Source organism: Pimephales promelas, chromosome 6, assembly GCF_988280905.1.
Source record: "Pimephales promelas chromosome 6, fPimPro1.hap1.1, whole genome shotgun sequence".
Taxonomy (NCBI): Eukaryota; Metazoa; Chordata; class Actinopteri; order Cypriniformes; family Leuciscidae; genus Pimephales; species Pimephales promelas.
The window spans coordinates 16,052,289-16,196,467 of NC_142774.1; the positions used below are offsets into that span (position 1 = coordinate 16,052,289).

Below are 144,179 nucleotides of genomic sequence, written 5' to 3' on the forward strand. Positions count from 1 at the left end.
CTGTCACGTAATGATCAGGATGCAAGTGCAAGTAACAAACGTAGCTTTATTAAACACATAAACAGATACCCAGAATGACAAGAAACCAAGACATGCCAAAGAACCGGGTGACAATGACAATGATCCGACAGTTAACAACCCAACAGGAAATGCTTAAATAGACAGAACTAACGACTAACAGATGTAACAATGATCATGAGGTAATTATCAGGTAATCAGTCCAAGTGATGACAATCAGTGCAGACACACACACACGAATGGATCATGGTTAACCAACCATGACAGAATCACTCTGATTTCGTTTTCGGCTTATGTTCAAAACAATCACGTGTAGCCACTGAATTAATTTAATCCGGTTATACATACAACCGAGAACAGCACATGTTGTCCCTGAGCTCCGTAACGTCATCTCTCATTAAGATTTGCGTCTTTAAATAGTAAAATAATTCTCAGAAAAACAGCTAGCCTCTTCGCTAACTAACACACAAAATACCATTGGAATGCTACTTCCGCCGCGTCACCGGAAGTTTCACCCACTTTATTTTTTACAGGAGCGCTCCTCGGAAACTTGTGGATACTAACGAGGGAACAAGGGGTGTGGTAAGGACACATGATCAATCACAGGTGACACTAATACAACATTGAATGTGCTATATGTATTTTTTAGTGGCCTCTATCGGTGATGTTTCAGATTGCAAACAATTTTTTGCTAGCGCTCATGCTCTTGTGTGTGCTCGAACACAAGAGTTAGCACTCATGGTACCGGCCACACTGAGACTTTCAACACACTGGAGAAAGCATCACACAACATGCTGAAAACTCCTGTAAACTCCCACTGCAATGTTACAATTATAGGCTACTTTTATCAGCTTGAGGTTGAACTAATGCTCCATGCTCGTACCACAATAACGTTACATTTGTGATGCTATCTAGCATAAGGTATTTCGGAAACTATTCATGTATCTTTCACAATCAGCAATGTCAACATAGGTCAATGTATAATATGATAACGAAAACAGCCAGTAAACTAGACTGAACAATTTCAGTGTAACAGTAAGATCGTGGTAAGTAACATTACTGTGTTGAATGTGTCTGGAAATGTGTATTATAAACAATATGATAGTAGTGGGATGAGTGATGTTAGACAGTAGATCTAGTATATAAAATAAAAGTTACATCCTAAAGCACCTACTTTTTGTTATCCTTTAATTTCATGTTGAAGTTTACCTTGCTATTTCATTACAGTTTACCAGTCTTTCAGCATATCTGAAAACTTGTAATTTATCACAATAAAAATAGCTTATCTGTGTTTTCGTCCTAAGCATAAATGTCAACACTCCCGTTTTTCCCAGGTTTCTCAGTCTCCCGGACCCCTCCCGGTTTATTACGTATTTCTCCCGGGAATGGCCCAAACTCCTTTATGAATAATCGGACCAATATGTGTGTCTAATGTTGACCAGTTGCCAGATGTTGTATTAAATGCATTATATTCACACAGTCCACACACACCATATACCATTTCAACCCGTTCGTCATCACAACCTGGCAACCTATAGCTAGGCTACCCCAGTTGCGCTTTCGCGGAAAGCTCAACCCGAAAGCGGACAAATTGCTTAACTTATTTTGTTATGAGGTAAAGCAAAAAAAAAATCATACAATATCATTATTTATTGATCATATATTTTTTACAGTGTACTTCTGTGAAACACAAAGGAAAATTATTTAAGATTATGTAAGTTATTTAAAATTTGGCTTAAACTATAGAATTGCTTCTTTAGTATGAAGTCATTGTTCCACTGATGCCTCATACGTACTGACCATTCAACAAATGACAGCAGAAAACTGTCACTGACTCATGGGTGCTCTGACATGCAGCCCATGCTTTATAGCTGTACAACCACATGGCTGCATGTTTTCTCTCTGCAGAACTGCCTTCATAATGCTACTGCCGACTGCCTTCCGCTGCTTCACCACAAACTGCAATGCTTCTGCCTGACCAGCCTCAGCCTAACACCTGCCTCAATACTCTTCTCTTCTGCCTCACTACTCTTCTAGTCCCATCAGAGTGCCTCACTGGATACATATTGACTCAAGAGTGAGATTACAAATGATATCAAAATTGTCTCTCTTATTACAGATATCAGAAGTTAATCAGTTGGTGTGTTAAGTGAACTCTCCTCCATCTGACACATCAGTTTGTTCTCACTCCTCTGACACCACAAGGCATCACCATAGCAACTTCTCACTCTATCACCCTCTTTTGGTCCTGTTGAGAACACATTATATGGTAGCACACACACACACAAGATGACCTCACTATATTGTTCAACGGAGATTTGAATTTATTGCACTGAAAATTGCTTGGCCAGGACATTTTAATTATTTGTGCTTGCTAATACAAGAATCGTTATAGCTGTGTTCCAAAATCTAGTGGGCTGACTCACTCCTTTGAAGACAGTACCCCCTAACCATTATGGTGGAACCTCATATAGCACTCTACACATGTCATAAAATGGGACCAAGAAATGCAGGAGAAGGTGAGGATCTTTTTTGCCCCTTTTTTTTCATAGCCACTCCAGCTTATATGGCTATGTTCATGGCTAGGGCCAGGTTTAATTGTTAAAAAATAAATAGGATGTTTAAGATTATTATTATTATTATTTTTGTTTTGAGGACAACAACCTACAAAGAAAAACGATTATCTGATTCCTTACGCCAATCAATGATGTCACTACGCAATTCTTTTCTACAACTCAAAGTAAAGTTAAATATCAGGAGAGTCATGTTGTTATGTTCCACATGTCTTGTCAGGACTTGTTATTGGGTACTTTTTAATCACCTCAGACATTTTTAATCACTTTGCAGTATTACATAGGGCATACATTTGCTTACAATCTCTGGTCCTATCCCAGAAAGCACAAAATGCTCCTCTTATCATAAGGTTCCCAATTGATTGTATTTGGGAACTAATTCAATTGTTAGCTGCGATCATTAAGACTTTAGGATAGGCTCCTTTGAACAAAGCCAATAAGCAACCTGTCACAGGGTGGAGCAGGCAGAAGAAGACAAATAGGCAAGAGCTACAATGCAATTTCTTTTACTTACAAAGAAACTTCCAGGCGGGTACAGGCAGGATAACACACGCTAAACATGACTAACTACAGACAAAGGACTGACTGAACTGAAGGACTGCTGCGTTCCAGGCAGGTTTTTGAGCACGTAAATCAAGACTTCAAACCACGACTTCGTAGCATTCCAGGCCAGTCATGCCAAACTACCTGAGCGCAAGGAATTGTGGTATAGCTAGATGTAAACAAACCAGCATGGTGGACCATGTGCATTTGTAATCATTTCTGTCGCCAAAAGTGGTTACTCCTTGTTTATTTGTGGGAAACTGAGGAGGAAAAACAGCGCATAAGCCAAGATAATCTGTTATAGGCTACCTTTTATTTGACTTTATTTGTATATTTGGAAATGTATTTTATCCTTGCACTCAATGGATTGAAAACTAGTTAACGTAGATTATCCAAAAGTGTATTCTCACTGTGTACCACCTACAGAAACACTATATCCGTAGGGGCTGCTGTGGTATTTTATGTGCATTGTTTGGTTAGTCTACAAATAATCAGACCGAACGTTGCATACAGTGCGTTTATTGCTGGGCTACGTACAGGGGTTGGACAAAAAAACTGAAACACCTGGTTTTACTACACAATAATTTGTTAGAATGGTGAGGGCCTCATTTTGCATCCAAATACAGCACCAATTGACAGATAGAAGTCCTTCACAGTGACCAGAGGGATTATGAGCCGTTCCTCTTCCAAAACAGTGTCCAGGTCACTATGTGATGCTGGTGGACTCGCTCCTCCAAAACACCTCAATAATATTCAGATCTGGTGACTGTCAGACCATGGGAGATGTTCAACGTCACTTTCATCTTCATCAAACCCTTCTGTCACAAGTCTTGCTGTGTGTGTTGGTGCATGATCATGCTGATACACGGTTTGAGCATCAGGTGCTCATGATCCTCCAGAAGGGTTTGGTAGTCCTCGGCAGTGTCGTGTCTATCAAATACAATCAGGATTGTCATGATATTGGAGCTCAAACCATCACTGATCCACCCGTGCTTCACTCTGAAGATTGGCCGCCATATAGATGTGAAACCTCCAACATTGGCCAGTGTTTCAGTTTCATTGTCCAACCCCTGTATATCCATACTAACGTAATGACGTCAAAAGTACAGGCATGTTTACTGATATACTCTGAATGTGACATCACTTCTTTTTTTTTAACTAATGAACTCAGTTATTGTTTCCACTTTTAGTTACTTGAGTAATCAAGACCTAAACATTCACTTGGTCTGTGGTCAAAACAAAACTCTACAGATTGCTTCAGTGTAATAACTCAGTTAAATGCCTACTCAGAACCATTTTCAGAAATGCGATATACATTGCCCAGCAATAAATGCACTGTAACGTTCGGTCTGTTTATTTGTAGACTAACCAAACAACGCACATAAAATACCACTATTGCTGGGCTATACGTATATCCATACCTACGTAATGACGTCAACAGTACATGCACGTTTACTGATATACTCTGAATGTTACAGCTGCCATTGTTGTTTTCTATGGTTTCGACACACAGGACAATGACAATGGACAGGTGGGTAATGAGGGAGTGAGTTCAGATGTGGAGACACGAGGAATTCTGGGAAGTGAAGTGAGGACGAAGACAGTATGGTGCAGACGAAGACTGTGACACAACCAACTAGCAATCAACCTTTTTTTAATTCTAAGATTCCCCATTGTTCATAACAATATTCAAAGGCCCCATAACTTTTACAGTTTTTGTGTTATATAGGTATGTTGAAGTGGGAGAGTAAAATAAGAAATGTTTAGTTTTTAGTAATTTTGACTTAGTTTAATACTAGCCTTTATCTTATTTTAAATAAACTCATCTTGAAGTCATCTTGACACCCTCTTGGAAGTTTGTTGATGCTTCCTAGTGGGCTTCGGTCCCTGGTTCAGATCCACTGACATAGACCATGAACTGAACATCTAACACAGTCTCATCCCAAGTTGTCATATACTGACTTCTTGGGACGTCTTTTGACCATACATCAACATCCGCCTTTTTAGGGTACCCTTAAACGTCGGTAAGTTGACGATCCCGGGCCGTCATACAACTGACGCTTTACCTTTAACGTCAGTTAGGTGACGGGGTAGGTTTAGGGGTAGGTTTAGGTCTGGGGTAGGGTTAGGGTTAGGATCCGATAGGAGCACAAACGTACCCCTTATTTTGTTACATTTAAAAATCTACACTCTAAACAATGCTGGGTTGTTTTAACCCAAATGTGGGTTAAATATGGACACACCCGAAAAAAAAAATTGGGTTAAAAATTCTAACCCAACTTCAACTCTCACTTTCAACTGTACATTTTTAATTACTTTTTTTTTTTTTTTTTTTAACCCAATTGTGTTTGTCCATATTTGGGTGTATTCAAGAAATTGTTGTGCAAAAAAGGATGATGTAACCATTTTTGTTAGTTCTGATTCAAACAGTTTGAATTTGTCATCAAATATTTGCTGAACCTTGTAATGGGTGTGGGTATGGATGGTTGTGGTTTAAGATGTGAACATGAGTTAAATGTGCCCTTGGCTGGACCAACACATCTGGGCGCCCACTATCCCTCTTCTCGTGTGTCTTCTGGGCAATGGCAGACCAGGACAAAGCTACAGTGTTCAGGGAACTGTACTACTGTTCCAGCTGTTCAGCTTCAGGTGAAATAGACCACCAGTCAGTGGGCAGGGACAAAAGAAGCACACACACACTATATATATATACTACAGCAAGTCTAAATGAGGCATTGCTGAGGGGGGACTACAGAAAAAAAAAGAATCATTGTTCAAAAAACAATATTTCTACAAGAGGATGATATTTCAGACTTTCAGAAAGGTTTCAATCCATTATAGCTGAAAACAATAAAAACGATCCCTTAAAGATAAGAAAAAGATAAGATGAGAAGAGAAAAACTTCTCCTCTCAGCAACCTTTGTGAATTGTTTCGCTGGCTCTGGTTAGATGTTTGTTTAAGAACCAAACTTCATTGTTGACTGAAAGAAAATGCCTTTCTTGCAAATGTTCCTTGCCAAACCAACATTCATTTATCTATTCATTTCTGGTACACTTTGTCATAATGTGTATCCAACATATATCCAGTAAGTAAGAGTTTGAACAAGAGAAATAACATATCACCTCTAATATATGTGGTCAATCTCATGGTCACTCCAAACTGTAAACAAATTTACTTTGTATGTTTTTAGTTTAGTTCATTCCATCCAGTGGCTTTAGAAACCAAGAATTAAAATCAAAAACACACATTTCAAGATCAGAATGGAATAGAATTCTGGGCCGATGGATGTGCGAAAGATTATTAGATCTACTTTTACTTGCTAACATTTCTTCTAACATGTTTACTTAAACTCTGCTTTGTTGGTTGTGCTTAAACTAACTTTAAAAACCAGATAGGTGTACCCACTGTGAAAATCCTCAGATTTTATACTAGGCTACTTTTATTCAACTTTTATTCTGAATGTGCATGTTCCATTCATGTCTTTACATAGTGCTTTCACTGTTAGAAGTAATGGGAAGACATTCTCAAAATATTATCTCTGATCTTTCATCATGTGGCTGTTGAAATGAGACAAAAAAAAAAGAAAAAATGAGATGTTCAGTTTGCAATTCAGTTCACTTTGCAAGTCAGAAAGTCTAGCTATATATAGCCTTTCACACAGAAGAAACTTGCAAGAGCATGAGTTGTGGAACATGTCAACGGAAATAATTAACAATAGGTCAAGTTACAGTAGATCATTTTTGACAATTAGAGACCCATATCTTCCTTTATTATAGAACATTTAATATATAGCCTACAGTACAGCACACACAAAAGTGCATTTAAGATTTCATTAGCCCACTTATTTTTTTCTCATTTCAATAAATACCTCATAGATCAACAGAGCTGTCAGCATGCTTTAAAACCTATACTGCTGTCTTTGGGTTCATCAGATGACAACAATAGTGTGATAAAGTGTTGTGTGTCTGACAGCAGACTAGTCACACAGGAAACCAGTGGGCAGACAGGCGTGTACATTGCTCCAGCTTTGGTTAACACTTCCTGTCGCTGGATGAAGCACTTCCTGTTTTAGTTCCAGCTGTTGAAAGCACCTCTCACTCTTGCATCTCACCCTACTTCTGGTTTATCATGTCTTGAATAATCCTTAGACACTGTTTTCGAATAATAATAATTATATTGCAATATAATATAGATGCAATAGATATAATTCATCTATTGCAATATGATATTCATACCTCATCTGTGAGTTAACCCTCTGGTGCTTTTCAATAAATGTTGACTGAAAATTCTTTATTTTAAACATTTTTCTTATAATGGTATGGAACCTGGTATAGGTTTTGGCACTTGCTATGCGAACACACACTCAAACACTCACACAAGTCGTCAAGTCATGTCACCTTTATTTTTAATTTTTTTAATTTACACAGCACTTTTTACAGTACAAATTGTATCAAAGCAGCTTCACAGTGATAACATGAAAATAATACAACAAAGTTTGTTTCTATAGAAGAAAATTGCGTCATCGTCCACCTCACAGTAAATGTCCACACACACACACACACTCCAAAAATAACTGCATTGAATTGGTTTAAACACCACATGTTATGCCTTTGATTTTTTAATTTTAATTTTTTTTTTTAAGAGTAAAACGTGCTTTGGAAAATATACATTTCAAATAAATATTCAAAGTAGTATTTTATAGTTTTAAAAACAATAAATGTTAAATTCTACAACTTTTTTGAAAGTTTATTTTTTAAAACTTTTTTCACTTTAGCAATAATCTGCCTGGTATTGTCTTTAAAAAGAGACCAAACTTAAGTCTGTGCTCTAAAGCATTCAAAGCAAAAAGATTTATGACAGTATAAGTTGGAAATGTCATTTTCAGGTCAATGCTCAAAAAGTGAATACCTACATGTTTTTTTTTTTTTTTTTTTTTTTTTACCTCTTAACTATCACCCCCCTTTTTTGAATAGACATGGAAATGCTCATTTCAAACTTAAATGGTTGTAATTCAAGAATGCTTTGGAATATAGACGTAGGATTGGTCTCGTTTTAAAGAAGAGATTTTTCCCGAAGTGAAATAAATTAAGAAAGTGAAACAGAAAAAAGTTATTGAAGTTTGAGTTTTTAGAAATGTACAATGTAAAAAAAAATTTTTTTTTGTTATTCATATTTTAGCCTATATACAATATATATTTTCAAAACCTGGGCTACTCTAAAACTGCAGAAAAATCAAAGACAAAAATCTGAACAAGTTGTGTTTCAAATTTTAGGTGGATATCTCAAAAAATTAGCTTTCAGTGAGATTTTGTTTGGGCGCAGTACCAAACCAGACTCCATTAGGCCTACAGCCCATATAAGGGCGCCTCCATTTCCATATGTGTTTTGAGTGATCTGAACCATTATTTTCACAAATTTCACACAATTTATGAAGTAGAAATCCTATTCAGAAGTAGTAGCCTATGGGAAGTTTAGCAGATTTGATAAGAATTCAACCTCTAGGAATCGCATACAAAGAACACGCATGCGCCTTATAGCCTAGCTTATTGCCATAACAAAAATTTATTATTTTTTTCGTAATATTTAAAACATTTTAAGACTTTTTTTTCTGAAATAATTGAATGGATGCTATATTTTGAATTATTGTCATGAAATCAAACTGAAGTTTCTAACTTTTTTTCATGATTTTTCATGTTCATTGCTATTTCGAAATAAAGGTCTGAACACGCTTTATGAAGAAAATATTCTTGTTGCAAAATGATAAATTACGGCTCCTGTGTAAATTATTTTGAAAATCAGTCTCCAAATATGGAAACAAGAGATTGTAAGCTGTGGGGCGCTGACAGTTAAGTGTAACTACTGCATAAAAATTTAATTTAGTTCCACAAATCCGCTAAAAATACAAAATTAAATCAAAATATAAAATATATATATGTCCATATAAATATGTCAATATCCAGACCTAACATGCTGTTAAAGTCACCATGAAATCAAAATGGACACATGTTTTAAATTGAATTTTGCAGTACTTATTATTAATGATTTGTTAGACATACGTTTACATTTAAAATATATTTTTTTATTTTACTGTAATGTAATGTGAGGGACAAACTGTCAACCCAAAGTAACTGTTTTTTAATTATCAAGCCAAGCCTTTGACATGGGCCTACATCATATTAGCTAGACTAATGGTCCCCAAACATAATCAGCCCCAGTGTTCATATCCAAATAATCTATAATGGTAAAAAGCTATGATTTCCATTGTAAAGTCTATCAAAACATATTTATTAGCGTGTTCTTCAGTCAATTTTATTTAAAAAATAATTTAAGGCCTTAAAATAATTTAATTGAATACCCTTGACTGTGTTAGCATAAAACACAGCATATTAAGCGCTCTTTTTAATATAAAAATGTTACCATTCAAGCGCAAATGGCCCTCATAGCGTTCAACGTTGTTGGAGTGATTATTCGTCGCCATCTGCTGGTTGTTGTTGACACAGCTCGCGAAACATCTTATCAAGAGACAGAAGGGGGCGTGGCATATATTTAAACAACTCATCATAATCATTTGCCTCTGCAAACACGCAGCTGTCCTGTGCACTTATCGCCCCTGTATTCACTGAACGGCGACATTTCTGTTCCTGCTTGCAACAAGCACGTTCGGTGGTAGGAGAGCTGCTGGGCGTTCAAGGTGTCAATTTGTAGCGGAATGTTTGCAACAGATTAAAAGAGTTGTGTTGGAGGCACGCGCGCGGGTAGCGGGGAAAACACCTTGCGCTTTCGAGTCGACATCTGGGAAGTGAAATTTTAAGAGTAGTTTCAGGAAATTACAAAACAAAATTAAAACAGGGGCTTGCTGGTAAGTTTGGGATGGGGATTCTTGCAGGGTGCCACAGGTGCACAGTGGCATTATGAGTCATACCATATTTTGGGGTTGCTAACCTGGAAGTTGGTGATGGAAATTAATTTTAACCCGTTCAGAGTCACTTTTCTCTGGTGTGTTTGAAGATTACCTCTTGAAGATTACACACTACATCAATATTTAGTTAGACTGTTAAAGTTAAATTGTAGTGGTAATGTTAAAGTTATAATATCGGGTTTTTATAGATTTTTCTGATGATTTGTATTATATTGCAAACCTGCTAATGTGATTTCCGTTATAATTGTCCTACACCATTTGTATCAAAATTGATGTATAACCCTTTTACATGTTTACAGTTAATATTAATAATGTTTTATAGCTTTATATGCTTCATATATATATATATAGGAAGTATATATATATATATATATATATATATATATAGCATTTCAAATCACTTTTTTAAGTCAACCTGAACTATCTTTAATGTCTTTTCAGAAACAATGTGTGTTGTAGTAAAATAGAAATAACTTGACACTTGTTTATCTTTTTTAATGTATTATTTATATACACTTATATAAAGATTACATATTATAAATGTAAATATTGGTATTTCTATGGATGAATATTTTTGTGTCCTTGCATATAATCTGGGTGTGAATGTGTTGAAATGAGTTTTGATTGTGAAACACACACAGGTGGAATTGGGAGCGGGGATGGAGTGGCGTCAGCAGTCTGCAGTCAGCTGTGAGCTTGCGTTCGAGGAGGCACAAAGATGGCTTGAGGTAATGACATCATCTAATGTACTGCTGGCTGTAGGTCTTTTCATGCTCATGTTCTGTTGAGAAGATTGACTATGTAACCCCAGTGCTATTAATGTGTAAACAATTAGTCAATTTTACCTGACAGATATTATTGCAGCTTTACCCCTTGGTTTTTATTACACAGCCATTTTTTCAGAATGCAAAGAATGTACATTTCCTGAATGTTATTTATTAGGAATTAAATAGAAACTAGACAAGATAACATTCATCATGTTTTTAAAGTAGCTTTATACAGCCTTTTCCATTTGTGGTTTTCTTAATTTATCAGTTGTGAACCATTTGCAAAGTAGCTAGTGCCATCAGCTCCATAAAATCCTAGATACAATGTGTTTTTTATTCAACTATTGATTGTTTTGAATAATGATGTAATCCTTTGTTTGTTTTTCATCATGGTGGTTTTATTAGTTCACAGCAAGACTTTAAGCAATAAAATGCTTAAAGTTATTTTGAGCAATAAAATGTGTACCATGGTGCCCTTATAATAAAGTTTTTATTTAATTCCATAATATACATTTAAGTACTTTGGTATTTATATGAAACTTTAAAGAAATAGTTTTTTTCCCATTTGTGTAAGTACACTATTATTCAAAAGTTTGGGATGGGAATTGTTTTATTTATTTATATATATATATATATTTAAGTTCAGTAATTTCACTTAAATGGCAATGAAGATTACCTATTAATTGTCATTTAAGTGAAATTACTGAACATAAATATACAAGCTTGATAAAAATGGTCATTTTAGAAGAAAATTTCAAATGGCATTTAGAGGCTTTTGCATCTGAACTCTTCATATATATATATATATATATATATATATATATATATACATTATATGAAGACTTCAGATGCAAAAGCCTCTAAGTGCCATTTGTTATTTAGGTGAAATTACTGAACTTAAATATAGAAGTTTGATAAAAAGCATAATTAAAGAAGAAAATTTCAAATGGCATTTAGAGGCTTTTGCATCTGAACTCTTCATATATATATATATATATATATATATATAAACAGAATGACGTAAACAGAACGTAAACAGAATGAGAACATGAATCCATCATGCCTTGTTACCACTGTGCAGGCTGGTGGTGGTGGTGTAATGGTGTGGGGGATGTTTTCTTAGCACACTTTAGGCCACTTAGTGCCAATTCGGCATTGTTTAAATGCCACAGCCTACATGAGCATTGTTTCTGACCATATGGCCACCATGTACCCATCCTCTGATGGCTACTTCCAGCAGGATAATGCACCATGTCACAAAGCTTGAATCATTTCAGATTGGTTTCTTGAACATGACAATGAGTTCACTGTACTAAAATGGCCCCCACAAACACCACATCTCAACCCATTAGAGCATCTTTGGGATGTGGTGGATTGGGAGCTTCGTGCCCTGGATGTGCATCCCACAAATCTCCATCAACTGCAAGATGCTATCCTATCAATATGGGCCAACATTTCTAAAGAATGCTTTTAGAACCTTGTCGAATCAATGCCATGTGGAATTAAGGCAGTTCTGAAGGCGAAAGGGGGTCAAACACAGTATTATTATGATGTTCCTAATAATCCTTTAGGTTAGTGTGTGTGTATACGAATGTGTATAAAATCTAATACTACTATAAAATATTCCTGTGATGGCACAGCTAAATTTTGAGCATCATTCCTCCAGTGTCACATTTAGAAATCTGATTTGATGCTCAAGAAACGTTTCTTGTTAAAAATATTAAAGTTTTGCTACTTATTTTTTATGGAAACAGTGATGCATTTTTTTCAGGATAGCTTTATGAATAGAGCATTCAAAGAGCTTTATTTAAAATATATATATATATATATATATATATATATATATATATATATATATATATATTTGTTGCAATGTCAGAAGTCTTCACTGTCACTAGTAATCAATTGAATGCATTCTCTTACTAAATAAAAGTTGTAAATACAAAAAAAAAAAAAAATCTTACACAAACAGTGACCGAAGCTTTTGAATGGGACAGTGTACATCCAGAAAACATGGTAGTGTATAGGTAATTTGTTGTTGGTGCTTAGCTTTGCATGGGGAATGTGTTCATGTTTTCAATAGCCTGCATTGAAGTCTCACCTCTGAGATCTAACCACCATTTCCTGAAGACCTGCAGCTCCGCTCCTCTGCCATCTAGAATGCTGGTGCTTTTTTATGCTTGCATTTTGTTGCATGCGTTTCAAACGTAAATTTAGGAAACTAATGCTTCTCTACATTATTAAATATATTTGCATATGTATAAACTGGGATGGAATATTGTTGAGTAGTTGTTAGATATTACAGGTTCTGCTTTGGCTCTCTCAGTTCTCATTTGATGTAGACCTTACACAAGCAGCTATTGATGGAGTACATTCCATGTGTCCAAACACGCTGATGATCAGGATGCAGAATTGGGCTGGCACCAGGGCAAGCATGGATGCTTCAGTGCATCTCAATCTGATTCTGAACACAAAGGACCCCTGAGCTGTTTGCAACATTCTGTGTGCCAAACGCCCACTCCTCCACATTACTTGTACAGTCTGGAGCCTGCTTGCTTGGGCACCTCGTCTCCAAAATTGATGCACTGTGTGGGAGGGTCTGAGGCCCTGTTGGAGTGCACATTTACTAGATGTGTGGCTGGTAAGACCGATTTGAATGGAACAAATACAACACGAAATGAAAGTGGTTTTGGTTACAAAGCTGCCAACTTTAAGGCAGTGATGGCATGGATTGATTTGTGACCGTGATGTTGCAGTCATGGTGCACAGAAAGGTTAGCTGTCGTGGTGCACAGAAGTGGTGGTCTTTTTCTTCTTGTAAATCATAGGTCTTGTTGAATTTGCTTACAGTTTGTTTTTCTAGCTTAATGGCAGCACTATTGTATTGCATGTGATGAGTGAAGACCATACTCTGGTTGGAATATATTTGGTTGGAGTGAAAATAGCATTGTGTTTTTGAGAGGGCCTGTAGTTAGCTGTCAGCGGACATGCACCATATATATATATATATATATATATATATATATATATATATATGGTGATTAACTATGTTGGTTGTGGTGTGAATTGACCTTTATGCCCATCAAGTATGCATCTATTTGACAATAATTTTACATTTTTGTTGTGTTTCACAATATTAATGTTTTATGTATTTGTTGCCCTTAAATTGACAGATTTAGGAAGTGTGTGTGTTATGGCTGTGAATTTTTGGGTAGACGGCAAATTCGATTCACTTAAAGTAGTTGTTCACGTAAAAAAAAAAAACAAAAAAAAAAAAACTTTTGCTGATAATTTACTCACCCCCATGTCATCCAAGATATCCATGTCATTCTTTCTTCAGTTGAAAAGAAATTAAGATTTTTGATAAACATTCCAGGATTTTCTCCATATATTAGACTTCAACGGAAACCAAACGGTTCAAGGTCCAAAAGACAGTTTCAGGGCATGAATAAGGGCCTTATCAAGCGAAATGATCACTCATTTAAAAAACAAAAAACAAAGTTTAAGTTTTATAAGCTCAAATGGTCGCCTTGCTCTGTTCTGTGATGCGTGTTCGTGACTCTCCTGTTCAAACTCGTTCATCAAAATGAGCAAATCTTTTTTTCGTGTCATTTGGTTCATTTAACGAACTAAATGAACGAGTTGACTCGGGAAAAGATTTGTTCATTTTGATGAACGAGTTTGAACAGGAGAGTCACGAACGCGCATCACAGAACATAGCAAGGTGACCATTTGAGCTTATAAACAATAAACTTTTTTTTTTTTTTTAAATGAGTGATCGTTTCGCTTGATAAGACCCTTATTCATCGTCTAAAATCATTCAAAGCCCTTTGAACAGTTTGCAGTTTGCACTGAAACTGTCTTTTGGACCTTTAACCGTTCTCATTGAAGTCCGTTATATGTAGAAAAATCCTGGAATGTTTTCATCAAAAACCTTAATTTCTTTTCGACTGAAGAAAGAATGACATGGACATCTTGGATGACATGGGGGTGAGTAAATTATCAGCAAAAGTTTTTTTTTTAAAAGTGAACTACTTACTCCTTTAATAGGTTTTTGCAAATTTAGAACGATTCGATTCAAGGCGATTCACAATCAAATTGAATTTGATTGGATTAACGATTCGATACTACATTTAAGTGCGTTTATAAGATTGCTTAAATGCTTCTCCCATTGTGTCACTGGGGACAAACTTAATGACCAGCTGAAACATTCTGAGACTGAACTGTTTCCAATGACTGGAGCAGATTTTAAACAACTGTCTCTGACTCGGTGCGTTTGGGCATGATCAGTCGTAAGTATCAAATTACATTTGTCATCGTCCTTACAGTCGTTAAGTGGGTGCCTGTCTTTAGTCAGGGTGTGAATTACACAGCGACCTCCTTGAGTGGGGCAAAAAGCGCAATTTTTTTTCATTGTTAGATGTAAGTTTCTGCATGATGTGAGGTTCTTGTATGTTGTCGTCGGTGTATGAATGGGTGAATGTGAGGCAAATGTAAAGCGCTTTGGTGGCCATTAGGTCTATGAAGGCGCTATATAAATGGAGTCCATTTACCGTTTACCATTCTTTCTTACTTTCATGGATTTCATTTTTCATTTCCAATCACGATTAATTTGATTCTTAGCATTTTAAAATGATTATTGGCCGAAACAAATGATTTGTGTTTCAACATCTATGCATCGTACTGTATATAGTCCTGAATTGTGCCTGGGATCTGTTTGGTTTTTTTTCTTTAACAGGAAGTTACCAACAAGCGTTTTGGAAGCAAAACCTTTCGAGTGGCCTTAGAGGATGGAGTCCTTCTGTGCGAGTAAGTGCTTTTTCTATGATTTTTATTTCTTTGAACAAAGGAATGATTTATTTAGCAAATTTTCAAGGTTTACCTAAACTAAGCACATTTATACAGTTTGTTTATTTTATTTATTTATTTTTATTCAATCTATTTTCAGTCTGATCAACAAACTGAAGCCAGGCATCATCAAACGACTTAACAGGCTGTCCACCCCAATTGCAGGCTTGGTGAGCATATTTTAAATGACATCAAAGATATATTTATTTAGTTATAGAATTAAGATTTAGTCTCCAATGAAACAATTTCGTCTAACAATTCAGATATACTTGTCTAACATTGTGCATATACCAAGACATTTTTTCCATGAGTCTTGAGGTTTCCATTTATAAATGCTGTGAGTGTGTTGGACAGCACCTGGCAACGGTCTCCTTTAGTTCCCACCCCTTTTCTGTTCAACTTGTCCATCTCTTGTACTAGTCACTTCTCAGCAGTCAATTCTCCCTACCTTGTAGCATCTCAACTTTTCTTTTTTTTTTTCTTCTTTTTTTATACAACGTTTAACTTTTCGTTTACCCTATCTGCAATAGTCAATGCTGGTTTCTCTTCAGGATAACGTGAATGTGTTTCTCAAGGCTTGTGAGAAACTAGGGCTCAATGAAGCACAGCTCTTCCATCCTGGAGACCTGCAAGATGTGTCCACACGTGTGACTGTCAGGTGAGCAGAGAGAAGTTAAACTGCAAATTCTTATTCCTGGTTTGTTGCGTTTCATTGCAATGTAAGACCTGTAACTGTTATGAACTGAGATGGCTGGATTTGCTGCCTGTGCCTTTTAATGTCTCTTCCATTTTATTTGCATAATTAAATTATCCTTAAATATCTGATGGAAACCTATCTGTATTTAAACTTTATTACTGCCTTTGCAGCTTGTGTGAGTATAAAGACAGAAGTAAGTCTTCCATGTGATTGCAGGAAGAGGATTCATTTGAATAGTGTTTGCAGTCTGATTACATTTCCATACCAAATGAAAGGCTGGATGAGTCCTGTCACACATTATCTGTCCAATATCAAACTCAAACTTTCATACCTGACCAACCAAGCCCCATGTTTTAGTCAACATGCTGTATGGAAATGTATTTTGAATGATGACATTTAAAGGGATACTCCACTTTTTTTTGGAAATAGGCTTATTTCACAACACCCCCAGAGTTTTACCGTTTTCGAATCCATTCAGCCGATTATCTGATATTTAGAAGAATATCAGTAACCAGACAGTTTCTGGTCTCATTGACTTCCATAGTATATTTTTTCCTACTATAGAAGTCAATGAAACCAGAAACTCTCTGGTTACTGATATTATTCTAAATATCAGAAAATCGGCTGAATGGATTAAAAAAAAAAACGGTGAAACTCAAATGTTTAACTCTGGGGGAGTTTTAAAATGAGCCTATTTCCAAAAAAAGTGGAGTATCCCTTTAAATGGTGGAAAAGTCAGACATGATGTTTTGACTGATCTGTCACTAATAAATGGTTAGTTCACCCAAAATGGCATTCTGTCACTTATTCAATTAGGGTCTTTTCAAAAACTAGACACTTCAATCACAAATTAAATTATTTTTAATGAATCCTGAGAGATTTCAGTTCTTCCATTTAAAAGTTAAAAGATCCAAAAAGGTCATAAAGGTGTCATAAATGAGATGTAAAGACAAGACTAAATTAAATCTTTACAATCATATCCATATAAACAATGAGTGGCACACCGAACACGTTACATTTCGTGAACACGGAAGATGTGCGAGTTTACCAAATGTCATGCGCTTTATGTGAATACAAAATTTCGAAGATTATCTAAAGTCTTTCGGTTTTGGAATGACACGAGGCTGAGTAAATGCCATATTTTCATTTTTTGGTAAATTTTACAACCAACATGAGATGTTCATAGCTTATTTCACTTTTGATTAAATTGCGATCGAGCTTATTGAAATGTGAAACAGGTCTTTGTATGACAGGTGGTTGAAGAGAAGGGGTTCAAAACTCTTCCTTCTCTTTCTTGTCCTCTCTCTGCCACAGTGCTTCTCATCCATTCTCATTTTGATTCTAATGCCTTCTGTATGGGAGAAATAAGGTTTTAGTTCACATCTTGATGGTATTTGCATCCCACTGCTCTAAATGGCACCCAACTGCTCTAAATACCTTTTTCTATTGATAGGGATAGTAAAGGTATTTCCAATAACTAATTTAATTCCTAACCCTTGAGCTGTGCATTTCATCACACATCCTAATTCTTTTAAGGTCCTGACCCTAGCCCTGAACAATAAATCTTGTCGTCCACCCTGCTGAGAGCTTCATGTCCCCACTATTGGTCTTGTGGAGGGACGAGGGGCAAGACAGGGTGGAGATGAGGCATGGCGACCTCTAAATTTAGCCCCAAATGACTGTCCCTTCAAACCAAATGCTATGGTGAAGCTATAGTGGATTTGACTGCTATTTTTAACTTGCATGCTTTCTCGCGGTCATGTTGTTTTAGGGCTTAAATGAAATAACAAACACTTTCACTTACTAACCTCAGATCAAGTGCTGTTTCTTATAGCTCGTCTGACTTATTTTTAAGATAACGCCACATGAGCGTCGGGTGCTTGCGTGCATTCCTCTGCAAATGCATGTTTGCTAGTCCATAGTGACAAACAGATGGCTCACATGTCCAGTGTCAGCACGCTGTAGGAACAAGTATGTTCCAATGTCAGATAGGTTACAGGATCGTTTGAACACTTGCTGATTGTCTTCATTGTACATAATGGTTATTGTAAATAAAAATCAGTGTACATGATTAGTGACTAACAGTATAGCTTATGCGGTATGTAGTTGAGGTCCATTTATAGCAATGACTTAATTTTATTGGAGGGTATGGGGGGGATTTAGTTGCCGGTACTGTTAGTGTAAGCTGGAACTGATCTATGTGTCTGACAGTGAACACTCATTGCATTAACCTCCTTCTCTCCTTCTGCTTAGACGTGAAGAGACGTGCAGGAGACTGAAAAACGTAAGTTTTTTTTTTTTCTCCTGCTATTCAAAGCTTGGTATTAACCAAGTGTCTATGCATGGCTTGTGTTTGACATGGACTGAACGCGGCCTTTGCATACCAAACAATTTGACTTGTAATTTTATCTCATTACAGTCTCCTGCGGTATTCTCAATGCAGTATCATTTAAAAGTGGACATTTCAAGCCACATACTGCTTTGCATGCACTATTTGGATTAGGGATTGCTGACTAACAAGTGTCTTCATTTGTTTAAGTTGGTAATGATGGCAATAATGCATGTAAGATATTGGAACTGGGGGTACCTATCTGCTGTGCATCTTTATTAAATTGTTAATATTATGCATTAGACAGACATTTGAAATGTTGAAAATGCTCTTTTATTAGATTCCTTATTAGAATAGTTCTAATGATCTTAGAGGTCCAACAGGCACTACAGAGCCCACTGTTGTCTTCATTGTCTTGTACGTGTGCCACATTCCTACCCTTTTGCCACCCCGTGTTTGTGTGTGCACAAACGGTTATAGTTTTCTAGATGGGAACAGAAATGAAACTGGGACACAGAAGCCATTCATTCATGTCACACGCAAGCATGCACAACACTAAATTCTCAGAGGCTTTGCTTTAGACTCGTATCATGTTAAAACGTGTTGTTAAAACTGATATAAGCTGTATAAAGTAATTCAGTGTATAAAGGTTAATTTTCATCTTTGAGCACACAAATGAGGACAACATATTTTAAAACACTCACACTCTCTCTCTCCCTATAAACAGGTTTTGATCACTATATACTGGTTGGGGAGGAAGGCCCAGTCTGATCCGTTTTACACTGGACCACAGTTGAACCTAAAAGCTTTTGAAGGTTTGCTGGGCATAGCATTATCTAAGGTATTTCCATTTTTTTTCTTTTCTTTTTTTTTCATTTTCTTTTAAAGAAAGTGCATTGTTGGTTTGAGAGTTGTTGCATTGCATTTTATTAATGAAAAAATGTACAGAGCCTCTAAAGGGATGTGGTGGTGGAAATAATGGGAGGGAAAATTATATTGCGCACAAAAAATTCAAATGTTTTGGAAGCGAATAACTTTTTTTTTTTTTTTTTGGGCGAGGGAACAAAGGATTTGCGAGTGAATGCAAAAGCATTTGACTCCACCTCCATGTCAACTGAGGCGCTCTATAGACATTGTCAATTTTATGTTATTGCTTTTTATTTATTTTTGTTTTCATTTAATTTTATAAAATTATATAAAATATTTATAAACTATTTTAATTTTATATAATTTTTATTATTATTATTATGGCTGTAAATGGTAACTTTTTTTTTTTTTAAATCTAATTAATTACATGATGTGCCTATTAATTAATCACATCAAATTTGGCTGAGTAATTACCCCCAAGAGATCATTTAAACAATTTGGTCCAACATAGAATTTATTAGACACACTTTTTGGCATTTTTTAGAAGCTATTATCTGGATTGGTATTTTATATATATATATATATATATATAGATATATAGATATATAGATAGATAGTCGTGCTCAGAATTAATGGGACCCCTGGTAAATATGATGAAAACTGGCTGTAAAAAATAATTCTGCATTGCTTATCCTTTTGATCTTCCATTCAAAAAATTGGCAAAATTCTAACCTTTCATTGAAGCAAAAGAATTGAAAGTGGGGGTAAATCACACTATGAAATAAATGTTTTTCTCCAAAACACTCTGGCCATAATTGTTGGCACCCTGTTATTAAAAACTTTTTGCAACCTCAGATCTGTAAACTTTTGCCAAGATAACAGATGGAAGAAGCTTAATTTTGTGCTCCGTAACAAATTTTTGTGTTGATTTTTTGATTTTTGTTTTGGATCGTTGTCCTGATGGAAGATCCAACTACGGCCCATTATAAGATTTCTAGCAGAAGGCGTCAGGTTTTTATTTTTTATCTTTTTGTATTTGATAGAATCCATAATACCATGTATCTGAACAAGATGTCCAGGACCTCCAGCAAATAAATAGGCCCACAACATATAAGATCCAGCAGTATATTTAACCGTAGGCATGGGGTACTCTTCATCCCTTTTTGCACCAAACACATCTGCTGGGTTTGCTGCCAAAAAGCCCCTTTTTTAGTTTCATCTGACCACAGAACCCTGTGCTGTTTGAAGATCCAGTCGTGTCTGACACCTGAATATGCTGGAGTTTGTTTTTGGATGAGCGAGGAGCATTTTTCTTGAAACCCTCTCAAACAACATGTGGGGATGTAGGGGTTGTATTTTTTTTTTTTTTTTTTTAGGTTTTCTGACCCCAAGACTCAACTAATCTCTGCAATTCTCCATCTGTGATCCTTGAAGAGTCTTTGGACACTCAAACTTTCATCATCACCGTCCATTAAGGCAAAATAGACACACGTCCTCTTCCTGGCAGAATCATAACATCTTTAGTTGATTATAACTTCTTAATTATTGTCCTGATGGTCAAAATGGGAACCAGGGGAAGTTTAGCTATTTTCTTACTTCCACTTTCTATTTTGTGAAGCTCAACAATCTTTTGATGCACATCAGAACCATGTTCTTTGGTTTTATTCATTGTGATGGATGATTCAGGGAATTTGACCTTTGTGCTTCCTCATATTTAAACTCCTTGAAACAAGAAGTCATAGCTGGTCATATCTATCTATCTATCTATCTATCTATCTATCTATCTATCTATCTATCTATCTATCTATCTATCTATCTATCTATCTATCTATCTATCTATCTATCTATCTATCTATCTATCTATCTATCTATCTATCTATCTATCTATCTATCTATCTATCTATCTATCTATCTATCTATCTATCTATCTATCTATCTATCTATCTATCTATCTATCTATCTATCTATCTATCTATCTATCTATCTATCTATCTATCTATCTATCTATCTATCTATCTATCTATCTATCTATCTATCTATCTATCTATCTATCTATCTATCTATCTATCTATCTATCTATCTATCTATCTATCTATCTATCTATCTATCTATCTATCTATCTATCTATCTATCTATCTATCTATCTATCTATCTATCTATCTATCTATCTATCTATCTATCTATCTATCTATCTATCTTGCTTTAAGTAAAACACATCTAATGGCCCTTTTAATGAATGGACCATTGAATCATTGGTTCACCCAATTGATTCGCTCAAAACACAACACTTCTGCTCTGGCTTTATAGGTAATATTTTCAAGCTAAATCGACATATTATACAACATATTTATAAAGTAAACAAGTCTGAGAGTGGTTTTGCAAACGATAAATTGTCAATAGAGCTTAAAATGCCTCGTTTAATTAAAACATTTCACATAGTTTTTACAATTTGTTAGCATTAATTCTCATCCTATCAGTGTTTATGCATTGTAACAATTCCAATAAGTCAGATAAGCCCCTCTGTAGTCAGATTCATTAAATTACTCATGCATTGTGTGTTCACTAAGGATGTCATGCAGGTCCAGAACTCCCCATGCATTTTGGCCACTGATAAAATGGTTCATTCAGGCGTAAGTCTGTGTTGTCGGTCCTCGTATAATAATTATCAGCGCACTGACTGACATATTGCTCAGGGTGGAGGTCATTTCTTCAGTCAGCGAAATGGAAAAACTGCTGTAAAAGTCCACTGGAGCTCAAGTCTATTCACTAAAACTCACTTATTTGCCTTTTCCCATCCCACTCTGAAGTTTTCTGTTCTTTGTTCACCTTCTACCAGGCTCTGGTGGAGTCTGTGCAGTCCAAGTCGAGTGTGAGGGACAGTGGGTACGTGGAGGGCTGGTTTTCTGACCGGGAGGATCTGTTAAGTTTGAAGCAATCAGGCTACAGGAGGGAGGACTCAGTCGAGAGCCTGGACTCAGTGGAGTTTCGCCCACTCCGTGTGGCTTCAGACGGCACCATCAGAGCCGGCAGTGAAGGTAAGATGTGTCTGTCTGTTAAATGAGAGAAATTTTTATGGATATTTAATTATTATTCCTTTTTATTGTACTAGTGTGCTCTTTTTAATCTGGTCATCACAGTTAGAACTTGTATGTTTAACGTCATTACTGATTAACATCATTCTGAATGAATCCAATTCCATTCAAGTCCATGCACTAGATTTAAAAAGCTAAATAAAAAGACACTAGATTCAGAAACTAATTAAAAAAACACTAGATTAATTGTGTTCAGCAAGGATGAATTCAGTTGATTAAATGTAACAGTAAATACTTTTACATTGTGAAAAAAACTTTTAAACATGATTTTTTTTAAACTTTCTATTCAAAGAATTCTGAAATAAAACTTAACAGTTTACACAAAAATTAAGTACAACTGCTTTCACCATTGATGCTCAAGAAATATTTCTTATCAAGTCAGCAGATTCAAATGATTTCTGAAGGATCATGTGACACTGAAGACTAATATATTAAAATAGAAATCCATTATTTTAGATATTTAACTGAACTTTTTTACAGTTATTTTAGAATGTATTTTGATCAAATAAATGCAGACTAATAAGTGTAAAATACTACTTTTAAAAACATTATATCAACCCACAACTTTTCAATGGTAGTGTGCACACCCTAAACTTTGCAATCTAATTTAAAATGGTTGTTTGTGGCCATTACATCCATTTCAAACTAAATTTCTGTGCATATGTAGTCCCATCAGTCAAAAACAAGGAACACGTGAGAATTTCACTGCAACTAACTGTGACATCAAAATAAATAAATAAATCAGACATGCCTTTTAGCAATGTTTTGCACAAATCTCTTTCACTGACCATTTTAAAAGATCTAGGTAAATACATAAACGTGAACATTCACATGACATTAACGTACGCCATGACACTTAATTTGAGAGAGTGGGTGGAGTCAGAGGTTTACATATTTTCATATTTAACAAATTTAAGATCCACACAACCAGTTTTAATCTGATGGGAATCCATTCAAATCAAGCTCAGTTGGATTGATTGAAACGTTTACATGAAGGCTTTTCAGTCCGACTAAGCAATCGATCTGATTTCAAATGAGCAAAATCAAACATTTTCTTCAGATCATGATGGTCCATACAGATGCTTAAATATTTCCAAATTTTATCACCAAAGTCACAGTGTCTTGTTTACTTTGTGACTTCGATATTGCATCTCTCAAACACTTGGTAATGAAAGTTCAGTGCCTAGACCTTGTCCCTTCGCTCCATCCATTCACGTAAGTGTGACATTCCCAAACGTTCCACACCCATTTGGTAATGCACAGAGCTGCTGCTAAATGAAGGCAGGCTTGTGCCTGAAAGACTGCATTACTGCATGGAAGGCTGTTTGGTGCTCTAGTGTGTTGTCATGATGTTAATGTCAGTTGAATGCAATAGCCGTGAAATTTCACAATGCATAATTTCACAATTGAAAGTAATAACGGTAGGCTACCACAGCAAAACTAATATGCACACTTAAAAAAAAAAAAGATGTGTATTATTCACTTAAAAAAAAAAAGATGTGTATTATTAAAGGGGTTATTTATCAGTGGAGACAGTTTTCAAAAATTTTCATCCAGTCATTCCAGTTAGTCAATAGGCTAGCATGAGTCAACGGTATCTGCTAGCCTGCCATTAAAACAGTTTTACCCACTCTACAGTACACCAAAAGCAAATAAATTGTACCGTCAGTCTATCGATGTAAATGTCTATATGGAATCCTTTTTCTTTTTTGCTCTGGTCTTCTCCCAGGTTGCTTCAGTGACGCAGAAGCTGAACATTGCTTCAGGATGGCGGAAGGCAGTAAAAGTGATGCCCCCATCAGAGGAAGGGTGCATGTCCCATCTGCCCTGAGGAAAAAAAGACAGGAACACCAGCAGGGAGACAGGAGTTATGCCGGCCACCTCATCAGGTATGATACTCTATTCTGGCACACTTTCGCTTCAGAAACTGACTCCGCATAAAAATGTTGGATGACACATTTTGCTAAGCTTATAACCGATATTCAGCAGGGTGTCAGTGGGTTCTAAAGTTTAAAAATGTTCTATATGCACTCATCTAAATATCTGAAAAGGCTGTAAAGATTCTTAAATATCCGGCATAATTTAACAACTTTTGTGTTGCTAATATATAAAAACTGCAATACATTCCTATTAATTTTAATTTAATCATCAGGACATTGAATACCATTTAAAATACTTTTAGTATTTTTTATTTTAAAATGGCCTCAATTTCAAATTTCTTTCCATTTAAACATGTATATACTTTTGGTATAACAATTTAAAAAATGTGCATATAAAATAATTTTCTTCGGTTAATTGTTAAAGATTTTGACTAGGACACCTTTTCTCCGTGTAATTCGAGGTGGTTTTCTTAGTCTCTCCACCTCATGTTTTGGCTGTAGTGAAAGTGGGCGGGGCTTATGCCACAACCTCCCACCTGCTTCTGCCTTCCTCCAATGGGCAAGCAGTTACCAGAGTGACAGTGACTCTGACACGGACCACCCTGAACCAGACCTTGTGCAGGATGACCTAGCGAGTCGCAGATTTCGCTCTGTAACTTCTATGGCCCCCGTGAACTTTGCGATCCCTTCAAAGCCCTCGGGCCCCAGGGTGGCCACTATGGTGACCCCAAATGCTAGGAAGTCATGGCTCACCTTTTCAGATGCCTCACGGCTAGCTGCAGTGCCACCACAGAGATCGAACCAGAGGTCAGAGTTTTAGAGTGTGCAGTGGTGCCCTAATATTTGTGCTTATGAACATCCAACTGGTCCTAACCACTTTGTTTTGCTCATGAAATGCAATTGTCTTGATTGCGAAAAAATAGGCTTATTAATTTAGAAGATGTGCTTAGTTTTTCCTATACTCGCGTTCAACTCTGGAGTTTGTTTGGAAGCATTATTGCTTTGCCTGATCCTTCGATTTCAAGAATCATGTTGGCTTTGTGTGGGTCTTCACTAAATCAGCTGATCATTCTTCTCATTACCAGAACTAATTGTGGTTTGATGTCGCTGTGCATTCCACTAACTAGCACTAAAAATAAAAGAGCGGTTAACAGTTCTTAGGCCTGTTGCACGAAGCTGGTTTCAGTTCCTAGTAGGTAAGTTTTTTTGGGATCAAGAAGGTGGATTGGTTTTTAGCTGTGTTCACTGCCATGATAATTTGCACTCCATGGCTAACCTGCTCCTGAGGGTTTAGAGATCACAAACCAAACATTGACCAATCAGCCGCAGCAAAGCGACATATAGTATCTGATGCATTAAAGCCACTCCCACTGTATCTCTAGCTCCAAATTAAAGCAGTTCATGGTGAGAAAAAATTTATATTTTATATGAATTATAATTATTTATAATTCAGTGAAATTATGATATGTGTGTGTGTGTGTGTGTGTATATATACACACACACACACACACACACACACACACACACACACACATATATATATATATATATATATATATATATATACATGCATACAAGTACATATAAATGTATAAAGCTTTTAAGCTCTTTGTGAATCATTTAAAGCAACACTTAAGTAGGATTTTTTTTTTTTTTTTTTTTTTTTTTACTTTCAAATAATGTTTCCAAAATCGTTTCAGTGGTTCATCAAGTCGTGACATGGTGAAATGCACTTATGCCCCTGCTTTGCGGTCCTTTTATCTGGTATATCCACGCTGTGTAAGATTGCCGGATCGGTCACGTTTCTGTAGTTCTAATGATGACAATTCCGCTTCTAACCTGTAGGGCAATCGCAGAGGAAAAGTTCCTTGGTGTTGAACCGCCAGGGGTCGATACCTAAAACCGTGCCAGCGGGTAAAAATTGGCTTTATGCACAGCTGCACTACTTCCTGAACTTCAGCCAGCTCCTTGTTTCCTGTCTGCCATTATTGGACAAACTTGATTAATTCAGGTGTGCCTGACCTCAGTAGTCACGGCAACAATCATCAGACACACCTGATTTAATCAGGTTTATCCAATAATGGCAGACAGGAAACAAGGAGCTGGCTGAAGTTCAGGAAGTTTATCTCCTAATTGTCAGCAGAGAAGTGAATTGCGTCAAGTGAATTCTCTCTTGCTTTCTATGTTCCATGTGATTGGCTGTTCGGATCACATGACACACTTTCAGGTGCGCACGCTCTTGAGTTAATCACAAACTCTAGATCAAACCTGAGTTGACAGAACGTTTATACCGAGTGCTGTGAGCCAACTCAACCTGATCTAAACCAGGTTTGATGTGCATGGCTTTGTCAAATCCAATCCTTTAGAAACTCGGGTTTAGCTAGCTTCATGCAACAGGCCACTGCATGTGTCCATGCATGTGCTTCTTGGAGACATTTTGCTCATCTCATATGGATGGCTCTTTCTTGGGAAGCAGTGCGTCCTCCATTCCTTCTGAAAATGGATCCCCAGAATGTGAATCTGCTACTTTGGAGGAAGAGTTTCTTCAGCGATCCCTGAACAATGGCACGAGTGACTCCGATGAGGACCGAGGTTATGCCGATCCAGTGCTGGACGATCTTTACGCACGTCGGGTGCTCATCGCCGAGCACCAGACCTCCATCAATGCTGATTCAGACAGGTTCCTGCCCAAGTATTGGACCCCTGAGGAGGCTCTACATGTGCAAAAGATCAAGCTAGGGTCCCAGCGCAGACCATGGTATAAGAAGATGCAGGGCTTCAGGTTTGTCTTATCATACAGAGAAAGAGGGTCTCTCTTTTTTTTTTTTTTTTTATAGGACTGTTGGAATTCTGGAAAATACATTTCTCAACCCCTGAGTCACTGTGTCAAGTTAAGCCTAGTTCACACTACATGATTTTAAGCCCGATTTAAGCCCGATTTGCAAATCGTTGAGTCACCGACAAGTCAGGGTGTTATCGCGTGCAAATTGCGGGCGATTAGCGGACGATTAACGCTCGCCAATCTGTTAGTATGAAAGAGCCAACAACGCATCAAAGACAGCTCGCAGACACCTCGCAGACAGGTCACCGAGCTCAGAAAAATATCTAGCATGCTAGATATCCAGAGCTGTCGCGCGACTCAATCTCAGTGATGTCATGAGCTAGAGCCAATCAGAGCAAGGTATGGGTTGAGGTCACCGGGTAAATACGCGAAATGCGCGATTTTCGAACAAACACGTCCAATAGGAGTTTGCAGAAAGATCAGCAACATGTCAAGAAAGCAATGGACTCAAGATTTAGATCAAAATTGAATCGAACTGTGGCAGGAGCATGAATGCCTTTATGATGTTGGACATGAGATGTACCACAACCGCATCCAGAAAGAGAAAAGGTGGACAGAAATCACAAACGCCCTCAAACAGTGAGCAAAATGTTATTGGAAATGTACATTAAATCTTACTGTAATTCTGTTTGTTGTGATATATTATATTGTGAAGTAAGAGGATATTCAGTTCAAGGATTTAATTGTCATATTTAGTTTGAAACAGAGAATTAAAACAAAAGAATTAGTGGGGGAGCATGAGAATTAATGAATAATGCATTTTCTTTATTAATTCTAGACTTTACTGTTGAGGACATTAAGATCAGGGCCGTATCCCTGCGAACGCTTGTAGATGAGATTGAATCGTTGGGTGACAGGGTTGTTGTCAAATCCTGTAGTGCGTCAGCTCCAGTTGCGGATCGATCATGATGTGTCGTTTGGTGTGAACGGTTTAACAACTTGAACACTCCTGATTTCACAGAGAGCAAGTCATGTAGTGTGAACTGCACAGTTCAGCCCGATGTTTTGAAATCATGTAGTGTGAACTAGGCTTTAGCAGCCCTTGTTTACATTTCATAAATGCAGCTTACATTTATGAAAATTATTGCTGACTCATGGATTAGACTATATATTTTTAGAGAATTGACCATAGATTTTTGTCTTAATTTGAAACGCTTATTATAGAAAAATTACGATAAATTCTACTCATAATGAAAAACACTAAATGTCCCTGTCTTTTCCCCTTTTCCTTTTCCCCTGCTTTTGCTTTCTCCTTTTTTTTCTTACTCTCTGTCTCTCCTTTCTGTAGCCGAAAGATGTCTGGTTCTTCTGAGGACGACACTGATTTTGACATCACCCCTTGGCTAGCTGCACCTGCTCCAAACTTTTTTCATGATCCCAAATCCCCCCACAACTTTTGAGCCATTCTTGCGCTTTTATTTTCTTCTGCAGGAGTGCATTGGATAGTTAACACAAGCATATATATTTGAAGAGTTCAGATGCAAAAGCCTCTAAGTGCCATTTGAAATTTTCTCCTAGAATGATCATTTTTATCAAGCTTGTATATTTAAGTTCAGTGATTTCACTTAAATGGCGATGATGATTACCTATTAATTGTTATTTAAGTGAAATTACTGAACTTAAATATACAAGTTTGATAATCATCATTAAAGAAGAAAATTTCAAATGGCATTTAGAGGCTTTTGCATCTGAACTCTTCATTTGGAGAAGGATATTGTAATACTAATTAAATGCAGATAATGTCTGTATTAAAATGTTCTTCATAAAAAATCTGTGTAATAATGAAAGCTTTGCTTAATTTTGATAAAACATTTGTTTGCAATATTGATGTAGCAGAGTTTTAGCAAGTGCAAGCAGTTTATACAGCAGATACTATGCATGTTTGCATCAAAACTTTGCTTGCTTTTTAATGAAGCTTGATTTTTAAAGAGTTAGTTCACCCAAAAATGAGAATTCTGTCAGTATTTACTCACCCTCATGTTGTTCCAAACCTCTATGTGTTTATTTGTTCTGTTGAACACGAAGGAAGATATTTGGAAGAATGCTTTAATTAAACAGATCTCAATCCCCATTGACTACCATAGTATGTATTTTTTCCTACTATGGTAGTCAATGGGGAATGAGATCTGTGTGATTAAAACATTCCTCCAAATAACTTCCTTTGTCTTCAACAGAACAAATAAACACATACAGGTTTGGAACAACATGAGGGTGAGTAAATATGACAGAATTTTCATTTTTGGGTGAACTAACGCTTTAAGTCTAATGTAGCAGTTGTGGCCATCTGTAGCACATTGCAGCTAAATTGGTAACATCCATTAAATATTGGGTTGTAATTTCAGTGGTAGACCCATTTATTTATAGGTGTCGTGTGAGATGACTTAACCCAAGCATGGATAAAGAGTAGTCCATCTAGCACATTTATATAGGATAAAAATGCTAAAGAATGCTAGCACATGTCCTGTGTGAACAGTCCTTAAGATTGCATTTGTGCAGTAGCTCCTATAAGACACAATTAAAAGAAACCTAGAGCACTTTAAAACAGTTAATGGTTGTTTTGCTGTAGTTTACATTTTAAAGGTAGGGTAGGCAATTTTCAGAACGGTGAGTAATGGCAAGTTAGCTTTAAGAGCATGAGATCCCACCCTCCCTTTAGAGCATCTCCAATGCCCCTTCTCATTCAAAACACATAACACGATACATGAGTTTGCAGAGCATCTTGACACCAGAGATGGTGTTAAACTACTTCATGTATCAAAGCAATAACTATACAATAATAATGAACATAAACAACAGAAAGCACTGACCTGTACCACCTGACTGCTGCAGATTAATTTTGGCATTGATAGTTGCCATTGAAATGCATAAATTCGAGTAATTAACCACTGCGAGTATCACATCACAGGTTTCCATCTCTTCCAAATTTCAGTCGTTATGGCGTGAACACAGCATAAACTCATTGTTTTGGTTCAGGAGGACCTGTAAAAGGTGGCTGCAGTGTCAGTTGCGGTGCTCGGTGACTGAGATCTGTCTAATTCTGCATAGCGTGAAACCCGGCCCGCTGATGATGTGTGATTTCTACACAAAAAGGGTGTGAGGAGGTATGGAAATACATACTTTGACAGGCAGGTAGGATATCCTATCAATGCATTCGGACCTAATGCAGTGATTGGGCGAACATTTTGTGGTCTTATGCTTTCCACAGATGATGTATGTATACATATAAATATATTTAGACCGCTTAACTTAGTGATTTCTTTCAGGATGTGATGACGCCTTCAACCAACCTAACAAAATGGGTTTTTGGAACAAATCCCCTACCCTGCCTTTAAATCAAGGGCTTTATGAAAAATCGCTTTATGAAATCAAGGGCTTTATGAAGAAAAAAAAAACACGTCTGTGGCCATTCCGTGGACGTTACTTGCTGGATTAGTCTTACAGATTTCAGTTAAAAATGTTAACTGTTGCTGGTGTAATGTTACAAATTCTGTTAATGCAGTCATGACGACTGGAAATAGCTTTTTCATACACCTTTTCATACACACATTTTTTGAGACTTTCTGATATGCTAGAGTGTGAAGTCAAGCAACTTGAAATTTCAAATCAACTTGTTAAATTTTATGGGCCAACAACCCCCCCCCCCCCCAGCTCAGTAATGTGCCATTTGTGTGAATTTTTGCAGCTTTCTTCACTGAGACTCTTATTTGCATTCACTATTGTACAGTATGTACTTTACATTTAATAAAATAGTTCACTCTAAAAGCCTGTCTTTATTCATTTGTAATTGTATGGAAAACAGCAACTGGTACTATTGGTCTTTTGAGTAAGACCAAAGAAAAAATGTTGGCAAAGTTTCATTTAGTCCCACGTGGGTGGGTAAATGCATTTGTGGGTGAACTATTATTTAAGTGATCTTCCATGGGGAGAAAAAAAAAATCTTTGTTCATCTGTACTATAAAGAGGAATTTACAATCAAATATTTCCATGGTTTCCCAGATTTCCCATCAGACGCTCTCGGTACCCTGGGTGAGTTGAGCATTTGTTGTGTACTGTAAGTGCTGGTGTCCTCTTGTGCTAGCGAACGCTGGATATCTTTTGTATTTGTGTTTTCATTTTCCAGCCTGCTTTTTCTGTTTAATTGTGCTTTTTTGTAACAAATGACTAATTGATCAATACAATTTTTTTTAGAAAGGGCTGCATGCTATAGTAGTGCTATGTGTGTGTCTCTGCAGTACTGTGCCGAAGCTTATCTTTGTTTTATGGTGTAAGCTTTAATGCATACACTTGTTATATATTGCATCGTAGTATTATATTGCTTATTTTTCCTTCAGTGATGGGTCTTTGAGCTTTAAGCAAATGGGGACTATATGTAATGTATACGATATGTGTGAGTTTATGCTTGACTCTTTATTTGCTTTATGCGTCTTTGATGAGGCTTGAATGGACACACGGTACTGTAGCAGGTCTTATTTAACCTCTAGATGTCAGTATAACCCAATTGTACTTCTGCAAAATCCAACATTGCAATCTTTTGGTATTTTGTATGGAGATTAGCTTTTAAATAACCATGTACATCTCCTTTCAACAGAAGCAAATCCATGGGTGACATCCCATTGGAGCCCATACCCCAGGAATCTGACAACTGCTCCAGCTTTGACCGACTGGGGTCACGCCACGTTCACCAGAGGTCTGTTGGAGAGCTGACCCTTGAACCTTCAGCCATACAGAGAGTTCAACATGAGCAGTTACAGAACATAAGGGCCAGAATGAAGGAAAGTGAGGCCAAGTGGCACGAAGTGAGTGATGCTTAGTTATTTGAGAAACACATTTTATGTCACGCTGGTGGAACTACTGAACACACCGATTATAATAGATAAAGTCCCCTGTGGTGAAAATCAAGCTTTTATTGTTGTTTATGTCTGTGCTGTTTTGACAAACCATGTGCAAATTCATAGTCAACACCATTGCTGAGTATTTTTCTTTAAAACTGCAGTAAAATGAAATGCGGTTTGATATTGTGTGTGTTTCTGATATCACAATCTACCGTGTGATCGTCAATGAGTGGATTTCTGAGCTGGTGTGACTGGAGGCGGGGCTAATTTGCATATTCATATTACATAGTAATCATTTAGTAGACTCTTTTATCCAAAGTGACTGTTATGGCAAAAAAAATCTGTTAAACATCATCACTGCGTAAGAGACAACTCTGAATCTAATTATTAAAAGAGAATTATTTATTCTTGCAAGAATTGGCCCAGTCGCCAACACGGCAGTAACTGTGGAGTGAGTGAGACACAGACAGGAAGAAATGGGCAATCTTTATATTGCTCTTCAATGTTCTTTTCCCTGCAGAGCTTCTCAGTAGATTTCCACAGACAAAAGGCCCTTTACTGCTAGCTTTGATTTATCACTAGCTAACCTTTTAAGGCGACACCGATGGTGAGCTGGAGTTAAATATCTTTTTGGTCACTTTTAGACCGAAAATCTAAAGAAAATTAGAGCCTATATGCTACAGAAAGATAATAGCCTACAAATATAATTTCACTCACCAAGCCTATCACTTGAAGCCAATCCACAAGTTTCCTACGCCCCATGAGGCCTTGCGTCAAAAGTGGGCGCGACTTCCGGTTGGAAGTAAACAAAGCGCGATTTGACATGCTTGACACTCGTTCATTCAACAGTTGACAGTCATTCAAGTAATAGCGATCCAAACTAGCTAACGATGTGGGAAAACAACCTCAACGAAATTAAAAAGGGTGAAATAACAGTACCTTTACCCTCCGCAGTCGTTGATTGGGAGTATTATAATAACATTATTAATTATCAATACTCATCAAGGCATGGTGACAGACAGTTGTGTGAGCTGACAAACAATTAAAATAAAAAATACACACTTAGTCATTGTGCTTTGGAGTTTATTCAAAATTATAAATGAATGTGCTACTTGAATACATTAACTGGCACATTTGGTATTCTGTCAACACAGGCTTTGATCCTGAGTTTAGGTGTAACATCAGTAGAGAACAGCCAATCACATGCTGATAGAGTTTATAGAATATTAAGAATTTCAACAAATGTACACAGGAAGATTCGTAGTCTTTTGGGAGGTGATGGAAACTACAGTCGTTGGCAGGATCAGAGACGGGCTCTGGCAGGATCACTCTGATATCGTTTTCAGCTTGTTCAAAACAATCACGTTTAAGCCACTGAACTAGTTTAGTCCGGTTATGTATACAACCGCGAACAGCACATGTTGTCCCTGAGCTCCGTAACAACATCTCTCATAAAGATTTGCGTCTTTAAATAGTAAAATAATTCTCCGAAAAACAGCTAGCCTCTTCGCTAACTAACACACAAAATACCATTGGAATGCTACTTCCGCCGCGTCACCGGAAGTTTCACCCACTTTATTTTTTACAGGAGCGCCCCTCGGAAACTTGTGGATATCCATCCCTCATTAAACGTCCATGCCAGCAAGCGTGTTGGGCCGTTTAGTGACATATTACGCACATATAGCCTATGATCTTACGGAGGAATCTTCATTTGTCTTCATAATAAATACATTGCATGTTCTCAATAAGTTTAAATAAATGAAAGAATGATTTAACCTATGTTTTACTTCTGACAAAGTGTTTAACTCCATTAATGGGAATTGTATATTTATTCTAAATGTTTAACTACATGAAATCATTACTGAGAAGTAAAAAAAAAATAAATAAATAAATATATATATATATATTCAATAAATAAATATTTGTTGTGGATGCAATACTTTTGAACACTTTTCCTCTGGCGTGCTGTTTTTAATTTTTCATATAGAGATATTGCTAATAATCGAATTGCTAATCATGATAATAGCAGATTGTCGGAGAAAATAGTTCCGTGCAAATAATGCACAACCATGTCTATCTGTTTCCATTAAAATATAAATTAATTAAAAATACTATTTGGCCAATGGAAAAGATTGAGAAAATCGATTTATTCATTCAAAAACAAGGCAAGGATATAGGCTACTAAAAAAAAAATTGTGACAGAGCACATCTGTACTTCATATTTCCATAACGTCTTGTACCTTAACATGGTATCACGTGGATGAATACTCATATGCAGATGAGGACGTCATATAACTGACGTCTTGGGACGTCTTTTGACCATACGTCAACATCCGCCTTTTTAGGGTACCCTTAAACGTCGGTTAGATGACGTTATTGGATCCTAACCCTAACCCTACCCCTGACCTAAATCTACCCCTAAACCTACCCCGTCACCTAACTGGCAGTAAAGGTAAACCGTCAGTTATATGACTGCCCGGGATCGTCAACTAACCAATGTTTAAGGGTACCCTAAAAAGGTGGATGTTGACGTATGGTCAAAAGACGTCCCAAGACATCAGTTGTATGATGACTTGGGATGAGACTGTGTTAGCACAATCTTCGGCTGACCGGGAAAGTGAATTATGCGCAGGTTTTGGCGTACGCCATTTTTGGCTTTCGGGTGCACGTCCACTTTTAGTAAGGAAGAAATGTCAGGCAGACTGAGATTGAGGCAAGGGTGTAGTAGAGTAACATTCACAACATCTTAAGGTGTGGATAATTTTTCTTTCAAGGAAAAAACATTTAAATATGTAATTTTGGTGATCAAAGATTAGTTTTAAGGAATGAAATTGACTACAGGGAGACTTTAAAAGTATAGTTTGATTCAATTACATTTATTGTCATTTATTCGCACTGATTGTTCTAAACTTCTGACTGACTGACACAAAGGGTAAATTTAAAGAATCTTGTTAACCAAACAATTTTTGTTTCTATGGATTTTCGAGACATTTTCTCTAAATATATTTTATTTCAATTCTTCACCTTTAAACTACTGCTAATGCCTCTTCATTTAAGCATTACAACCTTATATAATTGCAAAAATAATGACTGTTTCGAACAACCGTCTGCTATTTTTTTTAAACAAATAGTCCCTCTACAAACTTATGTTAGCCATTAACTTAAACATTTCTGATGTCATTTTCTGTGTTATTCCATAAAGTATTGCATGCGCATCAAGTTTTCTCCATGATGTTGCTACTTCTGGATTGGCACCGTGGGGGGACTTAGCGAGCCAAATAATAGCAGAAATGTTTTCAACTGTCCTTGGAGAGTACTTTTACCTGTCTAGAATCATTCACACATCACACTACTGAAATTATTGTCTGACAGGTGTTTTTTTTTTTTTTTTTTCCAAACATATTTTCTCATTTATCACTTTATTTTCACCTCTGACATTGCAGGATCTGAACAAGTGGAAGAGCCGGCGGCGGAGCACAAACTCTGACCTCCACAGAAAGCGTGAGGAGAGGGAGCAGATTGAACTTATGAGTGCGGGAGGGACCAGTGCCATCAGGACTGCACAGCTCACCGGGGGGCGGGAGGAGAGGTGTTTATACTATAATGTATTTTACTCACCACAATGCACTTTGAATCTGTTCAAAAGTAGATTTTTTTAAAGGAATAGTTCTACTTAAACCACAAATATATATTAAAGGGTAATATTGGCATGGTTTTACTTCAGTTAGCCTAATAGCTGGTTTGATTTGCATTGAAAAATGATCTTATGGAAAGTACCCCATGCCAATCTCTAGGTGTGATGATGTGGGTCTATTTTAATTCCAAAGGCCAAGGAAACTTTATCAGGATGCATATTATCCTGGATCCATGAAATAACCGGCTTTTAAAAATAAAAATCTGCCTGACTCTATGGGAATTTAACATGGGGGGCAATGACTTATGCACCCTGTATTTTAAGGAAAAACATTTATTTATTTATGATGCATTATTCCGTTCACAAAGAAAATTTGTGTCCTTAAAGGTTGGAGTTTTCCTCATTTTTCTAATTAAGGCATTAAGATCAATATCCAAAAGATTATTTTTTTTATTCCTCTTTTTAGGCAACTTTAGCATGGGGGCAAACACTTATTCACACCACTGTATCCTCAGTCTATAGAACTGACTCTTAGGCAATTCTTTTTTTACTGAAAGTCAGATGAAATTGAAAACTAGTTGTAATTAAGTTACCTTAGTTTTTTTATACCCACATATCAAGGGAATGTACTTTTGAAGAATTAAAGTATTAAAGACATCAACCAAGGTGTTCAAAAAAGACATTCTCAAGCCTCATCTTGATCTCCTGAAACACAAAATATACCTATACTATTTGATGATGCGTGAATAGAAAGGATTACTTTTTTGCATTCAGTACATGACTCTCCGAAAAACTAATATTTATTTTCTAAATCAGATTCAGATGCTATTGGGACACCGTTTAGACCAAGAAGTACTGTCATTTCTGCCTGAATGTTTCTAATCATACTATTCATACGTTTTGTTGCTTGGTTGTACATGCTTTACAAACTTGCTCCTTTAGTAAAAATTTATCACAATCATATTTCATCTAATAAGAAAAAAGCTTTGACAGATTTTATGAATGACTCAAACATTGTTATAAAATCTGTGGAAAAAGGAGGTGCGATTGTAGTTCAGGATGCGAGTAAATAGAAGTTCTTTTACAATTACAGAATAAAAAGTTTTACAAAAAAAAAAAAAACTTCTAAAAGATCCCACAGATATTTATCAATCTGAAATATTGGCTTTTTTAGCAAATACTAAAACATGAGGTTGGATATCTCAATCGGAGTTTACATTTTTATATGGTCAACACCCGATTAGACCTGTTTTTTATTCTCTTCCCAAAATTTATAAGAAGCATTGATCATTGATCCTCAGGTCGCCCTATTGTGGCACAGACTAACTCTCTCTTATCTCAGTATGTTGATTTCTTTATAAAATCTTATATTTCGGACTGAACTGATTTCATCAATAAGATTTCAGAGTTACGTGATTTACCGGATGGTTCTCTATTACGAACTTTGGACAAGTCTATATCCTAATATTTCACATGGAAAAAGGACTTACTGCCCTCAAACATTATCTTTCATTGCGTGATAGTTAGTGGGGAAAAAAAACAAAAAAACACAGTAACCGAAAATTCTCGGGCCAGCAGTATGTGTCAATTTTATTTTTAACCGTATTTAATCAGAAACTATCTTAAAACAGTGCTGTTTAGAGCAAATTACCGAACTTGTCCTTTAATCCCTTTGTGTTCATGATAGAAAGTCATGTGGGTTTTGAAAATCATGATGGTGGATGATAACAGAATTATGATTTTTTGTGAATTTATATGCTAGATTTACCTAGGAGGCATGTTTGTGCATTAAAAAAATGCAAGTAATTTGCACTGACGTACCACAAAAGTTCAACTGTTTAGTAAATTCCCTTAGTCTGTAATATTTAGATTAGTTTAGTTAGTTAGTAATTAGTTATTATTATGTAAGTATATAGTTGTATTAGTTACTACCAGGGTTTCTGCGGGTCTTAAATTCTTAATTTCCTTCATAAAAACTGCAAACCCTGAACTCCATTTACAGCATTTATTAATCTGAATGATGTCCATATACATTTCGAAGTTCCAATTACAATTTACAATAGTGTATTAATAAATTAACAGATTAAAGGGCAATTCAGTAGTTCTTTAGCTAGCATTGGCATCGCTGCTAATGTTCTTTTGAAGCAGCACTATGCAGTTTTTTTTTTTTACCTTAACTGAATAGCTCAGAGTTATTGCAATGGTTACATGACTATTTTCGGGTTGAATGTTGAGGCCGTGAGTGCAGAGACATCTCAGCATGAGTGCTATTTAGGATAGTACAAGTACTACAAAGCGACTCTACAGGTGTCACGGTTTGACAAAAACGGAAATCCTGCAAAGTTCTGCTTTAAGTAACGTTCACACAATGCTGTTTGCAATGCACACAATGCTGGGACCCGTTAAAAGTTAGTTAAGAATTTTTTTGATTTTTTATTTAAGACTGCGTAACTTTTTGGAGTCAGTTACATAAAATAAAGATTGGTTTAATTAGATCCCAAAAAGTAACTGCTAGTGGGTCATGGATCTTAAGACACTGGCTTAACATAATGGCTCCTTTATCTGGCTTAACATAATTGCTCCTTTATCTGGCTAACAAAAAGAAGCTACCTCCTTGCCGTTATTACTCAGAATGTTCTGTCATTAGCTTGTTTTTTTTTTGTTTGTCTTTGTCCTCTGCCTTCAGATCTGCACCACATATATTTTTTTAAAAGACAACTACGAGAGAACAGCCTTCATCTTAGTTTGAGTGTACGCCATTCAGATGCCTCTTCATAAAAGCAATTCATTTTTTAATGTAAAACTTTTTCAAATTAGCATCAAACTACTGAATGCACCTTTAACAATAAAGACTAATATATTTGTATATTAGCATCCACCTAGTTTTAAAAAAATACTATTAAAGTGATATCAAATTCTAAAGTGCTCTACCATTTGGTGTTCACGTGTGGCTAATAGAGACATTTGATAGTTACACCTGTCCTCCAAGCCCTCTCCACCCCCTCTCCCCTTCCATTATCAGCCATGTGCTTTCTAGTAGAGTCCTGCCACATCCTTAAACCCCTAGGATCAGATCAGACATTCATTCCTGTTGGTTCACTCTCTTCCAGCTCCAACATGCCTGGACCCATGAGTGATGCAGGGTCCAGTGTCAGAAGCGCTAGTCTAACTGGATGGTCAACCACCTCGGCTTCACCCCTCACGAACGGGACATCATCTTCTCTGACCAGAGGCACTGACATAGAGACGCCCGACTCAGCCCAAACGTGCACCGGTGAATTCTTTAACTCTCCAGCAGCTGTTGTCTGTGAACCCTACGAGCAGCGGGGTCCAGACTTCAGCCGCCGCGATAGTTTCCTAGAGAGTTTTTATGCAGGGGGAGCACGCATATCTGCCACTCTACCAAGGGGTTTCAGAAGGTCAGAAGGTTGCTCGCGCCTTTCCACAGGCATCACACCACGTCTATTTGGAGCCAAACCCTCCAAAGTGTCCACACTACCCAAAGTGTATTCCGTAAGTGGCCATTCTCAGCCTTACATGTTGCTTTATAGATTGTGTGCTTTATTCATAAAAAAAAAAGTCAGATCTGAATGTCAAGTCTTGATTATTGTTCTGGATTCTCAAGGAGGAGGCTTTTGATTCTGATTAGTGTGTGTGTGTGTTCATTTCACTGGGTATTTAGTATCCGTTTGACTGATTTATTATGCAACAACTACTACAATTTCTCTTTGGTGTCCTTGCTTATTTCCTTTTATATAATGCAGTTTTATTTTTCTCTTCCTTAAATATTCCACTCCGCCATAACCGTGATCTTGTACAAAAAAAGCTTATTTCATGCTTAAAAGGTTTGACTTTTTGAACATGTATAGAGGTTTTCTGTAAATAGGGATGTGCCTCAGTACCCTATTAATCAAAATTGACAGCAATGATCTTAAAAACATACATATTTTTTCTTTCAGTACCTTAAAGTCCCCGTGAAATCAAAATTGAACCTATTTACTTTGTTAGCGCATATTACTAGTCTTGTGGTGAACAATTAATCCGTGCAAGTGAGTATATATTAAAAAAATGTTTTACCTTAGTAATCTTTAATCAAAATCTGAAAAGTTACTTCCGGTCTGGAACGGTTTCTTTTTCTGATGACGTAGGTTTCACAACTTGGGTGGGGAAACGCTTAACCACTCCCCTCAAACCGTTAGTTTGCTATGAGCGAGAGATGGAGAGGAGGAGCACTAGAGTAAAACCCTGCCCTCTGTTCAATATTCCGTTTCACTTGGAAATACGTCACAGCACTGGAGAAAAATCGTTTGCAACTTCCGGTTCACGGGGACTTTAAGATCTGATTTGTTTTGGGACCACATGCCATCCAGTGGCCAGTTGTATCAATGTTAAAGGGATACTCCACTTTTTTTTTGGAAATAGGCTCATTTTACCACTCCCCCAGAGTTAAACAGTTGGGTTTTACCGTTTTTGAATCCATTCAGTCTTTTTTTTTTTTTTTTTTTTTTTTATATTTAGAAGAATATCAGTAAACAGACAGTTTCTGGTCTCATTGACTTCCATAGTATATTTTTTTCCTATTATGGAAGTTAATGAAAAACTGTCTGGTTACTGATATTCTTCTAAATATCAGAAAATCAGCTGAATGGATTTGAAAATGGTAAAACTCAAATGTTTAACTCTGGGGGAGTGGTAAAATGAGCCTATTTCCAAAAAAAGAAAGAAAGTGGAGTATCACTTTAAGAGACTATGTTAAGACTGTGCCTAGTCTGACTAATTAGCAGTTAGCCAAGTGGTAATCAGTCTTACTTTTCAGATTCAAATTAAATCAATTTGCGGTTTTATGTAAAGGACTTTAAAAAGTTTTGGCTAGTATGGCTAGAAGAAAAAAAGAAATAAATTACTAATTTGTAAGACTAGTCTAAGCAGTTTATGCCACAGATCGCAAAACTAAAGTGAAACTCTCCCAAAGCTCACGGTGATGAGCATAAAGTGGTCATTGGTAGAGCTGGGTGATGTAGCTTAAAAAAAATATTGATGATGATTATAATTGCAGAACTAGTGTAATGTTATGGTCTTTAGGAAACAAAACAGCCAATTTAAAAGATCCCCTGAAATTGTTATATTCACGATTAAAAAAAAAAAAAAATATATATATATATATATATATATATATACAGTATACGTATATATATATATATATATATATATATATATATATATATATATACAGTATACGTGTATATATATATATATATATATATATATATATATATATATATATATATATATATATATATATATATATATATATATATATATAAATTTATACATCAGCACTAACTAAATGTATAATGAGAATATTAAATCCTAGATTGGCCAGCATTATTCTTCAATGACATTTTGTTGCACCTGAACTTGTCCTACAGTAATTGTTGGTCAAGTTCTAAACTCTTTCTCTCAGTCTCTCTGTGATAAAGGAGTGAGGGATGCGGAAGAGTGGTAGTATATGCAGTGTTCCGTGTGTGAAGTTTAGTATTTCTCTTCATCACTTGATCATCTAGCGGCTGGCTTATGAATAATGAATCAAGCCACTACGACTGCTCTGCACTCTGGGTGCTTCGTGAAACCCAAGCTAAGACTTCGGTGTGCCTTGTGTGTGCTTTTCCATGACAGACTTCTCAACCATGTGTGTACACACGCACTGTCTCAAACAAAAGCAATTATATTGTATATTGTACTGTGTCTGTTTAATAATAATGTGGCCTTAAACATTGAATTTAAAATTAAAGTCAACAAGAATTGGCGCATAAAAGTTTTTCAGAGATTGACCAAGTTGTTTGTTTGTAGTTTTTCATTCATGGGCTTGTTAAAATCAAAATTTTCAGGCAAATTAAAATTCAGTTTTCTAAAACACAGCTCTAAATTGAACAGAATTCATGGTTGTAGAAGTGGTTGTTTAAGACAATGGCCACTTTATTTATTTGGTTTCATCTTGTGATTCTACAGATTGACGACTCTCATAAAAGCCTAATCAGTGGACGCAGAGACTATTCAGTCATCCCCTCATTTCTCAGTGGTCAAGGAAAGATCACATCCTCTGCTGAGACAGGTCACTCTCATTCAAGCACTCATCCAATCAACCCTAAGAAAACAGATGAAGACTGGAGAGATGGAAGGTCATCAGCGCCTCCCATGAGCTCTTTTGTCACTGAAGTGAACATGGCCGCTTCCATGATGCAAACATCTCCTCCTGTAGATTTAAAAGTTAGAGAAATTAAGGTAGGCTCATTGACGATCTGAACCAATCCCATCATGATGTCTACCTGGAACACTTTTCACTGGAATACTATATTATATTAATAATGCACTATAAAAATGTGTATATAATGTTATATATAATGCCTTTGAAGAATTATTTTTTATCTTTCATTTATGCAGGTATGTGTGATAGTGGACACAGTTTGTGTTGTATTACTGTAACTGAAGCAGATTTCTTGAGGAAGAAGGTGTTATGGGATCCTCAGGTGTCACATTCTCTCTCTGTATCTCTCCCTCTCTCTCTCTCTCAGGTGGGTCAAAGTGAAATGCGAGTCTGTTTGAATCAGAAGCCTAACAGCGGGAGAGACTTTGGATTCAAAGCTCACTGGGACTCAACTGGTGCTTGTGTGAAATCAGTTCAAGCAGGTAAGACTTATAATTCAAAACGGCAAAGTGTTTAACTAGAATAACTGCTCCTTTTAAATGCATTTGGGCTTTGAAATTTCACTGTATGCAAGTGAAATGTGAAGCAGCTGTAATTCAGTCAGGTTAGATGCCCAATTCTACCATACAGAATCTGTTTAGAGTTATAGGGTGAAACTTTGGTGGTGTGTTTTTATGGATGAATGGGGATAATTGAGATGATAACTGAGTATTACAGTTCAGAAAATTAAATAAATCCTAAATACAAAGTTTGAGAATTCATGATTAAAGTTTGAAGAATCTTTGCATACTTTTCACAGATTAAGAGTTTGTGGATCTTCTGTGTATCACACCTTGTGCTTGACAGTTATTTTTGTAGTTTCTTTTTTTGTGTGAATGCAAGGAGTGTTTGTATGGTCATGTACATTTACGTACAGTCAGTGTGTGTGTGTCATTCTCGGGATTTTGGAGTAAGACTTGAGATGAATGATTTATAGGGAACAGTGAAGGTGTGTTTTACTGTGCATTAGTCTGATTGGTTAAACAGAAAATGCCTTGAAACCCATCCTGATGGGAGTCTAGTCCTGAGCTTAGGATATATCATCATGAATGAGAGGAGAGGCAGCATTCATCTGTGATGTGCATTTACAAAAGCAGGTTAGGGTAGCCATGTTAACATAAATATAGTCTAAAGCACATGTCCATTATATCAGCTCTCATTTGTATTGTTGTATAGAAGATATGGAGAGTGGTTGGTTCTGACTCCGGGAATCCCTTTAATCAGATGTATTGTGTTAACAGAGTAAGGGTTGGGAAGAGAAGGCTCAGGTTGATCTCCTTCCCCAGAATTCCATTAAACACACTAACCTACATGTACTGCCTCATCAATGATGTATGAACCTATTCCATTCATGTTTCTGTTTAGGGCTATCAGTCAGTTAATATGTCGCGATTAATTAAATATGTAGTAATGAATTACATTTTTTTTTTGTACCTGCATGTTTAATACATTTTTATACAGTACTTGTGTGTGGAAAAAGTGCACAAATGTTGGTTTCAGAGTAAATTATACTTGCTTTGTAAATGAATATTCTTTGTAATAAATTGAGGAAAATAAGTATTTGAACACCTTTCTATTTTGCAAGTTCTCCCACTTAGAAATCATGGAGGGGTCTGAAATTGTCATCGTAGGTGCATGTCCACTGTGAGAGACAATCTAAAAAAAAAATTACAATATGTTTTTTTTTTTTATCTATTTATTTGTATGATACAGCTGCAAATAAGTATTTGAACACCTGTCTATCAGCTAGAATTCTGACCCTCAAAGACCTGTTAGTATGCCTTTAAAATGTCCACCTCCACTCCATTTATTATCCTAAATTAGATGCACATGTTTGAGGTTGTTGGCTGCATAAAGACACCTGTCCACCCCATACAATCAGTAAGACTCCAACTACTAACATGGCCAAGACCAAAGAGCGGTCCAAAGACACTAGAGACAAAATTGTACACCTACACGATGCTGGAGAGGGCTACGGGGAAATTGCCAAGCAGCTTGGTGAAAAAAAGGTCCACTGTTGGAGCAATCATTAGAAAATTAAAGAAGCTAAACATGACTGTCAATCTCACTCGGACTGGGGCTCCATGCAAGATCTCACCTTGTGGGGTCTCAAATTAGCCCAGAACTACATGGGAGAATCTGGTCAATGACCTGAAAAGTCAAGTCAAGTCACATTTATTTATATAGCACTTTTCACAATACAGATTGTATCAAAGCAGCTTCACAGTGATAACATGAAAGTAGTACAACATGGTCTGTACAAAAGAGCTGGGACCCCCCTATCCAAGGTTACTGTTGGTAACACACTAAGACGTCATGGTTTGAAATTATGCATGGCATGGAAGGTTAAACCAGCACATGTCAAGGCCTGTCTTAAGTTTTCCAATGACCATTTGGATGATCCAGAGGAGTCATGGGAGAAAATCATGTGGTCCGATGAGACCAAAATTGAACTTTTTGGTCATAATTCCACCAAATGTGTTTGGAGGAAGAAGAATGATGAGTACCATCCCAAGAACACCATCCCTACTGTGAAGCATGGGGGTGGTAGCGTCATGCTTTGGGGGTGTTTTTCTGCACATGGGACAGGGCGACTGCATTGTATTGAGAAGAGGATGACCGGAGCCATCTATTGCGAGATTTTGGGGAACAACCTCCTTCCCTAAATTAGAGCATTGAAGATGGGTCGAGGCTGGGTCTTCCAACATGACAATGACCCGAAGCACACAGCCAGGATAACCAAAGAGTGGCTCTGTAAGAAGCATATCAAGGTTCTGGCGTGGCCTAGCCAGTTTCCAAACCTAAACCCAATAGAGAATATTTGGAGGGAGCTCAAACTCTGTGTTTCTCAGCGACAGCCCAGAAACCTGACTGATTTAGAGAACATGTGTGTGGAGGAGTGGGCCAAAATCCCTCCTGCAGTGTGTGCAAACCTGGTGAAAAACTACAGGAAACATTTGACCTCTGTAATTGCTAACAAAGGCTACTGTACCAAATATAAACATTGATTTTCTCTACTTATTTGCAGTTGTATCATACAAATAAATAGTTAAAAAAAAATCATACATTCTGATTTCTGGATTTTTTATTTTATTTATTTATTTATTTATTTTTAAATTATGTCTCTGTGGACATACACCTACAATGACAATTTCAGACCCCTCCATGATTTCTAAGTCGGCCAACTTGCAAAATAGCAGGGTGTTCATATACTTTATTTTACTCATTGTACATAGGCTATGTACAATGAAATATGTTCTGAAATTATACAATGCTAAATGTACAAAAAAGTGCAATAACTACCAGGAACAGAATCAATATACAGTGAAATATACAGCATAATGCACTATGAAATTGTACAATACAATGCCATGTTCTATACAGTAATTCAAGTTGAATAAGACTGAAGAGATGACGTCCTGTTTGCACTTTATCAGATTAAGATCTCAGTAAATGAAAACCTTCTAGAACTTGAGAAGTTTTCAATAAATATCCTATTGGTCTATATCAGGAAGTTAAGTTGATTCTGTACTCACAAACTTCCTCAGTTAAGCTTTAAGGCACGGCCTTGACCTGTTTCATCTCTGTCCCTGTATCACACAGGCAGCCCAGCGGAGTTGTGTGGTCTGCTCATGGGGGATGAGATTGTGGCGTTGGGTGGATGCAAGGTCGCCGAAATGAATTATGAGCAGTTTAAGGGGAGCATGGACTCGGCACAGCAAAAAGGCACTTTACTGATGGACATCCGGCGACATGGCCACAATGGTGAGGCTGTTGGAACTGTAAGAATCAGCCCTCACTGTGTAAAATGACCATTTCATCAACATAATTTTCTACTACAAACAAGTGAATTTGTGAACATAAATCAAGTAGTAATATATTTTAAACTGTTAAATTACACTTTGCCTCTTTAATGACACTGTTTATATTCAGATTACACTTTTGCATGTATACACTATGGATTGGCATATAAATTATGTCTAGTAACAGTTTTTGCAATTTGATATTGGGTATTTCATCGTAATATTTTCTGGCACAGTTCCTTCTGCTTTTGAGCTGAGAAAATGAAGGCGCCATTCCAGAATCGGATGCTTTCTTTTGCTTTCTGTCACTGTGGGAAGGTGGTCTATCTGTCTGTCTGTCAGTCATTCTCACTGTCCGGTCTGGGTTTTTTTTTTCTATTGCATCAGTAATCTTGGCTTTAATATTATCATAGGAAATAATTATCAGCACCCTTTAATTTAATTTAATGCGCACTTTTATGTTAAACTATAATTTTACGCACTTAAAATTCCTCTTTCACAAATTACATCTAATTATGATGTAAATAATTGGTCTAAATCACTAACAAGCTCACTAACATGTGACCTGGAATTTCTGAATTGCTGATGTATGTTTTGAATACTGGACAGACTGGGGCAGTGGCCACCCTTCCCTACCGTACAAGAGCCATAAGACCATCAATTTGACCAGTGCCAATTCAACACTTATAGGGCGGCCCGAGAACTATGTCTCGATCAGCACAACCTCAAACTCACCAGTGGAGACTGTGGTGAAGACACAGGTCAACGGACAGCCTGCTAATGTGAGTCAGGACAGGAATATAATGAATGAGGTGGACTTTGAGAAATCAGTGAGTTTAACTGTTGTTGTTGTTGTTGTGTTTTATTTTTTTTATTTTTTATTTTTTTTTAAATTTGTCCATTTTTATTACTTGACCAAGTTGGTTGTTTGTACAGTGAGTGTTAAAAGGACACTATTTGTCAAAAGATAAAAAAAAAAAAGAAAAGATATTAATTTTATATTCAGCGAGGATGCATTGAAATTATCAAGTGTCAATGAAATGACAAACATTGTATTCTGCTGCCAGGCCATTAGATGGCGATGAAATACTACACGTTAAACACATGACATTATCTTTTTCAGAGATTTGTGAATTTGTTTTCAAAAGTTTGCGTTTTCAGGCACCCAAAACTCGCATACATTTTATGTTTTTTTTTTTTTTTTAAACAGTTGTGTAAACTGCCCCTAAATTTCTGTCATGAATACTGAAGGATAATATGACACTGAAGACTGGAGTAATGGCTGCTGAAAATTAAGCATTGAAATCTAAGGGGTTGTTTTCACGACACCACTTTCAACTAAAAAAACTTAAACTTTGTAAGAATTTTGGCCATTCATTTCCATATTTCAAACGGCAAGTTTTTGAAAACTGTCTCGTGTTAACAACAAAATCATCACCATCTAATGGCCCAGCAGCAGAATTTTCAGTAGTTCTCTTATGAGAGGTTCTCTCGTATTGCTTAAGTTTAGCCTACACTATGGGTAATGTCATCTTTTCTTGAGAAATTGAAGCCAAAAATTATCTTTAATTTTGTATTATAAACTAAACTTGTGTTTTAACTTGTATTCTAAGCTAAACTTGCGCAATAGGCCTACTCGTTCCCCCTTTTAGAGAGAACCGAGGTTATGTTAGGTAACCGATTCGTTTTCGCGGATCCGTGCGAATGGTGATCATTTTGACAATGGTGTCGTCTGAATGCGGAAAACTCAAACTTGTCAATTTTAAGCATATTGTTGCTGTGTAAACATACCCTAAATGATTTACATTACATAAAGAAATGACATTTTAAATCATATTAAAATAGAAATATTTTTTTTTATAAAATAAATCAATAAGTTATAAATTATTTTAGTATTTAACATTTTACTGTTTTTATTATTTTTAATAAATGCAACTTTGGTGTGCATAAGAGACCTGAAACATGTTAAAAATCTTACTGACCCCAAACTGTTTAATGGTAGTGTATTTTCTAATTTAATTTTTAATTTATTTGTTTAATTTTACTTTACATTTTTCAGAAAGCACTAACTAAAATGGTGAATGGACGTATCCAGGACAATCCAGTTACTCTAAGAAACAAAGGTGGGTACTTTAACACCAGTTTAGCAATCTAATCTTTGTTCTTGTTCAGAGTTAAACCTAACAATTTCCACGTTATTTATAAAACCTTTGTTTGCATTGTTCTCTCCCCACCTGTGTTGTAGACTATGAGCGCATAGCTTTGAAAAATCATACAAGAAAGTTAGAATTTTTCATGAACAAAGGTAACCGCATTCGCTCAGGCTGTAGAAATGTAATGCTACATGGCTAATTGATCATTGCAGCTTATTCATTTAATTATGCTGTGACTGATTTGCATCAAGCACACTCTTAATGGAGTGTATTGGTGAGTTCTGTTCAATATTAATGAATTCACTCAAAAACAGATGGGGTTACTTATTCTGCATTCTAAGGGCCTGACAAACTAAAGCATTTAGTATGTACGGTATAGTCACAAATTTATGTTAAGATTACTTTAGTAGTTTAATAGTTAAGTCTCTAGGTCTGGGTATACAGATCTGAAATCACTCCATGGGTTTCTTTTGTTTTCCATTCTTCTAAAAGCTAATGCTCTGTCCATCAGGTGCCACTGTCAGCTCCTGGGTCTATCTCTGTGGTAAATAAAGATGGTGTGCTTTCAATGTGCATGTGATACACTGTAAAAATATGAAGACTGTTGTTTCTTTATGTTTCTGTCTGTCTGTAATTGGCTGTGTGTGATTCCGGTCTTATTGCAGAACAGTTTGTAAAGACAACCTTGAGTTAGTTAGTCTTTAATAGTTTAGTTTTTGTTTAGTGTTTTTTTTTTTGTGTTATTGAACAAAATACAATTCTAAAAGGAATTGCTCTGAGATGTTTTTTGCACGTTCGTTGTTTACTTGTGTCTTGCGTGTTGTTTAAAGCCTGCATACCAGCATGTGAGTGTGAATTTGTTGTCCGCTCGCTTGACCGTGTTGGCTTTGGTTACAGTTTTGTCATATGAGCAGGGTGTGTGTGTCAGAATCACTGAGCAGCGTGAATCAACAGGTTAAAGGGTTGGGAAACTCATCGCTATGTGTGGGCTTTGCGATGCTACTGTGTTTAAACAGATACTCTTTGTTTCCACCCCTTTTACTAGGTGGCTCGGAGTCTGCCATCTCTGATGTGAGTCACTACTGTCAGTCACATTTAGTCTTTCAAGCCTGATTCTGGTTTATTAGTATGCTGATACTGTCTAAATTTGACATTTTGGTTCATTATTCATATTGTTTCTCTCTGGTATCAGCTGCAGGTTCCCTCCATCAGTTCTACCTCCTCTCGCTGGTCCTGGGATCATGAGGAAGAGAGGCGGCGGCAGGAGAAATGGCAGATGGAACAAGAGCGCCTCCTGCAGGTACCACCAAATCACACATTCTTTTTTACCATAACCAGTGATGCGTTCCTGTCTAAAATTGTCATGTCCTTCACTTCGCTAACTTCCCTGCATCTCGTTCACTCGGATTTACGTCATTGCTTATGTTGCAAGAGTGCCCACTATTGGTGGAAACTGAACACCCTTGATCACTGGGAATCAGCTATGGAGTTGATTTATTATTTAAAAAATTTTTCCCGTTAAGAATTTGTTTAATGCCGCATATAAATGTATATAGATATGATTTTATTTTATTTATAAAAGCCCAAATGCAATATATCAGAGTTGTTTGTGGTGGTGGTGATTTGACGAGATCTGCGGTGAAGTCACAATCGTGTTGCATTGTGGTATATGGAGCTGCCTGAAGTGTACATACTGTATGAAGAAGACTCGCCCCCTTCGATTTTGACCGAGGGAGCGAGGGTTTCTCCATATAAACTTTCCTTGTCCACTTCACGAAGTGGAGCATACTTCAAAATGGCAGCAGGGATTAAAAGTGTGTAAAAGTATACTGGAAAGCATCACTAATCTTGAATGCGAGACGTTTCAGAATAGATTTTGTGGTAACACTTTACAATAAGGTCCGTTAGTTAACATTAGTTAACTACAGTTAATATGAACTGCACATATACAGCATTTATTGGTCTTTGTTAATGGTAATCTCAACATTTACTAATATTTTATTTCAATCTTGTTAACATTAGCTAATGCACCGTGAGCTAACATGAACAAACAATGAACAGCTGTATTTTTATCAACTAATGTTAACAAAGATGAATAAATACAGTAACAAATGTATTGCTCATGGTTAGTTCATGTTAGTTAATACATTAACTAATGTTAACTAATGGACCTTATTGTAAAGTGTTACCAATTTTTTGTTTCAGGGGGAATTTCTTATTTTTAGTTTAAGTTTTACTTAGTATAGTTAAAATATAAATTTCTTTATTATAATTAATTACAATCATAATAATTAGGGCTGTGCAAAAATTAATTGCGATTAATCGCATCCAAAATAAAAGTCTGTGTTTACATAACATATTTGTGTGTGCTGTATATAATTATTTTGTATATATAAATACACACACATGCATGTATATATTTAAGAAAATGTGTTATTCATATATAAAATATTTATATTTATATAATATAGATTATGTATTTATAAATATATACAGAATTTAAGCGCAAATAATTCTTAAATATATACATGCATGCATAGGTATTTATATATACAAAATAATTATATACAGCACACACAAATATATTATGTAAACACAGACTTTTATTTTGGATGCGATTAATCGCAATTAACTTTTGCACAGCCCTAATAATAATGTGTGTGTATGTCTGTCCACACACACATTAACATTGAATTACCGATTCCAATCTGGTGTAATATCTTTGATAGTGTAATTCAGCCCATTGCACTGTATGGAAGTGAGGTTTGGGGTCCAATCAGTGATCAGAGCTACACTAGATGGGACAGACATCCAATAGAGAGCCCTACGCACAATATTCTGCAAACTTGTTCTAAAACTGCAAAGGAAAACACCCAATGATGCATGTAGGGCAGAATTAGGCCGATTCCCATTGATTGTTAATGTACAAAAAAGATCCCTCAAATTTTGGATGCATCTAAAATCAAGTCCCACAGAATCGCTACATTTTAAAGCACTACAAACACATAAACTGAACCCCGAAAAAGGGTCTCCTCAGTCAGCTGGTCCTGAGACTTACTAACCTGACTAACAGTACTACTAACATCTACTAAAACTATTCTACTATTAAACATCTACTATTAAACAAAGCAAATTACAATACTACCGAACTTTAAATCAAATTTTGAATTGGGATAATATCTCCAGAGTGTGAGAGACAAAGCAAGTACAGGCTAAGTGAACATAGTCTAGCCAACGAGACCATCAGACACAGAAAGAGCTGGTTACCCCGAGAGCAAAGGGGGTGTGTTCAGTGTAGCACAGGAGAGATTGAGACAGAGATGCACCTCCTCCTTCACTGTCACAAATACAGCTAAATCAGAGACCTCCACTTCAACAAACTCAACAACTTAAAACAGAACTTTACAGCCATGACTGAAGTAGAACAGATAAAGATTATACTAGGAGAGGAAGACCACAGCACTGGCTGCCAGATACATGTGTGTGTGTGTGTGTGCCACAGCCTGAGAGACAGCAGGTGAGTGAGTTTGTGTGTCTGATCTCAGTGTGTTTGCCTAATGTCCACCACAGTGACAGTGAGTAATGTGTGTGTGTGTGTGTACATGTTAACTCTCTGATGGTCTTCGTTTAGGAGTCACGTCCTGAGCCTTCCTGGTCAGAAGTAACCAGACTCCTAAAAATTAAACTTCCTCCATCCCAGTAAAAACCAATGCAATTTATTTTTGTTCTACAATATTCTTTTTAATTTAGTATTTTGAGGTAATTTGATTGAATTTATTAATATTTATGCAATATTTATGGTCTATTTTTGCCATGGAAAAATATATATTTTTATATATATATATATTTTGTATTATTATTATTAATGCAGTATTTTAGTTTAATAACACTGATGGAGGGAGTTTATTTTGCTGATAAAATGTTTTGTAATAAACCGTTACATTAAAACATGTTTGCCTGTGCTGGTTTTAGGAAAAGTATCGACGCGATCAAGAGAAGTTAGAGGAGGAGTGGAGAAGAGCTCAGGAGGAGTTTTATGGAGAGGAGCACAGTGGTCCTGAGGTCAGAGGATTGTCATAACTTGAATGTAAATTGTAATGTTGTATAAAGTGTTTCCATTACGTTGCTCTGCAATACTCTGCAGTCATTATAAAATAGTGAATGGTAAACACTGTTATTATTTACTTTCTGATGGTATTAGGAGCAGAAATGCCTTGCTGTGCTGTCCAATGGAAATACAACTGCTCAGATTCCACCTCCCATTGCCACCACTTCAGTGGCATCCAATCAGATTGCAGAGAAGGTGGGAGCAGAAAAGAATAGACAGACCGCTTTGCAAATAGCACCAGGACACCAGTCACTTAAGACAGAAGTGGAGTGTGATTCAACCACAAAGAGTCAGTGGTAAGACAAGTTGTAGCTGTTTTTTTGTTCATGCTGAGAAAAATATTAGGATTTAGCATTTCCCTAAATATTAGGAAAGTTTGGGAAAGCATTAATGCATATAATTTCAAAAGACAAGCCCGCAAAATGAATTTGATTAAAAAATTTCATTAAAGACATTGAATAAAAATATATTAAAGCAGAGAAGTCTTAAGCAGGGATACTCTACCGTATTTTTTTTTTTTTTCATATTAAACTGTTATTCTAGTCTGACTTCATTATACTCGTATTCTAGACAGAATGTAAGTCTAAAACTGCTCCATAGGGCTTTGATTATGAGGCATGTCTTAAAGGGTTAGTACACCCAAAAATGAAAATGAAGTCATTAATTACTCACCCCCATGCTGTACCAACCCCGTAAGACCTTCGTTCATCTTCGGAACACAAATGAAGATATTTTTGATTAAATTTGAGAGCTGGATCACTCCTCCATACGCCTTATTCATGGCAGCGCCATCTTTGATTTTTAATGAGAATGACAGCGAGGCTGTGTGAGGGATAGCCATGCATCTCTTCAATGGGTTGTACTATTATTTAATGTGTTTTTATTTTGTTCTGCTCACGAAACACTAGAAAAATATCTTTCCAAGAAAGTTTAGTTGAAAAAAAACTCCCGACAATATAAGCTGTGGAAAATTGTAAGTAATCTTACCGCTTTATTCAGCTTTTTACAGCGGATGCCATTGGAAACATGGTAAGTCTATCCCTCACAGCCTTACTTTCATACCTGTCATGGCGCTGCTCTGAATAAGGTCTATAGACTTCCTAAGGGACTGCCTCTTGACGGCCCATAAAGTCTTTAAAGAAAATGTTTAAATATTCCATGTGTGTTCCAAATATTCCACGACGAGAATACTTTTTTTGCGAAAAAAACATAAATAACGACTTTATTCGACTATTCCATTACTTCCTTATGGGCGCATGCGCGAGAACTGAGATGACGACGTTCTTCTTCGACTACTTCTTGTTACCGGCTGCTCACCGCTTAGGAGTATTACCGCCACCTACCGTATAGTTTCTCAAAATTGAAAATACTGTGGAAACAAAGACACCTACATCTCGGATGCCCTTGAGGTAAGCTAAAACATATCAAAAATTAATTTCAAAGTGAACTATCCCTTTAAGTGTGATCAAAGTGTCTCGCGATTGACGAGAGAGGTATGTACCGACTCCTCTTAGTTAAGGGAATAACATAGTTTAATATGAAAAAAAATGGTGGAGCATCCCTTTAATATATACTGTAGTATTCAACAGAAATCATTTTGTTTTATTTCCATATCATTGAACATATCACTGGCGCCATCACAGTCCACAGGAATCCATTTGCGTTTGCCAACCAGTCTGAGGAAGTAGGCCGTTCACAAAGACATATTTTTAGGACAGTTTTTAGCTGTTGAATCCAGCTGTGTTTTCAGCATCTTGCTCTGAGAATGTTAAAAATTAATAGAATTTGTTAGTTTATTATTATTTTAGCATTAGTTTTTTTTTTATAAATCACTAAGTTACCATGTTAAATTGACAGCCCTAATTAATAGGCTATGTATTGCCAATTTCTGAAGTAGTAGTGACATTGTATTGAGTGCAGTGTGGAGTTGCATGTACATGTTTCGGTTGCTTTGGTGATTGCTTGCATGTCTATCTATGAGCTGCTTCTGCTCTGTCCTGCTTCAGCTCAGAGGAGTCCTATGGGTTTGCCAAGCTTACAGTTTCCGACAGGTCAGTTTGCTTTTGTGGCTATATTTGCATCTTTTAATGGCTGTTGTGGCATAAGGAATGATGTGATGTACAGTAGTAAATCTGGCAGCACTTATTTCTGTACTGAAAGATTTTCCACTGCCTTAAAGGTTACGTGTGCATTTTTTCCATTATTAAAATACTTTTTCACTTTAATGGGAAGAGAAAGTAGTCAGTAATTCAGAGTTTTATTTTCCATAAGAAATGTAAGCAAGAGAATGTTAACAATTCTGTTAACAAATGTGAGTTATGATTCCATTTAGTAATATTTCACATTGTCCTATTATCTTTCTCCTCACATTCAGCTCTGTCCTCATTGCCAGATATTTTCCAGGAATTTATTGTTGGTGATGCAAAAATAGCACACTTCACATTTAAAGATAGGCTTGCAGTTGTGATGTTTTTTTTTTTTCACTCTTTTTCTTTAACTTCCTCTTTTCCTAGGACAAAGTCAAAATCTACCCCTGCACTTGAAAGCCTTCACAAACAAGATGCTAAAGGTCTGATTACATTTCATTTTGAGTGTTCTTATTTGAGTTCCTGAGAGTTGACTGAGGTACAATGCTCCTCTTCTCTGGCTTGTCCCTTCATTAGCTGCCGGGAGCGGTAAAAAGAAGGGACAGCTGTCACAGGCAGAAAAGGAACGTCTGCAGATCCTGGAGGAGATGAGGAAGAAAACGCAGCTCCTCACAGACGGCAGTTGGATCCGTCAGCGAAATGCCATCAACAAAGAGTCCATCACTGCGGGAACGTCAATCAAGAGGTCCCAATGAATAAACTGAATAAACATTTTTCCCTTATGCTGTTTTGCACAGATTCTCTTTATCAGCTTACAGTGCGCTACTGTTTAAATGTTTGGGATTAGTAAGTGGGATTTAATATTTTATTTTTTAAATGAAATATATAGTTGAAGAAATGTTTAGTTGAAATGTATTAAAATGGAAAACGGTTTGTTTATTAATATTTAATACATTTGAAAAATGTTTTAAAATCTTTAAAATATGCTTATACTTTAGATCGCAACATTTTGATTCTTCAATCCTATTATAGTATTTTTCACAAAAAAAGTAATTGTTTAAAAATATATGAATAAAAAGGAAGTAAACTGTAATGGGACTCTGGTAAATCTGGTAATCTGGTAAATTTGTGTGCACTGGGAATCATATTTTGTCAAATAAAGACAAAGTAACTCTAATTTTAAATACAGAACACACTCAAAATTGCATGAAACTGGATATAGCGCTGCATATTTTTAAAATCAAAGGTTTAGAGTTAGTCGATCGTGCGTCTCTTGTCGGAATTTAATTCACACGGACCAAACGTTACGTATAGAGTAACACGTTTATGCAGGCTACAAATGCGCACTTCAGAAAAAATGTTTATTAGATATTCAGAGATTTGTTTAAATTATATAAATGCATATTGTTTTGAATGCTGACAGTAAATGAAGTATAATAGTGTTTGCCTTTGCTACTAATAATATAAAAGCAAACACTATACTTTTTTTAATAGCTTTATCTAATAGCATATGTGAAACAAAAATTGTAAACTCTTCTAAGACATCAGCCAATAAGAAAAAACTTGTATATTGGTCAACCACTAGTTTTTACTGTATTTTGATTAAATACTGGAAATGCTGTCTTGTTGAGCAACTGGGCATAAGAGACAGATTTTCAAAACATAAAAAAAATAATCTTACTGACCCCAAACTTTTGAATAATGGTGTACTTTTTGTCATTTCCAGTCTGTCTTTAACATTTCAATCTCTTCACAGTTATGAATCGCTGGAGAACCTCCACACGACCGGCTCCTGGTCCAGGCAGTCCTACACTTCGGGTCTCACAAACCGACCCCATTCTGCTCTGGGAAGCACTGGCTCTTACAGGAGTGGACGCAGCAGCCTGGGACCTGGCTCAGCCATCTTCTCTACTGGTCTTAAACAGGCCTTATCAGCCTCCAACGTTCACTCTCCACCAATCACAACTACTCATGAGACATCCGTCCCTGAGTCCCGTTCAAACTCTCAGCAGTGTGGCAGGTATGGACTACTCAAAGGAAACAAAGCATTGCTTTTTGTAAAATGCATATTCACTTTAAATGCCTTTAAGCCAATTTTAAGTGCAGCTCTTTTATTTTTATTTTTTTTTTCTCTTAAGGATCTCACTCTACCTGACTTTTAACCCCAGGTATTTTAGCAATCGGTGACTGATCGGAATGGTATACTCATGTACTGCATAAAGCAGCATATAACGTGGTGTACACTACCGTTCAAAAGATTGGGATCTGTACAATTGTAAAAACAAAACCAAAAAAACATGCATGCATACATTCAGATAAATTGATAAAAAATGAGAGAAATATATTTCAAATAAATTATCTTCTTTTGAACTTTCTATTCATCGAATCCTTTTTTCACTGATAATTTATACACCACAATGTCATCCAAGATGTCCATGCCTTTCTTTCTATAGTCTATAAGAATTTCAGTTTTTTGAGAAACATTGCAGGATTTTTTCTACGTAATGGACTTCAATGGTTTGATGGTCCAAATGTCAGTCTCAATGCAGTTTCAAAGGCTCGACACAATCCCAGTCAAGAAATAATGGTCTTATCTACCATCTCTGAGATGCACCACACATTACGCCATCACGCTAGAAAGGTCACGCGTGACATTGTTAAACATCCAGGATATGCACACGTAATGACTATTTTAAACTATAAATGGACACAAATACATATAAATATGTCATTCAACACACATTAACTTTGAACTGTCCTCCTCCAAACTTGTAAACATTGGTTTGGTACTTGCAACTAGGTCACGCGTAACCTGTCCAGTGATGACGTAATGCGTAACGCATCTCAGAGATGGTACAAGATGGGCATTTGTGGTTAAATAGCATATCAATTTTATTTATTTTTTTTAGAAAATGACCGATCGTTTCGCTAGATAAGACCCTTATTTCTCCTTTTAAGCTGCATTGAGACTGACATTTCAAACCGTTGGTTGCCATTGAAGTCCATTATATGGAGAACAATCCTGGAATGTTTTCCTCAAACCTTAATTTCTTTTTGACTGAAGATAGGGAAAACATGGATGACATGGGGGTGAGTAGATTATCAGGAAATTTTTATTTGAAAGTGAACTACTCCTTTAAGCAGCTCAACTGTTCAACATTTATAATGAGAAATGTTTCTTCAGTATATTAGAATAATTGACCTGAAGGATCATTTGAAACTGAAAACTGGATTATTGATGCTGAAAATTCAGCTTTGTCAAAGGATTTTCTATTAAAATAGAAAAGTAATTTTAAACTGCAAAAAAATTAAAATATTACTGTTTGTACAGTATTTTATCAGTCTTGGTGAGCATAAGAGACTTTCAGACCCAAACATTTAAACGTTAGTGTACAAAGTATGCTGCAGAACAGTATGTGAAAGAGTATGCAATATTCAACAATATTTCTTGTAAATAGTTGTATGCTATGTAACCTCACTACGTTCCAGGCTAAATCAACCATTTGCATTCTAGTTAATCTGAAATACTGTTCATTTGTAATGTAATGTAATTCTGTGTGAAAAAAATTTAAACTTTTTGCTGTGAAATGTGAAAATTATTATTGCCTCCACTCCATTTGTCACACTGAAAGCTCAAGTGGAGAGTATTGCATTGTTGGGAGCAGTATCCCACACAACATGCATTTTGACAACTTGGGTATTCCATGGAACGCCGTGCATGCTGTTAATGTGTACAGTATACATGCAGCATAGTATGGTAGTGTGCTATTCCGAACCTTTCCGTATTCTGCCGCCAACCTCTTCTGTTAAATGCAGTCGAATCAGGGAAAGGGCAGAGCAAATGCTGTCTTGTTTCTGACATTGACACTGACTCTGACACTGGCATGTGATGCCTGTAGGGTGCTCAGTGGCAGGCGGATGTGCTCGAGGTGCGAGCAGCCTCTGGGGAAGGGAGCCGCCATGGTCATCGATTCCCTGGAGCTCTGCTTTCACATTGGTTGCTTCAAGGTGAGACTAGAGGTCACCTGAAACTAAGAGCGAACGGGCCCTTCCGTGGATCTGTTGCACCTAGCCTGGGTTTTTAACCTTCAGCATTTGGGGCAACAGGAGATCATTAGCCACCTAACATCAATAAATTCTTCTTTTTTGCTGTAGGCAATCAGATTACAAGCATGCAAAACAAATTAGAAATGTTGTAGATTTTCTATCCTAATTCATACTTTTATACTACATTCATACTACATTCCAGAACTCTTATCTTAATGCGTTTTAATTCCAAGTTAAACATTGATTACACTTTATTTCCACTAGACATTCTACTAACTATACAAGTAACTTTTCAATTACATGTCAACTAACTCTCATTAAAATATTAGTAGGCTGTAAGTAATAGACTGTCAGACTGTTAGTTTATGGTTAGGTGTTAGGGTTCGGGCTAGGAGAACAAGTTCAAGACTTGTAGTTGCCAAGTTACTTATAGTCAGTAATGTCTGTTGGGGGAGCATAAAAGTGTTAGCAGATATTAAGCAGACAGTCTACTAATACTCTAATGATAGTTAGTTAACATGTTGCTGCAAAGTTACTTCTAGTTAGTAGAATGTCTAAAGTGGATTATCTAAATAAAGTGTTACCTAAACATTTTTTTCTGTTGAATTGAAAGACATTGTAAGTCCAGCCTGTTTTCTGATTGCCTTATTTCCAATTAACTTGAAAAAAATAAACACTTCTTCTGGCTAACCTCTGCACAACCAATTAAAGGCTAACCTGACCAGAACCCTGCCAGTCACTGAACACACAGGCTTTTCTAAACGCACAACTAATACCGCATTTTCCGGAATACATTTTTTTTTTTTTTTTTAATCTTTAACATGCTGAGATTTATATTCCAAAATGACTCATGGGTTTTTTGTTAAGTGAGAGGGAACCAAAATATGCATTTATAGTGTTAATAATGGTTTTAAAAGCATTGTTTTATTTAGTTGTAAATTACGTTATTTCTGAATGTAATAATAAAATGTGACATACACCCATTAAAAAAAAAAAAAAAAATCTCAACAAATTATAGTGCGACCTTTTATAGTCCGGTGCGATTTGTTTTCCGGAAAATAAGGTATTTGCTTTGGTCTCTTTTGTTCCTTCTAATGATGTTTGTCCCTTTTAGATTCCTGTATCTGATTGCAGGGGTTATTTTGTTTACTGCTTGTTTCTTCACTGCAGCACAGGACCGTTACATCACTGCTTCAACAACTTGCACTAAAACAAAAATCACCTTTTCATATGTAGCTATGGTGGAGGATCTGCTCACACTGACCCAATAATTAGCATTTCTGATTTGGGAGGCTTTGACTTTCTGCATGGAGTCATGGGAAGCAAAGGGTAATATCCTCTCATCTTGATGTGTATCCGGACTCACTGTTTCTTGTTGATCTTGCAGTGTGTCAGCTGCAGGACTGACCTTGGGAGAGGGATTGAGTCCGGAGCTCAGGTCAGAGTCAGACACAGACAGCTCTTCTGTAACAACTGCTATAGAGGTAAGCTGCAACCAACATGCCATGTATATAAACGTGTACAATTCAGCGGTTGCTTTGAGTATCCATACTAGGATCGGTGTCAAGAATGGTAGTCTGGAGATCCGCCTTTATTCCTTGATTAAATGACACTGCTAACACTGCAAATAGTTACAAACTACTGCTAAATTATATCCCAATGATTCTACATCACTTGCCCTCACATATATTATGTATTATATTCCACACTTTACAATAAGGCTTCATTAGTTAACATATGTTTAGGTAACACAAACTAAGAATGAACAATACTTTAACCTTTATTAATCTTAGTCAATGTTAATTTCAATATTTACTAATACATTGACATCAAAAGGTGAGCATATTGGAGCTACAATTAAAGGGAATAAAGCTGAATTTGACAATTTATGGTATCCTTTAAATGCGTCACGTATGAACTGGAAATATTAATACAGATTTTACCTTACAGCAGTTTATAGAGGTGCATATGTTATCTATAGACCTCGCTTAGAGTTATATGAGGGATTATGAGTCCATCCGTCCATTATAACAAAGAGAAAACACATGAATGACTTTTTATTAACTAACATTAACAAAAATTAACAAATGCTGTATAAACAATGCATTAAGTAACATGAACTACAATAAGGTCTCATGTGTTAACATTAGTTAAATGTATTGCTAATTATATTATATTATATAATATTATATTATATTATATTGTTATGGGGACAGTATGTTATTTTTTTAACGCCCAACACTTACCAACACTGCATTTATAAAAACAGTAATATTGTGAAGTCATAAATCTTAAAAAATTTAAGTCAACATTTTCTATTTTTATACATTTTAAAATGTAATTTTTTCCTGTGACGGCAAAGCTTAATTCAGTATTGAGTATCACATGATCCTTCAGAAATCATTGTAATATGCTGCTTTAGTTCTCAAAAAACATTTCTTATTATCTCAACTGTCAAAAGGAATACATACATTGTATTTTTTTCTGTATAATGTGGAACACAAAGACATTTTTTTTTCAAGAATCTTCACATAGATCTTTTTAATATGATTGTTTATAGTGACCATGTGCCTAAAAAAAATCACTATTGAAGCACTGTGACTTTTGTGATGAACTCACTTAAATATAAGTCATTATTCACAGATAATCTCAGCTGAATCTTTCGAAATGGTTTGGCATCCTGACATTTGGTTTCAGAAATGTTTGTAAATAAGTTATGTCAATTTTTTGTTTGAGCTAAGAATCAAAACGATAAAGGAATTTTCAGTTACATTCATAAATGGAGGGCTCTCTGTGAAACCTGCTTTAGTTTAAGAACCGCTCTTTGCTAACTGAAAGACTATGCATTTTCTCTTAGTCTGTCCCTCCTCCTCCAAGTGACCAGAATGCTTTGCAACAGATGGAAGAGGAGTGTACCACAGAAACAGCCTCGGGAATCTGAACTATCAGTAAAATCTAAACACTGCAGCAGGCTTTATCCACTGCTTACTTTTACGTCTTTGACAATCAATACAAATGAGACTGATATTTCTGTGATTGTTCTCATAGCATGACCACTATAGTGAAGAGTTAGAACATGTTACTGTGATCACTGCTGAAATCCCTGAGGATGTTTCTGTACTGGCAGACATCCGTGGTGAGATGCAAGATGTTATGCATTCCACGTGGTAACAAGTAATAACATGTCTAATGACTCCCTAAGAATGGTTTTATATTTAATTTTTTTGATGCAAGTCCTTGAGAACTAATGTTTAGCATATATGTTATTCTCATGTCTTTAATATAAGCTTTCCTCTCATAATTATTTAATAATTGTTCGAGCACACTTTATTTGGTAATTAATCACTTTTTCCCCCTCTCATTTGTATAAATCACGTAGTAGTGATGGTGGAGGGAACGGGATGTAAATGTTAAGTCATTGTTTAGTGTCAAGTAATTAAGAGGAATCTTATGCTAAAGTTTTAAACAAACTGCTTAAAAATAGATTGTAATATTGTGACATTAATTTAGGCTTACAGATTTCGAAATGTTCTCCAGTAGATGGCACTCTGGGTGTAACTGGCATAAATCTGTTTTTTTTTTTCCATAGAGGCAAGTTCTGCCAATCAGATGGCTTGCTAATGGAGGTTCTATTGCATATAATTTTAAGATCAAATTACCAGGGATGGTTCTTTCCAAGCCCCTTTGCTGGACATTTCTGTTGGAAATTTATGTGGGATTTTAGTCTCTCTCCCTGTTTGTCATAGCCTAGTTAAAACTGGCTAAACTATTAAGTGTTGCCATGGAAATAAAGCTTATTTTTAAATACAAAATTGTGGACTGAAACTTTTTTCCACTGAAACTCCCTTATTTCTTTTGAAGACATCATACTGCAGCCCATTTTTATCGGTGTCATTATCTCTTCATATCCTGAAACAGATACATACTTCAGTCCTAATTTGGGTAATTTAAGAGTGGCTGTAGAGCATCACCAGACTTTTCTGCTTCCCGTCATTAACTTTCTCCCACAGTCGTCTCCATTCCCACCAGTGTAAACTCATCCTCAATGGCTCTACAGTGCAGTGCTTAATTGCCCTCTGGAGTGCTGGCATAATGACAGCTTCCTGCATTGCTTTTTGCGGAATTTACAGTTAAAAAAAATAAACAAATAAATTGAAGGAGCTGTATGCAAGAAATATATTTCAAATAATCATCAAATGGCCCTAGACATCAATATGTCACTAGACATTAAGAAATCATGTTAATTTCAAATATTTATATCACTGATAACTGTAGTCCAGCTACGATATTGTCATTAAAAAAGTGAAGTTACAGCCCTCAACTGATGTTGATGATGTCATGTTGTTTTTTTGTCTGATGCTCCACCCTCCCCTGATCTACCAATCACGAAGTCATTAGTGTTGTGGCATCCGGGTTGCCAGCTCTGCTCTAGTTACCACAGCTGCAGAAACAAACGTGTCGGATAAAAAATGTTGCCTATCTGGCAGCCTCAAGACAGGATGGAGGGGGAGGGGTTACACCGCTCTACAATAATTTGAAAGTGATTGTAGTACCTGTTTTGGCCACAATCTTGCATGTGGTTCCTTTAATAACTCGCACGATTAAGTGTTTCAATTGGTTTTGGTGGAAAAACAAAACGAGGAACATCATCTGCAATGGTGGGAATATGGCTTTGTTCTTCTGGTGTTTTTACCCTGGCATATCCAGTTGATTAGCATACTAATGTATATATTTTTCACATCTGCCACATACTTGCCTGGAAAGGGGAGCACTGGATTTTTGGGTGAAAAGTTCCTTTAAAGGTCCTATATGTAACTTATATATATATATACACTCACCGGCCACTTTATTAGGTACACCTGTCCAACTGCTCGTTAACACTTAATTTCTAAGCAGCCAATCACATGGCGGCAACTCAGTGCATTTAGGCATGTAGACATGGTCAAGACAATCTCCTGCAGTTCAAACCGAGCATCAGTATGGGGAAGAAAGGTGATTTGAGTGACTTTGAACGTGGCATGATTGTTGGTGCCAGAAGGGCTGGTCTGAGTATTTCAGAAACTGCTAATCTACTGGGATTTTCACGCACAACCATCTCTAGGGTTTACAGAGAATGGTCCGAAAAAGAAAAAACATCCAGTGAGCGGCAGTTCTGTGGGCGGAAATGCCTTGTTGATGCCAGAGGTCAGAGGAGAATGGCCAGACTGGTTCGAGCTGATAGAAGGGCAACAGTGACTCAAATAACCACCCGTTACAACCAAGGTGGGCAGAAGAGCATCTCTGAACGCACAGTACGTCGAACTTTGAGGCAGATGGGCTACAGCAGCAGAAGACCACACCGGGTGCCACTCCTTTCAGCTAAGAACAGGAAACTGAGGCTACAATTTGCACAAGCTCATCAAAATTGGACAATAGAAGATTGAAAAAACGTTGCCTGGTCTGATGAGTCTCGATTTCTGCTGCGACATTCGGATGGTAGGTTCAGAATTTGGCATCTACAACATGAAAGCATGGATCCATCCTGCCTTGTATCAACGGTTCAGGCTGGTGGTGGTGGTGTCATGGTGTGGGGAATATTTTCTTGGCACTCTTTGGGCCCCTTGGTACCAATTGAGCATCGTTGCAACGCCACAGCCTACCTGAGTATTGTTGCTGACCATGTCCATCCCTTTATGACCACAATGTACCCAACGTCTGATGGCTACTTTCAGCAGGATAATGCGCCATGTCATAAAGCTGGAATCATCTCAGACTGGTTTCTTGAACATGACAATGAGTTTGCTGTACTCAAATGGCCTCCACAGTCACCAGATCTCAATCCAATAGAGCATCTTTGGGATGTGGTGGAACGGGAGATTCGCATCATGGATGTGCAGCCGACAAATCTGCGGCAACTGTGTGATGCCATCATGTCAATATGGACCAAACTCCCTGAGGAATGCTTCCAGCACCTTGTTGAATCTATGCCACAAAGAATTGAGGCAGTTCTGAAGGCAAAAGGGGGTCCAACCCGTTACTAGCATGGGGTACCTAATAAAGTGGCCGGTGAGTGTATAAAACCAAAAAAAGTTTTATCTGCTGAAGCTCTTCAGGCAAAAGATGAATCTGACGAAAATGCGGATCAACATCGGCAACATAGCCTATTAGTACAACATATTAGTAAGTGAAATAGCAAGGTAAACTACATGAAACATGAAATGAATACAAAAGAATAACAAATTGTAGGTGCTTTAGGATGTAACTTATTTTATTTACTAGATCTACTGACTAACGTCACTCATCCCACTACTACCATAGTTTATACACATTTCCAGACACGTTTAGTACAGTAATGTCACTTCATACGATCTTACTGTTACACTGAAATTGTTCAGTCTAGTTCACTAACCGTTTTCGTTATATTATACGTTCACCTATGTCAACATTGCTGATTGTGAAAGATACACGAATAGTTAGTGAAATGGCTTATACTATATAACATCACATTTCGACTAAATGCTTATTGTAACATTATCATGGTAAGAGCACAGAGCATTGGTTCAACGTCAAACTGATAAAAGTAGCCTATTATTGTAACTGCAGTGGGAGATTACATTAGTTTCCAGCATGTTGTGTGATTCTCTCGCCGTTGCGTTGAAAGTCTCAGTGTGGCCTGTAGTGAATGCTCGCTCTTGAGATCTAGCACGCACACGGGCACGACTCCACCGCCAGAGGCCGCTAAAAAAATGCATAGAGCACCTTTAAAAGTGGTTTATTGATTTATTTGACACTGAAATCAAAATTGTATCTTTTATTTACTCAACCTCATATTTTTACAAACTAGTAGGACTTTCTTTTAATCATTCCACACAAAATATGTAGTTGTGATGAATATCCTGGGATCTAATTATTATTTTTCTTTGTATAATTCACTATTTGAATAATTACATGATGACTGGTGCACTGTGGGGAAACAAACTAAATCTGGCAAGGATGCCACTCTTCGGCATGCTTTCATTTAGTTTCATTATGGATGGTATCCGACGAAAACATAACATATACAATCAATTAATAAAGTCAAATCGCAAAAACTCAAAGACTAGCCTTTTTCATGTCAGTATCAGGTAAGAGAAAAATACTTGTCTAGATTTGTCTGCTCACGTATGCATGTTTGTTATAAACAGCCACTGCAATACACTTTTGAAGTTTGCTTAAATCTGCTGTAGGTAAACTTTGTAAAATTATTTGTTAAAACTGTAAATCATTTTGGTGTGCAACAATGAGAACATTTTGTATTTGCACAACTGTGATAAGAAAATGCTGTTTTGATGAACATGTGGTGCAATTCCTTTCCTCTGAATAGAAACAGCTAAATCTTCCCTCAGTAGCCTGTTTTCCAGAATTCCTGTTTTCCACAACAATTCTGGGAAGTTATGACCTTAGTGCACTAGCCACAAGGGTTCACATCACCCATAAAGCATTCCGCTCATGCATGCAACCAAGTCTCGGGTGTGTCCTCTTGCTTGGTTAGCCAGTGACGCTTGCTTCGTGCAATCTGCTAGCTGAGGTCAATAGATTCCCTCTTGAGAGACCAAGAGACAATTGGTATCATTCTTCAACGGATTTAAATATATCCAAATAACCCTGGAATTGAATTTTGTATATGGGGGGATATAAAAGCCAGCCTGGGTCAGATGATGCTAAAAAAAAGAAGGCCACTCAAATCGAATAAAGTCTATCTCATGGTCCCTGCCATGGATTGTTTTTATTTGTCCACTGTCTGCGAAAGTCTCCCTATTTAATTAGCATAAGCTATTTTAGTCCTTTTTTTTATTTATTCACGTTGACATTTAATCTCTATCTGTTGTGCTCAAGACCCGTATATTTTTACCATTCCCTTTAGCCATTTCATAAACACATGGCCTTTTTTTAAGGGCACGGTAGCACTTCTGTGACTTTATATGGGAGTGCAGAGAGGTTTCATTTATTTATTTTCTTTACCGTCATGGCAGATCTAGGCTTTCCCACTAAACCCCTAAAGCAGCGTAAGGGTTCTCGGCCAAATGTAGGATGTTTCGCTTTACCTTGCAAAGCATATCCACAAACAAGAAGCAGCTTGGGAACAGCGCTTGAGAAAATATAGGATCCCACCAGTCTGTGCATATTGTGGTCTTTCTGCTTCGATATGGTCTCTCTCAGGCTCTCTATTACAGGGAAATCTGCACCCACATGACATTGCTCTGTGGAACAGTGATCTACAGTGACCTGTTGAACTGAAGGAGTGAATTGGTCTCGGCGATTACTTTCCTGTTACTGTTTTGGTCTAAAATGTGCATTACTGAATTTTCTCATACAAATAAACAGAAATTCAGGACACTCCTTAATCTAAACATGTGCAGTTACAAATGATGACTTTTAATTTCTTTCTTTCTTTCTTTCTTTCTTTCTTTCTTTCGACGGGGCCTACGCGGAGGGGGTTGGTGGGTGGCAAAACGAGAGTGTGGTTTCTGGTCCCAGGCTTGACAGCACTGTGAAGTGGTGGCGGGAGGCGGTGGCTGGGAGCTTCGAATAGACGAAGGGTGATCTGCTGCAAAGCTAGAGGGCTTTGGTAAGAAGTGCTTCATAGCCTGTGATGTCTTCTGAACCTCGGCAAATCTATCCGCAATATAATTGACGGATTCCGGTCCTTCCTCATCCAGTTCGTCCATCGAGTGTAATGCCGATACAGCCTGTCCAGCAGTGTTAGAAGCACGGCTTGCATAGCGGAAGTAGTGCAGCAAGCTTTAGAATGTAGGTCCGTCTTAGCACGCCTGTCCAGCAGAGGGTGGGCAAAGATGGACCACTACAGCTTCTACTGGAGGAACCAGCTTCTACTTCTACTTCTTCTATCCTCTGTCTTTGGCACTTTCCACCACGCAGAATGCTGCCAAGACAGAGGTACGCGGTCCCTTTGCAGGACACATCCATCCAGTCAGTTGTGGCGGGTGCCGCCCACTCAAGGCCGAGGCTGGCCACGGCCTGTGAGAGTAGACGCATCAGCTCGGGTTCGATGCTGGCCCGTTCCCTGACAACTTGTGGGCAGAGGTCCACAGAGCTCGCCCAATCCTCACTGTTGGATGCCAGGATAGAGCAGCTGGCCTACTCTACAGATGCAGCTACTGTATCTCGGACTTACTCCAGGCTTGTGGACTTCCCCAGATAGCAAACTGACATTGAATCAACGTGGAAATATGACATCGAAACAACGTTGATCTGACATTGTTTTGCTCATCGAATTAACGTTGAACCAACGTCAGACGCGTCATTCTTTCAAAACTAACGGAAAATCAACTTGAAATCAACGTGTTGTTTCAACGTTATGAAAGCAAACCAATTTTCGATTTTCATTTAGCTTTGAAGAATGCCGCGTCTGACGTTGGTTCAACGTTAATTCGATGAGCAAAATCAACGTTGTTTCAATGTCATGAGAGATGTCGTTTCCACGTTGATTCAATGTCAGTTTGCTATCTGGGTCCTCACTTCGGAGACGTCACGTAGTGCAGACCTATAGGGCTCTTAGCGCGAGTCCACAAGAGCGCATTGAGAGGTATTTTTGGGACAGACAAGCTTTACTCTTAGAATGTTTAAACATTAAAATATTGCTTTCCTTCACTTTACTTCAAGAGACTCAGTGATAAAAATAATGAAGTAGAACGGGGCCTATGGGAAGGATTTTCTTAGTCATGGCTTTAATGTTAGTTCGCGTGTAGCTATATGCTTTAGTCCAAGCTGTAAGATTAACATTTTACCTGAACATAGTGGGGTAGTGCCAGGTCGTTTACTGGTTGTAACAGCTAAATTAAATATTTACAATCTAAATTTTGTGAATATTTATGCAAATAATAAAGGATCTGAGGGAAGTGTTCTTTTTAAGAAAACTGAGGAGTTTTTAAATACATTAAAATCAAAAGATATTGTGATTATGGTATGGGATTTTAATTGTACTTTAGATTTTAATAAGGGGAGAAATAATGAAGAGAAACACCATCAGTCTTTATCTTTTTTGGCAAGTATTATTAAGAATTTCGAATTTAATGGCATATGGAGAACTGAAAACCCTTCTTTAAAACAGTATTTTTGGATGAAGCATTCAGAAGGAATGGTTCATGCTGCAAGATTGGTTTTATATTTCAGATAACTCAATGAATAGATTCTGCAAGGGTGGGCTGCATCCGCTGATAATCTCCCTCGATATTGGGCTCCACGCAAGATCTCATCCTGTGAGGTCAAAATGATCATGAGAATGGTGAGCAAAAATCCCAGAACTACGCGGAGGGACCTGATGAATGATCTGCAGAGAGCTGGGACCAAAGTAACAAAGGCTACCATAAGTAACACACTACACCAAGAGAGGGACTCAAATCCTGCAGTGCCAGGCGTGTCCCCCTGCTTAAGCCAGTACATGTCCAGGCCCGTCTGAAGTTTGCCAGAGAGCATGTGGATGATCCAGCATAGGATTGGGAGAATATCATGTGGTCAGATGAAACCAAAATAGAACTTTTTGGTAAAAACTCAACTCGTCGTGTTTGGAGGAAGAAGAATGCAAAGTTGCATCCCAAGGAGGAAACATCATGCTTTGGGGCTGTTTTTATGCAAAGGGGCAGGAAAACTGATCCATGTTGAGGGAATAATGAACGGGGCCATGTATTGTGAGATTTTAAGCCAAAACCTCCTTCCATCAGTGAGAGCCTTGAAGATGAAACGTGGCTGGATCTTCCAGCATAACAATGATCCCAAACACACCGCCCGGGCAACAAAGGAGGGGCTCTGTAAAAGCATTTTAAGGTCCTGGAGTGGCCTAGCCAGTCTCCAGACCTCAACCCCATAGAAAATTTATGGTGGGAGTTGAAAGTCCTTGTTGCCCAGCGACAGCCCCGAAACATCACTGCTCTAGAGGAGATCAGCATGGAGGAATGGGCCAAAATACCAACTACAGTGTGTGCAAACCTGATGAAGACTTACTGTACAAGAAACCATTGACCTCTGTCATTGCCAACAAAGGTTATGTTACAAAGTATTGAGTTGAACTTTTGTTTATTGACCAAATACTTATTTTCCACTATAAGTTACAAATAAATTCTTTAAAAATCCTACAATGTGATTTCCTGGATTTTTTTTTAAATTTTATTTTGTCTCTCACAGTTCAAGTGTACCAATGATGAAAATTACAGACCTCTCTCATCATTCTAAGTAGGAAAACTTGCACAATCAGTGGCTGACTAAATACCTTTTGGCCCAACCATTAGGTCTTTTGTCCTAATAAATGCTCTCTATTGAGCGGTTTCAATGGTTATTTCTGTCTTTCTCAGTTTTGGGATATATTCCTATCTATATATTAGGTTTTGCAGAAATGAATGCTCTGTTAGATGTTTTAGCTTGTTGTTTGAAATTGAGTCTGTTTATCAGTTGAAGAGGGCTTTTGGGACAAGCTCTCATTTTAGAGTTAAATCTCTTGGTGAAAGAAGGAAAGCAGAAACAAAATTAGAAAAAATTAAGATAGAAGGATGAGAGAAACAAAATCCATTAAATGTAGGACAGTGGGAAAAAAAATGGTGGAAAATTGAAGCTTTCAGACTTCCAGACTTGTGCCAAAAGTACAATGTAGAATTGACCTATAGGGAGATTCATAAAAAGGGTTTGTGAGCTTGTTTCGGAGAACTGTTTGCATTCTCATGTTTGTGGTCTGAAGACATTCCCATTGGCATCTTGTAACCTTTACCTTTCATTAATTTCCCCTCATGGTTTTGCAGAAATGCTCTGTGTATTTGTGAAAATGTTTGACCCTCTTTGTTTGCATACTTGGCTGATATCCATTCAAGAACATGATCTGGTTCATATTTTAGTACTATGCTTCAGTCAGTTTCCTCCTTTCTTAAAGGCTGAAAAAGGTCCATTTTTAAATTGCACTTGACTATGGAAACCAACCTGTGTGGTATTGTATAACACCTGCTCTGTACGGAGTATATGAGGGCCATTCTGCCTCAAAATATGCTTTATTATAAAATGACTCCATAATAATAGACCAGCTGTTCATTTTATACATAGACAGAACTTTTCTGCAAAGAGACAGTGGTTGTCATATCCTGCACAAAAATAAAGTCAATGGACACAATCCTTTTCTCAGACAGTGAGGTGTTTTAACAGTCATCAGCATAAATCATGCAATACTTTTTATATTTTCATTTTTTATGTCCTTTTATAACACTACTTCTATGCCTATGGTATTACCTTTGCATGAGATTACAAAAAAACTGGTAAACGCTGCTGTGAGAAGAGGGTATTTCTAATAGAGCAGCTGTGGGAGTGATGGTAAAGGTGACATCTTCAATCTCTCTTTTTTTTTTCTTTTCCTCAGAGCAAATGGGAACACATAGCCTGACTTCGTCATACTCATATTCCGGTCAGGAAAAAACCTGGAAAAAACCTGGAAAAAACAAAACAAAAAAAAAAACCTCTGCACTCAATTGGATAGTCGGACAGACCTACAACCAATCAGAGCAACGCAGTAAGTCAAATACTTTGCATAGTTGTCAACAACAGAACTTACTTATTTTAGAAGTAAATAACGAGTGTTGCTTCTTTCACTTGGTCCTTCATGAGTGCGACCAAAGGAGAAACCACAACGCCTACATGCTTTTGATTACGTCCCATCTTCTTAACTTAGCAACCGTCAGAGCCAGCTGATAAGTTACACTTTTGCCGAATATCTTTCCGATCGACAAATGCCTTGATCTCTGAGGGAAACCAGTTAGCGCTCTTTGATAACGTGATGATTACGTCCCGCAGATCATCTGTCCATCATCGTATAAAGCCCGCCCTGGCAATCTGATTGGCCCGATCATTTTTTGCCTGATCATAATTAGTTCTCAATGGATCGAGTCCAGACCGAACTTCCCGACCAAAAAGGGAACACAACAAAATATATTTAATTTGTTCTCTTATTCACCGATATAGAATTTTACCATGATGACTTTCGCTTCTGAAAAACCTGGAAATGCGAATTTGCTAATATTAAAATATCCATCATTCATGAAAGATTTATCGAAAAGGCTGAGCTATATAATGTTTTGTAATTCTTCAATTCACAGACTAGTCCTATTTGTTTAGGGTTTTGAGAATTATAGCACTTAAAGCAGTGGTATTCAAATAGACATTTTTATTTTATTTATTTAACATTACATATTATCAGCATATTAAGAGCATTTCATATTGAAGAATGTTAGAATTTGGAAAGTTATTAAGAGATGACAAGAAAAGACAAGAAACTTTGAAATTATTAACTTTGGTTTTCGGTATTATTGATTAGGCTATGTTGCCTTCTTCTATTTTAATTTGCAAATTATAAAAAATGGGCCATAATTTTCTTAAACAAAGTTAAAATTCAGTCAAATATTCATTGGAAAAATGTTTTTTAAAAGCGTTATCAAAAGTAATATTTGCAGTGTAGTGGCACAAGATTGGTTCACAAAACACTGGATATTCAGCATTCTTGTTCATGTTTTGACTGCAAAAGATGAGGTAATTTGAGTGGATGTCATATACATATTTGGCCTTTTACGGCACTACTATTTTCCTGTTTTTACACTTGAAGCAGCATTTTGCCTGACATAAATACATGCTCTGTTTTAATGTTATTTTAATGTGGGATACAATTAAGTGAACCGCAAAATTCAGCATTTTGTTTACGTACCCCCTCTGTTACCTCACGTACCCTGGCCTTAAAATCCCGGAACCAACTGAAAAAGGTTCAATAATGTAATAGATCTGGAATATATTTAAATACTTGTGGTCTTTCCCTTTGGCCAGTGTTGATTGGTTTTGTAAAGTTAGTATGCATGAATAAAACACACAAAGGAGATTTTCATTGTTGTGTAACATTCCAGTTGTGAAAACATCATGAGCTAGTTTTATCACACTACAAAGAATCAATTGAAATAAACAGTGTAATTTATATACAGTACACCCAAAAGAAATGGAAGAATGGAGTGGTGGCTCCATAACCATGTGGGCTATATTAACATGAATGGGTTTTGTGTGCATTGAAATGGCTGTGTTAAGCAGGTCAAGTGCTCTGCCATTTCGTAAATGTCACAAGTTAGCATTATGGATCAGGGTCTTCTGTTGACCTGAGATTGTTTGTCTCGCTGGATATTTAGAATGAGAGTGTTACAGCTTCAGCCACGTTCGGTTCTCATTTACTTTGTGTGTGTGTGCTCAGTGTCAACCCACACAGAGCTCATTTTACACGTTCTTGCAGTGTGGAAGGTTCACAGTTTAGTCTGGCGAGACATCCCAGGCCTCTGGTATCTTTAATTGCTCATTTATTTTCTCTCATTGCTCTAAAATTTTCCCTGCTATCTCTTGATTTTAAAAGGTGCTTTTTAATAGGGCTGCACTGAGGACTCCAATAACACATTATGTTCTCCTCTTATCCGTTTTGAGAGAGAAAATGAGAGAAGGGCCATGCCAAGGGCTGGAGGAGGAGATAACACTTTTATACATCCAGTGACCTCCATTAGAAGAATAATTACTTGTTGCCCAGAGTCAAGACACTGCAATGTTTAACATGAATGGGTTGATGGTTTATTGACAAAAAAGAGAAGACAATTATCCAAAGAGGAAAGAGATATAAGCTCAAAATATGCAAAATATTACATGCCCAAACATGTTAGAATGCATTAGTGTGCACTTAATTGTTAATTGTGCTTGATGAAAATAATGACTTACCTGCATTACTGGACTAAATGAGACATAACGGATCATTTCTCAAACGAAACTCACATAAAGGTGAAAATGGACTCATTTTGATGAAAACAGTCTAAGGTGAAAGTCTATATATCTTTTTACCTACTTTTAGCCTAGACATGATGTAATCGGAGATGAAATTCAAAGTTTCTCCTTGTTTGTTTACAAAGATCAAAGATGTACTTTGCGATTAATTCTGCAATCATTTGATCTGATGTATTATGTCAACTAAATAAACCATATAGCACAAATCCTGAGAAAGAAAGGTTTTGTTTGCTATGACTTGCCTTTGTTCATCAAATTTGACCAATGCCATCAATATTCAAATTCATTATCACTTACTTTTGATCGGTATTTCGGTTGCGGGTGGAGGAATTTAAACATTAAAATGATGCAATATGTAAAATTAATAAAAAAATGATGGTTTTGTGTGAAAAGTAGAGGGTCTACTCTAAGCTTTGTAATGATATCACATGACTGTTAATGTTTCATCGACTTTAAATATTAAAGCACGATCATATTAACGGTCTTAATAATGCAATTCCAATCCTGTACCGGGTTTACGACCTTAACAGGTTAAGTTTTACTTACAGTGAGCATTAGGATTGCATGGCTTTTAATGTTCTTCTCATAGCGCAACATTGGGAATGTATTGTGGAGTTAACTTTCTCAATTCATTAAGCTGTATTGTTGCTTTCCATTCACTCCTAATGCTTTCTGTGAATGAGCCCTGTGCCCCATTGCGGTAAGTTGTTAAACAAGGAGATTTTTTTTTTTTCACACTGGTTAAGGTGTCACGTCCAGTGGCGTTAGAACGACATGCTCACGAAGTCATCTTGACATGGGAATTAACTACAATGGAAATACATTTACTGAAAAAAATCAAAGGGGTAATCCATCAGCCGGAAGTTGAAGCCTTGCGGGAGCCGCCATTGTAGCAGAACTTCACCTGCTGCTAGCATCCCATTGACTCCCATTCATTTTGGTGTCACTTTGACAGCGAACAACTTTACATCTGAGGTGTCCAAAGACTTCATTTGTCCATTATTTCTTTCTAAAGAAACACGAGAATGTATAAAATGCTCCATTACTTTGTATATTACGTTACGGCCCCGTAGAAGCAGTTTTTGTAAAAATAGGCTAAAGATTGCGTCATGAGCACAGGACTTTCTGTCGCACAATAGAGACATTACCGTATAGACGGGAGGAGAAGCTCGCAGGCAATCTTTTACTGTCTAGGAGGCAATCAGGGGGACATGGAGGCACAAAAGTCAAGGGAGAAGCCCATAGAAAAACTTTAAAAAGCACTTGAAGATAGATGAAGAAGACGCATCAACAAGAGAGCAAACCAAAGGGTTAATAGTGATGTTAATAATTTTAAAAAGTTATTAGAAAAGAAATTATTAACAATTTTAGAAAAAAATACCTTGATTTGGCTACTTTTAGCGATTTCTGATATTGAGCTAGTGAATCTCTTAACATTTTTCAAAAGAGACCCGGGGCCCTATTTTATCTGATACGCAAGTATCCAGCACAAAGCTCAAGTAACTTTGTGGGCGGGTCTTGGACGCTGTTGCTATTTTACCGGTGGGATAAATGACTCTTGCACCCGACGCAAGTTTAAAAGAGGTTGGTCTGAAATAGCTTCTTTATTCATAGGTGTGGTTTGGGCGTAACGTGAAATAAACCAATTAGAACGTCATCAAAATACCCTTTAAGAGCAGGTGTGCATGTTGCACGGTGGATTGTTATTATTATGGCCATTTTATCAGGTGATTTCGCAGTCTTTAGATTTTTTTTCCTGGTTCTTGACCGTTATGAACTAAGTTGTCAGATGTCCTTACATACATATGTGTCTTGCCACTATTTGGCAAAGAGGTCTGATCCGTCACTACAATTAGCCTGAAAAATTTGGGTAAATGTGTAAGCTAGATTTTGGCCTATTTTTTACATCTTCATGGACACCAAAATGATTTCCCTCATGAGTTAATATTTTCCCTCATTATAATGTATGATTTGCAAAAATAAAAACTGCTGCAACTGTGTTGATGAGAGAATCAAAGTGTGTGCTTGGCCAAACATGCGCGCTAAAAATAGCATTATGAACAACGCGCAACACACCACTGACTTTAGACTAGGTTTTTTTTCTGGTCAGTGGCGAAATTGTTTTTTTTTTTTTTGTAAGTGCAAAATAACTCTAAGGGGATGTTTGCGCAGAAACATGCCTCCTTTTTGTGCCAACCCGCCCAGGGAGCGCAAGTTCATTTCCTAGTTTACGGTGTGCATCTGAGGAGGAAAAAGCCTGCTTTGCATAGATGCAAAATGATACATGCGTCAGTGTACAAAGTCATTTCCGCCGGGTGCAAGATGTGGCCCTGAAGTTTGTCTCTTTTCCATCTATGCTCTGCTCTTCTACACATCTGCCTAAGAGAGCGTATTGTATCATCTCGTCAGGGTTCAGTTCTTGGTTTGGAATTTTGTGAATGGTGCAACTGTGTCTAAAACGTTTTCACATATGGAATCAAACATAGACAGCTCTTCAGCACTCATATATTACCTAGACAAATGTTCCATTAGTAGATTAACATCATGGAAGGCTACATTCTAAAATACTGTGGAGGGCTCTTTTTATTTATTTTTATTATTATTATTTGTATGTGTGTGTGTGTGTGTGACATGAAAACGTGTTCAAAAAGCAAAGCCAGTATGTATAGAAACAGTTTACTGGGTCTTGTGTAGAAGGACATAACAAGAGAACCCAGATATCTTAAAGGGTAATTCCACCGGTCAAGACACGAATATGTATTGAAAGTCAAATATGTAGTCGAATAGTATCATAATAAATTTCTAATTTGGGACCTTCTTGGCCGATAAAAGGCAGAAAATGACTTTTTAGTGCTTGTAGAGACAACAATCCCCATAGTGCATTGCAATGCTCAGCTCCACAGGCCACTCCCACCACTCCACTTATCAATGTAGACTTGGACTCCACTCTACGCCACCGCCTGGAAATCATTGACAGCTAATAAACTCAGTTTCACTTACATTTATTCGTTTAGCTGACGCTTTTATCCAAAGCAACTTACAATTGCTATATATATCAGAGGTGCATGCCTCTGGAGCAACTAGGGGTTAAGTGTCTTGCTCAGGGACACATTGGTGTCTCAGTGAATTCGAACCTGGGTCCCTCACACCAAAGGAATGTGTCTTATCCACTGCGCCATCACCACTTGCAACTTCCTTCCGAGTTTCATGACAGATCTGACCAGAAATGGTGGCAGCGAGTAACACTTCAGAGAGTCTGGAAGACTTTGTGAACAGCAGCAGACTTCGAATGGAGAACCAAGAGAAGAATCCCAACGACACAGCTTGCGCTGTTCATGGTTTAGTGGCGCAGGTGTCCGGGCTCACCCAGTAATTCCAAATTCTGCGAGCTCCTACTGCGCCGCCCATACCGCTGATTCCCCAACCAACACCAGTGGACCCCTCCCAGTCAGAGCCCTGCCTACCGGTTCCAGAGCCCTATTCAGGTGAACCCAGTTTTTGTCAAGCTTTCCAAACACGATGCTCAGTGCATTTTTCTCTTCAGCCCAGAACATTCCTTGAGGAGAGAACCAAGGTCGCGTTTATCCTGACACTTCTGACTGGGAGGGCGGCACTATGGAGAACGGCGATGTGGGAGAACCTGGGCGAATGCTGTGCCTCGTTCCGAGCATTCTCCGCCGAAATGAAGCATGTTTTTGACCGTCCGGTTGCCGGTAGAAAAGCAGCCAGAGTGCTGGCTGATCTGCGTCAATGAGAGAGATACGGACTGGATTTCGAGTCCAATCGAGTTCCGGACCCTAGTTGTGGAGAGTCAATGGAACGAGGAGATGCAGTGGGACATATTCCTGCATGGGCTAGCTGACTGCATCCAAAAGGAGATATACGCCATGGACCTTCCCACCAAGCTCAATGACTTAATCGCATTAGCATTAAAGGGGTGATAAAGTATGATTTCACTTTTCTAACTTAAGTTAGTGTGTAATTTTGAACGCTCAAAGTTCAAAACAAAGGAAGATATTTGCTTTTAAAGAAAAGGACAAATGGCTGGTTAGGACTACACAACATTCCTCTAGGATTATTGATATCCCCAACCCTAAAATGTACATAAACCCCCGGGAACACGCAGTCCATGTTGAGAAGAGGAAGAGTGGTTGTATAAGAGAACTAGCTCAAGAGAGTTAGCTCAAACTTTAGCATCTATCTTTTCACATGCAATAAAAAAGTCACTCTGTGTGCATCTCACAACAGTTCCTATATGAGTGATTATAGATTACATGACAGAATGTCCTAATTGAAGATAGTTAACTCCACATCAGCAAGATAAATTCATCAACTAACCATTCAGAGACATCCTGTTGTATTCTACAAGTTGTCACTTCTTCTTGAGTCTCTCCATCTTTGACTGACTCCATTTTAACATTAAAGGGAGAACAGTTTCTGTAATTTTAGTGTGTCTGCATGAGGAAATCGCAGCTGCTAACACACAAGCTCTTGAAACCCCGCCCTCTGCAGCAGCTCATTTGCATTTAAAGGGCCAGGCACAAAACGGTGCGTTTTTGCAAACCCTCAAAAAGTGACTTTAACATGCTATATAAAATATCTCTGGGGTATTTTTTGCTAAAACCCCCTTCTCTCTGGGGACATCAGAGATTTATTTTACATCTTGTGAAAATGGCATTTTACCACCCCTTTTAGAGTGAACGCAAGAGTGTCCAGAGTGGAACAGCGAGGACAGACCAACCGTCCTTCGGGAGGATTTGAAACCCACTGTCGAGCACTTCTGGATTCTCAGGCCGAAGGTAATTTCATGGACTATTTTTTTGCACGCAACCACCAAGTTCCTCTCAGATCCCTCACGTATCAGCTGTACATGCCATCAATGGCCAGGAACTTCCCACCATTTCTGGTCCAGTGGCCCTCCCTTGCTCTGCGCAGGCTAACAGGAGGAGATTGTGGATTTATCTAACATGACCGCGGATTACCTGGACCTGAAGGAGGTGTTCAGTAAGTCTCGAGCTGCTTTTTTTCCTCCACATCGTCCCTATGACTGTGCCATAAAGTTAGTGCCACGTACGTCTCCCAGCTCCCCAGTGGTCTTTCAGGCACTTGCTAATGATGTGCTGTGATATAGTCGATCAGTTCATATATGTATACCTTGATGACATATTGATATTTTTTCTTCCTCTCTCCAGGAACACATGCAGCCCGTCTGATAAGTGTTTCAGAGGTTGCTAGAGAATGGGCTTTTTGTCAAGGCGGAGAAATGCTCTTCTCATGCACAGTCTGTTCCTTTCCTAGAGTACATTGTGTCGGTTGAGGGAATGTGCATGGATCCTGAGAAGATCAAGGCTGTGGTGGATTGGCCAAATCCAGATTCTAGCATCTCTGACAGCCTTGACCTCTCCCAGAACGACATTCAGTTGGTCAGAAGCAGCTGAGACTGCGTTTTCCAAACTAAAAGGGGTTACATGGCCAGAGGTGGGGGTAGGTGCAGTGTTATATCAGCGTTCTCCTTCAGACGACAAGATGCATCCTTGCATGTTTTTTTTTCTCATCGCTTGTCCTCTGTCGAATATAATTATGACATTGAAAACAGAGAGTTTTTGGCAGTCAAGTTAGTTAGCATTGGAGGGATGGCACCACTGGTTGGAAGGTTCGGGGGTACCTTTTATTGTTTTGGGCCAATCATAAAAACTTACTATACATTTTACATTTGCAAAGCTGAAAGATTAAACTCCAGACAGGCTCTCTTTTTTTTTGGTCGTTTTGATTTTGATCTCTCGTACCGCCCGGGTTCCAAGAACATCAAACATGTATTTTTGACCTCTTCGAACGCCCGTCCTCTCCCGAGTGCATTTTACCAGACACTCTACTATTCATCTCTACATTCACATGGGAGATCGAATCAAAGGTCAGGCCAGCCTTAGAAGGGGTAACGCCCTCGTTTGTTTGTGCCAGAGGGGTTACGGTTCAGCGTTATTCAGTGAGGACATTGTTCCAATGTGGCTTGTCATCTGGGGGCGAGTTGACTAATGCTAAGACTAGGTTTACAAGTTAGTCATCCAATATTTTTCTCTTAAAAACTGTTCTTTTTAAAGTTAGTTACATAAAAACGTACATTGGTCTAATTTGGTACCGAACAGCAAGATTGATTACCTCTAACTTAAGACACTGTCTAAACATAATGGTTATGTTTATGCAACTGGCCCCGGGAGTTAATCCAAGTTTTTAGTCAAGCAACGATTCTGGTGGCCTCTGATGGCTTCTGATGTTTACAGTTTTGTTTTGGCTTGCTCAGTTTGTGCCACTGGTCACACCGCCCTGCCAGTGACACCATGGGAAGATTTGTGGATGCTCTGACTTAGATCGAATGCATTATCTTTTTTAAAACTGTATTGAAAGGGGCCGCAAAGCAAACAAGCCTGTTGATCGTTATTTTTGCAGAAAATTGATCGATGGAAAGAACTTAACATTTATAGTGATATGTTTGCTAATGAAATAAACAAATTAAAAGCTATTTGTGTGGTGTGGCCCATGGTTAAGTGCTCTTATAGTTTGCATTCCTGTTGAAAAAGTGTTCTAGCACAAAAATCTTGCCTATAAATAGTGTTGTGCGCCCTCCTATCAAATTCAATTGATCAACCTCCTCTATTTTGCTTGGAAACTAATGTGGTTGGAATCAAAGTTTATAGGACTGCTTTCTCTGGAATTCTCTCGAACGCAGCACTTCTACATTCCGACTGGTTGCCGCCGAACCGCGTCATTGCTTATTACCGTGAAGTTGACCTGACTTCAACTCTTCTCGCCATCCAAGACGCCCCACGCGACCCTCGCCGAAGCTCACCGCCGGCTCTCATTGAAAATGAATGACTTCCGGCCACTTTGACGCTCTCGCCGGTGGCGATGTGAATGCACAGTATGACTTCCAATCGACCCCCAGATGGGTTACTTCAACCGCTGCTGGTGGCTTCGAGACCCTGGTCCCATATCGCTCTAAATTTTATTACCACTCTCCCACCCTCCCAAGAACACACGGTAGTTTTTACCGTGGTGGATCAGTTCTCGAAGGCGGTCCACTTCATTCTCTTGCTCAAATTATCCTTAGCCAAGGAGACAGCGGTGATTGTCGTTAACCACCTCTTTCGGTTACATGGCATACCAACAGATGTGGTTTCTGACAGAGGACCCCAATTTGTTTTCCAAATGTTGGCGAAAGTTTTGTAGATTACTGGGAACGACTGTCAGTTTGTCCTCAGAGTTTCATCCCCAGAGCAATGAGCAAGCCAAGCAGGACTTGGAGAGAATGTTACGATGTTTAGTATTTAAGAATCATTTCTCTTGGAGTCAACAACTGTCTATGGTGGAGTACGCACACAACGCGGCCTTACCAGTGTCATCCACGGGCCTCTCTACGTTTGAGTGTAGTACAGGTCCACCAGCCACCAATTTTCCTAGTCTGGAATCCGAGGTTGCGGTCCCCTCCACTCACACCTTTGTCCAGAGGTGTCACCGCACTTGGACTAGAGCCTGTAAGACTCTACTTCAAGTGGGGTCGCGCACCAAGACAAAGCCAATCGCCGCCATTCTAGGCCTCCCGTATATGTCGCTGGTGAAAAAGTGTGGCTTTCTACTAAGATCATTCCTTTCTGCTCCGTATCTAATGAACTTGCACCCAAATTTATTGGCCCGTTCACTGTCACCAAGATCGTTAGTCTGGTGGCAGTCCGCCTTAACCTTCCTCCGGCGTACAGGAGAATTCACCCCGTCTTTCTTGTATCCAAAATAAAACCATTTTTTTATTCCCACTTTAATCCGCCGGTTCCAGTCCCAACCCCCATACAGTAGGCGTGTAGTTTTTCTTTACAATGTGACCTCGCTAACTACTGGCCAGGCATAATACAGCAGTTTTAGTTGCTTTTGCATATCCATTTGAACGGGATCGTTTTGACAATGCTGATTGGACTTACTGTAGTGTTGCCAAAAAAGATTTCTATTCCTTGTGATATTTGTAAAATACTGCCATTACAAAAATGCAAATATGGACAAACCCAACCGTTGGGTTAAAAATGCAATACAAAAATTAACCCAACAGCTGGGTTTTCCCATATTTGACCCAAATTTAGGTTGAAACAAGTTCAACCAAGCATTTTTAGAATGTAACAAATGATATTTACTGACATTTTGCTGAAATATTGCTGTCAAATTCTTTGATCATTTATTTTCACTTTATATGACTCTTTATGATTATCATTTAGGGAGTTTAAAATTTACACTAGCACAGTCTTTCCATAAGAATGTGAGGGAGTGACACAGAACATGCTGAAACGGCTCCAGTACACGGCCTGATTATGGTGTGCTGTAGCATTTCAGTGGTTTAGTGTGGGGTCTGGTGGACTCTGTTGACTCGGGGTCAGTGACCAGCCAACCACAGTCTTGGGTTGTTGTCATGGAAACACCAGCCCGAGAAGGCAGACAGCTGAGGGGAGTCTGGAAAGGTATGTAGATGACTCACCTCTCTGTTTGTGTGCGTGTGTGTGTGTGTATGTGTGGTGTGTGTAGGAGTATTTTGAGATTTTCAGTGGAGACTTCTCCACTGAAGATTTGGCCGTGCTTCCCTTTGTTTGGTCAAAAAGCCTGCAGGGCCACAGATATCACTACGCAGGGCATGTACAAATAATGTTATGTATCAAACATTCCTAAATTAGATTTTCATTCAGCTCGTTCTTTGTCTCTCCCTTAATGTATGTCATAAGGGACAAACAAAAGCTAAACAAAAATATGATGACTCTTTTTATTCATAAACATGATTAGAAAATGCTTGTTCCACTGTATTTTAATTTCAACGTGCAGAAGGAAATAGCCAGGCTCTATTTCATTAGTGTGTCAACTCTGATGAAATCTAATGTAATTGTCTCTTGCGTCTGCCTAATGCACTGTAATGTTTGTCCCTGCTGTCTCCGGGAACAGACAATGGTCAGCTAAACCCGTCTATTCTTATTTTTTTCACCCAACCAGGCCCATTTTGACACTTACTGCCCTCATTCATACAGAGTTTTTGTTGTTCTCATAGCAAATCACTGTTTTGACCTTTTTTTTTTTTTTTTTTTTACCAAATTCTCTGCTTGTTAAATTTGGCTCTTTATGGGGACTTACCATGGAGTCAAAGCCTGAACCTCCAAAGGCTTACAGGAAAATAACTCATGCATAGAAATCATGCTTTTTTTAAGCCACATAATAAAAAAAATAGGACTAGCACTTGGCAAGCATTTGTTTGTGCTTGGATTCACTCTCTTTCTTCTCTCTTTCATATATATATATATATATATATATATATATCATCTGGTTTTCCCTGTGAATGAGTGTGTGTTTGTGTATGAGAGAGGATGTAGTACAGACATATTATTAAAATACACAAATTGAATAGCCGAGTGTTTTCTTAGAAACATGCATCTGGAGAGAAAATGTAACCCATTCCTTCCAACTTATTATTGTAGCACTGGCATCTTTTACAAACATAGCAATAGTGAAATGATAGTAATGCTATTTTTCAGAAAGCTTCGCAGGTTTCTCCCATGGCAAAAATTGCCTGTATTACAATGTAATAACTACATAAAATGTTGACAACATTAATAATGTTAACTTTATCAAACAGTTTTTTTACATAAAGTACACTACTTTTCAAAGGTTTGGGTCAGTATGACTTTTGATGTTTTTGAAGTCTTGTTAAGTTAACAGTTTACAATAAAGTCGTGTTTGTTAATGCAGTAGGCTAGTTAAACTAATTATGACTGTAACCCAGGTCATTAACTCGGGTCACTAATATTAATAATTAGTATTTTATTTATATTGCTATAAAACTAACTAACCGACAAGCTTTGGTGCTGTGATCCTGAATCCTGTCCTGCCTGTGGATTCTTATCCCCGGTTTGGACTGGCGAGCCCATCGTTTCGTATCTGGAAATAGAGTAAAAACAGAGAAAAACTGAGAGAGTTGAGAGAAAAAGAGTTTTCTGATTGGGTAGGACAGAACTGCACACATAGCGTTTTTTTCAAGGTTTTCTGGATTTCCCTGAAGACAAAATTGTGGGGTTTTTGTTTGTTTGTCCCCCCCCCCCCCCCTTTTCTCTTCATGGACTGAACTGCGGTCATTTTTGATGGAGAGTGCTAGTCAGTATTTTTTAGGGGAATTTGAAAACAAAACATTGAATTTGAAATTTGAATAATACTTAGTTTGAATTTCAGATATTGATATTGGGAAATGTTGACACTGTGTTTCTGTGTTTATCATTTCTTTGAAATACTGTGTGTTACTGTTATCTGTTTGTTTTAATTTTGTTTTTCTTTCATTCTTTCAATTTCAAAAGATACTACGGAGCCCCCCTAGTCCCACTTTGGCAAAAAAAAATAATTATAACTATCTTGTGGCCTCAAGATACTATCTCGTGGCCTCAAGATAGTAACTTGTGGCCTCAAGATAGTAACTCGTGGCCTCAAGACAGTAACTCGTGGCCTCAAGATACTATCTCGTGGCCTCAAGATAGTAATTCTTGGCCTCAAGATACTAACTTGTGGCCTCAAGATTCTCTCTCGTGGCCTCAAGATACTAACTCCATCTCGAGGCCACGAGTTACTGTCTTGAGGCCACGAGATAGTATCTTGAGGCCACGAGTTACTATCTTAAGGCCACAAGTTACTATCTCGAGGCCACGAAATAGTATCTTGAGGCCATGAGTTACTATCTTGAGGCCACTAAATAGTATCTTGAGGCCACGAGTTACTATCTTGAGGCCACAAGTTACTATCTTGAGGCTACGAAATAGTATCTTGAGGCCACAAGTTACTATCTTGAGGCCACAAGATAGTATCTTGCATAGAGATTTTGTATTGAACATAGCTACGGATCCCTTAGCAACAAGTTCCATAGACTGCAATTGAAAGAGATTGAAGGGATATCTCTGGATAGAAGTGTCATAGAAACATGAGGAAGAGTCTCGTTTGCGAGGGGCAGAAAACAGCCTTTCATGAATTACTCAACACTTTCTGGCCATGCCCTAGAAACCAAAATCCAAAGAGGGATATCAGGACATTCTGAATGTCACAAAGGAATGGGAGTTTGTTTTATAACATCCATAGTGAGAAGAAGCCTTTGGAGATTCATCATTGGCAGTTGCCAAGCAACTCCATAGCAATCAAACAGAGTACCCTAGCAACTGTTTAGCAAGACCAATATCTCTGCATCAGAACATCGTATAGAGATGGGAGTTGGCTCTTTTGACTAAATCGTGTTTGGGTGTAAAAGAGCTTCTCAGTCTTTGTAAGCAAAGGTGGGTCATGGGTCATCACTTTGTGCCAAATATCACGAAAGAATTGTCAAACAATTCAAGAATCCAGAGAAATCTCAGTCTGTGTAAAGCCGTCATTCTACTCTGTTAAATACAGCCACATGTGCTCAACAGTATTGGAAAACCTTTTTCACTTAACACAGTCTGACACTGCATCAAGAAATCCCACTTGAATCTGTTACGCAAGGAAATAGCTATGCATCAGTTCTATGCGAAGATGCTGCCGAGTTCTTTGGACCTGAGCTCATCTTAGATGGTCTAAAAGGCAGTGGAAATGTGTGCTGTGTTCAAATGAGTCCATGTTTAAGTTAATTTTTAGGAAAAAAATGGACATCGATTTCTCAGTCCCAAAGACGAAAGGGACCAACCAGACTTTCTTCAGCGATGTGCAAAAGCAAACATATGGTATTTGGGGGCAGCAGTGCAAACGTAATGGGCAACTTGCATTATTGTGAAATTACCATTGACATGGAGACATGCATTTGGATTATACAGAGACATATATTGCCATCAAGATGACATCATGGAAGCAAGACAATGTCAGCCCTCATTTTACACAAGCTAAAACTGAGTGATTTCTAGACACTCTGCACCATAGAAAAGATGTGTCTGGCAGCCTGCCTGCAGTCCAGATCTGTCTCTTATGGAAAATGTATGACCCAACATGAAAAGGAGAATCAGGCAATGATGACCAGACTGTTGAGCAGACACGACTGGGCAAATATTCCACTTCCAAAACTCCAACAATTAGATTGGAGTCAACAATTAATTGGAGTCAACTCCCAAATGATTAAATAGTATAATTAAAAGGAAAGGTGGCAGCCATCAAAATCAAAACGTGTTTATATTTACAGAATAAGATTAAGTTGGTCAGTGAAAACATTGGAAATATTTTCTTTTACATTTGTCAGTTAAGTATAGGTTCAAGAGAATGAACTAATCACAGTTTTTTTTTTTTTTTTTTTTGCATTTTACAAAATGTCCCCAACTATTCTGGAAATGGGGTTGTACTAATATACTGCTTGATGTGAAGCCACTGACAGATGGGAAGACACAGCTGTTATTTATGAAGGCCAGAGGGTTAAACCCAGAATCTTCCCATTTCAGACCCAAACATGTCAGATCTCATATCCTTATGCTTATTTAGATCGTCCTGTCGTAGGACTGCTTCAGTATACGTATCTAGAAAAGGTTCATTTATCAAGGCAAATGGTCTTTTTAAAGTCATTTTAGGCAATCTCTATACGTTCAACTTTAGCTCATTGCACCTTTTCCAAGAATACAGTGGAAATGTTTTTGTTATATTCAAGGTCGAAGCGGTGTGGATATATCGCTGTACTGACTGCAATAATTTTAGCCATGAGCTCCAGGAATATCTAATAGAAGCCTTTGTTAACAGAGAGAGATCATATCATGACTTTTAAAGTTGGAGTGCTGTCTCTGATTATCTTTTGTGAAATATGATTTCACACACAAACAAGCGGCCCTCTCACAGATAAGCACTAGCATGAGTCGAACTAATATAAGCTGCATGGCACATTAATTAACGTTGATATGAATAGTTCATGTGATTATGCAGACAGCCCTCATTTTCATCCTAAAATCATACACGTCACAAATTGCCATGGAGACTGCCGACTGCATAGCCTTTGTGAAAACGTCCATCTCTCGTGATCAGAATTGTTGAGCTAACCCTACAGAAAACTCTTATCAGTGCCGGATATAAGCTACAGCTCTGAGCAGATGTGAGCATCTGCACAACGTCTTGTGTAATAGCCCCCCCCCCCCCCCTCCCCCTGCTAATACTATCCAGACAGACACATTTGGCATGCTTCATATGATGGTTAACTGGCTTTGCATGGACTCATGCCACATCTCATGCTACAAGAACTTCTTTTGAAGCTGTATTTCAGTCCAAAACAATGCACGATTCATGGCTTTAACAGTCAGACATTAGCCTGAGGTTTCGGCATGCCTAGACTAGGGCATTTGTTTGCCTTTATTAGAGTGCCCCTTTTTATGTTTTTTTTTTCTTCTAATAGTCCATTTCTTGCAGTGTGATAAAAAATGGACTCTGAACCTTCTCAATGATTTGTCTGTAATTCAAATCCCCCTACGTTATGGTTGCATGTCACTAGATAATACATTTGTATAATGCCCACTTATGTTGTATGTTGTCTGCCCGCAAACAAATTGACCAGCCCTCAAACGTCATATTACCGACAACTTCATATTCTCAAATCTTGGCGTTCAACGCGGGTTTCGCAAAAAGCTTGCTTTTGAAAGATGGGTCAGTACCCAGTTTATTTGGACCAGCTTGCTCACGAAAAGGAGGGATTTAGAGAGATTGATTCATCAATCGAGTCATTTGAGAATCATTGAAAAATGTGGTGATGTGCAATGTTTATTATGAGAAAATTACAGTCATTTGATTTTTTTTTTAACCTTTGATTCATGCAAACCTGTTTTAGGAGACAAAAACAAAATGTGTAACCTTTAAAACTAGCATAATATAGGGGCATTTTAGAGACTGCATAGGGAAAACTGGTTCTTCTTTGCAAGTGTTAGCTAATTTATCCAACTAATTTTTAACACCTCTGGTGGCAGCTGTTTCAAGTTATTTTAGCTGCGCAAATTTTTGTTTTGTCATATTTTCATTTATTATTGTAATCTGATTTTGTAGTGCAAGTAATTTAATCATTTAGAGCATTTTGATATTATTAGTTATTTACCTATTGTGGCTAATTAATCAAAAGTCTTGCATATTCACAGTAACCAGGTAACCTGTTCTATGTTAAATAAAACCGTTTTTTTAGGCTGCTAATATGAGGCATCTATAATGATTGTGAGATGTCCATGATAGTGAACTTATTTTTCCGAAATACATGGTGCAGTCATTAAAGCTGATTAGGTAAGCTGATTGGTTCTTTAAAACCAGCAGCACAGCCAATCGATCTCTCTTTCCTTGAATATAACTGAACTGTATTTTTTCCCTACCCTGAACCACCCTGCACAAAATAATTTTAGCCCCCAGCACCACCTGTCTATCTGCTGGCAAAGTTCTTGCAGCAGTTCTCTAAGCCAGCAGATAAATCTACACTCTTATCACTTCTTATCAATGAGTAAACCTAACAGATCTACACAGGTGGTGCTGGGGAGTAGGTGGACTAAAGAAAATCCCCATGGAGCACAGTACTATGCTGGACCAGGTCGAGGTGGAAATAAATAGGGTTCTGTAGACAGGAAAGAGATTGATTGGCTATGCTGCTGATTTGGAGGAACCAATAATCTACTTGGAAGAGTTTTATGACTGAACAATACAATTCTGAAAAATGATGGCCATGAACTGATGAGTGATGGCTTCACTCATATCAGACACCCCTTTTGTTTGTTACTTTGGATAAATGCTTCATATCAATTAAATGCACAAATGTACATTTATTTTGAGAGTTCAACTACTGATTGAACTACTATTAATTTCTTCTGTGCTAAAAATTGAGGATTTTCCCCCCACACTCCTATAAAGTTCACAAAATTAGTCATTGAAATTAATTGACATTTAGCCCCTGAATCTTTCTCCTTTTTGTCTCTCTTTGTGTGTTGACGTGCAAAAAATAAAAAATAAATAAATAATGTCATGGCGAGATGATGAATTATTTGAGAGAGTTATGGCAATTGTTCCGATATTCATTACTTCTCTGTCATCTCCCTCTGTATATGTATACATTTTCTAAAATGAGCTAAGGCAGCGTGGGTGTGTTTGTGTATGTGCATAAGTGCATATCTTTTTAGATATCAACACTCTTGAGTGCTGGGACAGTAGATTTCCTGGCCTTTTTACAGTCGGCAGGGGTTCCTTTTTCTCCAAAAGAGCCCTGTGTAAGAGTCAGCGGGGCTGCAGGATGCTGGGAGGTGTGCGCCTGAGCTCCTGCTTTTGTTCCCCACCGCTGATTGATGCCGGCGGCCTTTACCACGCTCAGAAAGACCAGCGTGAGACTAACCGGACCTCCACGGTGCGGAAGCTTGACTTGGCAGAAGACACAGTGAGAGGGAAAGCAGCAGCAGCGACATTTAGAGAGGACACCAGCACCAGCGAAAAATTCCCATTTGAGAATGGTTTAGGAGCCAACCCCTGTCAAAAATTTCATTAACTACTATATCCTCACACCTGATAAATAAACTATATAAAACGTGCGTATGAACTTAGAATGTGTGTTGGCCTACAATCCACACCCATGTTTATATTTATAAAAACAGTCTGAGTAGACATACGCACTTTTCCTTGTGGCAGAGAGTTGAAGAACTGCAGGTATTTGGAAATCTTAGCAATTCTTGCCATTCGTGTTTCTTCAGTAAAAGATTTGGATGTTGACCAGTGCTCTTTAATGCTTCAATAATTAATTAAAAATCTGTTTACAAGGCAGAGATCTGAAACCATTCAGCCATGCACAATTTCATGATCATTTTGCGATTTATAAATTTCAGTTCTGAACGAGAGGCTTACGCACATTTGTGTGTGTGTGTGTGTGTACGTTTATTCTCAGATCATTTCACAAGTTCACACGTACGAATAATTAGAGTGGATAAGATTTAATGTGTATTTGGCATGCTGTCTGGGGGGAGAGCTCCGAGCTTGTACTCATACCAAAATGCGTACTCGTACTCCCCCCAAAAGGCTAAAGAGCAAAGGACAGCTGCTGGACAAAAGACCTCCCCAAATGAGTGCCAAGTTTGACATGCTGGCATCTAGAGAAGGGGCCTGGATGGTCAACCAGGAGGGCGGCTCGTGGCCATTGGGCCTTACCCACTGACGTTGAAGTGACAATTCCAGCCTATGCTTACTGGAAAGTTCTTATTGCGAACTCTTGGAGGCCAGTGTTTGCAGGAAGTTCTCGCTGTGTCCACTGTGAGAGAAAGAGAAGCCAGAAAAAAGAACAATGAGTACCGGGAGGTTTTCTCGTACTGCGTCCGCTGTGAGACCAATGCTCTCTGGAGGAGAGAGAAAACGTAAGTGCTCTACCGGGAGAGTTCTCATTTCGTCTGCTGTGAGAACAATGCTCGCTAGACAGTATAAGAGAAACCAGAAAGAGAGGAAAATGAGTACTGAACTGGGAGATTTTCTCACACTGCGTTGCTGGATTAAAGAGAAAACATACAGTAAGTGCTCTACCAGGAAAGTTTTCATTGCATCTGCTGTGGGACCAATACTCGCTGGACAGAAAGAGGAAACGGGAAAAGAGAAAAATGAGTACTCAATCGAGAGATTTTCTCACACTGCGTCGCAGGACGAAAGAGAAAACGTAAGTGCTCTACCGGGAGGTTCTCGCTGCGTCCGCTGTGGGACAAAAACTCGCTGGACAGAAAGAGGAAATGGGAAAAGTCGAGGGGATTTTTAAATATATATTCTTCTTCTTTACCCGATGAGGGTTTGGTGGGCTTTTTTAATGTGGAACCGGTTTGTCCTGAAATACCGTTGGAAAGCATCTGAGGACCATCTCCCAAGAGCTTGGATCTGCTGTTGGGAGAGGCCTTTTTGGGCTGCTGAAGTTGCTGCCCCGATATGGAAGGAGTGAAAAATCCTTTGATGGAATGCCTGAATGTTAGAGAACAGATCTGAGGTGTTTCTGAAAACAAAAGATTGTCACAGGTTTATTGACATCGTCAATGAACAGGGGTTCCAGGGGAGATTTATCTTGGGAACTTTTCCACTGCAGATATGCCAGAATTGACTGGTTTTGTTGGATTGGCGACGAGAGGTTAAAAATGTAGATGAAATTACCCTTTTTTGGTTTGGTCAGCCTTACTTTGCTTGATCAAATATGAGATTGTTTCACCATCTAGTACTGACAAGTCTGAGATCGTGGGGTGGATTTTTGGGTCAAACTTGGAGGTGATAGCAAGTTCCGAGCACCTAAGAAAACCAAAAAAAGCTAGGGTGAACATGCCGTCGAGTGTGCGGGCGGTGTTGAGGGGCTGGTAGCTTGTGCAGAGGGTTGATCTTTGGATCCCTTTGATCAGCAAGGAGGTTAGTGGATTATTTGTCTCAGGGGAGGGAATTTATGGAGTTTACGCTCAAGTAGCCTTTAATGGACCCGACTTGAGTGCCATTAACACTATTACGGTAGGAAATAAAGGAGGATTGAAAAGAGAGAAAATCAGGGAATGACATGCTATAAGAGACGTGGAATGTTTTAAAACATCTCCAAGCCGTTACGTAGGATTGGAGGGTCCTGGGAGAAACTGCTTGGAGTATAGTGTTGAGCGATGCGTCGATGAAGGGTTTTAGCGGGAATATTAGTTCTGAATAACGAGGTACTGGAGTTGGGAATTGGTCCGCCTCTTGAGCCAACATCCTGAATTTCTGAAACAAAAAACGAGACAGGGAGTCAGCGATTCGGTTTTCTGACCCGGGTACGTGTTTAGCAATTATAATGAATTGGTCGCAAGCTGAAATCCACATGAGGTGCCTTAGGGAATGGCCTTTATTAAGGCAATGCACTGTTGTGTATAATTGTCACAATGCACTAAAATGCTAATAGCAGACCGTTCTTTCCCCCATAGAAAAGCTGCTACTACGAGAGGGTAGAGGTCGAATAGAGCTGAGGATTGAGATAGGTCCAGGAGCTGCGGTGGCCACGGACACGCGAACCAGCGACCTTTATAAAATCCCACAAACCCAATTGAGGGCATGGACTTATTATTTTTGACTCAAATATTTTTGGACTGCTTTTGCATCCAAAAGTTGATAATAATAATATATTTTATTTATAATGCACTTTTCATTCCGAAGAATCTCAAAGTGCTACACAGGAGAATGACAGTAAATACAAAATGATAAAAACAATCAGCATATAAAAGCTTTTCTGAAAAAAAGTTAAACTGCGAAATAATATTTGCCGTGCCAGCGAACTCCGAATAGGTGCTATGAATCTGGATGGATAGGCATTACTTTGAAAGCAGATGTAATGTCGAATTTACCAAGCCAAGCACCCCGACCTGCAGTTTTGATCATTGTCGATTTCGTGATTTATGTTGTAGTTTTTAAAGCGAAAATTCATCGAAAGGGATCAAGCTGTTTATGCTAGGGAACAGGGAATTGTGGGGAGCTGACAGATCAATTATTAGGCTTTTGTTCGCCCGAGAATTTTCTTGTAGCCACTCCGATGGGGCTAATACGAAACAGATTAAAGGGGGTATCGTGATCGAATGGCCCGATCATGAAGCCTGGCTTAACTTCTTTTTTGATCAGCTTGTCTACGACTTCAGGTAGAGGGTGGATTGAAGATTTTTGAAATGTTTACAGGGTTGTCTGCTTTCAACAAAAGAGGAGACTCTCCTTTCGAAGTTATGGTTTGCACTGGTTGCTGTGCAAGGCACGTAGCTGGTGGATTTTGCGGTGCTTGTTCCCAGGTAGGAAGAGAGGAAGGGTTAACCTGCGGGCATGATGCTTTTGAGTGCACAACTGATTGATCTGCAAACTGTGCAAGAAATGTTTTTACTGCCTAAGAAAACCCTACTGTGGAGATCTGGGTCGAGCATGCCCCTTAGTGATGTGTCGTTCATGAACAATTCGTTCATTTTGAACGAATCTTTAACATGATTCGCGAGTTGTCTCAGAGAGTGATTATGAGCAACGTAATGAGTTCTGAATTTGTACTGGAAACGGATGATTAGTTCATCTTTGAGTCTTCGGGTTCAGGGCGGGTCCTAGTCTTTCGTTCTTCCTGCCAGTCTCATAGAGACTGTGCTGCTGTCATTACTGGAAAGAGAAATGATTAGTTCATCTCTCGAGTCTCGAGTTCAGGTTCGGCCGGGTCCGAGTCTTTCTTTCTTCCTGTCAGTCCCATAGAGACTATGCTGGCAATACCGGAAAGAAGGTAAGACAAATGATTAGTTCTTCTCTCAAATCTTCGGGTTTGAGTCCTTCGTTCTTTTGTCACATGAATTGTCACCGTTTTGAATAATAATTCACAAACTTGCAGTTAGTTAATTAATAATAGTAGTTAATTAATGTATAATATATAATAATACACACTACAGATGCAAAATATAGAAAAGAGACAGACAGGGACAATAATAAGATGGAACTTTTATTTTTCAGATAATGTTTATTGCATATATATATATATATATATATATATATAATGTTTAATGCCTAAATATAATACAATATACATTCAGACACAGTCAATAATACGAATCTAATGTTGTATTTGATGCAAGATTCCAGCGGTCATGTGACAAAAGAACGAAGGACTCAAACCCGAAGACTCGAAACTGAACTAATCATTTTTCTTTCCAGTACTGACAGCATAGACTCTAAGGGACTGACAGGAAGAACGAAAGACTCGGACCCGGCCGAACCCGAACTCAAAACTTGAGAGATGAACTATTCATCACCCTTTCCGGTCCTGCTGTATCTCACACGGCTCGGCCCAGCAGACAGATCAGAGTCAGACAGAACTAACAGAATCAGACAGCAAAAGCCTGAACTTAAGACCCAACAACTACTCAATTAATACAACATTTCAGCTGCTTATAATTTGGCTTTGGCTGCATTACCCTATATTTTATTTTTATTCTTTTTACAAATGTAAGCAAGATATTCATAAGTACTAGATATGTGGGGATATTTAACATGCCATTTTAATTATTTTATGCTGAAATGAACTAAATGTTTTGAAAAAAGATTCGTTCATTTTGCTGAACGAGACTCAAAGATCCGAGTCAGTAAAATGATCTGAACTTCCCACTACTACCCAGTATGTGGACTGGTTCCACTGCACGACTTGCACGGCCCTTTTGGCTGAAAACAGTTTATGGTACAATACGTGTAGAAGTGCCCTCTGCCGTAGGACAGCGTGAGCTCTGCTATGATTGCCAGATAATCATTTAGTTTGCACCACCTGTGGGGAAAAGCTGAACAGATTATTTCGGTGAAACGAAAAAAAGCTATAGAAAATTCAGAAAATGAAGAACACAGGATACGTGTGAGTTGCTGTTTTTCAGGGTGACGGAGAAATCCCAACAGTCCCAGTCCCAGCCCCAACAGTCCCAACAGAGAAGGGAAGAAAGGTCTACGTCCGCACCTATACTCTCTGTAGGCCAGATTCCTCCTCCAGAGTGGATATATACTAAAGACAAGCACAAGTAGTTTAGTACTTAGTGTCAGTTGTCAGTACTTAGTGTCAGTTTAGCAGACAACATCCTGTCCTAACCATCTGTGAAGGAAAAAGGAAAAGATAAAATCTGCTCTTTATTAAACCCACAAGGTTATGGAGGATACCAGGGCTTTATCTCATATAGATTTTCTTTGATGTGCTCAGTGATGTTATATTAAAATGCAATATTGACCTGTTCCTGCTGAACACAGTGAGACGTATTCATCTAATCCACCTCATTTAAACAGCCTGGAATGAAAAATGCCTGATGCCCCGTGGATTTACAAGAGCCTCTTTATATTGCCTATATTCTCCATAATCTTTGTGTAATAACATAAATGGGCCCTATTTCAAAGCAAATATGTTCTATGAAAAGAAGGCTGACCAAATTTAGCCATAGGCAATTATTAGTAAGAGGTAAGCCTCCAAAACCTTCCTCCTATGCTGTTGGATTTAGTGGACTTTGATTCATGCTTCACTTTATCTAGACCCTGGGCTATGTTTGGCTCCAGAAGCTTTGGGATGTCCCCCACACTGAGACCAGCAAAAGGCTCCCTATATTTTCCAAGCCTCCTTGTGAAGACTGCTATAGACATCCTGCCAACAAAATGTTCTTTAGTCTGCACACTACTGGCAAATAAGCCTCTGGGCCTGAAAGCCTAATTTTACAGCATCAATATCAGCTCTTAGAAAGAATATAAAATATATGGTAAACATTGTAAGAGTGCAATGGTGCTTAATGCTATGCACATAGCTTACCACAATTACCATCCTTTTTTTTTTTTGAAGATGACATAAACTGACTCGTATTCGGTCTGTTGCCATGCAAGTAAAGCAAAAAACTCATTTCAATAATGACAATAATGTCAGCAACATGGGAATTTATAGGTGCTATTGGCTTCTGCTTTTATAAAGCGACTTTGTAAACATACTAAAAGTGGTTGTCATGGTGATGACGTGAAATGTCCAGCATCGTTCTCATTCTTTTCAGTGAGTCAGCTGGAGTTCACCATTACACGTACCCTCATTAAACCTGGCAATCTTCGAAGGATATCCAAAGCCTTTTGATTCCCAACACAGGCATTCCTATTTTAGCCACTGACCTGTGTTGATTATTAAACAAGGCGAATGAAGGTACGAGCCTCCCGAGCATGCAGCAGGACATTCGATTATATTGATCTGGGCTTGTCGCTAAGGAGTTGGTTTACATAGAGGCTCCCTGCAGTTTATGACAGAGGCTCACGGAGCGATATGCTGGAAAGGTTCTCTCGACCGTTCATAAAATAAACAGTAAATTAAGCTCTAAATAAACAGTATGTGAAGAGTTCAGATACAAAAGCCTCTAAGTGCCATTGGAAATTTTCTTTTAAAATGATCATTTTTATCAAGCTTGTATATTTAAGTTCAGTAATTTCACTTAAATGGCAATGAAGATTACCTATTAATTGTCATTTAAGTGAAATTACTGAACTTAAATACACAAGCTTGATAAAAATGGTCATTCTAGAACAAAATTTCAAATGGCACTTAGAGGCTTTTGCATCTGAACTCTTCATGTGCAAATATGTAAAATACAGGAGCTTGTTTATATGTGTCTTGATCAACAATAAGATAAAAGGCAATAAAATGCAAGCATCCATCTCACATGTGCTGCAGCAGCCCTGCTACAAATCCGTGAAAGACTATTAGTGCGTGAGGGCAATTATTTAAATGTCTTTCTGATGAGTACTTTCCTCTGTCCATTCATGTATTATGTTTCAGTCTAATTTCCCTGCTATGTTCAAGAGATAGTTCACCCCGAAATGAACACTTTCATCATATACTCACCCTCAAGTTGTTCAAAACTTGTATGAACTTATTTCTTCTGTTGAACAGAAAGATATTTTGAGGAACGCCAGTGACCAAACATTTAATTGGACCCCATTGACTTCTACAGTATAGCAAAAAACAAACAAACAAACAAAAAACAAAACTATGAAAGTCAATAGGGTCCATTAATTATACTTTACGCTTTTGCAAAAGTTGTATATGGCGCTTTGGGATGAGAATGCGTTGATATATATATATATATATATATATATTTGTATTATATTTTTTATATAACTTGGGGTGTAGGAGTACATTTAAAAAAAATGTTTTCCCTGTTTACATAAATGCTCTGGCTTACATTATAAAAACATTTTATTTTCTCATAACACAAACGTCCTGTCAGCGTTCCCTCTGGAATGTTTGTATTCATATTGTCATATTGTTAATGTACAATTGTCCCACTAAGCGAACTACAGTCCCACAAAAGTTTTCAAACTTATTTTTAGACTAGACAAAATATATGACTACAGTCAATTAGTCGGTTTTACTGTGTAAAGACGCAAAAAGGTATATGATTGGACAAAATAACTATATATCTATGTATCTGAGAGAATTTTGTCCCAAATGTTCTTCATAATCCTCCATCTTTAGTGATTAATTTTGGATGACTGAAAGAATGAATAAATGCATATGTCTAAAAGAATTCAAAAGAGCAAATAGAGTGTCTTCCAGCAAAGGAATGCATTGACCAGGACCATCTGCTGTCTCCTCCATAGCCTGCGTATGTCTCCGGTTTGGCAGAGAGAGACAGAGTATTCCTCTGAATTATTACAAACAGTAAGAGAGTCCCCCGGATTCTATTTTTTAAAAACTGGAAATTAGTTTGGAAGGATCCCTTTTCTATCTTTGTCTTCTGGAAAGGGCAGTTGTACTTTACATGTGGAAAACACCTTTTGCATGAAACAGGAAACTTTTGTTATAACTGAGAGGGGCAGAGTATGATGTTTTTCCAAGATTCTTAGCCTATTATGCATACTTCCAGTGAGTGCAACGATAAACTTCAACATGGAAATCTTTTCTTAAATCTAGACTTTCCACATATAGCGGTGACTCTGGCTTTTGTGAAACCATGATAACAAAGCAGGTTGTTTTAACTTCTGTGTTTAGAAGTACAGTAAGATCTATTTTCACTGTAGGTAAAACAGAGGGAAGTACTTTTGTGTGTTTTGATGAACAGATAAAATGTCATGATAGTGTCATGTCGTGTGGGTGGAATGCACCAAAACGGAACCATGAATTGAAAGTGCGAAAGATATCCAAACTAAAGTTGCATGAAACAATATTCAAAGTCTTCTGCCATTGCAGGAAGTGACAGTTAAAAGTTGCAAAAAACTGTTGCAATCTATCTTGGTATGGCTTTTTTTCTAGCTGGAAAGTGTTGGAATAAAAAAAATATATTATTTTGTAATATTAGAATTTATAATTAAATAGATAATAATTAGATTTTGGCCTGTAGCTCTTTCACTCATTGACACTGACACACACACGCACACTCTTCAGAGAAAAGAGAGGGCTCTTTGTTTTCTGTTCTGTGTATTTTTTTCTGTTTTGCTTTCTCTCTTCCTCTTGATACAACTTCCTCTGAAGAGAGAATTTGTTCCTGTCTCTGTGTGACTGACACTCAGGTGGTCCAGAATTGTCAGTAATATACTGTGATACCTGGCAGTTATAAATAAAAGCATGTTTATGATATTTTGACCACTGATATTTGCATATTTTTGATTGCATCTATGCAACACAAAGAAGTAAAAGCATATTTTGCATAATTATATGGTATGTGTGTGTGTGTACACAGGACTGTTGGCAGGCACAGGCCTAGTTCCTGTTCTCTGTCTCCTAGTTGTCCATCTGTTTCCTCAGGCCAGACAGTGTCTCTTCTCCACTCACATTCACATCTCCTTTTTGGAGCCTGCACTAAGGCCACTCTTGCACCATCACCAAAGGTGTTCAGTCAGCACACACACCACAGTTTATGTGTTTTATATCTTCACACTGTCATTTCAAACGAACTGTGACAGGATATCAGCTGTGGTTTAATCACCAGCTAGTTTGAAGCTAGTAGCCCGTAGCTTGTTTGTCCATTCAAATTTGTTGTGGGACACATTCAATTGAAAACCTGTTATTTTACTCTAAATTAATCCACTCAAATTAAAATATAGCCTACCGTAATGAGGTATTATTCAGAGTCTCCATTCAAATATGTCTTTCATGATTAGTTTATTATGTTTGTGAAGCTGACAGACATAAAAACAAAACTGGTAATAATCCCGTATAAATCTGAGGGAAAAATGGTATATGCAGGAATCCAATTATTATTATTATTGTTTTTTTTATATATATATATCACAAATTATCAAGAACTTGAGTATAAAGATTGATTTTGTGCTTCCTCCCAAACCTTTTGTAGTTAAATACTGGGAATTGCCATCAGTGGTTGTTTTGTATTATGGTTACAGACGTTGTTGTTAAATTATTACTTATACACACAAATAGGCTATGCACAAAACGTCTGCTCATCGATTGACGGTCCCTAATTTTTTCTTTACATAAAACATTGTGCACAAAACACATTCGTGATGCGTATAACGACAGGAAATGTGAGTGTCCGAGAAACGTGTTTGAATAAAAGTTCCAAAAAGTGAGTCCACTTCAATCTCTGCTAAAAACGTACTCGGTGTAACTCGTCCAGATTTTGTCCTCGTTGGGGTCGTTACTCGAGTACGCGCAGGTGCCCGTGGAGCTACAAGCAACCATGTGGAAGCCCATCTCCGCCAGCCTGTCAAAGGCTTGCTCCAGGAAATTATACTTCAGGTAATACCGAGACGTGTATCTCTCTGGGAGTCTGTCGGGGTCTCTGCTCTCGTTCAGAGTCTCCCCGAAAACTTCTTTGGCGAGGGACGTTTTGCCGCACACGGTGATTCTCGCGACCCTTCGAAATTTGGCGTCTTGTTGGATGTCTCGTCCTATGGTGTAGGAGCCCCTGTACCCGATGGTTATGTAGCCGGTTTTCTTCACGTCCAGAGACGGGGATCGAGGTCCAGTGCTGGTGCCGGCGTGCGCAGCTTCCTCCGGGTCGCTCTGGCACACCTCCTCGCAGATAGAGTTATCCTTACTGACCGCCGGTCTCAGGCGTCTCGCCAGCTCTTGAAGTTGAAAATATTCCGCCTCTTTAAGAAGGCTCGCCTTCTCTTTGAAGTAATCGGGCAAAACCAGAGTCTGGTCTCGCAAGTAATCCAAAATATATCTGAACAAAAAGCCGTCCCTGTCCAAAAAGAAGCGTCCCTTGCTGTCGGTGGTAAGTTCCGTGGGTTTTTTCTGACTGAACATGGTCCAGAGCAAAGAATTGGGCACGGAGAGTAAAGTTGAGTGTCGCGTAACGTAAACTTGCCCTCCGACATTGAGCTCAATAATCTCGGAGAATCGCTGTGAGGCGTCCGCGCGACTTGTATCCATCTCTGCACAATTGCGCGAGACCTCCGGTGCAATCACGGGACTGGAGAAGAGTGGAAAGAACTATTTCAGCTTTGTTTATGTAGGCAAAACACGGTTACGTAGGAGGAGGAATCTGACGGCTGTATTAACTCTTTGCTACCACCAAGAAAATAAAATAAAATATTAATAATAGGGCCTAATAGTAGCCTAGTAGTAGCAGCAGCAGCAGCCCAGTAGTAGTAATAATAACGATAACAACAACAATATAATAATAATAAAACCCTGCATAACAAAGTCAAATGCGTCCATGAGTAGTAGACATACATTTTTATTGTTATTATTTAGTATTTGCTTTGTGATAAGACATAGGACTTTCAGAATGTCTTTTTTTACACACAAAACTGTTATTTAGTATGATTTGAGGAGGTTCCAAATTGACTGTAGGAAGCAAGGATTCAGCATCACAAATTTGTACCTCTGATTAGTGACAAAGAAAAACTACTAAGACTGGACTAGGGTAGTATTTACAGTAGTCTGAGACTAATGCATATGCTGGTTGGCCAGAATCTGAAATTCCTATTTTAAGATGTCCTTGTTACAGTGAAATTTGCACAGTAAGCACTGAGAAATATTAACTAACAACATTACTTATTATAAGATTAGGGCTAGTTGTATGTATCATAATGCTGTTGACAACAAGTAGCCAACATGTACAGTATGTTGGCAACAAGGACACTGTTTTAGTAAAGTGTTGCCATATTTAGTGTAACAGTTACTTAATATGCACATATGTGCCTTAATGTGGACAGCTTTGGATTTTTTGGCATTGCTATCAAACATTCACTACATCTTATAACTATTTATCCAGTAAAAATGCCCAATTTTACATCAAAACATTTTCTTTACTGAGTGGTTTTCTGATCCCTACTTGCTTTTAGTTAATTATGAAAAAAGAAGACAATTTAGTTAAAATAAATTATATAAATATATATATATATATATATATATATATATATATATACACACACACACACACACATCAATGTCTAAAACAGCAGTGCTTCTATAGCGACATCTAGTGGCCATTAAAAAGAACAGGGTTTCTGCAGGTTTCAGTAAGTCAAATTTAAGACCTACACATCGCATTAACAAAAAAAATATTAAAATAAAAAAATATTCGGAAAAAAAATAATTTATTTCAATTAATTCAGTAATTGAAAAAGCATTAATTTAATTTACAGGTAAAGCAATCACATTAGTAACCTTGGTAACACTTTATTTGAAGGGGTGTGCATAAGACTGACACGACACTGTCATAAACATGACATAACACCATGTCATGAACATGAAGGAGTCTTTATGGAATGTTTATGACTGTTGTCATTAAGTGTCATTCGGTAAATTATGACACGTTTAATGCAAAGTTTACATTGTTTAAATTGTCTTTGTTATGACAACTTGACATTAACAAAGACAAAAATGTCTTGATTATATCAACTTGACATTAACTACAACTTGACATTAACAAAGACAGAAATGTCTTTTTTATGACAACTTGACATTAACCAAGAAATCATAACTAGTCCAACGTGTTCCACTTTACTTGAGGTAAGGGGAAATATTAATGACACTGTTGTTAAAGCATTTGACAGTGTAATAACTCTTAATGAAATCTTTATAACTAGTACAATGTGTTCCACTTTACTTGAGGACAAGTGAAATATTCATGTCACAGTTATAATGGTGTCATGACAACCAAAGTTAAAACCAACCATAACATATGACAGGCTAATGTTAACGCAAAGCTAAATAACTTCTTAAAGTTTGATAATTAGACCTGTTATGACATATTTGTGACAGGTTATGATTTCTTATTTAATATGAAGTTGTTATAACATAGACATTTTTGTCTTGGTTAATGTCAAGTTGTCATAATCAAGACATTTTTGTCTTTGTTAATGTCAAGTTGTCATGACAAAGACATTTTAAACTTTGCATTAAAAGCGTCATAATTTACCGAATGACACTTAATGACAACAGTCATAAACAGTCATAAAGACTCCTTCATGTTCAAGACAGGTGTTATGTCATGTTTATGACAGTATCATGTCAGTCTTATGCACGCCCCTTCAAATAAAGTGTTACCATAACCTTCCATATCCAACAACGTGCCGAATGCCCAAAACCTTAGGCCTAAAATGAAAATAGGTTCAAACAAACTTGCCCTAAAATAGATTTCATTTCATACTTATTTACATTACAAAACAGCATATTAATAGCCTAATAGAGATTGTGTGTGTGTGTGTGTGTGTAAGAGTCAGAGAAAATAACGTTTAAATTTGTACTTTGCATTGTAGGCTATACTGTAAAAACAATAGTTGATTTTAGTTGATCATAACTAAAGATGAAATGGCATGAACATTTCATTTCATTTTTATTTGCTTTTTAACAAAGTTACACCTCTGAAATATTACTTCTAACAGTCAGTATAATACCATAAATGCAAGACCTAATAAATAATTAAACGATAAAACAATGTTTCCTGCAGCATAAACAATGCACAGCTTGTCTTTTATAGACTGTTTTATTAGAGTCTTGACTATTTTATTGGTCTAAAAAAAAACTTAAACGTGTAGACAGATGTATCCCATAGGCCCAGTCTCACAGACAGGGTTTTGATTAGGCCTTAGTTTAATTCGGGCATTTAAGTAGCTTATATATATATATATATATATATATATATATATATATATATATATTTAAAAAAAAAATACTGGTATGTATTGAGACAAAACAATGACAGTGGCATATTTTAATATATGGAAGTGCAAGTTGCTTTCTGTTAAACCAACACAAATATGCATTTTATTCTGAGACTATAGCCGGGCAGTAATGTAACACAATAAACCTAGCTCCAAAATCCCAAAAACTTTCTCAGATTCAGGAAATACAACACATATGCTGGTTAGCCAAATAGTCTCCTGTAAGCAAAACATTTTATAAACAATATGCTAAATGCTGTCTAGAGAATATGGTCCGCACACATCATTGACTCCTAAAAAACCTCTTGGTAAATTTCCCAGAAGGTTCATTCCGTGTGCTGGAGTGTGGGAATAATCCTCCATCATAAGACCACTGAGAGACACTTACGACTGTGGGCAGATGGGAAACCACTTTTTGTTTATAAACCATTCACTTCATATCAGTTTGCTGCACTTTATACTTTCAAGCATAACTGCGAGAAAAAGGGACTTTTTATTTTATTAGGGACCAAGCACTGAAGGTTCATAGGCATATATTTTATCCCCTGGCATACACTCACCTAAAGGATTATTAGGAACACTATACTAAAACTGTGTTTGAGCCCCTTTTACCTTCAGAACTGCCTTAATTCTACATGGCATTGATTCAACAAGGTGCTGAAAACATTCTTTAGAAATGTTGGCCCGTATTGATAGGATAGCATCTTGCAGTTGATGGAGATTTGTGGGATGCACATCCAGGGCACGAAGCTCCTGTTCCACCACATCCCAAAGATGCTCTATTGGGTTGAGATCTGGTGACTGTGGGGGGGCATTTTGTACAGTGAACTCATTGTCATGTTCAAGAAACCAATTTGAAATGATTCAAGCTTTGTGACATGGAGCATTTGACGTCAACGCACGCGTCGCATAGTAACCCGCGCGCGCCAGTGATGCTCCATTAGTAGTAAATGCAGAGACGAGAAGCATCACAAATGCGTCCTTCTCTTTATTGTCATGTCATTAACAAGAGTACTACAAATTTGGAGGCCTCGCTGGGATGAATTTTGGTTGGTCTGACTCCTTCATCAGCGAGAACTACCCAATCACATTCATCTCTTACCCAGACATACAGCAGTGAGGCTGCAGAGTGGAGAGACAAGAATGATTTTGTGGTGCGTGCGCTTGAGACACAGTGAGTTTAGAAGTGACGGCACCCAGGTCAGTGAGGTACCCACCACTTTCAACCCTGCTAAATAAAAAAAAGAGAGAATGGATGCGCTTGAGAGTCTTCAGGAGGAGATTCTTACACATCCCGTCAGTGAAAGATGTGACCCGCCTCTCACTCATAAAGTATATCAGTATTCATTTACTGAGGAGTGAGCTGGAAGAACTAGAGGATAGTGGCATGGCAGAGTTATTGTGTATTCATGAAAAGATAACTGACCTCACAGTGGCCACTGCTGACAATTCTGGAAAAGGGGCGGAGCCAAGACACGTTGAAAGAGACATGAACAAGGCCCAGGGACCAGTGAGAGAGACTAGTGTTTTAACTGAGTCACTTTAGGGATTGCATATGATATTAATACTGCTGTTGCACACACCACATTGGGGGCACAGGCAACATTAGATAGGAGGCGGACAGACCATTCACAACTGCCCCAGAGACACAGCGCACCAGTCATTTGGCAGAAAGAGTTTCAAATCTCAGGTTTAATCAGTGAACCAGGCCAAAAGGACCGATTATCATTCTCTAGTCTTGCTCGACAAATCGAGAGTGGGCTGGGCAAGGGATATCCTGAACAGGAATGACTCCTTTTGCTCAACAACAGCATCCCCAACGGCATCACTTTCAAATACCTCCCCAAGCCAGTCAGTCACTATACCCGGGCACACGACAGTACCCAAATGGACGGTCATCGCAACCCCAACGCCAGTATCAACAACCCAGAAGCCAGCAAACTAGACAATGTTTTCACTGCCAACAGAGGGGAACCACGGAGCGGTGCACCCATTGCTATTATTGTAGCAGCAGCGAACACTATGCAGCTGGTTGCAGAGTACGGGATACGAGAAACCAGAGAGAGATTCAGTTAAACAGGGAAGGGTTGCTCCAACGGGACAGGGAGTGACCCAAGAGATGAGAACGTCCCGACAACGCACAACACAACAGTTCAAACTCAGACCGCAATACCTTGTGCCTCATGACATAGATAGCATAATAACAGCCGAATGCTGAGTTAATCAACATTACCCAATAACTTCCCTAGTTGGCAGACAATGCCTGGCGGCCTGCTATTTCCAAGGGAATGAGACAGAGGCTTTATGGGACAGGCTCCCAAGTGTGTATCATTGATGAGCAGTGGAAAGACCGCTACATACCAGAAGTCAGACTGAGAGATATTTCCGAAGCCACAGAAACACCTGAACGCCTACACCTTGTGGCTGCCAATGGGACTGACATGCCGTATGGAGGATGGGTTGAGGTGACGTTTAAGTTGGCCTCCCCTGCTGAAACAGTGAAAGAATTAGTCGTTCCTGTGCTTGTTCTAAAAGAGCAACTGAGCAACTCCCTACACCTCTTATTGGATTTAATGTAATCGAGCAAGTGATGAAACAAAAAAGATACAGACAATTCGGGGATCCACCACGACCAAGGTGGAGAATTTGAGAACCAGTTGTTTGACCAACTAAGGAAGTACAGTGGTATTACAGCATCAAGGACAACCCCTTACCATCCACAAGGAAATGGCCAGGTGGAAAGGTTCAATCGAACGATACTACAGATGCGCAAGACTCTGACAGAGAAAGAGAAATCCAATTGGAAGGAGGCACTTAACAAACTAGTCTTCGCATACAACTGCACTAAATGTGAGTTTACCGGCTTCTCGCCATTTTACCTGTTGTTTGATCGCTCTCCGCGACTCCCAGTTGATGCACTGTTCAGACTTGAACAGGACCGCGGCACCACTAATCAGCGAGAGTATGTAGAACGCTGGACAAAGGGGATGCAAGAGGCTTACCAGATTGCACGGAACCACGCAAAAAAGTCAGCTGAAAGGAACAAGCGAAACTAGGACCACAAAGTAAGATGTGCTGACCTGAACCCTGGAAGCCGAGTTCTTGTGAAAAATCTCACTCTGCGAGGGGGTCCTGAAAAGCTCAGGAACTACTGGGAGGACGAAGTTCATGTCGTAATTCGTCAGGCCATGGAGGACGTTCCTATTTACAAGGTGAAACCTGAGCAGGGTAAAGAAAGGTCAAGAGTTTTACACAGAAATCTACTTCTACTATGTGATTACTTACCGTCATCCATTGCAGAGAAAAAGGACTCCACACCTATACGACAGAAAAAAAAGGGGGTCAGCTTGGAAGGAACAGAGAGTATGTGCCAGAGGCTAACAGTGAAAGTGATGAAGATGAGTACAGCTTCAGAGTGGAATGCCAACAAAGAGACAAAAGGACAGACGGACAATATGTGACAAATAGAGATGTGTCATCAAGGGAGTCAGGCTTACCTGAATCATCAGTAGGTACCCACGAACTAGCTCATGAACCACATCCACAGTCTACCCAAGCTGATGTGGAAACTGAGCCTGGAGAAGAGAGACAAGACAGGCAGGAAGCTCAGGAGATTGGATCAACTGCTGAGTCTGAGGAAATAGATTTAGTTGAGAAAGGAGCACCTGCGATACAAGAACAGAGAAACTTGCACTCAGGGGAACAAAGCAGGTTAACAACGAGAATGCGACGACCTCCAAAAAAGTTCACTCACGACACCTTTGGGACACCAGTATGTCGCAATGTGCAGAGTATGAGTGGTGACTAGTATCATGATTTCAGAGTCCCAAACACTTGGACAACAATACCCTTTTATTATCACCAAGCCCCGCCTTTTTGCTACTAACTGTGAACAACCGTATATTAAAGTTAATCTACTGTTCTGGTTATACCGCCCAAGTGCCTGTGGGGTGCAAATAATTATGGACTGTTGATGTGGACTGTTGATATGTGGTCATACATACTGGAACATTTGTTAAGCTATGAACTGCCCTTTTATTATGCACTGAAGAGCCTGGAAAACATATATGAACAATGGACAATCAATAGTGAACTCAAGTGAACAGCAAAAGCAGATACTGCTATGCAATTTAGGGAACATGGACTGTTTTTTTGTCCTTTCCTGATGACAATCCCGCCAAAAGGACTATTGTTGCTGAACTTTGAGACTTTTGTTAATATCATTCGCCAATTGAATTATATGAGAAAAAAAAGAGGACTTTCACTATTGGTGCCATTGTAATTGTTGTGATTCCATTGAAGAATGTGAAAAAAGTGAATTATCACTGTGGAATGAGTGTAAAAATAAAAAAAAGAGAGAAATTGGTTTAACAGAAAGCAAAATTGATAAGATTGAGAAGGGCATTGGTAGATGTCGGGACGACATTTTATCCTGTAGGGGAGAGTGTAATAGTGAGTACTATAGGCCTTTCTTTGTTTGTGTTTGTACATTTCTTTGTAAAATAGTGTGATGTTAATTTTCTAAAACTGTTAAGTATGGTTACAATGTTTTTATGGGCATTTATTCATATTAGTATTTTCGGTTGGCATACCAGCGTGATGACGTCATCGCGCGCGTCGTATAGTAACCTGCGCGCGCGCCAGTGATGCTCCATTAGTAGTAAATGCAGAGACGAGAAGCAATCACAAATGTGTCCTTGTCTTCATTGTCCTGTCATTAACAGGAGTACATTATCAGGAGTACACATTATCCTGCTGGAAGTAGCCATCAGAGGATGGGTACATGGTTGCCATAAAGGGATGGACATGGTCAGAAACAATGCTCAGGTAGGCCGTGGCATATAAAGGGTTAGTTCACCCAAAAATGAAAATTCTGTCAGTATTTACTCACCCTCATGTTGTTCTAAACTTCTATTTGTTTATTTGTTCTGCTGAACACAAAGGAAGATATTTGGAAGAATGTTTTAATCAAACTGATCTCATTCCCTATTGACTACCATAGTAGGAAAAAATACATACTATGGTAGTCAATGGGGAATGAGATCTAAGGGGCCTAAAGTGTGCCAAGAAAACATCCCCCACACCATTACACCACCACCACCACCAGCCTGCACAGTGGTAACAAGGCATGATGGATCCATGTTCTCTTTCTGTTTACGCCAAATTCTGACTCTACCATCTGAATGTCTCAACAGAAATCGAGACGCATCAGACCAGGCAACATTTTTCCAGTCTTCAACTGTCCAATTTTGGTGAGCTCTTGCAAATAGTAGCCTCTTTTTCCTATTTGTAGTGGAGATAAGTGGTACCCGGTGGCGTCTTCTGCTGTTGTAGCCCTTCCCCCTCAAGGTTGTGCGTGTTGTGGGTTCACAATTCTTTTTTTTTTCAAAAGTCGGATGTGGGTAATTTTTTACTTGCTCATAAATATAAATGTCTGTAACATCTAAACAAAATGAGATATTTTCATAAAATATGACACACAAGCAGAGGGACTACGCCAGTTGGTGGCTATAATTAACAAAACATGAAATTAAATCTAACTATACCTTTGGTCTGTTTGACTTCAAAAATTGGCATGCAGTGTCTTTGTCTCAATTGCTATCAATGTCGATTGAGACATTGGCGTACCTTGATAAACATAGCCGCCATTTCAATTGCAAAACGACAAAAAGACCCAGAGCTGTAACTTGCCAATGGTTTTGAATATTGACACCAAACTCTCTGTGTGCCATTGTTATGCCACACTGAAAATAACACATCGATTTGGTGATCGACAGCGCCACCTTTTGTTCAAACAAGACAAGCAATTAAATCCCATAAAAAAATGATTGTATATGTTTTTTTTTTGTTTTTTTTTTACCATTTAAAAGAAAAAAATCAATCACTTTACATTTGGTTTGCCATTTGTTTTGCTTCTCATTTTGTCTCTGCTGTGCTTGGCCCCAATAATCGCTGCTCGGAGCTATATTTTAGACATATTTTCAATTTTGTATGTAAATGGAGAACAGAAACTGTCAGGTTTAGTTAAAAAAAATAAATAAAACAGGCTTTTAGTTTTCCTGTCAACATCCTCCATTTTCATTTTACACCAATTTCTCTGAAAAATATCTCAAACGGCTGAATATTTGCTGCCTCTCAGTAACAACTGTCAAAACAAATAGAGATTTCAGTGAGCAGAGCTTATTAAGCAACTCTGACATGTTGCAGTTTTTGGCTGTTTTTATTATTTGACAGTCATGGATCATGCAAAGAAAAACTGTGCAAGTTCACCCCCTTGTGACTGAAATGGTACATTGCAACACGTCAATACTGGACTCACATGCACTAAAAAGTACATTTATCTACATGTTCTTGACAGACTTTCTTTCACTTGTGCAAACACATCATTGCTCACTTGCAGATCTCTTTTGATTTAGCGCAGCAATTTTGAGATGCCACACTGAGTGTCAGAATTTAACCACCAGCGGTTCAAAATGGAGTACATAACCCTGAGATGTCTGAAGAAAGCACACTTAATTAGACAGCTGCCTCTCATCTCAGATATGCATGGCGTCATTCTGGTGAGACATAGGAGTAATTTCATAAAGCATGTTACCAGGGCTTCTGTGTGAGAGTTGCAGTATTGATCCAATGTCTTTCCTATAAAGGTCAGGCACTGTTGGGAGAATCAGATAATTGGGCATCAGTGTAGATGAATATCACAGTAATGTTTCTGTTCACTGAATAGTGTCCGGTAAGGTGGATAGATAGAGCATGTAGCACTTAAACCTTAAATTTCCCCATGTTCGCCTTCACATTATTTCCTGGGGGGAAAAAGCTGTTCTGTGAACCAGAATTAATGAAGGTCATCTTCAGATTAGCTATTTGCTATAGTGGTACATTACTCATATGATTAATTAATTTGAGCATGGTGACAGACCTTATTAATTTAAAAGTTTAACAGCTAAAGCCGGATGGTCAGTTATTTTGACTGGAATTATTAATGTATGGCATTCTAATGTAGCCCTATCGACACAACGAGTGTACTGACAAGTTACCTTTGTCAAAGAATGTCCATATCCTGAAGTGTTATATGTAATACATATAATTAGGGCAATTCATCAGATGAGCCGCGAGACTCCTGTACTGTTTTCTAATTGATTTCATTTCTCAGCAGCTGGTTTGTTCCATACAGACTGACAGCCTAATTTGTAAACATAATGACAAGTCAATGAATCACCTTCGACCAGTCTGGCTTCTTATACAGTTTAGTCAATGATTCCTTCTGGAGTTAATTTTAACAGAAAAAATGCTAAATAAAAGAAACACAATTATTTGGAGTACATTTATTGAGCGTCAGAGATTCAGAAATATAATTTAGTCTTTACTTGATAGTTATTAAAAATTATAATAAAGTAATAGGACTTATATTAATTCTAATTATTATTATATTAGTGATTTTAACAACAATTATTATTTTTAATTAATGTTTCTAGTAACTATAAATTACTTTAAGTAATAATATAGATATTAATACTTATAGTAAGGACTTGCATCGCTTAACGTTCTATATAGCAATTTTACAATTCACTATACACCAATTTAAGGGGTAATGAAATACTTTTATGGTAATGTTGTATACACATAATTATTGAATTGCCATATTTCATTTGTGCTTTAATGTGTTTTAAGTGAAATATTTCACACTATTTGATTTTTGCCTGGGAAATAAAGGAACAGAACGCTCACTGGTCAGCAGCAACCTACAAAATCAGAAATCAACAAAACAATCTTTTAAAAACTCCCAGAATGCCCTCTTTTTCTAAACTGTCTATCAAACCCTTTTGTCAGGTGACACATAGGACTGTTGGCTGAATTTTAATGTAACTCTTTGCCCTGATATATCAACATGTCAGTCTTTTCCTCTCCGCTCGTCACGGTTTGTTTTTCCCAGTCAAACCCTTGTCATTTAAATAATAATAAAAAAAAATCCCATAAATTTGTTTGTGATTTCCTGTCTAAGCCTTGTCATGCACAAGCAATCACTGCTTATGTCGTGATGTTTCTACTGGTTTTTACACAGAAACAGTCATGGCTTTTGCATGTTCAAAGGCTTGAGAATCTGCAGATTGTGACATGCATTTGTTCTATTCTATTCTATTCTATTCTATTCTATTCTATTCTATACTATTCTATTCTATTCTATTCTATTCTATTCTATTCTATTCTAGTGTTTTGACAACATCCAAAGCCGTAAAATACTAAGAAGGGCTCAGCTGGACATACCCTGGTTTTATAGGGGAGATTTAAATATGTTTTCCATGCCAGTGAATGTATGAAATATTATCCTTTTATATTCTATGCTCATAAACCAGAGGGCAGCATTGATCAGCTGTTCATCCTTGTCAAATGAAGCCTCACTACAACCCAAGGAAAGAACTGAAGTTTAGTAAACCCCTTTGAATTACATCCGCACTCTGTTACAAATATCAACCTACTATTTCACTCTGACAGTATATTCAGCCTTTGTTGTTGGCTTAAAGTCTTATTGACCTCTGGCCTTTGAGAAAAGAGCCTTTTCCCCTGATGTCTGCCATTTGGACATGCCTGTTAATTTCAGCACAGAGAGTCTCGGTCAAGATGTGTGACTGCAGACATATGAAAGTCTAATCAGTCTTGACATTTTCAGTTCTTTATCAGTCTTTCCTCTTCTGCATCTCCTCTGTCTGTCTGCTGCTGTGGCGTGAAGGTAAATGAGTCCTCATTAAGTCAATAGTGTGTGTGTGTTTTGGTTGGGATAAGTTATGTTTTCGCCAGTACCATTTCGTTTTGCTTCGGCTGGTTGAGAGCACAGTATAAAAAGAAGAGAACATAATTTTGATGTATTGTCTCATACCTAATAAGCAAGTCCACCCTGAGAAAGGATCTCAAAGAAAAGCAAACCACATATTTTCATTTACACAAACTGTCAGATTTAAGAAAAAAAAAAAAATGTGACAAGATGTGACAAGTCCCTCGTAAACTGAAATATTTCTTTGAGGCTCCAGTCCCTTTCCTGCATATTATAGGTGGTGTTTTCATACCTTCCTTTTCTCTCTCTGGGAGATGTTAGTCACACAACATTAGCTTCCATCACTTCTCTTGAGAGTCTTGGCATTTCAGAGTCTAAACTGCTGAAGCAACACAGTGATTAAAACAACAGAAACATCATAGAGTTGCTTTGAAGATAATCTTTATAGAATAGTCCACTGAAAAATTATACTCAAAATGTTGCTCCAAACCTAATTTATACTCAAAATGTTGCTCCATACCTTTCTTTCTTCCATGGAACACAACATGGGTGCATATTGAATGATATGATGCCTCATTTGCATATTTTAACATTACAGTTCACACTGCTTGTTTATATATAGCGCAATTCTCAATGCAATCAATCAACTGGGAAGTATGGTGATATTTAAGTCAATAACAATATACAATATGATTTCATTACACTAAGTAACAAAGAGCAATACATTTGTTACAGTATTTATTCATCTTTTGTTAATTAGTTAATGAAAACAACCTTTGTGTCGGTTCATGTTCATTAAGTAATATTAACAGATACAACTTTTGATTTGAATGTATTAATAAATGTTGAAATTAACATCAATAAATGCTTTAGAAGTATTTTTTACTGTATACAACTATTACAATATGGAACCGTATTGTAAAGTGTTACTGTTCATTTTTTGTTATCCTTTTCACCTGGTTTTGAGTTTATCAAACAAAGTGATCATATGGCTTCAGAAGACTCGGAATAGTGCTAGAGTCATATTTAATGATGCATTTATGGTGCGTGTTGTAATTTTTTTTGCACTGACAGCTGCAGTTTATTATACTATCCACTTAATTTTATAGAAAAGAGCAGCATTAACATCCAACCTGACATCTAATCTACAGTCTAGTCTACGAAAGAGTGAAAACTGTACTATTGTCTGCTAAAAACTGTTGTTGTTTTGAAACAACATGAACATGATACTAATACTGTGTTTTTGGGTGAACTATCCCTTTAAATGAACAACATCTGATTATGTGTCTAACAGATGTCATGAAATTCTTTCTCCCCTTTAGAACAAGGGTAATCAATAGTGAGACTGATGGCAATGAGTGGTGCAAGTATTTGAGCTATATTTAGATGATGTCATTCCTCATGCCCAAGGGAGCTGAGGGGAGTCCATCTTGTTTGGCGACATTGTATACAGTAATTCTGCCTGAAATCAGAGAAGTCACTGGTTGAAATGAAAGCCATAACCTATATTTCTCACCATTGCCATTTAAACGACTGCTAATTCATCTTGGAAAATGTTAAACTTGCATCAGACTCTTTGAAAACTGGCTATTTTTCTCTAAAGACTTCTGGTCATATCTTCATTGATGTTTTTTGAGAATCACTATGAACAAAACCGATCAATATCTAAATCTGTTTTGAACATTCAGATGTGTGCTCAACCATCAGGCTCTTTTTGAATTTTCACCTGTGAAAACAGATCATGTTTTCATCCATACGTTTTCAGAATCGTTTACTCTCATATAGAACAAAATCAACCAATATTTAAATCTTTTAATTACCTTGAACGCTCAGACATATGTCCGAGTCAGTGCATGCATATGCAGACACTATAAAGTGAAGGAAGGAATACTTAGATCATCATCATATATTGTCACATCACTCAACCCTATAGTAAAGCACTAAGGCATTAGATATAACAGTATAGCTTTCTGTAAAGCCGCTTTGAAATGATGTGTGTTGTTAAAAGTGCTATTTGACTTACAAAACATGAAGATATAATGACTATACACACACATAAAATGTATAATATTAACCAACATCAGTTTAAATGCATACATACATACATATTTCTAACGTTCCATCTATAAAGATCAATTCTTAAACAATTTATCTAATGTATCATTTCAGCCTGTTTTGACCTTTAGCACATTTGAACCCTGATCTTCTGCTTCCTCCATCTTTTCCCATGCCCACTGTCTTCATTTTTAGAGACATTCTTTATGGTTGAGCTGTTCACCTTCTCTCAGGGTTACAGCTGTATCCCTTCGCTTTTCAATCAGTGCTAATGGATCTGTTGGCCTACGTTCAGCTCGGTAAAAAGCTTCTGTACACTCATACGCACATTCATACACACTCCAAGACGCTTTCTCTGCCCCGATAGAGTGGGCCAGCATGCCAATGAAGGGAAATAACCCTAAGGATGTTCGCATTAAGTGTTCTATCTCAGTGTGTCATTTCCTCTACTACTAAAAAAAACTACATTAGCAATTTTAGAAATAAGTTTAGCTGGTTGTTAATATTGTGGAAGCCTGATTAGTCACTTTTGAGTAAAAAAAGTGCAAATCACTGGAAAACGCGCTTGACTGTTCTACAGTGGTCAATGTTTGTAGCTTTGAGACAACACAAAAGCTTGTTGGTCACATCTGACTGGAATATGCTCTTTGTTCACATGTCCGACCCCCTCCTTTTTGAGTGATAGCTACAGGGTGAATAGCAGCACATGGATACTGCTTGTTGCCTTTAGGGGCTTTCTTTGTGGTCCCAGCACAGGGATCTCACAAGGCAAGAGCCCTGCTATTGAATTAAGCCGTGTGTGTGTGTGTGTGTGTGTGTGTGTGTGTGTGTGTGTGTGTGTGTGTGTGTGTGTGTGTGTGTGTGCGTGTGTGTGTGTGTGTGTGTTTGTGTGTGCGCTTGTTTTTCTATCCTGGTGGGGACTTCAACCTGAAAGCACACGATGGAATGAATGGTGATGATAAGCTTATAAATCATACAGAATGAGTTTTTTTTTTTTTTAAATATAAAAATGCAGAAAGTTTCCTGTGACGGGTAAATTTAGTACTGGCCTTGCAGGACTTATCTTGTGAAAGAGAATCACAGTCTTAAAGATTTAGCAGCAGTCAAAGACAAGACCAAACAGATTAATAGTCTGTACTATCTGAGGGAAATGATCATTACATATCAGTTTTAACTCAAATATATTTGAATAATCTAGCTGCAAATCACATTTTGACCAGTGTTTTTGAAGTTTGTACTTTAGTTAGAGGAACTAATATCCAACCATCATTTCCCTCAGATTACACTAGCGCAGACACTGTACATCCCTGAACGAACAACACGTCAAACCTTCAAGCAGATGGGCTACAGCAGCAGAAGACCACATTGGGTGCACCTCCTGTTAGCTAAGATCAGGAAACTGAGGCGACAATTCGCACAGGCTCACCGAAATTTGGCAGCAAAAGATTTTAATAACATCGCCTTGGTCGTTGTCTTGCAGCCTCACTTTCTGCAGCAACATTCAGATGGTAGGGTCAGAATTCGTCGTAAACATACCACCTTGTATCAACGGTTCAGGCTGCTGCTGGTTGTGTAATGGTGTGGGGGTTGTTTTCTTGGCACACTTTGGGCCCCTCAATAACAAATGATGTTTTATTAACAAAGTTTGGGTGGAACACATTCAAATTATCTATCCAATCATCACATCATTCCAATCATCACATCATTCCAACCAGCTGTCAACTATCAGTAATGTAAGGCTGAAAACACTGGTTGAAGAGAAAATATCTGACCAGTGGTCTATGAAATCTTGAATCTTGTTGGAAATTAACATTTGACTGCCTCCCCCTCTTCCTTTCCTACAGATATAGAAATATCTTACACATAGAAGGGTGAGTCTTTGAATTAACACCTTCTGATGTTAATGTGAATGATTATCATTAAGGATTGTGTTTAGTACCATTTTAAAGGTCTCAGGGCAACTGGTGCAAATGTCTAATTCCCAAAGAAGTAAATCAAAAGGTAAAGTTCTTAAGAATATAGAAATATCTTGCACACAGAAGGGTGTGTCTTTGAGTTATCAACTTCTGGAGCTGACTAGGACATGGACGGCGCCGTATAGTGGCAGAAGCCGTCCTAGAGGCTCCTCCCCCCTCACCACCCTCGACGGCGGAGCATCTAAGGGGTCTGCGGATGTCCCGCCGGTGGAGTGTGCTGTCGCGATGCAACTGTGTCCAGCGTCCGCTTCCTCCTGGCGAGCCAATCTGCGTCTCCCGTCCATGGCTTGTAAGTTTTCGTATGGCCTGACGCCAAAAGCTTAAAGAGTCTGTGGACAGGCTGCTTCTGCCCTCCATGCCATGGCGCTTCTGCAGGTCCTCATGGACATGAACGAGGGTGGTTCTGACCCAGAACTCCTTTGGGAGCTCCGTGTGGCAACTGACCTCGCCCGCCGAGCGACGAAAGAAACCGCACGTTCAGTTGGTCAGGCGATATTCACCTTGGTGGTCCAGGAGCGCCACCTTTGGTTCAACCTGGTGGAAATGAGGGACACCGATAAATATCGGTTCCTGGATGCCCCTCTCTCCCAGGTTGGGTTAATCGGCTATGTGGTCGAGAGCTTTGCCCAACAGTTCTCAGCCGCCCAGAAGCAGACAGAGACCATCCGACACATCCTGCCTCGGCGGAACGCTACTACTCCCACCCGTCTGCCGGCCGCAGATCCTCCGTCCACTCATCGCTGAGGTCGACCTCCTGTGGCGTCCTTCACTCCCGCTAAGCCTCAGTAGCAGCAGCCACCATCCAGGCCTCAGCGTGGAGCAGGCCGCGGGAATTCAACCAAGCCCGTCCAGGCCGCTGCCAAACCAGGAGGCAAGCGCAGGTGCAAACGACCCTGAGACGGGCGATCCAGAGGTGGATCAAGTTGCTCTTCAGGAGGTGGTGAAGGCACTGCTCTTTCCCCCACTGGAGGGCCGGGCAGAGAATCTTTTGTTTCCTTTTCTTTCTGTTCCGCCACTGACCCACGGGCCATTGGTCACCACATTTTCAGCAAAAAAGCAATTTCTGAAACCTCTGGGTCCCAAGAGGGACCACTTGGTGGTCGATGACGCTATGCCTATTCACCCTCAAGCCCCTCTTTCATCGCCAGTGAGCAGCAGTGTCTGTGTTCCGGATGCACTGACGCCTCCGCACACTCACTCTGCCCTTGGACGGAAGCAGGTATGTGTTGCACCACCACCCAGGGTACGTCTATGGTGCCGTTGGTCCCGCTTGCATGGTGTCTGGGACCCTGACCGAGAGGTCCCACGACACGGATGACTTGGCACATAGCTGGCCCCCGGGCCTACGCAAATATGCTTTTCCTCCAGTGAACCTTCTTGCACAGACCTTGTGCAAGGTCAGGGAGGACAAGGAGCAGGTCTTGTTAGTTGTGCCGTACTGGCCCAACCGGACCTGGTTTCCCGAACTAGTGCGACAGCAACAGCCCCTTCTTGGCCCATTGCTCTGAGAGAGGACCTGCTCTCTCAGAGACGGGGCACTCTATGGCACCCGCGTCCAGACCTCTGGAAACTCCATGTCTGGTCCCTGGATAGGACGCAGAGGTTCTAGGTGACCTACCTACAGAGGTAGTTGACACCATCACTTCCGCTAGAGCCCCCTCTACGAGGCACCTCTATGCATTGAAGTGGAACCTATTCGTTGATTGGTTCCCCGAACTTGCTCGATCAGAGCCGTGCTTTCCTTCCTGCAGGATGGGTTGGAGCAAAGGCTGTCTCAAGAGTAGCAAGAGTAGCTTTAAGGTTTACTTCTGCAATTCCTCGGAGGACAGATCCCAAGACGGGCCAGACCTCACGATTGTTATAACATAACCTGAGACAGTTCAAGAGGCCATTTACATCTCACAATAGCACATCACTCCCTTAGCATGGCCTACCAGTATAATAGAACTGGAACTAAATTTGCAACACAATTGTTATAGAGCAGATTCCACCCATCTCCTAGACTTGAACACTGATTACACACCTCCATAACTACACCTGTCGCACACAGATTGACTCTATGAACCTTGTTCACATCACAGAAAGAAAACATGAACGCCTTCATCCACCTGCTGGACTCAAGGTACATGCACCTGGAGAGACCAGGTGTTCTGCAGGTGAACACAGCACTCTAAACTTCTACAGATGCTGACATTCCAAAAAAAATGTTTGAGTTACACCAAGGATTACGCCAAAAACCTTACTGACCCCATAAGTTCTCATCTGAATTTGATCCACAGGGGTCAAGGAGGGAGCTGTAAGGCTGAAACAACTGGTTGAAAAGAAAATAGTCACGACAAGTCAAACCACAAACATCTTGCTGAGTGACCTGAACTGTGAACAAGTAAGTTCTGCGAACTTCTGAACTGTATGAACGGCTTTTGGGGATCGACTTACCAAGACTATTTTCTAAGATGGCTTCTGTCTGTATACACAAAGTGAACTGTCTTTATAAAGTATCTTCTTATTTAACGGTCTGCACACTTACAAAGTTCTCAATGCTTCGTTTTGGATGTATGGACCCTCATTATGTTACTGTGTTAGTGTGGGGCTATTTGAGCCTTGTTAGTGGTATAAACTGGCGATTTCATTTAATGCCCCCATTACTAGAGTTATACACTAAACAGTTTTTAGAGATAAAACTCTTTACATTCGATTATCATGAAAACAAATCTCAGAGAACAGTTGACTAGGCACTGATGTTTTATTAGACCAAAGGTTGATTTTGCGAGTTCTCCTTTAATCAAACACGCCAGTTCAGTGTCATTATGATTTTAACAAGTACTCACGATTTTGATAAATCAGGTTCATTCAGCTAAACTAAATGGCTCTTATCTAGTGTCAGGTTCTGTTTCTCTGAGGCCATAGCTGAGCATTGTGGAATTGACCCTGTCTCATTTCTCTACAATGTACTGCGGGGACTGTGTCACACTGAACGTCTCACACACTGCAATTATTGACTTTGCTAAAGGGGATGAGATAAAGGTCCACTCATCTAATCTAGAACCACTGAGACTGACTGAGAGAAATAGAGCCGGTGGTATGTGTCTCTGTCAGTGTGTGTGTGTGTGTGTGTGTATTTGTGTGTGTATTTGTCTAACTTGCCCTCGCTTTCTATCTTGGTACATTAGTCCCTCTCTCTCTTATCCCTCCATCCCCCTTTCTTTCTTTGTTTTCCCTCCCTATTACCCTCCACCCCTTCTCTCTCTTTGGCTGCCTCCATTTTTTCAATTAGATGTCTAGCAATTACATTACTGAGGCCATCACTTAAGGAACACATAAATAGTCCTGAGTCGCCCTGCTGGCTGAGAGTAAAAGAAAGAGATGAGATAATACACTTTCACGTCAAAGATGGAAGGAATGTGCTGCATCATAAAGATTTGGGTTATCAACACTGTGTTCACTTAAATATGATGTAAATGCCATAAACAACATAAAAAAAAAAAAACTATTATATCCCTAACACAGACTATAAAAAAAAACTGTTCATATAGTCTGGTAGGAAGGGGGGGTTCACCTGCACCCGAAAGATATATTTTTTTAACCTAGTTTTTTGTAATCCTTAAGGTGTCTAGAAAATGAATTTTGATGTTCTCCGCGCAAATTTTTGTCCCAAATGTGATTTTTTGTATCATCTTTTGTGTCCGTGCTTGATTTTTGGCTGCGGAAAATGAAAACTTTAAATCTACATAGAATCTGAACAATACATCCTACAGACACAATCTACCCCATTTTCTCTTCGTCTTTGCATGAGGAATTGATAGATATGAGGATTGTCTTGATTAGATGATGTATAGTGCATAAAAACTCAAATAAACACCAAAAAATTTCAAAAAATGGTGAGATTGGACCACTGGAACTCCTCCCCTATGGACCCTTCTGATATATGTTTTCTAACTTTTGTATTTTTACAGTCTTTAGGATGTCTAAGAAGCAAATGTTGATGATCCCCACCTGAAATATTGTCACATGTATGTATTTTCTGGCTATATTGGTTGCCACCCTGGATATCCAAAAAAGCACATTTATAGGCAGTCTGTTTTTCTCCTTTAGTTTTCGATTTGATAAATCTCCTCCATTTTTCATAACTGGCTATGTAAATTATTGTTGAGCACATGTTTAGCTTGTTCCCAACGTCAATTGTTGCACATTAAAAATATAACATAGATATTTTAATTAAATAATACATTTTAAGATACAACGTGTTCAAAAATATGCATTAATTAAAAATCACATCATGTAATTAGGATTCACTGGTAATGTGAGGTTTATTTAACATACATTTTTAAACTAACTACACAAATACATAGCCTACACCATACACCAACACACAATTAGAAAGGTCTTTCTTGGTGAAGAGCATTTAGCGTTATGGAAGCCCACATTAACTGGCAGATAATGGTCTCTCCAGATTTCTGTTGAGTTGAAAAAAAAATGTTATGCTTAATAATTAATTAATTATACTTTCATTATTATTATTATTACTACTGGTGAAGGAATGTGTTTCATCTCGAGTGAGACAATCTGAACAAAATAACAACAAACATTCATGGCTCAAGTGTGGTGAACTGGACCGGTGGGATCATGATACAGGAGGTGAAACCTGAATTTGATGCCGCCAACTCTCTGGAAATTCCATGAATGCTCCCACTCTACGAGTGGAACAAGACGCGCTCCCTTATGGTAGATATACCTGAGACCCTAAATTCATCATCAATTCTGATTAGATGATGTATAGTGCATAAACACTCAAATGAACACCAAAAATGTAAAAATAAATTGTGACATTGGATCACTGGAACTCCTGTCCTCAGGACCCTATTGATATATGTTTTCTAACTTTTGTACTTTTACAGTCTTTATGATGTCTAAGAAGCAAATGTTGATGATCCCCACCTGAAATAACTATCCATCATAAAAGTGCATCTATCCATCATAAAAGTGCATCTATCCATCATAAAAGTGCATCTAACCATCATAAAAGTGCATCTGTCCATCATAAAAGTGCATATGTCCATCATAAAAGTGCATCTATCCATCATAAAAGTGCATCTATCCATCACATAAGTGCATCTGTCCATCATAAAAGTGCATATATCCATCATAAAAGTCCATCTGTCCATCATAAAAGTGCATCTGTCCATCATAAAAGTGCATCTGTCCATCTTAAAGTTCATCTGTCCATCAAGTGCATCTGTCCATCATAAAAGTGCATCAGTCCATCATAAAAGTGCATCTGTCCATCATAAATGTTCTATTATTTAAAATGCAAAAAAAAATATTTTTTTTCCCGGCGTCCCCCAGCTCCTCGTTTAAGCAAAAGGTACGCTAAAACAATGTATTACATCGACGTTAAACCACGTTAACCGTGTTAACCATAACCTTTTAAATACTCAACCTAGTTCCGTCAGCAACGGGAAGAAACTCCTGTAACTTCAGTGCCCAACCCGTATCACGACAAGACGTGAAATAATCACGTTGGTCCGTTTTGGAAAACGTGTAGATGTCACGGTTTAGTTTAAACTCAAAACCATAAATAGGGCTATACTGCCCTCTTGTGTCAAATTATATTTATTTTTCCGACAAATAAAACCAAACCCGCGATAAAACTCCATCCAATTCACCCTTGAACTCAACAGATTCAGTGGCTCAGGGTTAAAGCGTTGGGCTTTAATCAAGAAGCCCTGAGTTCAATTCCCATTCTTGCTTATGTTCAATTGTTGTGATTATATCAAACAAAGTGGCCAAAACAACATTTCTTCAACCCGGTATCACGACAAGACGTGAAATAATCACGTTGGTCCACTTTTAAAAAAACATGTAGATGTCACGGTTTAAACCCCCTCAAACGCTAAACTTACACTTAAACTGAAACTTACCATCACGACCTATTGGTTTTCATTAAACCGAGAAAAATGGAATTTTGTTTTATTGACGATCACTGAGAAATGGACTATTATTTAAAATGCAAAAAACATTTATTATTTTCAAGGTGAAAAGGATTCATTTGCCTCGATACACGGCGAAAAAAACGTCTAAATGTCACATTTTTAATGAAGCAGCCTAAATATTCCACTTTGGAAAATGTGTAGATGTCACGGTTTAACCCCCTCAAACGTGAAACTTACACGTTTGCGTTAACACGCTCCAGTGGAGACTATCAGAATCCAGAGTTTTGAGAAGATTGGGGATACTTAATTTTTCGCCCAAAAAAAAAACCGTAAGGGGTAACACTGTCGTTTTTTTTTCTGGTCGAAATTTTGATTTTCGATATCTCAGCTCTGGAAGCGTCTAGAGCTTCCATTTTTGCGCTCAGGTTTAAGTCTCATGGCCCTCTATCAGAATCCAGAGTTTTGAGAAGATTGGAGAAACTTCATTTTTCGCCCGAAAAAAAACCGAAAGGGGTACCACTGTCGTTTTTTTTTTTTCGGGTCGAAATTTTGAGTTTCGATATCTCAGCTCTGGAAGGGTCTAGAGCCTCCATTGTTGCACTCAGGTCTAAGTCTCATGTCCCTCTATCAGAATCCAGAGTTTTGAGAAGATTGGGGATACTTAATTTTTCGCCCCCAAAAAAAAAAAAAAAAACGTAAGGGGTAACACTGTCGTTTTTTTTTGGGGGGTCGAAATTTTGAGTTTCGATATCTCAGCTCTGGAAGGGTCTAGAGCCTCCATTGTTGCACTCCGGTCTAAGTCTCATGGCCCTCTATCAGAATCCAGAGTTTTGAGAAGATTGGGGATACTTAATTTTTCGCCCAAAAAAAAAAACCTTAAGGGGTAACACTGTCGGGTTTTTTTTCTGGTCGAAATTTTGAATTTCGACATCTCAGCTCTGGAAGGGTCTAGAGCCTCAATTTTTGCACTCAGGTCTAAGTCTCATGGCCCTCTATCAGAATCCAGAGTTTTGAGAAGATTGGGGATACTTAATTTTTCGCCCAAAAAAAAAAAACGTAAGGGGTAACACTGTCGTTTTTTTTTCGGGTCGAAATTTTGATTTTCGATATCTCAGCTCTGGAAGGGTCTAGAGCCTCCATTGTTGCACTCAGGTCTAAGTCTCATGGCCCTCTATCAGAATCCAGAGTTTTGAGAAGTTTGGGGATACTTAATTTTTCGCCCAAAAAAAAAACGTAAGGGGTAACACTGTCGTTTTTTTTACGGGTCGAAATTTTGAATTTCGATATCTCAGCTCTGGAAGGGTCTAGAGCCTCCATTGTTGCACTCAGGTCTAAGTCTCATGGCCCTCTATCAGAATCCAGAGTTTTGAGAAGATTGGGGATACTTAATTTTTCGCCCAAAAAAAAAACGTAAGGGGTAACACTGTCGTTTTTTTTTTTCTGGTCGAAATTGTAATTTTCGATATCTCAGCTCTGGAAGGATCTAGAGCCTCCATTGTTGCACTCAGGTCTATGTCTCATGGCCCTCTATCAGAATCCAGAGTTTTGAGAAGATTGGGGATACTTAATTTTTCGCCCAAAAAAAAAAAAAAAAAAACGTAAGGGGTAACACTGTCGTTTTTTTTTTTGGATCGAAATTTTGAGTTTCGATATCTCAGCTCTGGAAGGGTCTAGCGCCTCCATTGTTGCACTCAGGTCTAAGTCTCATGGCCCTCTATCGGAATCCAGAGTTTTGAGAAGATTGGGGATACTTAATTTTTCGCCCCAAAAAAAAACGTAAGGGGTAACACTGTCGTTTTTTTTTTCGGGTCGAAATTTTGAATTTCGATATCTCGGCTCTGGAAGGGTCTAGAGCCTCCATTGTTGCACTCAGGTCTATGTCTCATGGCCCTCTATCAGAATCCAGAGTTTTGAGAAGATTGGGGACAAATAATTTTTCGCCCAAAAAAAAAAACGTAAGGGGTAACACTGTCGGTTTTTTTTTCTGGTCGAAATTTAGAATTTCGATATCTCAGCTCTGGAAGGGTCTAGAGCCTCCATTGTTGCACTCAGGTCTAAGTCTCATGGCCCTCTATCAGAATCCAGAGTTTTGAGAAGATTAGGAATACTTAATTTTTCGCCCCCCAAAAAAAACGTAAGGGATAACACTGTCGTTTTTTTTTTCGGGTCGAAATTTTGAATTTCGATATCTCAGCTCTGGAAGGGTCTAGAGCCTCCATTTTTGCACTCAGGTCTAAGTCTCATGGTCCTCTATCAGAATCCAAAGTTTTGAGAAGATTTGGGATACTTAATTTTTCGCCCCCCCCAAAAAAAACGTAAGGGGTAACACTGTCGTTTTTTTTTCGGGTCGAAATTTTGAGTTTCGATATCTCAGCACTGGAAGGGTCTAGAGCCTCCATTGTTGCACTCAGGTCTATGTCTCATGGCCCTCTATCAGAATCCAGAGTTTTGAGAAGATTGGGGATACTAAATTTTTCGCCCAAAAAAAAAAAACGTAAGGGGTAACACTGTCGTTTTTTTTTCCGGTCGAAATTTTGATTTTCGATATCTCAGCTCTGGAAGGGTCTAGAGCCTCCATTGTTGCACTCAGGTCTAAGTCTCATGGCCCTCTATCAGAATCCAAAGTTTTGAGAAGATTAGGAATACTTAATTTTTCGTCCCCCAAAAAAAACGTAAGGGATAACACTGTCGTTTTTTTTTTTCGGGTCGAAATTTTGAATTTCGATATCTCAGCTCTGGAAGGGTCTAGAGCCTCCATTTTTGCACTCAGGTCTAAGTCTCATGGTCCTCTATCAGAATCCAAAGTTTTGAGAAGATTTGGGATACTTAATTTTTCGCCCCCCCCAAAAAAAACGTAAGGGGTAACACTGTCGTTTTTTTTTTCGGGTCGAAATTTTGAGTTTCGATATCTCAGCACTGGAAGGGTCTAGAGCCTCCATTGTTGCACTCAGGTCTATGTCTCATGGCCCTCTATCAGAATCCAGAGTTTTGAGAAGATTGGGGATACTAAATTTTTCGCCCAAAAAAAAAACGTAAGGGGTAACACTGTCGTTTTTTTTTCCGGTCGAAATTTTGATTTTCGATATCTCAGCTCTGGAAGGGTCTAGAGCCTCCATTGTTGCACTCAGGTCTATGTCTCATGGCCCTCTATCAGAATCCAGAGTTTTGAGAAGATTGGGGATACTTAATTTTTCGCACCCCCCAAAAAAACGTAAGGGGTAACACAGTTTTTTTTTTTCTGGTCGAAATTTTGATTTTCGATATCTCAGCTCTGGAAGGGTCTAGAGCCTCCATTGTTGCACTCAGGTCTAAGTCTCATGGCCCTCTATCAGAATCCAGAGTTTTGAGAAGATTGGGGATACTTAATTTTTCGCCCCAAAAAAAAACGTAAGGGGTAACACTGTCGTTTTTTTTTTTCTGGTCGAAATTTTGAATTTCGATATCTCGGCTCTGGAAGGGTCTAGAGCCTCCATTGTTGCACTCAGGTCTATGTCTCATGGCCCTCTATCAGAATCCAGAGTTTTGAGAAGATTGGGGACAAATAATTTTTCGCCCAAAAAAAAAAAACGTAATTGGTAACACTGTCGGTTTTTTTTTCTTGTCGAAATTTTGAATTTCGATATCTCAGCTCTGGAAGGGTCTAGAGCCTCCATTGTTGCACTCAGGTCTATGTCTCATGGCCCTCTATCAGAATCCAGAGTTTTGAGAAGATTAGGGATACTTAATTTTTTGCCAAAAAAAAAAACCGTAAGGGGTAACACTGTCGTTTTTTTTTTGGTCGAAATTTTTAATTTCGATATCTCAGCTCTGGAAGGGTCTAGAGCCTCAATTTTTGCACTCAGGTTTAAGTCTCATGGCCCTCTATCAAAATCCAGAGTTTTGAGAAGATTGGGGATACTTAATTTTTCGCCAAAAAAAAAAAACGTAAGGGGTAACACTGTCGTTTTTTTTTTCCGGTCGAAATTTTGATTTTCGATATCTCAGCTCTGGAAGGGTCTAGAGCCTCCATTGTTGCACTCAGGTCTAAGTCTCATGGCCCTCTATCAGAATCCAAAGTTTTGAGAAGATTAGGAATACTTAATTTTTCGCCCCCCCAAAAAAACGTAAGGGATAACACTGTCGTTTTTTTTTTCGGGTCGAAATTTTGAATTTCGATATCTCAGCTCTGGAAGGGTCTAGAGCCTCCATTTTTGCACTCAGGTCTAAGTCTCATGGTCCTCTATCAGAATCCAAAGTTTTGAGAAGATTTGGGATACTTAATTTTTCGCCCCCCCCCCAAAAAAATGTAAGGGGTAACACTGTCGTTTTTTTTTCGGGTCGAAATTTTGAGATTCGATATCTCAGCACTGGAAGGGTCTAGAGCCTCCATTGTTGCACTCAGGTCTATGTCTCATGGCCCTCTATCAGAATCCAGAGTTTTGAGAAGATTGGGGATACTAAATTTTTCGCCCAAAAAAAAAAAACGTAAGGGGTAACACTGTCGTTTTTTTTTCCGGTCGAAATTTTGATTTTCGATATCTCAGCTCTGGAAGGGTCTAGAGCCTCCATTGTTGCACTCAGGTCTAAGTCTCATGGCCCTCTATCAGAATCCAAAGTTTTGAGAAGATTGGGGATGCTTAATTTTTCGCCCAAAAAAAAAAAACGTAAGGGGTAACACTGTCGTTTTTTTTTCGGGTCGAAATTTTGAGTTTCGATATCTCAGCACTAGAAGGGTCTAGAGCCTCCCTTGTTGCACTCAGGTCTATTTTTCATGGCCCTCTATCAGAATCCAGAGTTTTGAGAAGATTGGGGATACTTAATTTTTCGCCCCCCAAAAAAAAACCGTAAGGGGTAACACTGTCGTTTTTTTTTCTGGTCGAAATTTTGATTTTCGATATCTCAGCTCTGTAAGGGTCTAGAGCCTCCATTGTTGCACTCAGGTCTAAGTCTCATGGCCCTCTATCAGAATCCAAAGTTTTGAGAAGATTAGGGATACTTAATTTTTCGCCCAAAAAAAAAACGTAAGGGGTAACACTGTCGTTTTTTTTTTCGGGTCGAAATTTTGATTTTCGATATCTCAGCCCTGGAAGGGTCTAGAGCCGCAATTTTTGCACTCAGGTTTAAGTCTCGTGGCCCTCTATCAGAATCCCGAGTTTTGAGAAGATTGGGGATACTTAATTTTTCACCCAAAAAAAAAAACGTAAGGGGTAACACTGTCGTTTTTTTTTTTTTTGGGTCGAAATTTTGAGTTTCGATACCTCAGCTCTGGAAGGGTCTAGAGCCTCCATTGTTGCACTCAGGTCTAAGTCTCATGGCCCTCCATCAGAATCCAGAGTTTTGAGAAGATTGGGGATACTTAATTTTTCGCCCAAAAAAAAAAAAAACGTAAGGGGTATCACTGTTGTTGTTTTTTTTCGGGTCGAAATTTTGATTTTCGATATCTCAGCTCTGGAAGGGTCTAGAGCCTCCATTGTTGCACTCAGGTCTAAGTCTTGTGGCCCTCTATCAGAATCCACAGTTTTGAGAAGATTGGGGATACTAAATTTTTCGCCTAAAAAAACAAAAAACATAAGGGGTAACACTGTCGTTTTTTTTCGGGTCGAAATTTTGATTTTCGATATCTCAGCTCTGGAAGGGTCTAGAGCCTCCATTGTTGCACTCAGGTCTATGTCTCATGGCCCTCTATCAGAATCCAGAGTTTTGAGAAGATTGGGGATACTTAATTTTTCGCCCCCAAAAAAAACGTAAGGGGTAACACTGTCGTTTTTTTTTTCTGGTCGAAATTTTAAATTTCGATATCTCAGCTCTGCAAGGGTCTAGAGCCTCCATTTTTGCACTCAGGTCTAAGTCTCATGGCCTTCTATCAGAATCCAGAGTTTTGAGAAGATTGGGGATACTTAATTTTTCGCCCCCCCCCCAAAAAAAAACGTAAGGGATAACACTGTCGTTTTTTTTTCTGGTTGAAATTTTGAATTTCGATATCTCAGCTCTGGAAGAGTCTAGAGCCTCCATTGTTGCACTCAGGTCTAAGTCTCATGGTCCTCTATCAGAATCCAGAGTTTTGAGAAGATTTGGGATACTTAATTTTTCGCCCCAAAAAAAACGTAAGGGGTAACACTGTCGTTTTTTTTTCGGGTCGAAATTTTGAGTTTCGATATCTCAGCACTGGAAGGGTCTAGAGCCTCCATTGTTGCACTCAGGTCTATGTCTCATGGCCCTCTATCAGAATCCAGAGTTTTGAGAAGATTGGGGATACTTAATTTTTCGCCCCCAAAAAAAAAAAACGTAAGGGGTAACACTGTCGTTTTTTTTTTCTGGTCGAAATTTTGAATTTCGATATCTCAGCTCTGGAAGGGTCTAGAGCCTCCATTGTTGCACTCAGGTCTATGTCTCATGCCCCTCTATCAGAATCCAGAGTTTTGAGAATATTGGGGATACTTAATTTTTCGCCCCCCCCAAAAAAAACGTAAGGGATAACACTGTCGTTTTTTTTTTCGGGTCGAAATTTTGAGTTTCGATATCTCAGCACTGGAAGGGTGTAGAGCCTCCATTGTTGCACTCAGGTCTAAGTCTCATGGTCCTCTTTCAGAATCCAGAGTTTTGAGAAGATTGGGGATACTTAATTTTTCGCCCGAAAAAAAAAAACCGTAAGGGGTAACACTGTCGTTTTTTTTTTCTGGTCGAAATTTTGAATTTCGATATCTCAGCTCTGGAAGGGTCTAGAGCCTGCATTGTTGCACTAAGGTCTATGTCTCATGGCCCTCTATCAGAATCCAGAGTTTTGAGAAGATTGGGGATACTTAATTTTTCGCCCCAAAAAAAAAAAACGTAAGGGATAACACTGTCGTTTTTTTTTTCGGGTCGAAATTTTGAGTTTCGATATCTCAGCACTGGAAGGGTGTAGAGCCTCCATTGTTGCACTCAGGTCTAAGTCTCATGGTCCTCTATCAGAATCCAGAGTTTTGAGAAGATTGGGGATACTTAATTTTTCGCCCAAAAAAAAAAAACGTAAGGGATAACAATGTCGTTTTTTTTTCGGGTCGAAATTTGGAGTTTCGATATCTCAGCACTGGAAGGGTCTAGAGCCTCCATTGTTGCACTCAGGTGTATGTCTCATGGCCCTCTATCAGAATCCAAAGTTTTGAGAAGATTAGGGATACTTAATTTTTCGCCCAAAAAAAAAAAACGTAAGGGGTAACACTGTCGTTTTTTTTTTTTCGGGTCGAAATTTTGATTTTCGATATCTCAGCTCTGGAAGGGTCTAGAGCCTCCATTTTTGCACTCAGGTCTAAGTCTCATGGCCCTCTATCAGAATCCAGAGTTTTGAGAAGATTAGGGATACTTAATTTTTCGCCCCCAAAAAAAAACATAAGGGGTAACACTGTCGTTTTTTTTACGGGTCGAAATTTTGATTTTTGATATCTCAGCTCTGGAAGGGTCTAGAGCCTCCATTGTTGCACTCAGGTCTAAGTCTCATGGCCCTCTATCAGAATCCAGAGTTTTGAGAAGATTAGGGATACTTAATTTTTCGCCCCAAAAAAAAAACGTAAGGGGTAACACTGTCGTTTTTTTTTTCTGGTCGAAATTTTGATTTTCGATATCTCAGCTCTGGAAGGGTCTAGAGCCTCAATTTTTGCACTCAGGTTTAAGTCTCATGGCCCTCTATCAGAATCCAGAGTTTTGAGAAGATTGGGGATACTTAATTTTTCGCCCCAAAAAAAAAAAACGTAAGGGGTAACACTGTCGTTTTTTTTACGGGTCGAAATTTTGAATTTCGATATCTCAGCTCTGGAAGGGTCTAGAGCCTCCATTGTTGCACTTAGGTCTAAGTCTCATGGCCCTCTATCAGAATCCAGAGTTTTGAGAAGATTGGGGATACTTAATTTTTCGCCCCAAAAAAAAAAACGTAAGGGGTAACACTGTCGTTTTTTTTTTTCTGGTCGAAATTTTGAATTTCGATATCTCAGCTCTGGAAGGGTCTAGAGCCTCCATTTTTGCACTCAGGTTTAAGTTTCATGGCCCTCTATCAGAATCCAGAGTTTTGAGAAGATTGGGGATACTAAATTTTTCACCCAAAAAAAAAACGTAAGGGGTAACACTGTTGTTGTTTTTTTCGGGTCGAAATTTTGAGTTTCGATATCTCAGCTCTGGAAGGGTCTAGAGCCTCCATTGTTGCACTCAGGTCTAAGTCTCATGGCCCTCTATCAGAATCCAGAGTTTTGAGAAGATTAGGGATACTTAATTTTTCGCCCAAAAAAAAAAACGTAAGGGGTAACACTGTCGTTTTTTTTTTCGGGTCGAAATTTTGATTTTCGATATCTCAGCTCTGGAAGGGTCTAGAGCCTCCATTGTTGCACTCAGGTCTAAGTCTCATGGCCCTCTATCAGAATCCAGAGTTTTTAGAAGATTAGAGATACTTAATTTTTCGCCCTCCAAAAAAAACGTAAGGGGTAACACTGTCGTTTTTTTTCCGGTTTGAAATTTTGAATTTCGATATCTCAGCTCTGGAAGGGTCTAGAGCCTCCATTGTTGCACTTAGGTCTAAGTCTCATGGCCCTCTATCAGAATCCAGAGTTTTGAGAAGATTGGGGATACTTTATTTTTCAACCAAAAAAAAAACGTAAGGGATAACACTGTCGTTTTTTTACGGGTCGAAATTTTGATTTTCGATATCTCAGCTCTGGAAGGGTCTAGAGCCTCCATTGTTGCACTCAGGTCTAAGTCTCATGGCCCTCTAACAGAATCCAGAGTTTTGAGAAGATTGGGGATACTTAATTTTTCGCCCAAAAAAAAAAAAAAAAACGTAAGGGGTAACACTGTCGTTTTTTTTTTTCTGGTCGAAATTTTAATTCTCGATATCTCAGCTCTGGAAAGGTCTAGAGCCTCAATTTTTGCACTCAGGTTTAAGTCTCATGGCCCTCTATCAGAATCCAGAGTTTTGAGAAGATTAGGGATACTTAATTTTTCGCCCCAAAAAAAAAACGTAAGGGGTAACACTGTCGTTTTTTTTACGGGTCGAAATTTTGAATTTCGATATCTCAGCTCTGGAAGGGTCTAGAGCCTCCATTGTTGCACTTAGGTCTAAGTCTCATGGCCCTCTATCAGAATCCAGAGTTTTGAGAAGATTGGGGATACTTTATTTTTCAACCAAAAAAAAAAACGTAAGGGGTAACACTGTCGTTTTTTTTTTTCTGGTCGAAATTTTGATTTTCGATATCTCAGCTCTGGAAGGGTCTAGAGCCTCAATTTTTGCACTCAGGTTTAAGTCTCATGGCCCTCTATCAGAATCCAGTTTTGAGAAGATTGGGGATACTTAATTTTTCGCCCAAAAAAAAAAACGTAAGGGGTAACACTGTCGTTTTTTTTTTCTGGTCGAAATTTTGATTTTCGATTATCTCAGCTCTGGAAGGGTCTAGAGCCTTAATTTTTGCACTCAGGTTTAAGTCTCATGGCCCTCTATCAGAATCCAGAGTTTTGAGAAGATTGGGGATACTTAATTTTTCGCCCAAAAAAAAAAAAACGTAAGGGGTAACACTGTCTTTTTTTTTTCTTTTCGAAATTTTGAATTTCGATATCTCAGCTCTGGAAGGGTCTAGAGCCTCCATTGTTGCACTCAGGTCTATGTCTCATGGCCCTCTATCAGAATCCAGAGTTTTGAGAAGATTGGGGATACTTAATTTTTCGCCCCCCCAAAAAAAAACGTAAGGGGTAACACTGTCGTTTTTTTTTTCTGGTCGAAATTTTGAATTTCGATATCTCAGCTCTGGAAGGGTCTAGAGCCTCCATTTTTGCACTCAGGTCCAAGTCTCGTGGCCCTCTATCAGAATCCAGAGTTTTGAGAAGATTGGGGATACTTAATTTTTCGCCCCCAAAAAAAAACGTAAGGGATAACACTGTCGTTTTTTTTTTCGGGTCGAAATTTTGAGTTTCGATATCTCAGCACTGGAAGGGTGTAGAGCCTCCATTGTTGCACTCAGGTCTAAGTCTCACGGTCCTCTATCAGAATCCAGAGTTTTGAGAAGATTAGGGATACTTAATTTTTCGCCCCAAAAAAAACCGTAAGGGGTAACACTGTCGTTTTTTTTACGGGTCGAAATTTTGAATTTCGATATGTCAGCTCTGGAAGGGTCTAGAGCCTCCATTGTTGCACTTAGGTCTAAGTCTCATGGCCCTCTATCAGAATCCAGAGTTTTGAGAAGATTGGGGATACTTTATTTTTCAACCAAAAAAAAAAAACGTTAGGGGTAACACTGTCGTTTTTTTTTTTCTGGTCGAAATTTTGATTTTCGATATCTCAGCTCTGGAAGGGTCTAGAGCCTCAATTTTTGCACTCAGGTTTAAGTCTCATGGCCCTCTATCAGAATCCAGAGTTTTGAGAAGATTGGGGATACTTAATTTTTCGCCCCAAAAAAAAAAAACGTAAGGGGTAACACTGTCGTTTTTTTTTCGGGTCGAAATTTTGAATTTCGATATCTCAGCTCTGGAAGGGTCTAGAGCCTCCATTGTTGCACTCAGGTCTAAGTCTCGTGGCCCTCTATCAGAATCCAGACTTTTGAGAAGATTGGGGATACTACATTTTTCGCCCAAAAAAAAAAAACGTAAGGGGTAACACTGTCGTTTTTTTTTTTCGGGTCGAAATTTTTTAGTTTTGATATCTCAGCACTGGAAGGGTCTAGAGCCTCCATTGTTGCACTCAGGTCTAGGTCTCATGGCCCTCTATCAGAATCCAGAGTTTTGAGAAGATTGGGGATACTTAATTTTTCGCCCAAAAAAAAAACCGTAAGGGGTAACACTGTCGTTTTTTTTTCTTTTCGAAATTTTGAATTTCGATATCTCAGCTCTGGAAGGGTCTAGAGCCTCCATTGTTGCACTTAGGTCTAAGTCTCATGGCCCTCTATCAGAATCCAGAGTTTTGAGAAGATTGGGGATACTTTATTTTTCAACCAAAAAAAAAAAACGTAAGGGGTAACACTGTCGTTTTTTTTTTCCGGTCGAAATTTTGATTTTCGATATCTCAGCTCTGGAAGGGTCTAGAGCCTCAATTTTTGCACTCAGGTTTAAGTCTCATGGCCCTCTATCAGAATCCAGAGTTTTGAGAAGATTGGGGATACTTAATTTTTCGCCCAAAAAAAAAAAAACGTAAGGGGTAACACTGTCGTTTTTTTTTTTTCTGGTCGAAATTTTGAATTTCGATATCTCAGCTCTGGAAGGGTCTAGAGCCTCCATTGTTGCACTCAGGTCTATGTCTCATGGCCCTCTATCAGAATCCAGAGTTTTGAGAAGATTGGGGATACTTAATTTTTCGCCCCCCAAAAAAAAAAACGTAAGGGGTAACACTGTCGTTTTTTTTTCTGGTCGAAATTTTGAATTTCGATATCTCAGCTCTGGAAGGGTCTAGAGCCTCCATTGTTGCACTCAGGTCTAGGTCTCATGGCCCTCTATCAGAATCCAGAGTTTTGAGAAGATTAGGGATACTTAATTTTTCGCCCCAAAAAAAACCGTAAGGGGTAACACTGTCGTTTTTTTTATGGGTCGAAATTTTGAATTTCGATATCTCAGCTCTGGAAGGGTCTAGAGCCTCCATTGTTGCACTTAGGTCTAAGTCTCATGGCCCTCTATCAGAATCCAGAGTTTTGAGAAGATTGGGGATACTTTATTTTTCAACCAAAAAAAAAACGTAAGGGGTAACACTGTCGTTTTTTTTTTCTGGTCGAAATTTTGATTTTCGATATCTCAGCTCTGGAAGGGTCTAGAGCCTTAATTTTTGCACTCAGGTTTAAGTCTCATGGCCCTCTATCAGAATCCAGAGTTTTGAGAAGATTGGGGATACTTAATTTTTCGCCCAAAAAAAAAAAACGTAAGGGGTAACACTGTCGTTTTTTTTTTTTCTGGTCGAAATTTTGAATTTCGATATCTCAGCTCTGGAAGGGTCTAGAGCCTCCATTGTTGCACTCAGGTCTATGTCTCATGGCCCTCTATCAGAATCCAGAGTTTTGAGAAGATTGGGGATACTTAATTTTTCGCCCCCCCAAAAAAAAACGTAAGGGGTAACACTGTCGTTTTTTTTTTCTGGTCGAAATTTTGAATTTCGATATCTCAGCTCTGGAAGGGTCTAGAGCCTCCATTTTTGCACTCAGGTCTAAGTCTCGTGGCCCTCTATCAGAATCCAGAGTTTTGAGAAGATTGGGGATACTTAATTTTTCGCCCCCAAAAAAAAAACGTAAGGGATAACACTGTTGTTTTTTTTTTTCTGGTCGAAATTTTGAGTTTCGATATCTCAGCACTGGAAGGGTGTAGAGCCTCCATTGTTGCACTCAGGTCTAAGTCTCACTGTCCTCTATCAGAATCCAGAGTTTTGAGAAGATTGGGGATACTTAATTTTTCGCCCAAAAAAAAAAACGTAAGGGGTAACACTGTCGTTTTTTTTTTCTGGTCGAAATTTTGATTTTCGATATCTCAGCTCTGGAAGGGTCTAGAGCCTTAATTTTTGCACTCAGGTTTAAGTCTCATGGCCCTCTATCAGAATCCAGAGTTTTGAGAAGATTGGGGATACTTAATTTTTCGCCCAAAAAAAAAAAAACGTAAGGGGTAACACTGTCGTTTTTTTTTTTCTGGTCGAAATTTTGAATTTCGATATCTCAGCTCTGGAAGGGTCTAGAGCCTCCATTGTTGCACTCAGGTCTATGTCTCATGGCCCCCTATCAGAATCCAGAGTTTTGAGAAGATTGGGGATACTTAATTTTTCGCCCCCCCAAAAAAAAAACGTAAGGGGTAACAATGTCGTTTTTTTTTCTGGTCGAAATTTTGAATTTCGATATCTCAGCTCTGGAAGGGTCTAGAGCCTCCATTGTTGCACTCAGGTCTAAGTCTCATGGCCCTCTATCAGAATCCAGAGTTTTGAGAAGATTAGGGATACTTAATTTTTCGCCCCAAAAAAAAACCGTAAGGGGTAACACTGTCGTTTTTTTTACGGGTCGAAATTTTGAATTTCGATATCTCAGCTCTGGAAGGGTCTAGAGCCTCCATTGTTGCACTTAGGTCTAAGTCTCATGGCCCTCTATCAGAATCCAGAGTTTTGAGAAGATTGGGGATACTTTATTTTTCAAACAAAAAAAAAACGTAAGGGGTAACACTGTCATTTTTTTTTTCTGGTCGAAATTTTGATTTTCGATATCTCAGCTCTGGAAGGGTCTAGAGCCTTAATTTTTGCACTCAGGTTTAAGTCTCATGGCCCTCTATCAGAATCCAGAGTTTTGAGAAGATTGGGGATACTTAATTTTTCGCCCAAAAAAAAAAAAAACGTAAGGGGTAACACTGTCGTTTTTTTTTTTTCTGGTCGAAATTTTGAATTTCGATATCTCAGCTCTGGAAGGGTCTAGAGCCTCCATTGTTGCACTCAGGTCTATGTCTCATGGCCCTCTATCAGAATCCAGAGTTTTGAGCAGATTGGGGATACTTAATTTTTCACCCCCCCCCCCCAAAAAAAACGTAAGGGGTAACACTGTCGTTTTTTTTTTCTGGTCGAAATTTTGAATTTCGATATCTCAGCTCTGGAAGGGTCTAGAGCCTCCATTTTTGCACTCAGGTCTAAGTCTCGTGGCCCTCTATCAGAATCCAGAGTTTTGAGAAGATTGGGGATACTTAATTTTTCGCCCCCAAAAAAAAACGTAAGGGATAACACTGTTGTTTTTTTTTTTCGGGTCGAAATTTTGAGTTTCGATATCTCAGCACTGGAAGGGTGTAGAGCCTCCATTGTTGCACTCAGGTCTAAGTCTCACTGTCCTCTATCAGAATCCAGAGTTTTGAGAAGATTGGGGATACTTAATTTTTTGCCCCAAAAAAAAAAAAAAATGTAAGGGGTAACACTGTCGTTTTTTTTTTTTTTTTCGGGTCGAAATTTTGATTTTCGATATCTCAGCTCTGGAAGGGTCTAGAGCCTCCATTGTTGCACTCAGGTCTAAGTCTCATGGCCCTCTATCAGAATCCAGAGTTTTGAGAAGATTAGGGATACTTAATTTTTCGTCCCAAAAAAAAAAACATAAGGGGTAACACTGTCGTTTTTTTTACGGGTCGAAATTTTGATTTTTGATATCTCAGCTCTGGAAGGGTCTAGAGCCTCCATTGTTGCACTCAGGTCTAAGTCTCATGGCCCTCTATCAGAATCCAGAGTTTTGAGAAGATTAGGGATACTTAATTTTTCGCCCCAAAAAAAAACCGTAAGGGGTAACACTGTCGTTTTTTTTACGGGTCGAAATTTTGAATTTCGATATCTCAGCTCTGGAAGGGTCTAGAGCCTCCATTGTTGCACTTAGGTCTAAGTCTCATGGCCCTCTATCAGAATCCAGAGTTTTGAGAAGATTGGGGATACTTTATTTTTCAACCAAAAAAAAAAAAAAAAACGTAAGGGGTAACACTGTCGTTTTTTTTTTCTGGTCGAAATTTTGATTTTCGATATCTCAGCTCTGGAAGGGTCTAGAGCCTCAATTTTTGCACTCAGGTTTAAGTCTCATGGCCCTCTATCAGAATCCAGAGTTTTGAGAAGATTGGGGATACTTAATTTTTCGCCCCCCAAAAAAAAAAACGTAAGGGGTAACACTGTCGTTTTTTTTTCTGGTCAAAATTTTGAATTTCGATATCTCAGCTCTGGAAGGGTCTAGAGCCTCCATTTTTGCACTCAGGTTTAAGTTTCATGGCCCTCTATCAGAATCCAGAGTTTTGAGAAGATTGGGGATACTTAATTTTTCACCCAAAAAAAAAAACGTAAGGGGTAACACTGTCGTTTTTTTTTCGGGTCGAAATTTTGAATTTCGATATCTCAGCTCTGGAAGGGTCTAGAGCCTCCATTGTTGCACTCAGGTCTAAGTCTCGTGGCCCTCTATCAGAATCCAGACTTTTGAGAAGATTGGGGATACTACATTTTTCGCCCAAAAAAAAAAAAAACGTAAGGGGTAACACTGTCGGTTTTTTTTTTCGGGTCGAAATTTTTTAGTTTTGATATCTCAGCACTGGAAGGGTCTAGAGCCTCAATTTTTGCACTCAGGTTTAAGTCTCATGGCCCTCTATCAGAATCCAGAGTTTTGAGAAGATTGGGGATACTTAATTTTTCGCCCAAAAAAAAAAAACGTAAGGGGTAACACTGTCGTTTTTTTTTTTCTGGTCGAAATTTTGAATTTCGATATCTCAGCTCTGGAAGGGTCTAGAGCCTCCATTGTTGCACTCAGGTCTATGTCTCATGGCCCTCTATCAGAATCCAGAGTTTTGAGAAGATTGGGGATACTTAATTTTTCGCCCCCCAAAAAAAAACCGTAAGGGGTAACACTGTCGTTTTTTTTTTCTGGTCGAAATTTTGAATTTCGATATCTCAGCTCTGGAAGGGTCTAGAGCCTCCATTTTTGCACTCAGGTCTAAGTCTCGTGGCCCTCTATCAGAATCCAGAGTTTTGAGAAGATTGGGGATACTTAATTTTTCGCCCCAAAAAAAAAACGTAAGGGATAACACTGTCGTTTTTTTTTTCGGGTCAAAATTTTGAGTTTCGATATCTCAGCACTGGAAGGGTGTAGAGCCTCCATTGTTGCACTCAGGTCTAAGTCTCATGGCCCTCTATCAGAATCCAAAGTTTTGAGAAGATTAGGGATACTTAATTTTTCGCCCAAAAAAAAAATGTAAGGGGTAACACTGTCGTTTTTTTTTTTTTTTCGGGTCGAAATTTTGATTTTCGATATCTCAGCTCTGGAAGGGTCTAGAGCCTCCATTGTTGCACTCAGGTCTAAGTCTCATGGCCCTCTATCAGAATCCAGAGTTTTGAGAAGATTAGGGATACTTAATTTTTCGCCCCCCAAAAAAAACATAAGGGGTAACACTGTTGTTTTTTTTACGGGTCGAAATTTTGATTTTTGATATCTCAGCTCTGGAAGGGTCTAGAGCCTCCATTGTTGCACTCAGGTCTAAGTCTCATGGCCCTCTATCAGAATCCAGAGTTTTGAGAAGATTAGGGATACTTAATTTTTCGCCCCAAAAAAAACCCGTAAGGGGTAACACTGTCGTTTTTTTTACGGGTCGAAATTTTGAATTTCGATATCTCAGCTCTGGAAGGGTCTAGAGCCTCCATTGTTGCACTTAGGTCTAAGTCTCATGGCCCTCTATCAGAATCCAGAGTTTTGAGAAGATTGGGGATACTTTATTTTTCAACCAAAAAAAAAAAAAAAACGTAAGGGGTAACACTGTCGTTTTTTTTTTTTCTGGTCGAAATTTTGATTTTCGATATCTCAGCTCTGGAAGGGTCTAGAGCCTCAATTTTTGCACTCAGGTTTAAGTCTCATGGCCCTCTATCAGAATCCAGAGTTTTGAGAAGATTGGGGATACTTAATTTTTCGCCCCCAAAAAAAAAAAAACGTAAGGGGTAACACTGTCGTTTTTTTTTTCTGGTCAAAATTTTGAATTTCGATATCTCAGCTCTGGAAGGGTCTAGAGCCTCCATTTTTGCACTCAGGTTTAAGTTTCATGGCCCTCTATCAGAATCCAGAGTTTTGAGAAGATTGGGGATACTTAATTTTTCACCCAAAAAAAAAAACGTAAGGGGTAACACTGTCGTTTTTTTTTCGGGTCGAAATTTTGAATTTCGATATCTCAGCTCTGGAAGGGTCTAGAGCCTCCATTGTTGCACTCAGGTCTAAGTCTCGTGGCCCTCTATCAGAATCCAGACTTTTGAGAAGATTGGGGATACTACATTTTTCGCCCAAAAAAAAAAAAAAACGTAAGGGGTAACACTGTCGTTTTTTTTTTCGGGTCGAAATTTTTTAGTTTTGATATCTCAGCACTGGAAGGGTCTAGAGCCTCAATTTTTGCACTCAGGTTTAAGTCTCATGGCCCTCTATCAGAATCCAGAGTTTTGAGAAGATTGGGGATACTTAATTTTTCGCCCAAAAAAAAAAAAAACGTAAGGGGTAACACTGTCGTTTTTTTTTTCTGGTCAAAATTTTGAATTTCGATATCTCAGCTCTGGAAGGGTCTAGAGCCTCCATTTTTGCACTCAGGTTTAAGTTTCATGGCCCTCTATCAGAATCCAGAGTTTTGAGAAGATTGGGGATACTTAATTTTTCACCCAAAAAAAAAAAACGTAAGGGGTAACACTGTCGTTTTTTTTTTCGGGTCGAAATTTTGAATTTCGATATCTCAGCTCTGGAAGGGTCTAGAGCCTCCATTGTTGCACTCAGGTCTAAGTCTCGTGGCCCTCTATCAGAATCCAGACTTTTGAGAAGATTGGGGATACTACATTTTTCGCCCCAAAAAAAAAACGTAAGGGGTAACACTGTCGTTTTTTTTTTTCGGGTCGAAATTTTTTAGTTTTGATATCTCAGCACTGGAAGGGTCTAGAGCCTCCATTGTTGCACTCAGGTCTAGGTCTCATGGCCCTCTATCAGAATCCAGAGTTTTGAGAAGATTGGGGATACTTAATTTTTCGCCCAAAAAAAAAACCGTAAGGGGTAACACTGTCGTTTTTTTTTCTTTTCGAAATTTTGAATTTCGATATCTCAGCTCTGGAAGGGTCTAGAGCCTCCATTGTTGCACTTAGGTCTAAGTCTCATGGCCCTCTATCAGAATCCAGAGTTTTGAGAAGATTGGGGATACTTTATTTTTCAACCAAAAAAAAAAAAAACGTAAGGGGTAACACTGTCGTTTTTTTTTTCTGGTCGAAATTTTGATTTTCGATATCTCAGCTCTGGAAGGGTCTAGAGCTTCAATTTTTGCACTCAGGTTTAAGTCTCATGGCCCTATATCAGAATCCAGAGTTTTGAGAAGATTGGGGATACTTAATTTTTCGCCCAAAAAAAAAAAAACGTAAGGGGTAACACTGTCGTTTTTTTTTTTTCTGGTCGAAATTTTGAATTTCGATATCTCAGCTCTGGAAGGGTCTAGAGCCTCCATTGTTGCACTCAGGTCTATGTCTCATGGCCCTCTATCAGAATCCAGAGTTTTGAGAAGATTGGGGATACTTAATTTTTCGCCCCCCCCAAAAAAAAACGTAAGGGGTAACACTGTCGTTTTTTTTTCTGGTCGAAATTTTGAATTTCGATATCTCAGCTCTGGAAGGGTCTAGAGCCTCCATTGTTGCACTCAGGTCTAAGTCTCATGGCCCTCTATCAGAATCCAGAGTTTTGAGAAGATTAGGGATACTTAATTTTTCGCCCCAAAAAAAACCGTAAGGGGTAACACTGTCGTTTTTTTTACGGGTCGAAATTTTGAATTTCGATATCTCAGCTCTGGAAGGGTCTAGAGCCTCCATTGTTGCACTTAGGTCTAAGTCTCATGGCCCTCTATCAGAATCCAGAGTTTTGAGAAGATTGGGGATACTTTATTTTTCAACCAAAAAAAAAAACGTAAGGGGTAACACTGTCGTTTTTTTTTTCTGGTCGAAATTTTGATTTTCGATATCTCAGCTCTGGAAGGGTCTAGAGCCTTAATTTTTGCACTCAGGTTTAAGTCTCATGGCCCTCTATCAGAATCCAGAGTTTTGAGAAGATTGGGGATACTTAATTTTTCGCCCAAAAAAAAAAAAAACGTAAGGGGTAACACTGTCGTTTTTTTTTTTCTGGTCGAAATTTTGATTTTCGATATCTCAGCTCTGGAAGGGTCTAGAGCCTTAATTTTTGCACTCAGGTTTAAGTCTCATGGCCCTCTATCAGAATCCAGAGTTTTGAGAAGATTGGGGATACTTAATTTTTCGCCCAAAAAAAAAAAACGTAAGGGGTAACACTGTCTTTTTTTTTTCTTTTCGAAATTTTGAATTTCGATATCTCAGCTCTGGAAGGGTCTAGAGCCTCCATTGTTGCACTCAGGTCTATGTCTCATGGCCCTCTATCAGAATCCAGAGTTTTGAGAAGATTGGGGATACTTAATTTTTCGCCCCACCCAAAAAAAACGTAAGGGGTAACACTGTCGTTTTTTTTTTCTGGTCGATATTTTGAATTTCGATATCTCAGCTCTGGAAGGGTCTAGAGCCTCCATTTTTGCACTCAGGTCCAAGTCTCGTGGCCCTCTATCAGAATCCAGAGTTTTGAGAAGATTGGGGATACTTAATTTTTCGCCCCAAAAAAAAAACGTAAGGGATAACACTGTCGTTTTTTTTTTCGGGTCGAAATTTTGAGTTTCGATATCTCAGCACTGGAAGGGTGTAGAGCCTCCATTGTTGCACTCAGGTCTAAGTCTCACGGTCCTCTATCAGAATCCAGAGTTTTGAGAAGATTAGGGATACTTAATTTTTCGCCCCAAAAAAAACCGTAAGGGGTAACACTGTCGTTTTTTTTACGGGTCGAAATTTTGAATTTCGATATCTCAGCTCTGGAAGGGTCTAGAGCCTCCATTGTTGCACTTAGGTCTAAGTCTCATGGCCCTCTATCAGAATCCAGAGTTTTGAGAAGATTGGGGATACTTAATTTTTCGCCCCCAAAAAAAAAAAAAAACGTAAGGGGTAACACTGTCTTTTTTTTTTTCTGGTCAAAATTTTGAATTTCGATATCTCAGCTCTGGAAGGGTCTAGAGCCTCCATTTTTGCACTCAGGTTTAAGTTTCATGGCCCTCTATCAGAATCCAGAGTTTTGAGAAGATTGGGGATACTTAATTTTTCACCCAAAAAAAAAAAACGTAAGGGGTAACACTGTCGTTTTTTTTCGGTTCGAAATTTTGAATTTCGATATCTCAGCTCTGGAAGGGTCTAGAGCCTCCATTATTGCACTCAGGTCTAAGTCTCGTGGCCCTCTATCAGAATCCAGACTTTTGAGAAGATTGGGGATACTACATTTTTCGCCCAAAAAAAAAAAACGTAAGGGGTAACACTGTCGTTTTTTTTTTTTCGGGTCGAAATTTTTTAGTTTTGATATCTCAGCACTGGAAGGGTCTAGAGCCTCCATTGTTGCACTCAGGTCTAGGTCTCATGGCCCTCTATCAGAATCCAGAGTTTTGAGAAGATTGGGGATACTTAATTTTTCGCCCAAAAAAAAAACCGTAAGGGGTAACACTGTCGTTTTTTTTTCTTTTCGAAGTTTTGAATTTCGATATCTCAGCTCTGGAAGGGTCTAGAGCCTCCATTGTTGCACTTAGGTCTAAGTCTCATGGCCCTCTATCAGAATCCAGAGTTTTGAGAAGATTGGGGATACTTTATTTTTCAACCAAAAAAAAAAAAACGTAAGGGGTAACACTGTCGTTTTTTTTTTCCGGTCGAAATTTTGATTTTCGATATCTCAGCTCTGGAAGGGTCTAGAGCCTCAATTTTTGCACTCAGGTTTAAGTCTCATGGCCCTCTATCAGAATCCAGAGTTTTGAGAAGATTGGGGATACTTAATTTTTCGCCCAAAAAAAAAAAAACGTAAGGGGTAACACTGTCGTTTTTTTTTTTCTGGTCGAAATTTTGAATTTCGATATCTCAGCTCTGGAAGGGTCTAGAGCCTCCATTGTTGCACTCAGGTCTATGTCTCATGGCCCTCTATCAGAATCCAGAGTTTTGAGAAGATTGGGGATACTTAATTTTTCGCCCCCCCCCCAAAAAAAAACGTAAGGGGTAACACTGTCGTTTTTTTTCTGGTCGAAATTTTGAATTTCGATATCTCAGCTCTGGAAGGGTCTAGAGCCTCCATTGTTGCACTCAGGTCTAAGTCTCATGGCCCTCTATCAGAATCCAGAGTTTTGAGAAGATTAGGGATACTTAATTTTTCGCCCCAAAAAAAAACCGTAAGGGGTAACACTGTCGTTTTTTTTACGGGTCGAAATTTTGAATTTCGATATCTCAGCTCTGGAAGGGTCTAGAGCCTCCATTGTTGCACTTAGGTCTAAGTCTCATGGCCCTCTATCAGAATCCAGAGTTTTGAGAAGATTGGGGATACTTTATTTTTCAACCAAAAAAAAAACGTAAGGGGTAACACTGTGGTTTTTTTTTTTCTGGTCGAAATTTTGATTTTCGATATCTCAGCTCTGGAAGGGTCTAGAGCCTTAATTTTTGCACTCAGGTTTAAGTCTCATGGCCCTCTATCAGAATCCAGAGTTTTGAGAAGATTGGGGATACTTAATTTTTCGCCCAAAAAAAAAAAAAACGTAAGGGGTAACACTGTCGTTTTTTTTTTTCTGGTCGAAATTTTGAATTTCGATATCTCAGCTCTGGAAGGGTCTAGAGCCTCCATTGTTGCACTCAGGTCTATGTCTCATGGCCCTCTATCAGAATCCAGAGTTTTGAGAAGATTGGGGATACTTAATTTTTCGCCCCCCCAAAAAAAAACGTAAGGGGTAACACTGTCGTTTTTTTTTTCTGGTCGAAATTTTGAATTTCGATATCTCAGCTCTGGAAGGGTCTAGAGCCTCCATTTTTGCACTCAGGTCTAATTCTCGTGGCCCTCTATCAGAATCCAGAGTTTTGAGAAGATTGGGGATACTTAATTTTTCGCCCCCCAAAAAAAACGTAAGGGATAACACTGTTGTTTTTTTTTTTCGGGTCGAAATTTTGAGTTTCGATATCTCAGCACTGGAAGGGTGTAGAGCCTCCATTGTTGCACTCAGGTCTAAGTCTCACTGTCCTCTATCAGAATCCAGAGTTTTGAGAAGATTGGGGATACTTAATTTTTCGCCCAAAAAAAAAAAACGTAAGGGGTAACACTGTCGTTTTTTTTTTCGGGTCGAAATTTGGAGTTTTGATATCTCAGCACTGGAAGGGTCTAGAGCCTCAATTGTTGCACTCAGGTCTATGTCTCATGGCCCTCTATCAGAATCCAGAGTTTTGAGAAGATTGGGGATACTTAATTTTTTGCCCAAAAAAAAAAAAACGTAAGGGGTAACACTGTCGTTTTTTTTTCCCGGTCGAAATTTTGATTTTCGATATCTCAGCTCTGGAAGGGTCTAGAGCCTCCATTATTGCACTCAGGTCTAAGTCTCATGGCCCTCTATCAGAATCCAAAGTTTTGAGAAGATTAGGGATACTAAATTTTTCGCCCAAAAAAAAAAAATGTAAGGGGTAACACTGTCGTTTTTTTTTTTTTTTTTCGGGTCGAAATTTTGATTTTCGATATCTCAGCTCTGGAAGGGTCTAGAGCCTCCATTGTTGCACTCAGGTCTAAGTCTCATGGCCCTCTATCAGAATCCAGAGTTTTGAGAAGATTAGGGATACTTAATTTTTCGCCCCAAAAAAAAAACATAAGGGGTAACACTGTCGTTTTTTTTACGGGTCGAAATTTTGATTTTTGATATCTCAGCTCTGGAAGGGTCTAGAGCCTCCATTGTTGCACTCAGGTCTAAGTCTCATGGCCCTCTATCAGAATCCAGAGTTTTGAGAAGATTAGGGATACTTAATTTTTCGCCCCAAAAAAAAACCGTAAGGGGTAACACTGTCGTTTTTTTTTACGGGTCGAAATTTTGAATTTCGATATCTCAGCTCTGGAAGGGTCTAGAGCCTCCATTGTTGCACTTAGGTCTAAGTCTCATGGCCCTCTATCAGAATCCAGAGTTTTGAGAAGATTGGGGATACTTTATTTTTCAACCAAAAAAAAAAAAAAAACGTAAGGGGTAACACTGTCGTTTTTTTTTTCTGGTCGAAATTTTGATTTTCGATATCTCAGCTCTGGAAGGGTCTAGAGCCTCAATTTTTGCACTCAGGTTTAAGTCTCATGGCCCTCTATCAGAATCCAGAGTTTTGAGAAGATTGGGGATACTTAATTTTTCGCCCCCCAAAAAAAAAAAAACGTAAGGGGTAACACTGTCGTTTTTTTTTCTGGTCAAAATTTTGAATTTCGATATCTCAGCTCTGGAAGGGTCTAGAGCCTCCATTTTTGCACTCAGGTTTAAGTTTCATGGCCCTCTATCAGAATCCAGAGTTTTGAGAAGATTGGGGATACTTAATTTTTCACCCAAAAAAAAAAAACGTAAGGGGTAACACTGTCGTTTTTTTTTTCGGGTCGAAATTTTGAATTTCGATATCTCAGCTCTGGAAGGGTCTAGAGCCTCCATTGTTGCACTCAGGTCTAAGTCTCGTGGCCCTCTATCAGAATCCAGACTTTTGAGAAGATTGGGGATACTACATTTTTCGCCCAAAAAAAAAAACGTAAGGGGTAACACTGTCGGTTTTTTTTTCGGGTCGAAATTTTTTAGTTTTGATATCTCAGCACTGGAAGGGTCTAGAGCCTCAATTTTTGCACTCAGGTTTAAGTCTCATGGCCCTCTATCAGAATCCAGAGTTTTGAGAAGATTGGGGATACTTAATTTTTCGCCCAAAAAAAAAAAACGTAAGGGGTAACACTGTCGTTTTTTTTTTTCTGGTCGAAATTTTGAATTTCGATATCTCAGCTCTGGAAGGGTCTAGAGCCTCCATTGTTGCACTCAGGTCTATGTCTCATGGCCCTCTATCAGAATCCAGAGTTTTGAGAAGATTGGGGATACTTAATTTTTCGCCCCCCAAAAAAAAAACCGTAAGGGGTAACACTGTCGTTTTTTTTTTTCTGGTCGAAATTTTGAATTTCGATATCTCAGCTCTGGAAGGGTCTAGAGCCTCCATTTTTGCACTCAGGTCTAAGTCTCGTGGCCCTCTATCAGAATCCAGAGTTTTGAGAAGATTGGGGATACTTTATTTTTCAACCAAAAAAAAAAAAAAAACGTAAGGGGTAACACTGTCGTTTTTTTTTTTCTGGTCGAAATTTTGATTTTCGATATCTCAGCTCTGGAAGGGTCTAGAGCCTCAATTTTTGCACTCAGGTTTAAGTCTCATGGCCCTCTATCAGAATCCAGAGTTTTGAGAAGATTGGGGATACTTAATTTTTCGCCCCCAAAAAAAAAAAAACGT

General features: G+C 38.4%; 2 protein-coding genes and 1 pseudogene across 21 annotated transcripts; 1 reads left to right on the top strand and 2 right to left on the bottom strand.

Annotated features, from left to right (window-relative positions):
• The first annotated feature begins 9,702 nt into the window (after positions 1-9,702).
• On the top strand, positions 9,703-62,095 carry lmo7b (LIM domain 7b). Of its 20 annotated transcripts, none has more exons than XM_089132165.1 (30): positions 9,703-9,994; positions 10,696-10,782; positions 15,559-15,629; positions 15,769-15,838; positions 16,220-16,326; positions 18,619-18,649; positions 19,422-19,535; positions 22,398-22,596; positions 24,383-24,542; positions 31,372-31,401; positions 31,964-32,171; positions 35,651-35,796; positions 38,952-39,354; positions 41,851-42,123; positions 42,414-42,528; positions 45,689-45,850; positions 46,498-46,718; positions 47,948-48,011; positions 48,134-48,193; positions 49,087-49,112; positions 49,234-49,341; positions 52,014-52,103; positions 52,243-52,445; positions 54,156-54,200; positions 54,663-54,718; positions 54,813-54,981; positions 55,993-56,256; positions 58,136-58,244; positions 59,671-59,767; positions 61,141-62,095. In XM_089132165.1, exons 2-30 carry the CDS (start codon positions 10,714-10,716, stop codon positions 61,161-61,163), a joined length of 3,693 nt encoding a protein of 1,230 aa, XP_088988291.1. In that variant the 5' UTR covers positions 9,703-9,994; positions 10,696-10,713; the 3' UTR covers positions 61,164-62,095. The 20 variants fall into 20 exon arrangements, with proteins under 20 accessions (XP_088988291.1, XP_088988293.1, XP_088988295.1 ...); XM_089132167.1 differs by having other exon boundaries at positions 49,240-49,341; XM_089132169.1 differs by lacking the exon at positions 48,134-48,193 and adding an exon at positions 48,553-48,585.
• Positions 62,096-89,285: 27,190 nt separating this feature from the next.
• On the bottom strand, positions 89,286-94,190 carry LOC120461371 (uncharacterized; annotated as a pseudogene).
• A 3,473-nt stretch (positions 94,191-97,663) lies between these two features.
• Positions 97,664-98,983, bottom strand: kctd12.2 (potassium channel tetramerisation domain containing 12.2). The gene has a single exon (XM_039649657.2). The coding sequence runs from the start codon at positions 98,914-98,916 to the stop codon at positions 98,113-98,115; it is 804 nt and encodes a 267-aa protein (XP_039505591.1). The 5' UTR covers positions 98,917-98,983; the 3' UTR covers positions 97,664-98,112.
• Between the last annotated feature and the right edge of the window lie 45,196 nt (positions 98,984-144,179).

Excerpts from the sequence above, each read along its gene's own strand:
- lmo7b (XM_089132165.1), top strand. The coding sequence starts at position 10,714 with ATGGAGTGGCGTCAGCAGTCTGCAGTCAGCTGTGAGCTTGCGTTCGAG. Across the intron at positions 22,597-24,382 it reads CATCAGAGCCGGCAGTGAAG|GTTGCTTCAGTGACGCAGAA; the intron begins GTAAGATGTGTC and ends GTCTTCTCCCAG. Across the intron at positions 39,355-41,850 it reads CACTACCCAAAGTGTATTCC|ATTGACGACTCTCATAAAAG; the intron begins GTAAGTGGCCAT and ends GTGATTCTACAG.
- kctd12.2 (XM_039649657.2), bottom strand. The coding sequence starts at position 98,916 with ATGGATACAAGTCGCGCGGACGCCTCACAGCGATTCTCCGAGATTATT.